We start from the raw sequence: 116,524 nt of genomic DNA, 5'->3' as shown, positions 1-116,524 counted from the left end.
ATATACATACAGCTGATTCACTTTGTTACACAGCAGAAACTAACACAACATTGTAAAGCAATTATACTCCAATAAAAATATTTTTAAAAAATTAACTCTTTTTGATAAAATTGTAGAAAACCTGGAAAATACAGATAGGCTTAAATGGGAAAAATACTTGCAAACATCTATAATCCCATTAACCAAGTATAAATACATTTTCCAAAACGTTATATATATATATGGTTTGTTTTACAAAATTTAAATATGTTATGTATATCAATATTTGTATTCTGTTTTGTTCACTTCAAGTTATATAATAAGCATTTCCTCATCCATTTAAAGAAATAATTTTTAGTGGCTGCACTGGATTCCACTCTGTGATTGTATCATTATTTAGTCAATTTCCTACTTAAGCATTCTGATTGTTTCCAAGCTTTTGATGTTATAAACATGCTAAAACAAGTGATCTCTATATAAATATGTGAATGGTTCGCTGACAACTTCATTCTATTACATCACTGAGTCACGAGCTAAAAGAATATTTAAGGCAGGCTGAGACTCTCTAAATGAAGACTCCAAATTCACATGGGAGTGAACAGAGTCACAGAGCATTGTCCAGTCCCCTCAGAATCCCTTGACCTTGGGCAGGAAGTGAAGTTTGGGGGGCATTCTAGGAACCCCTAGATAAGTAAAACTTTTAATTATTTCAACTGATTTCTGAAGACCTGAACCTGCTAGAGCGTGTTAATCAATGTTGATGAAGTAGCTTCAGCTCTCAGGGACAGCAGATGGATAAACACACCTCGCCTCACACCATTGCTGGCTTCAAGTTCTCCTTTAAAGTGAGCAATGGGCATCAGGCAAAACGGTAATCGTCTTTGAACCCCCCCTCTCTCAGCCCACAAAGTGAGACACCAATTCACCTTTGTTCTGATTCCTAATTAAATTCTGAGATTATACTAATTCTGAAGAACAGCTATTCAATGGCAATGAGAAACCTGTAAAGCATTAATACTATATAGATCCAGGGATGGGTGCAAAGAGCAAACTGCTCAAGTACTTGCCACATCAGCAAAACAAGGAGAGTAGGATTTTACGCAGACACATCAAAGCAGAGAACCAGAGAAAAACCAGTGATTTTTCTCCCTGGAATTTTGTATGACAATCATCTTCTGAGTGATTACCACCATATATTGATTCTCAAAATACATATGCTGCAATGTAAATCAGACTATTTACCTTTTTCAGATAAGGCAATGCATGCAAACAGATTATTTCATTTGTCCCACATCATCTATCTGACCTAGATTCATTTCCTTCAACTTTTATATGAATACCTCCTATGAGCCTTGTTGGGAGATTTGCAAAGCTGATTAACACAGGATCTCTGACTTGAGGAAGGCAAAGTCTAGTCATGAAAGCAAAAATTCTGATAATGCGTTCAAATGTACTTAGGGAAAAATAGAAGCAGCAATATATTGAGAAGGAAGTAAGTTAAACAAAGCCTTGGCGTCAACATTTGTGGATAGGCAAAAACTACAAATGTGGGCTTCCCTGGTGGCGCAGTGGTTAAGAATCCGCCTGCCAATGCAGGGGACATGGGTTCGAGCCCCGGCCCGGGCAGATCCCACATGCTACAGAGCAGCTAAGCCCGTGCGCCACAACTACTGAAGCCCGCGGCGTGCTCCGCAATAAGAGAAGCCACTGCAATGAGAAGCCCGCGCACCGCAACGAAAACCCAAGGCAGCCAAAAATAAAAATAAATAAAATAAATTTATTAAAAACAAACAAACTACAAATGCACCAGGAATATGATACCTGAAAAAAATAATGTGGATCTAACACAAATTCAGTCTCACTATTGTACCCTGGAAATCAGATGCATTTACACCCAAATCAAAGTCTGTAAAGATAACTGCTTTTTGGATCCTTTTTCAATGTAATAATTACTCTTCATAAAAGCTCGCAGTAAACATTCATTTCCATGTAATTAAAATCAGTGCCTTTGTTCATGTAACAGGATAATGCCATCGCATAACATGCTGGTCCGAGAAGGACAGATTGAAATGGGTAGATCCGTATGTACAAATGCCTTAGGGAAACAGTCAACTCTAGCTAATTCAATGATAGACCAGAGTTTATGTATTATCTAGACACTTTTTTTTCCTCTTCCCTGTTCTCTCACTCAGGCTGCTTGACCTTTCCCATTTGCTATTTACTACTTTCAAGTGGGCTTGTAGAGCAGCAGAAAGGTGAGGTCAAACATCAGTGTTGCAACTCCATAGAAGTTCTAATGAAAGGATTTGATAGAAGATAATACGGAAGTATACACAATAGTGTTAAATAAAGTTTAGAAATTATCAGAGAATTTTAATTATCTTTGACACTTCCAGGCCTTTTTACCTGCAGAATGGAAAATAAGCTATTGCTGTCACAAAATATGAATAAGCTTGAGTTTTCCAAATTTTTTAAGTGTCTAATCACTATTCAAATGTAAGTTGCTTGTCATATTTTTAGAGGGATGCACAAGTCCAGGGCCCATGCTAAGCTTTAAAAAAATTGAGTGACTCCTTGTCACTCTGTTCAGACTGAGTCCTCCTGGCCCGCTGCTCTGTGGCTGGTCCTGTCCTCAATAAGATGCTCATGAATTCTGTGGCCAACAGAGCCAGTTGTTGGGAACTTCTTGCCAGCTGTTCTTTCCTTAGTGGAACAACAAAGATTTCCCGTGAATAATTGTCCCTGTGTATACTATAAAATATACCATATGTACAGCTCTGTGTAAGAATTCAGCATGGCTCCGAGCATGGTGAGATGCTCAAAATGCCTTTTCCAAACCTAAAAGATACTCAAAAATACCTTCTCTTAAATTATTTCATGTCCTCACACTCACAAGAAGCATTCACATTTTTATGGCATGCTCAAGTAAACTGGAGGGGATTTGAGGACATCTGTACGGGGCTTGATAGAAAAAGTAATTATGTTTTCTTTATATTAAAGAATTATGAAAATAAAATATTAAAGAACATATTAAATACTGCATTTGTATAAAATTTTCCAAATAAAATATTTTCAAATTAAAAAAATAAAATTGAGTGAATGTCACTGTCATGGAACATTTTCATGCAATAATGGTCTCCTGGCTGCTGTTAGTAACTGCTGAAGCAAATCCACTGATGAGAAATAAATGGGGAAGCAAAGTAGTGTGTACTTCCAGGGCTAGAAATACTGACCCTTTCAAAGCACTCAATCATTCTGATTTTGTTTCTATGTATCAGGAAGTGAGTGATAAAGAATGAATCCTGTTAGGTCAATAGATGCTGGCAGGATCCACAGATGCTTTTGCATCATACTCTTACTTGATGGCTGCTATCAAGAAGGCTGGCTTATAAAGCAGAACCACGGTGAGAGCAGCACTCCTGCCAGTGAGAAGGCAGTCTGCTCTGGCTGGATCATCTATTTTATATTATAGATCAATTTTTATTCATCTTCATTTCTGATGCTATCTCTGGTTGAAGAAACAAGGCTCAGCAATTTGGGATCACCTAGCCATCTGAATCAGCTGTCACAATACAGGTATGAGTTTCATATACATAAGCTGACAGTTTACTTCTTCAAGGGAATGGTTCTTATTGTGCTTAATCAAAGAGTGAGTTACTGTGTCTCACGCATTCATTGCTAGAACTTAATGTACTATGACTCAAAGGTTCATCTCTACCCCATGGAGCCATTCACTTCATGTTAGTTGGAGGTCCACCCAAGAAAACTAAATTCCTGCCTCAGCATTGTCTTGCAAAGTAACTCTGGAGTGTATGCCTACAGTTTCCACTTCATTCACTTTGTAATCTTAGAGAGGAAAGGAACATATTTCCTTTCCTCCCACATTGTCGAACTCAGACTTCATAACAGACCTACAGCATTGTCATATAATTCCAGTATCTTAAGCACACAAACAAAAAAGCACTCCAAAAATCTTGGGGGTTGGGGAGAGAAAGACTTCAAAAGAAGTCCCTAAAGCAAATTTTTATGTTTTGCTCACTCACCAGCTGTTTCCATTTTCTTTTTCCCTTGCTGCCTTCTACTACACAGACACTACTTCTTCAGCCTCGCTTGAAGCTGAATGTGGCCATGTGACACAATGCTGGCCAATGAGATCCAAATGGAAGTGTGAACCATTAACATGCTTAATTATCTTCAATGAAAGAAAGAAAGGAAGAAAGAGAGAGAGAATGGAAGAAAATAGAAAAAAAAGAAAATATTCTTCCCTTCATCCTGTGTCTCTTTATATATATCTTCCTCTTCTCTCCGTCAATATTCTGGAAAGAGTAGACATCCTCCCTGAGTAGACTTACCCAGCATTCATCTCCTCCTGCCTAAGCTTCCAGTTTGGGATCCACTCCTTTCCTGAGAGTCCTGTGCTTGTGGGAAGTTGACCCTATTCCCAGACGTGGACTCATCCTCCTTGCTAAAGTAATTGGTTCAGATAAAATGGTTTAGGCAATTTGAAATTTTCCTGGCCATAGGGATTAGGTCATGAATTGGCCAAAATAACTTGGTTTTCTTTCTCTTCTAGGAAAGCCTCCAAAAGGTCACCCACACTTTCTCTTTCTGGATCTTGTGTTTTTCCGAGGAGAGGCCTGAAACTGCTGTAGTCATTTTGTCACCAGAAAGAAAACCAGACTTGAAATAATCTGACACTATGGAAAGCAGAAATACAAGATGATAATAAACTTTATTTTAAACAAATTTCCATGTACTTTACTAACTTTGCTGCACCCCACAGCTTGTAGGATCTTAGTTCCCTGACCAGGGATTGAACCCATGCCCCCTGCAGTAGAAGCACAGAGTCCTAACCACTGGACCACCAGGGAATTCCTGCTAATAAACTTTTTTAATGACACTATTAAGCCTAACACCTGCTCTCCTCTGAATTTTCCAGGTACATGAGGCAATGAACTTCTTCATTATTTGAATTCAATTTTCTGTTACTGGACACCAAAAAAATTTTAAAGGAAAAACTCCACATCATAAGGGATTTTTATAGTACAAACTAAATATGTTCTTTATCTACCACCTTCTCTCCTTCTTCAGTTGTCATTGCCTATGTTTAAGCCTTATCACCTTTCTCCTTAATTTTACCATACAATAATTAGCAAGTTTCTTTGACTTTAATTTCTCTTCCATTCAATCTATTGATTACATAGCCATCGGATACTCATTTTAATACAGAAATCTGATCATCACAGTCCCTTCCCCAGGACTCTTCGCATGCATTCCCATTGTGCACAAGATGAAATCTAAATCCTTGATCCTGGTATGCAAAGTCCTTCAAGATCTCACTCCTACTTGCCTATCCAGTCTCATCACTAACCATTCTCTCTGCCCCCATCTCTCCCAACACACAATACAGGGATACATTACTTTCTTGAAGTTCTGAATTACATGTAGTTCTTAAACATATGTACCTCTCTTCTGTTTTGGTGATTGCTCATCTGCAATTCTCTCTGTTGGAATTGTAGAACTCTTTCCCACTGCTTGTCCAATGGGTAAATTAATGTTCATCCTAGCCCAAAGCTATAAAGCTTACTCCGATTTCTCCATAGTATCCATATATGACTATTTTCATACAAGACCAAGTTCTTTGAAGACAGGGACTATGCTTAATTCATTTTTATAACCCTGTTTCTTAGCAGTATCTGACATGATAGGTCCTCTATGTTTGAATAAATGCAAATCATAAACGAATGAATCAAATGCAAAGACTGAAATCTTACTTGGATTATTGGTTCTTCTACATGATAGCTAATTAAAATAATAACCATTAATACATTGACTAAGCCATTCAGATGCCTTCTCCAGAGCCTTAGTCCCTGAGAGATATTTTCATAACTATAGCAGATATTGTTTTTGTCTTCCTGGAATGCTTTCCTACTACCCGTCCTTCTTCTAGAACTACTTCCTGATCTTGACCAGTGAGGCAAATATGTGATCCTGGACCAGCTTTTGTTTTCTTTTTTTTTTTTCCTTGTGGGCCAGTTTTTCTCTTCCAAGAATTTGACTCTTGAGCAGACACCTCTAGGACTTACCTGAGTCAGCTGATGGAAACATACTTGATAACCATACCTGTAAATTTCTATGGCTGAGAAATCTGAAGCTATCTTGGTTCTTGTCCTTCCCAAAACTTTCTAAAGTTTGGTTCTGTACTTCTATTCTGTGGCCTACCTCCAGCGTCCTTCCAATAAATATCCTTTTGTTGTTAAAAAAGAATTGGTTCTGTTTCTTGTAGTCACAGAATTTTAACTGATGGTCCTTTTTTGATGCATGATAATTTAGGGCTTTCATACTATAAAGTAACATAAAAGGAATATGCATTATTGTTGATCAATAAGTCAGGCTATTTCCCACTATGCCAGGAAATACCTAACTCAGTGCCTGACATACAACACATCAATAAATTCTTGCTGAATGTATACTTCCAGGTGTGGGGAATTAGAGACTGATAATGTCATCATTAGAGGTGGGGCAGAGGTCTTTTGGCTGTTACATTATTCTATTTCTCCCATTCTTTCATTTAAAAATTATTTAGTAAGCATATACAAGATTTTCAAGAAGCTTCCAGTCTAGTTAGTTAAATCATGGAATTAAGAGCAAACATAATCCCAAGCTCTTAGAGGTAAGTTATTACAGTACAATAACAACTAATATTAGGTAAGCAGATGGTGCAGTGAGAGTTCATAGGAGTGGCACCTAATTCAGACTTGTGCATTTAGGAAAGATTTCCTTGAAGAAGTGAAATCTAGGCTGAGACCTGAACAGGAGTTTACCTGGCAAAGTGGTTGGGAAGGATTATTCCAAACAGGAGTCATGTGTACAAAGGCTAGAGGAGAAAGGCATGATATCTTTGGAAAACAACCACAAATAGATCAGTATGTAAGGAATTTAAAGTGGGGTTAAGTGAGATGAGGCTGGAGAGGTAAATATAGATTATCATGGATCTTGAGGCCTGAAGCAACAAGGAATCAACCAAGGATCTTAAACAATGGAATGATACCATCAGATATAGACATTCCATGTTGGCTGAATGGGAAGAATGGATAGGAAGGGGAGAAGCTGCAGAAAGGAAAACCACTTAAAGATGTACTGCCCTATTATTATAGCCACATATGGCTATTGAGCTCTTCAATATAGCTAGCACAAATTGAGATGGATGAAAGTGTAAAATACACACTGGACTTCAAACAGTGCAACAAATAATAATGTAAAATATGTTTATATATATATGTATAGCAGTAATTTTGAAGTGATTATATGTTGAAATGATAATAATATGGATACACTGAGCTAAATAAAATGTATTATAAAGATTAATTTCTCCTGTTTGGTCTTACATTTTTTAATGTAGCTATTAGAAAATTTAAAATTATGTACGTGACTTGGGTTTGTGGTTTGCATTGTATTTCTATTGAACAATGCTGAGTTAAAGGGTTACTTTAGCAATCTGTATAAGATGATGAAGGCTTAAACTAAGTTAGATGCAATTTTAGTGAAGTGGACTTACTTAAGAGATATAAAGAATTAGGATAGTTAGGTCATGCTGATGGCTGGATAAGAAAGGACAATGAGTGGCAAGAGTTAAGGATGGCTCCCATGCATCTAGCTTGGATACAAGCTAGATGGACACTAGTGATCTTCAATGAGATAGGAGAGGAGCAGATTTAAGAGGAAGATACTGAGTTCAGTTTTGGACAGTTAAATTTGAAAGCCTCAATACCCAGTTGGAAAAGTTGGTTATGCAGATAGATATACGGATGTAGAGCTCAAAAAACAGAGCTGGTGAATTTACATATTTGAGGATCCTTGATTACATGTGGCATTTAAAGTGTTTGGTACCACTGAGAGTGCCCAGAGAAAGAAGAGGACTAAGGTGCAACCTGTAACAAGTATAGACTTCATAGGCTATTACGCAAATACCAACATATACTCTAAGGCAGTGTTCCCCAAACTGTGTTTTGCAGAACATTAGTACCATAAGATACTCCTAAGAAAAAGAACATCCTGTGGCAAAATGTTGGGAAAAATACTGCCCACTAGAGATTATAATACACACTAACGTATTAACATACTAAAGGCTCTAAGAAGACTGATAGTGAAGAAAACTATTTAACTTAGCATTTTCATCATATTTGACTACAGAAACCTTCCTTCTCTCCCAATAATACTTGTTAATATCTTAAGAAACACACTCAAGGAACACACTTTGAGAAGTGTTTTTCTATGGAAATCTAATCCTTTAGTAGGATAAAAGGTCAAATAGAATTATATCAAATGTATGGCTTTTAGGGCATATTTATAAAGAAGTTACTCTATCACTTCTGCCAAATAGATATATTTTTTCCAGGTTCCTCTATGCAAGCCTAAGCATGTGTGTGTGTGTGTGTGTGTGTGTGTGTGTGTGTGTGAATGACATAGTCTTCATTATTCCTCTAACCCCATTTCCCCCCTGGGTCCTTTATTTTTTATTGAGGGGATTTTTATAGCACTATGATTTTTAGGAATACTTGGGCTGAGTTATAGAAGAACTGACTGTATGCTTTAAATGGGTACTTTTTAAAATATAAATTATACCTCAGTAAAGCTGATTTTAAAAGAAATTAATAATTCTGGGTAAAAGTTATTTAAGATTGTAAATTATAGTTTCTTAGAGTAACAAGTAATTGTATTGAACAGAAAGATTTTGAAAACTTACTCCCTTAAAAGAGATTTAAAAAAATCTATCCACCCTTTTCTAATGGGTATTTAAATCTATTTTTCTACTTCCACTAAACTTGTCATATAAACCAAATTTTTCCCCACAAAGTTTGGATTATTTTTTTGTCTTAAATTGTTTAGTAAAATGCTTCTACCTTTATTATTATTATTTAAAGTTTAAAAAAGTTACTGATGATTGGCAATATCTGACCTTAAAATTCTAGCTGTCAACCATGTCAGGCTAAGAGAGCATATTTACCAGCAATTGTTCTTTAATTCAAAATACAATGTTCCCTTTATGTTCATTTAAAAAGGAAGAGTTGGTTCCAACTCTTACTCTTCTCCCAATATTGCCTGCAAAGTAGAAAGCAATTTTGCATAGATTAAAAGCCTAAGTTAACCATTTAAAAAAGCATGTGGACTTGTCAAGTCATCTCAATGGATTCATTGAGAATTCAAAGGAATAAGAAACAGAGCCTTTATTACATGTCTTTAGCTTGGCTAATCATTTAGCTTTACCTAATCATTTAACAAACATTTGTTCCCATGGGAAAATGATACTAATGATAACCCTCAACATTCTAAAAGAATAAAATGCAACACAGTCTATGTCCCATTTCTGACTTTCATGTATATATTTTTTACCACTGTATATCCAGTACCTAGGACCATGCCTGGCATGTAGTATACACTCTAAAAAAACTGTTGAATAGCCAAATAAATAAATAAAATAAAATATCAGGAGACCTGCCTTGAATCCAGTCTTAACTCCATTCTGACTTAAGAAATAACTTGAGCAAGTGACTTGCTATTACACTCTTTGTGCCTTTTTTCCCTTCTGTAGTTTAGTGGGAAAAAAGAAGAGGAGAGAAAGGGAGAGGAGGAGAGAAAGGGGGAGGGGGAGAGGGAGGGGTAAGGGGAGGAGGAGGAGGAGAAAAACAAAGATATTACCTAATAAAAATGTAGCACACTTTAACAACTTTAAACCAACTAGAACTAAAAGACATTTACAAGGACTTCCCTGGTGGTCCAGCAGTTAAGACTCTGCACTCCCAATGCAGGGGGCCCAGGTTCGATCCCTGGTCAGGGAACCAGATCCCGCATGCTGCATCTAATAAGAGCCTGCTTGCCGCAAACAAAGATCCCACATGCTGCAATGAAGATCTCGCACATGGCAATGAAGATCCCACGTGCCACAACTAAAGACCTGGCACAGCCAAATAAATAGATAAATTAAAAAAAAAAAAAAGACATTTACAGAACATTCCATTCAACAACTGGAGAATACACATTCTTCTCAAGTGCACGTAGAACATTCTCTAGGATAGACCATATGCTGGGCCATAAAACAAACCTCAATAAATTTAAAAGGATTGAAATCATATCAAATATGTTCTCCAACTACCACAAGTGAGTAAAATTATAAATTAATAACAAACAAAAATTAACAAAGCTATAGAAATTAAATAACACACTACTAAATAACCAATGGGTCAAAGAAGAAATCACAATGGAAACTGAAATTGAAATGGAAATTGAAAAATACTTTGAGATGAATGAAAATGAAAACACAGCATACTAAAACTTATGGAATGCAGCTAAAGCAAAATTTTATCGTTTTAAATGGCTACACTAAAAAATAAAAAGGGTATCAAATCAATAACCTAAACTTACACCTTAAGACACTAGAAAAAGAAGAGTAAATTAAATCTAAAGCAAGCAGAAGGAAGGAAATGATAGATTAGAGTAGTAATAAATCAAATAGAGAATAGAAAAACAATAGATACAACTAATAAAACCAAACATTGATTCTTTGAAAAAGTTGACAAAATTGACAAACTTTAAACTAGACTCTCCAAGCAAAGAAAAGACTCAAATTATTAAAATCAGGAATGAAGGGGGAGACATCACTTCTGACCACACAGAAAAGGATAGTAAGGAAATACTATGAACAAATGTATGGCAACAAATTAGGTAATGTAGATGAAATAGACAAATTCCTAGAAGGACACAAACTACCAAAACTAACTTAAGAAGAAAAAGAAAATCCAAACAGACCTAGAAAAAGTGAAGATATTAAATTAGAAATAAAAAATTACCCAGAAGAAAAGCTGAGACCCAGATAGCTTCACTAGTTAATTCAAATATTTTTTTAAATAACAACTCTTCACAAACTATTGTAAAAATAGAAGAGTGAGCGTTTTCCAACTCATCCTATGAGGACAGTATTACCCCAATACCAAAACCACACAAAGATTTCACAAGAAAGAAAACTATACAGCAATATTTCTTATGAATATAGAAGCAAAATTGCTCAACACAATACTAGCAAACTTAATCCAGCAATATACAAAAAGGATCATACAACATAACCAAGTGGGGTTTATCTCAAAAATGCAAGGTTGATTTAACATCCAAAAATCAATTAATACATCATGTCAATAGAACAAAGGACAATTCCCACAGAATCTTCCAAATAGATGCAAAACAAACATTTTTTAAAATTCAACATTTCATGATAAAAATATTCAACAAACTAAGAATAGAAGGAAACTCCCTCAACATGATAAAGGGTATCTACAAATTCCCTCAGGTAATCAAACTTAATGATGAAAAATTGAGTGCTTTCCTTTTAATATCAGAAACAAGGCAAGGATGTCCTTTCTTGACATTTCTATTCAACATTGCACTGGAGTTTCTAGCCAGACAGATTAGGGGGAAAAAATGAAATAAAAGGCATCCAGATTGGAAAAAAAGAAGCAAAACTATGTCTATTCACAGATGACATAATCTTGAATACAGAAAATCCTGAGGAATACACACACACGCACACACACCACACACACACACAATTAAGAGTAATAATCGAGTTCAACAAGGTTGCTGGATACAAGAACAATACACAAAAGTCAATTGAGGGTCTATACAATACCAATGAACAATCCAAAAATGAAATTGAGAAAATAATTCCATTTATAACAACATCAAAAAGAAGAAAATACTTATGAATAAATTTAACAAAAGTGAAAGACTTGTATGCTAAAACTACAACATATCACTGAAGAAAATAAAGAAGACCTAAACAAATGGAAAGGCATCCTGTGTTCGTGTATAGAAAAACTTAATATTATCAAGATAGCAATACTCCTCAAATTGATCTACAAATTCAACACAATCTCTAGCAAAACTCCAGCTGAGGAGAAAAAGGACATCTTTAGCCATCAGGGAAATGCAAATCAAACCACAATGAGATACCAAGTCACACCCACTAGGATGGCTACAATCCAGAAGACAGATAATAACAAGTGTTGATAAGGATGTGGAGAAATTGGAACCCTCACACACTGCTGATGGGAATATAATATGATGCAGCCACTTTGGAAAACAACCTGGTATGTCCTCCAAAGACTAAACAGAGAGTTAACATTTGACCCAGAATTCCACTGCTAGGTATATATACTAGGCAAAATGAAAACTTCTGCACAAAACTTGTACCCAAATAACACAGCACCATTGTTCACAATAGCCAAGCAATGGAAATAATCCAATGTCCACCAACTGATGAATGGATAAACAAAGTGTGATGTAGCCATACAACAGAATATTATTCAACAATAAAAATAAATGAAGCACTGATACATGCTACAGCATAGATGAACCTTGAAAACATTATGCTAAGTGAAAGAAGCCAGTCACAAAAGACTACAAATGACATGATTCCATTTATATGGAATGTCCACAATAGGCAAATTTATAGAGATATGAAGTAGTTTAGTTGATGCCTGGTACTAGGGAAGGGTATGTGGGGAAAATGAAGAGTGACTGGATAGATTCCTTTTTGGGTTTATGAAACTGTTCTCAAATTCATTATGGTGATGGTTGTACAACTCTGAATATACTAAACAAAACAAAACAAACAAACAACCCTGAGTGTATGCTTTAAATGGGTGAATTACATGGCATGTGAAAATTCCAATTAAAAATAAAATGCACAAACAACAGAGAAAAACCAGTGAAATTCAAGCTGATATTTTATAAAGATCAGTAAAATAATAAACTAGCTTAGAAGAATCAAGAAAAAAATAAAGACATGAATTACCAATATAAAAATGAAAGAGGGATATCACCATAGATTCCATATATATTAAAAGAGTCAAAGAGAAATGTTTTAAACATATTTATTGCAATAAATTTGACAACTTATAAGAAACAGACCAAGTCCTTGATAGCCAAAATTTACAAAACCAAAACTGGCAAAATAAATAAATAAATAAATACCTGAAGAGCCCTATATCATCTGAATAAATGAAATAACTTAAAATCTTCCAACAAAAAATACCCTAATTCCATATGCATTCACTGGTGAATTTTATCCAACATTTGAGGAAGATATAATAGTTGTCTTAGAGAAAGTTTCAGAAAATAGAGGGACTACTTCTCAACTTATTATGAGTCTACCATTACTCTGACACCAAAAGTAAAGCTATCACAAGAAAAGAAAATTAAAAACCAATCTCTCTCCTGAGCCTAGTTGGAAAAGTTCCTAATAAAATATTATCAAATCTTAGCAACATATAAAAAGGATAATGCATCATGACCAAGTGGGATTTACCCCAGTAACAGAAAGTTGGTCTAACCTTTTAAAAATAATCAACGAAATTCACCATGTTAACAAACTAAAAAAGGAAATCCACGTGGTTCTCTAAATAGATTCAGAAACACCTACTCAGGAACAACAACGACAACCAAAAACTCTCATCAAATTAGGCATAGAAAGGAATTTCCTCAAATTTTTCTTGCTGAGAGCCGTTAAAGGAGATTTAAATAAGTTGAGAGATATACCAGTCATGGATTAGAAGACTCAGTATTGTTAAGGTACCAGTTCTCTCTAAATTAGAATATAGTAGATTCAATGAAGTCTCAATCAAAATCTCAGAAGCCCTTGTGGTAGAAATTGACAAGTTGATTCTAAAAAAATTTTTCTTTTCTTGGCCGCGCTGCACAGCTTACAGGATCTTAGTTCCCCAACTAGGGACTGAACATGGGCCACCACAGTGAAAGAGCCAAATCCTAACCACTGGACCGCCAGGGAATTCCCTGATTCTAAAATGTAGGTAGAAATACAAATTATATAAAACAGCCAGAACAAATATTTAAAAAAAAGAACAAAGTTGGAGTGCTTATATTTTCTGACTTCAAGACTTACCATAAATTACAGTTATTAGGACAATGTGGTAGTAGTATGATGACAGACAAACAGATCAGTGGAACAAAATAGAGTTCAAAAATAAACCTACACATATATGGTTAATAAATTTTTGACCAAGGTGCAACGTCTAGGGAAATAGTCTTTTCAACAAATGGTGCTGGGGCAACTGGATATCAGTATGGAACAAATATACTTCCTTCATGACATCATGCAAAAAATTTATTTGAAATGAATTATAAAGTAAAGGTTAAAACTTATTACCCTTATAAAAGACATGTAATAGAGGAGAACACAGAAGAAAAATTTTGCAACTTTTGTGAGGGAAAAGATATATTATGACACAGAAAGCTCTAACCATACAATAAATATTAATAAAAGTCTTTATGAAAATTATAAAATTCTGCTCTTTGAAAGACACAACTAAGAAAATGAAGTCAGTCCTCAAATGGAAGAAGATATTTGCAATACATATATTTGACAAAGGGCTTGAAACCAGATAATATAAAGTAACCTTACAATTCAGTAAGAAGACAAACAATCCAACTTTTCAAAAGAGCAGAAGATATGAATAGACACTTTGTACTAATTACCAAAGGAGATAGAAGAATAGTTAATTAGCACATAAAAAGATGCTTAACATCATTAGTCACTAGGGAAATGCAAGTTAAAATCACAATGAGATATCACTACACACCCACTAGAATTGCTAAAATTAAACATTAAAAATCCAACTTTTCCCAAGGATATGAAGCAATTTCAACTTTCAGACATTGCTGTTGGGGGTATAAAATAGTACAACCACTTTGGAGACCTATTTGGTTGTTTCTTATGAAAGCTGTCACCATATGACCTAGCAGTTCCATTATTAATCCAAGGGAGAAGAAAGCAAATGTCCACCAAAAAGAGTTTGTACATTAATGTTCAGAGAAGTTTTATTCATAATAACCACAAACCGGAAACAACACAAATACCCATCAACAGGTGAATGAATGGATAAATACATTTGGCATATCTATACAATGGAATATATTTCAGCAATAGAGAATGATCTATTTGATACATGCAGCAATGTGGATGAATTTTAAAATATTAAAACATATACATAACAGTGTATGATCCATCCATATGAAATTCTACAGCAAGCAAAACTATAGTGACAGAACACAAATCTATTGTTGCTTGGAGCTGAAGGCAAGAATCAGTACAAAGTGTACAAGTAAACTTTTGGGGGTGATGGAAATTTTCTGTATCTTGATTTTCATCATGGTAACATGGGTGCAAACTTTTGTCATACTAGGTGAACTACAGTCAGTTCTACTACAATGTTTGTTTTCCAAAATGCAAACTTGTTTTAATACGATAACAAAAATTTTTAGTATTACCTTGACTTTTGATTTTACATGTGATTTCATCCACTAAAAATACTAGATGAACACAGAAGGCTGCACGCAATTGAAATAAGCCAAGTATAAATATATACCATGCCAACCTTTGTGCCATTTTCCTACATTTTACTTCAAACTGTTATAAACCCCACCATACACTGTTATTACATTTGCTTTTAAAAGGTAATTTTTTTAAAAGAAAGGATAGAAATCAGAAAAGCATTTTTCGTATTTTCCCACATATTTTCCATTTCTGGCATTCTTCATTCATTTGTATGGAACTGGGTTTGTACTGGTATCAGTTTTCTTCCTCTGGAAGGACTTCCTTTAACATTTCTTGTAATTCAGGTCTGCTGGAAATAAATTTTCTGTATTTTATTTGTCAAAAAAGTCTTTATGCTTCTCTCATTTTTGAAGGATATTTTCACTTGACATAGAATTCTACATTAACTTTTTTTTAAGCATGTTAAAGTTATCATTCCATTCCCTATTTGGCTTGCATTATTTCTGACAAGAAATCAGTAATTCTTATCTTGGTACCCCTGTATTTAATGTTTCTTTTTCTCTCTGGCTGCTTTTGAGTTTTATGTTACCACTGGTTCTCAACAAATTGAATATGATATGCCTTAGAATGGTTTTCCTTTCAATTATCCTGCTTGAAGTTCGTTTACTTAGATTTAGAAATCATAGTTTTCATCCTGTTTGTTAAAAATTAAACCATTATTACTTCAAATATATATTTTCCGGCTCCTCTCCCCTGCCCTTTTCAGATACTCCAATTACACATACGTTAGATCACTTTGAATATTCCTCAGATCACTGAGGATCTGGCCTTTTATTACTATTATTATTTTCATTCTGTACCTCAATTTGTATAGTTCCTATTGCAGTATCTTGAAGTCATGCTTCTTTTCTTCTGCAGTGGCTATAGGTGTTAATCCATTGGTGAATTTTCCGTTCACATACTGCATTTCTAAATTGCATTGCAGCTCTAAAGTTCCCTTTGCCTTCTTTAATGTCTTCCATTTCTCTCCTCATTATGCTCGTTTTTCATTATATACTGATACATATGTACTATAGTTGTTTTAAAGCCCTTGTCAGCCACTTCATTCATCTCCATAATTTCTCAGTTTCTATTGACTGATTTTCTTTGTTACATATTCCTTCCTTTTTGCATGTCATAATTTTTATTGGGTACCAGACACCATAAAAGCTATGTTCTTAAAATTTTGGATTTTGTTTTCTGCATTTAAAGAGTGTTGAATTTGGCAAGCAGTTAACTTCCTTGCCAGTCAATTTGATCCTTTTGAGGTTGTTTTTAAAGTGTTATTGGTAGTCCATAGTAGCCTCTACTCTAGAGCTCTTTTAGCCCTGTTTGAAGGCACAATTCTGGGGTATCTACTGAATGCCCAGGATTTTCAATAATGTCTTGCCACTCTGGTGGTCAAAACTCAAATGTCTCTCAGCCACATGTAAGTTCTGGGAATTGTTCAACTTAAAGCCCCCAATAATTGCGTTTAGTCTAGCCTTGTGGCATTTCAATCTATGCAGGCCCATCTTAGCACAGAGCAGAAGTTTCAGTGAACCCCCCTGCAGAGTCCTGGAGCTTCCCTGCATAGCGCTTACATCTCTGGTGCCATGCCTCACAAACTGAAGCTGCCACAGCCTTCCCCAAATCTGATCTCAGTGACTTCTATAAAGAGACTGCCATGCTTTCCTTGGTTTCCCTCTTCCTGTGCAGGGTCTGGAAAGTGACATCACGCAGAATGCTGAGGCTTCTGTACAACTTATTTGTTTCCATCCATTCAGAGAACACACACCCGTACTGCATGTTTTCCAAGGTCAGCAAACAGTAGCTTCAAATATTTTTGCCCAGTTTTCTAGCTGTTCACAGGTAGAGGGCAAGTCTGGTATACGTTATTCCATTATGGGCAGAAGAGGAAAGCTAGAATTTTTTTTTTTAACCGAGTTTGAGCTATTTACATGTTGGGGCTCACATATTATCCTAGTGTTTACGATAACAGCAGTTGATTGTACCTTCATTTTATAAAATAATTTCATTTACATTACCTGAGTAGTTTTCACAACACTTTGAGTTAATAAAGGTGACCTTTCTTATGACTGTGTTATAGTCAAAAAGATTGAGGCTCACAAGGCAAGTGAATGCTCAAAGTAACACACTTAGTAAGGGTTGGAGCTGGGAATATGACATTAGCATAAACTACTACTGCTAAAACTTACCTCCTGGTTTCATCTATATCACCAAACTCTTTTATTTTTCATCCATCCTTCCTTCCTTCTTTATCCCCTTCAGGTTTTAATTATCTTTCATCTTAGGTTTTAATCATCAGCTTTATCATTTTAGCATAGTCAAAAATTTTAAAGAAGCAACTTATTCTCTAACATTTCACTTTGAAAACTGCTACTTTGTAATTCACTACCATAAATTATTTTTAATTTTAATTTCAAGTGACAAGCTATAATCAATATATATCATACCATAACCAATATACTCCAAAACCATAGAGGCCTCTAAAGGTCTCCCTAACCCCCAAACTGTCAGTATTCATATGTAACCCTGTATCTGCATCATCTTTCCTCCTCTTTCAAGTCATTTTCCCTAACTTACTTTGACCTATGAAGCTGCAGCAAACTTCTCAGAATTTTTCCTAGTCCAAAAGAAAAAAAAAAATCAATTAAATATTAATATAGAAAGGAAAACAAAAAATTTTAAACAAGAATAAAATAAAAGTAAGCCAGCTCCTCAGTTAGCATGACTAAGTAATAGATTTAAATGACAGCTTTCTAAGAATGAGTCACATTTCTCTCAGTATAATATAGGGCCAACCAACAATGGCAATACTTAAGAAAATTTTAAGACTCAGCTGATTACCTTGTACCTTGAGGTACAGGATGAAAAGAGTGTTTTAATCTTCCATCACACTTCTATTCAACAGTGTGACTACGTGGAGCACTGTACTGAGAAAAAAAAATCTGAGACCACATAGAAATCAGTGGGAAAACATTCTGTGAGTCACGTCATCTATCATAATCTGCCTGGTTGGAAACAAGGGATGACAGAATGTGAGCCAGGTATTTGCAGTCTCCAGTCTAGGTTAAGAGTAGTAATATTTGAAATTGCATAATATACCAGGAACAATAATTTTAAAACCTTAAACACCTAATTTTACCAAACATGGGATTTAGATATAAAGAAGGGGTAATGTTCAAAACCAGGTTCTAGAGTCTGATGGAGGGCACTTTATTACATAGGATAATCCAAATCAAATTAATCCTTTCCCCAGAAGATAGTAACTTGTTGGAGTCAGAGAATAACGGATTTCTTCTATCTCTTTTAATTTTTTAAAGAAAAAGTTATTTTATAAATCCCATAGAACTCTAGATCATCTGATAATTTTTTTTTTTTTTTTAACAAAATAGAGGCTTTAACCAAACAGCAGTAAAGGTACAAGGGGCTGAAAGGCCTGAGGGGGCACAAGGCAGGAGGAGCCAGGAAGGTGGTGACCCTGGGGAAGGAGGGAGGCACTGGGCCTCTCCTGGGAAAACTATCTGACTGTTGTGGCTCTTGTCCCAGCCTCTGCCCAGATCACCAGCCCAGATGCAAGGGACAAGCCCTTGTATTGTGCTTCTCAGGTGACCCCTTTTTCCAAAGGGCATGTGGGCCCCGATACAGGGAGAGGGTAATGAAGAAGGGCAGGAGTGCTGACATGCCAGCAACCCCTCACCCCTAGGGCGGGTCTGCCCAGCCCAGGCCTTACCCGACCTCAGAGCCAACTTCAATCACTGGGGAGTGACACCCTACATTCTGTGTTCCCCACTAATGGGATTTTTATATTCTTCAAAAATTACTGGACCACGTCACGTTCAGCAAAATGGTTAAAATGAAAAAGATAAACCAATTATCGGCAAGGATACAGATCAGTGGGAACTCTCACACACCGTTGGAAGTTATATTGGTACAACTACTTTGGAAGACTGTGAAGCATTATCTACTATAAATGAACATATACCTAACTTATGATCCAGCAATTCCGCTCTTAGGTATATATCTAAAGGAAATGCATACAGATGTTCACCAAAAGAAGTGAACAAGAATGTTAATAAATAGCATTATTTGTAAAATCCCTAAAACCTCCCCCTAAGAAACTGTATAAGAATGTTCAGAATAGCATTATTTGTAATACCTCAAATTGTAAAGAATCCACATGTCCATCAACAGTAGAATGGATAAATTGTGATATATTCACACAATGGAAAATTAAAACAGCAATGAGAATTAATAAAATATAAATACATACAACATGGATGAGTTTCATAAACATACTGAGTGAACCTGGGCCTCCCCCCCCAAATGCATATGGTAATTATTATTCCATTTACATAAAGTTCAAAAAGAGGAATAACAAATACATGTTCTTAGAAGTCATGATAGTGGTTACCTTGAAGAGGAGTATTTTTCAAGGAGGGAACAAAGGGGTTTCTGGGATACTGGTATTATCTACTTCTTGACCTATATGCTAGGTACATGCTCACTTTAGGAAAATTCATCAAGTTGTTCATAGTTATGAATTTGTGTTGTAAGTCAATAAAAAGTTTCCTTAAAATTACTGGGCAATACCAACAATATACAGCTACATAGAAAAGCTAGAACTTAAATCATTATAGTTTGTCTCTAGGGTCTGTGCTCTTAACCACTATACTATTTTAGCAATCTACCTTAAAGAAGTACTTGCTAATACTATCTATTTTTAAATATGAAAAACCTACATATGTCAACAGGCAATTAACTATTAATGTAGGAACATAATTTGTACAAGTATAGAAGATCCACATGGAGCCACAAGGGAGGCTGATTGGGAGAATCATAGAAGTTTTGCTGTATCTGATTTAAACTTTTTACCATGGGAATCTGTTCATGTGTTCCTATTTATGTTTAATAAAATGAAATTGATATTTCTCCCCTCCAAAAAATAAATGGGCCACATTTTTTTTGCATTCAAAGAATATTTGCTATGTATGTAAAAATACTTTGAGTAACAAAGTAAATGTTTTTAGTTCAAAGAAATACATTGATTTCATAGAAATCATAGGAAGAGACATTTAATAAATATTCAAGGAATGAATGACCCTTAGAGATTTGTTGACCCTCCTATCATTGCTATTAATTCTTCCTAGTCATTCGTCAGAGATAGTGACGTGGTATAGTGGGCATCTATTGGTCTTGCCTGCCCAGCACCCAGTGAGCCCCTTCTTTTGGTAAAGGCATTTCAATATTCCCCCTGGGCAATTTCTTCTACCCTACTGCAAGCAGTTTTGGTGAGATTATCAATTCTGCCTTCTCCTGACCAAGGAGTGGGCGTGTAAACTAAACTAGGCCAAACAGACTCTTTCTCCTTAAAATTTAAATCTTGAGTAGAGTGACACAAGGTCAGAAAACACATTCACCTTGACAGTAGCTCTCTGAAGAAACTGTCCATTGGTTCCTGCTACTTAGATCCTTTAAGCTGCACTGCTTCCTATCCTTTCCAAGTACCAGTTGTTTAACTTTTCCTTAGATTCTGTGAATCACTACATATCCTTACATTACATTTCTTCTCTGGTTAATTTCTGTTGACTGTAACTGAGGAAACACTGAAACAGCTGGATGTAAATATATTCAATAAAAAGGTTACTACAACTTTGCAAGAAAGTCCATAGTATTTAACTTTTGCTTAACTTTTTGCCAGAATTTGCTTCCCTATAAAGTCTACATTAGTCCTACCTCTACTTCTGGAGCTTCATAGTATAAATATACTCCATCTTCTAAATGGCACACATTTAAAACTATCATTTATCCCCAAACACTTTCTCAGCAAAATAATTTATTTTCAAATTAAAACATATATGACTACTACACACTCACTACAATGGCTATAACAAAAAAGACAGACAATTCCAAATGTTGGCAAGGATGTGGAGAGACTGGAACCCTTATGCACTACTGGAGGGAATGTAAAATTGTATAACCACTTTGGAAAGCAGTTTATAGTTTATATATTTACATAATTTACACAATATTTTAAAATAGACTTTACAAATAATCATCTAGGCAATGTCATCCTAGGCAACAATGCCCATGAAGTCATGGTCATTTATGTGCAAGTTATATTTTCCTATAATATAGTAAAAACATACTAAACTCTTAAAGATGTGGCTCACTTACCATCAAATTTCATTTCTTGGTCTTCCTTGGTACACTTATTGCCCTTTGGGAAACACTGGGTTATTCAACTTAAAATTTACAAAAATTAATTTTCATTAAAGTAATTACCAACTTAGGAACCAATACTATAAAGTTTTATGCAACATATGACAAGATATAGAAAGTGTTAAACCTTTCATTTAGCAAATACTTGAAAATTCCTTTTGGTTGGCTTTTTTCAAATAAAAGTGACTAAAGAGCTGGAGATGTGGGAAACCGCCAAAGCCAAGACATCGCCCTTCCTACCCTATACCCAACATGATCACAACCATGTTATTTCAGGGAGAAAAAGGAGACCTCCCCATGGGAAGAAGAAAAAAAGGAAGTATACAAAATGTTAAGCAGTTATTTAAGGAATTATGGGTCATTGTTTTCTTTAAATTTTTTATTGTGTTCTTCCTTTCTCTACTTGCCAAATTTATTTAATGTCCTTCTATTTTTTTAAATAAAGCAATACAGTAAAACTTTTTGTTCCTCTGAATACCTTCAGAATGAAAACTATTATTTCAACCTAGCCCTTATAATAGTTACATTTCTAATTTCATATTTTGATTCAAAAACAAAAATTTAAGTGAAGATACCAATTTCTTATTTTTTAAAGTATTGATATTTATATACAACCTTTTGTGGCTAGTTCTGTTACTATGTACTCTTAAGTTCTCAAAGCACTAGAAATAGGTGTTTTGCCCATTATTACATGAAAAATACAATCCAAAGAACCTAAATGCCCTCAATGGCCAGAGTAGAACACAAAAACATTGGGTTCTGAAAAATGGACCTAAAATTTTTTTGTAATTATAGCTTGATTATTCTTAAAACTCTTTATAGGGATTTACTTTTAATTACTCTAGCAAGGATGAGGACTAGCTAGGGAGTGGTAGGTAGATGGAAGGGATAGATGTACCTAGAACAAGAGTATAATGTTGATAATTGTTGAAGCTGGGTGGTAAGTAAATGGGTGTTCTTTTTTTCTGTATATTTGAAAAAATTCTATAATAAAAGTTAAAACAGAAACGAATTCTTTAAATTCTAAAAATGCATTATTACAGAGTGACAACTAAAGCAACCTCTGTAACATGCCCAAAGCAGAAAAAAATAAATAAATAAACAAAATTCCAGGGGTCTATAACGTATTTTTCCTATTTTATTTGTATAGTCAAATGAGAAAACAAATATTTACCAATAAGTACACAACTATTTAAAAGTTGTATGAAAGGTTACTACTGCCACCTACTGGACACTGCGATTACTACTTGCTATTAAAAAAACAGTCACTATTGAGTAGGTCTTCCCATCCCATCATAAGCCTCTGGTCTTTAACAAGATAATGATAAGTAACACCATTAAACTTATGTTTACGTGTGTTTATATTAGTAATGTTAATTAATAATGTTATATCGCATCATTTCTAACAGCATGAAATGCCAACTACAAAAGCTGTGTCATAAAATTTTTGTTAGAAAGTACATTGATGATCACCTTATGATGTCCTGGTTTTACAGAAGATCCCAGATTTTGAATTGTTTTCCCATAGGAATTTAAATTGTTTACACATAGGGATAGACCAGGAAGCTAGAAACTAGTCCCGGCTCTTAAATTCAGTGCATTATCTTTTTTTTCATCTCAGTCTTTTAAAATCTTGACTTTTATTAAAAATTTTTCACCTCTTATAACTTGGTTAATTGCATACACCAGTGATTCTCAACCTTGCTGCACAAGAATTACCTGTCAAATTTGAAAATAAACTAATGCTGATACCAAAGCCAGAGATTTTTTTTATCCAGGGTTAAAAGATCCATTAGTAAGTATCAGTGGTTCTCAAAATATAGTCTTTGAACCAGCAACATCATCATCACCTGTGAAGGAAACTGAGCAGGACCCTGTGGACTTAAAAGCCTTTCCTTGTCCTCCACTTCCTTGCTTGTAGGAAAAAGGTTTAGCCTCCTAGATGTTCCCTGAGTTCCAGAGGGCAGATTCAAACAGAAGAGTGAAGGAATGCAGAAACAAAGGAAAGGCAGTCAAGAAACAGTGCAGCGATGGGGCAGGGTCCCGGTTCCTCCTCAAGGGTTATACATAACAACCTGATAGTTCTCCAGGAACTATCCCACCCAGGTAGAGGATGGTAACTGCAGTCAGAGCACAAGCTCTGGATCCCAGACAGGTTGGAACCCAAAGGCTAATGACTGAGTTTCGTGGAACATCATCCCGTTACCTCACCACCAACCAATCAGGGGAAGGTCACACACCTTTCAGTCCTCCCCCCACATTTTGCCTATAAAAACTCTTCCCTAAAAACCTTCGGAGAGTTCAGGCTTTTTGAGCACCAGCAGCCCATTCTCATTGTTCGGCCCTTGAAATAAACCTTTCTCTGCTCCAAACTCCAACATTTTGGTTTGTTTGGCCTCACTGTGCACCAGGCGCACGAACTGGGTTTGGCAACAGGAACTTTTTGGAAATGTAAATTCTCAAGGTCCACCCCAGATGCTGACTGGTGCCAAGTAATTTGTGCCTGCAAGCCCTCCAGGTAATTTGGATGCAGGCTAATGTTTGAGAATTGCTAGTATTGATATTTACCATAATTATTTAAAACTTTTTACTCTTTTTAAATATAAGATTTTAATTTACTGTTTTCTCAGAAAGAAGAAAATACATTAATAACACAAAAGAGAGAGGTTTATGTGAAGAGTAATCTAGTGTAATTCTACTATTTTTCCAGAAGCATACCATTATGAACACTCAACATTAGTTCTAGTTAGCCAATAGGAAAAATGCTCTAATAGAAGGTTAGGGAATAATTTATTCACAGGCCAGTTAATAAGACCCTGGAATGCTCTTGCCCAGAGCAAGTTTTCCAACCATATTTCCTTGTTCTGGTTAGTTCTGCTCAGAAAGGCACCTTCGTAAGACATAATTAAGACCTTTAGCCATATCATACCTTTTAACTCAGAAATGTCAGTTCTAGAAATATAGAGGAAACTAAATTATGCTCAAAGATTTTCTCCAAAGCATTGTAAATAATAAGGTTAAGGGGGACCTGAAAGCAAGTTAAATGCCCCAAAACTAAGAAATGACTCCAAAAATTAGAACATCAATAGGATGAAATATTGCTCAATCATTAAAATGTTTTTCATATGAGATTTTAAATAATATGGGGAAATGCTTACTTTATATAACATCATGTGTGCACATGTTCCCTCTGTTTGTCTGTCTCTCTTTCTCTGTCAATTGAAAAAGATAATGGGAAGCACCAAAATATTAATACTGGTTATCTGAGTAGTAGGACTCTGAGTGATTTATTTTTTTATATTGCTTAGTGTTTCTAAAGTTCTCTATAATAAGAGTATACTTACTCTATTAATCAGAAGAAAACCCACAAATACAGTAATAGAGTTTCTACTCTGTGAACTAGGGTCTTTAAATATCAGTATGCTTTCAGAAGACCATAAATGTGGGAAACAAGTAGATACCTTTTTCTCTCCATCCTGCACTGCTCTTTTCTCATCCCACTCCTCCAACCCTTTTATTTCAACTTACTTCACATCACTGTGCCATAACCCCATAACCAGACATACCGGGAAACTGAAGTGTAATTATTCAATATTTTAAAAGTTTAAAATTGGTTAGTTAGTTTAATTTATCTTAGAAAAGGAGGTAAAATAGCCTAATGGTTAAGAGAACAGGCTTCAAAATCAGACAAATGTAAGTTTGAATCTTAGTTTGCCACTTATAGGACCTCACACAAGTTTCAATTTCCTTAACTGTAAAATGAGAGTACCGCCCTTCTTACGAAACTCCTGCGAGGATGAAATGAGAGAATGCACATAAAGCATAAGATAGTAGTAGGCACTCAATAAAAGGTAACTGCTGGGCTTCCCTGGTGGCGCAGTGGTTGAGAATCCGCCTGCCGATGCAGGAGACACGGGTTCGTGCCCCGGTCCGGGAAGATCTCACGTGCCGCGGAGCGGCTGGGCCGGTGAGCCATGGCTGCTGAGCCTGCGCGTCCGGAGCCTGTGCTCCGCCACGGGAGAGGCCACAACAGTGAGCGGCCCACGTACCACGAAAAAAAAAAAAAAAAAAAAAAAGGTAACTGCTGTTACTGTTTTGTAGTTAATACTACAGTTGTTTTTAGTAAACAGCCCTTAAATTTTAATTTTCCTGTGAGAAAAAAGGCTTAGTGGAGTACAATGGTTGTTCACAGTCTTTTGGACTTCTCAGACCACTAAAATTTCAAAAACAATTGGGGAGACCTATGTGGAGCCGTCAAAATATTCTTTACAAAGTGAGTGTTATTAAAACCCACCAACAAATTTATCAGGACTATTATTTCATGTAAGAAAAAGCCCTTGAACATCCCCTAAAATAAGTGGAAGACAGTCTCAGAGTAAAAGAAATCGTTCCCAAGAAAGGACAGTTAGCAACTGCATGACAAAATTATCCTTATTTTTTTTGTTTTGTCACATACCAGTAAACACTTAAGGACCAACACCAGCATGCAAACTGGTAGCCTGATTCTTCATCCATAAATTAAGTTGTTTTATCTACCTCATGGGATATTCATTCAACAAACACTAACAACTTGCTATAAAGCAGAGGAATTCAGGATCAAATAAAGTATATAAAAACACCAAACACAGTGCCTTGTATATTACAAAGCACCATTAAAATATACAATATTTTTTTAAATAAATAAATAAAATATATAATACTGTTATTACAAAAAAATACAAATACTATAAATTGATTCCTAAGAGAAAAAAAAGTTTTCCATCCACTTGTTTTAAGGGCTTAATCATTTTCTATATTCATGCTATCACAAAAGACATTAAGGAATTATTAGAATGAAGATTTTCCATATTTTTCTTTAGAAAATAGTCATATTTGTGATGTAGCTCATGATTCTGCCATTCTCTGTCTTATGGGAACTGAGGATGTTACTTTTCCCACAGATGGTATGACTCTCAAGGGAAAGTTATTAAGCTAGAAATTGCTGCTATAATTACCAGATTGTAGAATCTGAATACTAAGGAAGAAAATTTAACATGATCTAAAAGTTAGGTTCAGACACAGAGCAAATTTTATTTTCTTAGTTTTGAAAGTATTATAAGATTTTCCAGGGTTAAAATTTACTTTCAAGTATGATGATCAAGAAATAACAAGACACCAAACTTAGAAACTGAACAGTTTTTAATTTTCTCTGTTGTTTCTTGATCCACTGAAAATAAGTTCTCAATGCAACACATTTAGGCAGCTTTTTTGTCACTTTCTTTGGGTTCTACTTCTTTAGGCAATAATGACTCGATCTTTAGTAACAAACCTTCACTTGTTGAACTTCGAAGGAAAGCACGTACCACAAAGGGTCCTGAAAACAAAGACAAGAATCAATTTTCACTTTATTCCATAGATACTTAATGAGCAAATACAAACATACAACAAGAAACTTTATAGGACTAGTGTTATATTTTCACTTGAAAAGTACTGATATTACTGAACTATTATTTTGAATTATAACAAAGGGAAGATCGCTTCATTTCTAGAGTAGAAGACAAACTAGCTGTACCATAATATATTAGAGATTTATAGATGAAACTACACATATTCACTAATAATTCATTTCTCTCTTTCAGAAGGTGATCACCTAGAATTTATTTCATTGCAAAGTCAACAGTAAAGGGAACAGGTGATGATATTTACATTTGATGGCAAGATTCTAAATATTTATTTAAAACAGTCAGCACAGATGCTAACTCTGTGTTACCAAACATTTAGTAAAATTCCTTAAAAATTAAAAAGCCTTTCATAAGAACAATGTTAAGGGACCCTCAGTTAAAATGGCAAAGAGAAGATAACTACATTGCTTTTAGAGATTTACTGTTCATCATTCTACTCCTGATAGAGGTTCAGAGGCTCCTGTACTCAAAACAAAGTTCTCCATGAAAGAGAAGAATCTATACACATACAATCGCTAAGTAGTATGGTCATATCAAGCACAACAGAATTAACAAATGAGGTATTTATTCACCAGTGTGTTTAACTCCCAAAGAAGGTTAAACATAATGTGAGATTGTGTTTTAATTATACACTTGGTTTATAAAATGAAACATGACAGATTCCTATAATGGTAAGCCTGTAAGTGCATAGTCAATTGAGGGTTACAGACTCCTGCTTGCTTTCAACCAGCGGAAAGAGAATACGTTTGCCTGAGAAAGGACTGTGAATGGCAGGTAATGCAGTGGGTACTACACGTGTTCCTAGCCTATGACACAGCTTCCACATCAAGTTTCACTGTTCTCCAGGAATCACCCCATTTATAAATAGTGCTTCTTGTGACATGATTAAAAACCTTGTTTCTTTTCTAAAATAAATAAGATTAAGAAAGCCAACTGCTAGTACCAGTGACAAAGTGAATGGTCTGGCTTCAAAATATCATCTATCTCATAAATGACTTTAGTTTCTGCTTAAACACTATTGTAAGTTTAAGGCAATCCGTTACAGTTTTCTTTCAAACTTTATTACATTTAATGGTAGAAATAATGTGGGAATTTATAAAGGTTTCACGATGTACTCCTTATTAATGTTAAAGAGGTCTCCTCTCCAAACAACTACAACTTCTTAAGGTCATTAGGAATCCTTTGGAGAATTAAGTTGTATTTCTTTAATCCCTGGAAATATTGTTATTGCAGTTGCATATTAACTGGATTGTTTTCTTAATATTTTACATTTTTAAAGTATCACAGAGCTACAAGGAAGTCTACCCCAGAGAACCACTTACCCAAATTCAGCGGTCTTTGCCTACAAACTTCACTGATAACTGCTTGCAGATTGGCAGCTATCTGGTCACTTGACATATCCAGCTGAAAGAAAAGGATATATAATGTTAATGATGTGAAAGTGAGATGATAATACAATTTTTGGTAACTGTATCAGTAGTTGTTCCAGACAGTTTTCAAATATTCAACTAGTGCAAATTATGTATTAGGAGACCCTACTGTGAAAGAAAAAAACTTCCGTAACTCTTTTTTCAGAATACTACATTAACATGTCTTTACATGTCAAGACTTAATTACCTTTTAGAACACATTATAGCAAAGTGTTTTAAAGTTACTCCACTTGCGATTCCTTGAATTCCAAGTAATTTCCGCAAAGCATATCCTGGGGCAGAATACACCATTCCCCCCACCCCTTCCCTATCACCAAAGAATTAGTGATATTTTTTCTTCAAGTTATTTGTTTATTTTTTAAAAGAAACTAAGAAAATATTTAGAAGTTAATGCTTTCAAAAGTCCAAAATGAAACTACTTGACAACGCACATTCACATAACATACCCCACACAGAGACATTTTCAAGATGCTATGCTAACACTCTAACTCTGCAGTAACAATTATCCTGCTATTTAGTAAAAGCTACAGTAGTAAATATATAGTGAATGAGCCCTATTCATAAAACACCTATACCCAGCACACATCTTTGGAAAGTCCTTTAGTTTATCATTCAAATTCAGTGCATGTTATTCTCCTTAAATATGCCAGTTAAAATCAGTTCTATTGCATTCCTATGTTTAGAGGATTTTGCACTTTGCCAAATGAATCCAGTTTTTAAAATTCATATAAAACTTATAATAGTGTAATTGGCAAAAATTAGACAGTAAGAGTTCAAACAAGAATTCTATTTTCCAATGACTCTTGAGACCTTTGTGAGAAATGTGGTACATAAGCATAAAGAGAATTCCTCCTGAAACAAAATATTCTCATCATCATCAGACAACATTTATTCGACATTCACTTAGGCATGATGCAGTACCAAACCCTAAATGAGAAGGTTTGGGCATTACTGGAGGAATTTTCACTTTATGCCAATCCACAAGTGGGAGTTTGGAGAGGGAAAAAAATCAAGCAATGCTTAGTTATCCTTATTAAATCCATAGAACTTATAGACTTTAAGTTGTATTGAAGTAAGTAGTTCCCTGACAGACAGGGCACCTTACATTTGCTATGGTTAAAAAAAAGAAAAGAAAACTAAACACCAAGAGTATCAACATGTGTCCTTTCATTCCTCTCTTAATTCTCCACCTTCCCTCAAAATGTCCTCCTTTCTATTATCAACTGAAGTAACCAACACAGCTCTAAGGAGTTCCTTTACCCTTTGTAAAGACCTATACCTACCTTAGATTTGGGAAAGCAATAGATACAAGAAAAAGCAAGAGGTCCAATATATCTTCCTTGATTGTTACAAGCTATACTGTTGGACTGTATATACTAAACTTCTCAGATTTTTGTAACTGTACTTTCTGCAGACTTATACTGCCATTCCTACAATAAGCTAACAACATAGGCTTTAGAAATGCAAAACAAAAAAACCAAACAACAACAAGAACAAAAAAGAAATGCAAAACAGATGCCTTCAATGGTTTCATTAAGTTTTAAAATATACAAATTGTTTTAAAACATAGTTTACACTTTTGTCCAAATTTTAGCACCTCTAATTATCAGTACTATATCCTCTACTGAATCTTAAAATATATTTTTAGCCATAATACCTCACTTTACTTTTTCTTTTAGATATTTTGTAAAATTATGAAAAAGATATATTTTATGGGTATAACTTTGATTACACAATTGACTACCGATGACAAGATAGCTATGTAAAAAACAATGTATGCATGCATGCATGCATTTTATCAAAACTTGCATAGGAAATTTATTTGGGCCGACAATGATCTAGAGATAACTCAGGAAAGCAACATTTACAAGCTTCTCCATCTATATCTCAGTTGCTCTGTTCTTCCAGTAGTGCTTTTCCTCACCGTAACATTCTGTGGCCTGACAAAGGTAAGGAGGACCATTTTGAGGATATATTATCTGTTAGATTCTCAATAGCACAGCATTAGACTTGGCAAAGCAGGAAAAAAGTGGGGGCGGGGGGAGTGGAACGGGTTGACCTTGAAGGCGATACTGAACTATGTTAAGCACTGTATTTGTGTGTGTACATATGTGTATTTGAATATATAATAGTCACAACAGTACCTATTTTTAGCTAAAGTGGTTGTCCACTACAGGGCAAAATAGTTATTCCTTGTTCTGTAACATAAATGTTTTTAAGAAAAGACTGATTTACTGAATCCTCCCTTCTGCTTAACATCCTTATTATATCAGAAATAATTCCCTAAGCAGACTAGATGGAAGACTTCCCAAAGATGTCAGGGTGGTGGCTCAATCGACACAGCTGAACTATACCTCTTTGATATAACTCTCAGATTTTCCTCTTTCTATGCAATTCCTAACCTTTGTTTTCAATCACTCTCTACCATTATGAGAAAACTAAAACACTGTGGTTCTTAACCATTGTTTGTCCCTTTGAGATGCAGACATATGCAGGACAAACTATAGTCATGAGAGTGTCTGAGACAGTGATTCTTAAACTTTTTTCAGGTTATCAAAACTTGCTCCAGAAAAATGCACACAAGCACACAAAAATTTTAGCCTATGCTTTTAGGGTCTTCAAGGATTCTTTGATTAAAAGAAAGGGGAAGATGGGGCTTCCCTGGTGGCACAGTGGTTAAGAATCCGCCTGCCAATGCAGGGGACACAGGTTCGAGCCCTGGTCTGGGAAGATCTCACATGCTGCAGAACAACGGGGCCTGCGTGCCACAACTACTGAGCCCGCGTGCCATAACTACTGAAGCCCGCGCACCTAGAGCCCGTGCTCCTCAACAAGAGAAGCCACCGCAATGAGAAGCCCGCGCACCGCAACGAAGAGTAGCCCCCGCTCGCCACAACTACAAAAAGGCCGTGCGCAGCAAAGAGGACCCAACGCAGCCAAAAATAAATAAATAAATATTAAAAAAAAAAAAAAAAGAAAGAAAAAGAAAGGGGAAGAGAGAAGAAAGGCTCCTGAGAAAAGGGGCTCAAGTTAAAAGGGCTACACTTTGAGAACCACCAGTGTCGCTGTTTAATTCGGCTCAAATACTTTAAAGGACTAAGGACAACAGTATGGAAAAAGGATTCAACTTAATTTTCTACATTTTACAGAGGACAGAAATAAAAAAGAAAAAGCAAAGTGTGTGTGCACAGTTTTTAAACAATCACATGTTCTACCTAAAGTGGCCAGCTTCTGTCACCGTTAATGTTGTAACAGCCTCTAGGTGACTGATCATCTCTAGCTGGGAACTGCACAGAGGACTGCTGCTTTGGATAAGCACTTGTTAGAACACCTGACCTCCAAAACCCCTTCCAAGTGCAATGTTCTAGGGTTACAAAAAGGGTAGCCTGGCAATGGTTTCTGCAGGTGGGCCAATACTCAATTCCCTTGACTCCTGAAAGTCTAAACCAAGGAAAGGAAGACAAGACAGTCTGTGTATCTCCTACACAACATTAAGTAATAGTAGTAGTAGTAGTAGTAGTAGTAGTAGTAGTAGTAGTAGTAGCAGCAGCAGTGGCGGCGGCAGCGGCAGCAGTAATAATGATACTAGAGCAGCTCTATTTATTGGGTGCTTAGTCTAAGCCAAACTCTGTTCTAAGCATTACATAGATATTCTCATTCATTTCTCCCAAGTATCCTAAAGATGGGAACCATTATCATTCCTCTTTTACAGTTAGAAACTGAGACTTAGAAAACTTTGTAACTTATTCAAAAGCACCCACATGATAAGGAGTGGACCAGCAGCTATGTGCATGAACTCTAAAGGCAGAGAAATGTGACTTTGAACCCCATTTCCACCATTTACTAGCTTGTGACCCTGGACACAGCTAGTAAGTGTTGGTAATCCTTATGAAAATTAAAGCGTCAGTTGTCTGGGAAACACAAATGAGTTGGTTATAAACTAAGGGGAGAAAAAGAGGAAACTAAGTGAAATACTGAAAGGGAAAGAATATACATTTAAGTGGGAAAAATATGAATTTTTCTTTCCACCTAATGAATCCTTTCCTACCTTCCCAGTTTTTAGATGTTAACAGCATATAATTCAGCAACATTTACTTGGCCTTCACTCTTTGTTGAGCAACATGCTGGGGACTAGGAACAGAAAGATGAGTAAGATACAAACCTTAACGTCAAGGAGCTCACCATCTGGTCACTAAAATACATGACAGGTGCTACTCTAATCAAATGAACAAAGTGCCACAAGGGTAGAGAGGAAGAAGTGACTGACTTTGACAGAAAAGGCTTCACAAAGGTTATATTTAAATTGAGTCTTGGGCTTCCCTGGTGGCGCAGTGGTTGCGCGTCCGCCTGCCGATGCAGGGGAACCGGGTTCGCGCCCCGGTCTGGGAGGATCCCGCGTGCCGCGGAACGGCTGGGCCCGTGAGCCATGGCCGCTGGGCCTGCGCGTCCGGAGCCTGTGCTCCGCAACGGGAGAGGCCACAGCAGGGGGAGGCCCGCATACCACAAAAAAAATAAATAAATAAATAAATAAACTGAGTCTTAAAGGATGAAGAATTCTGAAGGACAAAGAGGATCTTCTAGGCAGATGGAGCAGCAAGAGGTAATGTGAGAACAGGTGGATCAGGTGACCAGAAGGCAGCTCACTATATCTAGGCCCAGGGTTGCAAACTCAAATGGCTACAGTGGCCACAGCGGGTAACATGCATGATTGAAGAGGACTGGGTTTGAGTGCATATGCATACAGGACCCACGGGACACAGGCTGTGCATAGGTGGAGAGCACTGCTCCATAGGGAAGAGGCAGCAGCCATTCAGTGCTAACAGAATGTTACACTGAGGGCTCTGAGGCCGGTTTATCAGAACTCTTGACTGGTGAAGAACAACTAGAAATCTGGATTTCTATGTGACATTATCTAGTTTTTAAATGCTGAATCAATAAAACAAAACAAGTCTGGGGGCCAAATTCAGCCTGTAAGCTGCCAATTTGTAACTAGACTTCAAGCTGCATCGCTGAAAATAACAGGAAATCCTGAATTTGAACTTGACATAGTGATTTGACACTAAATTATAAAAAGATTTGAATGTAAAGCTAAAGATTTTAGAATATATTCTGTCAACAGTGAGAAGCTACTTAATGTTTTTAAGCAGACAAATGATATTTCTGGTTTACGTTTTAGAAAGAATTTTATAGGCAGGGTGTAAAACAGGAGTTGGCAAACTTTCTCTGTAAACGGTCAGACAGTAAATATTTGCGGCTTTGCAGGCCTAACGGTTTCTGTGGCAAATCCTCAATTCTGCTGTTGTGGTGCAAAAGTCATCATAGACAATACATAAACAAATGACCACAGCTGTGCTTCAAGAAAACTTTACTTACAAAAACAGGTGGAGAGCTTGAAGTGGCCCACAGGCCACAGTTTGCACACCTCTGGTGTGGAAGATAGACCAAAGGATGTCTGAGAAAGTGAATGGGCAAAAGAAACCATTACTTTTTGCTAAAGCAGAAAAGATTTTTGTTTTGTTGTGTTTAACAGAAAGCTTTGTTGGGTGCTGACAGACTTTTGGTATCCTACAATGCATCTACTATGCAGATGAGGCAAAAAAATGTTTTGTCAAGCTAAGAATTGCATTGCCATTTAAAATAAAAGTAGGAAAAATGCTTAGCAACTGTTTCACAGCAACTTCTCTGCCGTAAATTTTATATATGCACTTGAAACACGATGTTGCATGGGGCCTTTCTGGAAGTTTCTTCAGGACTGATGACCAGGGCCTAAATCTGACAGCAAAAAAGGCATGTAGCGCATGCCCTATATTTTAAAGAAAGATGCCAACAATTAAGGCCAAAAAGTTCTCACCATAATCAACAACCATGCTAAGTAGAAGCAGGCCAAGAGTCAAGGCTCCAAGAGGCTCTTGTGTAGAGACTGAGGGCACTGCCAGAAGAAGATACTAGCTTGTTGAACATATGCCTGAAGGACATCAAATCAGTAAGAGCTGGCCACTGGCCAGAGAAGTGGCAACAACCAAAGTAGGAACCACAAATACAGGTAGATAAGACGGGGCAGTTGCCTCTTCTCCCTTATTCCCTTTGTTAAGCCTCTACCACAGAAGAGTTAGGCCCGGAACAGGGAATGGGGTGAGGTACTTAGAACTGAATCAAGTCACTGCAGCACTCTACAGTCTAGAGTGGGAGAAGGTGTGAGTGAAATTTTACTAAGCCCTCCCTGCTTCAGATCACGAGCTATAAAAGCCTGGTTGCAAATTGAACGAGGAAAATCTCTGGATATGAGATCACAGTTTTGAACTGAAACTCACTGCACTTTTAATTACTGAGAGCCACTAGAATTATGCCTGTCACCTAACATGCCTGTGCATAACAGAGAAGAAAAATTGTACATGGCACACTTGGAATCAGGGGATGGAGAAGACTATTTCATGTTTGTACTCCACTTAATTCAGACTTTTCAATAGAACCTGTACAGACTGTATTCTGTGCACATGAGAATTTATGTGAATTTATGTTCATAGGAATCATGGTTATAATAATGAGTGATACTGGAAACAATCTAAATGCCCAAGAAAAGGAGTAAAATTGAATAAATTAAGATATATCCACAATACAGCTATGAAAATAATACTTTATAAGAATTTTAATGATTTCGGAGAATATTCAATATACAGTATTTAAGGAAAAGAGAACAGAAAACTCAATATATAGTATGACAGCAATTACATAAAAAATAAATGCATAGTGCCTTGGAAATCTCCTCCCCTTTCCTAGAGCCCTGATGATATGCCTGCCTCCTACCCCTTAAAATTCATTTACTCCCCTCCCCTCAGGGAGAAGGTGTTTTTAGGGCTCGAGGCTTCCCTTTTCCATTCCTTCATCAAGGTTTCTGAATAAGGTTTCTGCTCTGCTACACACACACACAAATACCTGAATAGAGAAAGAGCAGTAATGGAAAGCACAAAAATGTTACAAATTGCAATTTTAAAATAATGTTTATATTCTTATTTATGCTATTCAGTATTTTTCAAATATTATTATTATGTGCATGTTATCACCTGTTGATAAAAAAAAAACTAGTTTTAGTTTAGCATTTTAAACTATAAAACCAGTCCTTTAAGATGCTATAAATGACAAGGCATACTTTATTTCTTCACGTTTCCCTGAAACAAAATAAAAACCACTCTCACTTTTGGTGCTGAGGGATAGACCCAGACCTCCACATCCCCCCACCACCATGGGTCCTAATAGCTAATTATGTTGTTACAGGCTTATACAGATATTTAATTATATTTTTTGAATTGAAAGGCAGTAAAAGTCACCTTTTTGGGGGTGTACAGTTCTATAAATTTTAACTCCTGCATATATTTGAGTAACTACTACCACAGTACTGGACACAGAACCCAAAAATTCCTTCCTCATCCCTCATGTGGCCTCTCTTAGCCACTCCTAATCCCTGGCAACTTTTCATCTCTTTAAAAATGTCATACAGATGGAATAATTATATGTAACCTTTGTTTTCTTTCCTCCATAATTTAAAAAATTATGGTAAAATATACATAAAATTTACCATTTTAACCATTCTGAAGTATACAGTTCAGTGGCATTAAGGACATTCACATTGTTGTACAACTCTGACCACCATCTATCTCTAGAACTCTATCTCCTGCATCTAAAAGTCTGTACCCATTAAACACTAACTCCTCATTCCCTTCAACCCTCAGCCCCTGACAACTACCATTCTACTTTCTGTCTCTATGAATTTAACTGCTCTAGGTACCTCATATCACATTTGGAATCATATAATATTTGTCCTTTTGGACAAATATTTGGCGGAATCATATATTTGTCCTTTTGTGACTGGCTTATTTCATTTAGCATGATGTCTCTAAGTTTCATTCATGTTGTAGCAAGTGTCAGAATTTCCTTCCTTTTTAAGGCTGAATAATATTCTACTGTATGTACATACGCATTTTGTTTATCCGTCCAGCCTTAGATGGACACTTGGGTTGCTTCCACCTTCTGGCTATTGTGAACAATGCTGCTATGAACATGGGTGTACATATACCTCTGAGTCCCTGCTTTCAATTCTTTGGGGTATATATCTGTAAGTGGAATTGATGGATCTTATGGTAATTCTGTTTAATTTTTTGAGGAACCACCACACCATCTTCCACAGCAGCTGCACCACTTCACATCCCCACCAGCAATGCTCCCCATTCTCGCCAACACTAATTTCTGTTTTTTTGGTAACAGCCATTTCAATAGGTGTAGTGCAGTATCTCATTTGGTTTTAATTTGCATTTTCTTGATGGCTAATGATGCTGAGTATCTTTTCATGTGTTTATTGGCTATTTGTATATCTTATTTGGAGAAATGTGTGTTCAGATACTTTGCTCACTTTAGTTATCTTTTTATTATTGAGTTATAAGATTACTTTATATATTTTAGATACAAGTCTCTTATCAGGTATATATATAGTTTGCAGATATTTTCTGCCATTCAGTGGCTTGCCATGTCATTCTGTTGATAGTGTCCTTTGATGCACAAAAGTCTTGTTTTGATAAAATACAATTTATCTCTTTTGTTACCTGTGCTTTTGGTGTCAGTATGTAACCTTTTGAGACTACTTTCACTCAGGTTACAGTATGTAACATTTTGAGACTGACCTAAATTGTTGTATCAATAGTTCATACCTTTTTTTTATCACTGAGTCATACTCCATTATACGGATGTACCACATGTTTTTTTTTTAATCCATTCACACACAGAAGGATAACTGAGGTTTTTCCATCTTTTGATGATTATCACTACAGTTCCTATAAATATTTGTGCTCAGATATTTGTGTGAACGTTAAGTTTTGATTTCACCATCAATGTTTCAACTCTATGGGAATGGAATTGGTGGACCTTACAGTAAACGTATGTTTAGCTTTACAAGACACTATCAAACTGTATTCTAGAGTGGCTGTACTATTTTGTATTCCAACCATCAATGTATGAGAGTTTCTCCATAATCTTGCCATTTTTAAAAAAAGTAATTTTCTGCACAATACTTCCTCTTTTCCTTTTGAGACGCTGATGATATGAAAGTTAGATCTTTGTTATCTTCCCATAAGGCCTTGATGGTCTTTTTTTTTTTTTTCCCAATTTTTCATCTGTTTTTTAGATTGAATAATTTTTATGATCTACCTTCAAGTTCTCTGACTCTTTCCTCTGTCACCTCCATTAATTTCAGCTCCAGAAGTTAATACATAATTTTTATGAGATCCCTTTCCTAAGTACTCCACCCCTTGATATCCCCAGTACTTTCTGGTTCCCTGGGGCTCTCCTTTTCAGCACTCTGCCCAGAAAGCTGAGGTTTTATTTACATTTTGCCTCTTACTTCCTCCAACTGTTTCGGCAGTGGGGGCCAACTGGCAGGAAGACAGAGAAGATAAGAAAAGGGTGCATGCTCCTACCTCTTGAGACCATAGATCCTCCAATCAGAAAGTAAGGCAACCCCATTCCTCAATTTTAGATACCTGTGTCTTCCTCTGCACCCACTGTCACTGTTAGGAGCCATGATCTCTATTTCTCAAGCCTGAGGTAGAGGGCTTCTCTTAGAGCTCTCCTGGGGCTCTCTGCCTGCATTGATGTCTACTTCCCAGTTTCAGGCTATGTTGAGACCAGGCCATGTGACAACACAAAAGGAAAAATGGCAAACTCACCCCCAGTTTGGTGGTACTTCAAATTCTGGTCTTCCCTAATTCACCTGCTACTACTGACTTTTCAGAGTCTTCAAATAGCTGCTCCATGCATTCTGTCCAGGTTTTATAATAGGTGCACTCACTGAGAGAGATAGGGTGTCATGTGATTATTACACCATCTCACTTGGAACCAGAACTTCCCAGGCTTATGTTTTATATATTAATATTTTAGGGTTGGCAAACTTTTTCTGTAAAGGACCAAAGAGTAAATATTTTAGGCTTGGAGGGTCACATATGATTTCTGCTGCATATTCTTTTTTTATACAACCTCTTAAAAGACCATTCTAAGCTCACAGGTGGAACAAAAACAGACCATAGAGCCATTGTTTTCCAACTCCTGTATTAGAATACATTATTTATCTCCAAGTATACAAAAATTCATGCAAAGACAAGTTGTAGTATGATTTATGCTTTACATCACTTTAACAAATCAATATCTTTACCAAAATCTATGGGTGCTGTAAGGAAAGCAGCCTTCATCATTGCTCATGATAAAGTTGTCTGAAAACTCCGTAATTTTGTATTACATTTAATATATTTAATAATTCATAATAGGATCTTATAGATGTTTTATTGTTTACTGTAAATACTATATTACTAAATGTTATTATTTGTTTAGAAGTAACACTAATGAAAATCGCAGGGGGCTTCCCTGGTGGCGCAGTGGTTGAGAGTCCGCCTGCCAATGCAGGGGACACGGGTTCGTGCCCCGGTCCGGGAAGATCCCACATGCCGCAGAGCGGCTGGGCACGTGAGCCATGGCCGCTGAGCCTGCGCGTCCGGAGTGCTCCGCAACGGGAGAAGCCACAACAATGAGAGGCCCGCGTACCGCAAAAAAAAAAAAGAAAATCGCAGGGAATTATCTTTCAGATCCATTCAATTTCTTCTACCAGGATTTGGATAAAGACAGAATTCAGTAAAAGCTATCATACTTATCACTGGATTTTGAAATAAAGCTAACAAAAGAAAGCTGTGTGTGTAGTATACTGAAAATTACTTATTAACAAATGGGTTGGCAAACAAAGGAAAGCGAGTCAGTTTACTTCCCTACTGCATATTATGTCACATATTTTTCATCATGTGTTATTCTATTGATCAATGATCACTACATTGTTGAGTTACTGCAATGAATTAAAAAGCAAAGTTAGCTGTTTCTCTCAAATGGTATGGTTTTTCTTTCTTTTTTTTTTTTTTTTTTTTTGTGGTATGCGGGCCTCTCTCTGTTGTGGCCTCTCCCGTTGCGGAGCACAGGCTCCGGACGCGCAGGCCCAGCGGCCATGGCTCACGGGCCCATACGCTCCACGGCATGCGGGATCCTCCCAGACCGGGGCGCGAACCCGGTTCCCCTGCAACGGCAGGCGGACGCGCAACCACTGCGCCACCAGGGAAGCCCTATGGTTTTTCTTATGCTATTATTTATATCTGATTGAATGGGAGAGTCACACTTCTAATCCCCAAAGTTCTGGGAAATTATCATCTGATTTCATGACAGTATAGATAAGAAAACTAAAAATGATAATAAACTATTTTTAATTCTAATATGCCTACTGGTAAGAACACTGATAAAAATACATACAATGGATATACCCTAAAATACTACAAGGACTATATATCCCAGTTAAATAAATATACAATAAAGCATCAAGCAAAATGCTGGCACATATTGGGTCCAGGATAAACATTATTTTCTCCTCTTTCTTAGCCCCATACTTTTAGAAATCTAAGAACTACTGCCAGTCTACTTCCTTTATTTTTAATGAGAACTAAAAAGTACAGAACTTGACTTTTATATTCTACAGTTTATTTTCCACCTTTAAATTTCCTTATCTATGACACAGTACACTGCAATATACCAAAAATAATGCAATGAAAGAAAAGTTAATCATCAACTGGAAGAAATGGAGGAAAAGGAGAAGGGGAAGTGGCAATGAGCCATGAGCCAATGAGCTGCCGCCTTGTATCCAACTATTGTTTGTATCTAATTGATTTAAGCAATACTCCTTGCTTGCCACTTTCTCAACTTGTGGATCTAGATGCTTCAAAATAAGGCTTCATTTTCCATGTGCTATACCACTCACATCTTGTTTAACTGAACTCCGACACATTCACTTTTCCTGTTCTAACATGTTCGCTAAAACTGAAGGCTCTGATTTCAACACAAGATTTTACTATGTTTATATTCCCTTTCCCTGAACTTGTTTATTTTTGTTACCATATACATCATCTTTTATCAGCTGGCAAGTTGACAATATTCTTGCCACAAAACAATTCACTATTACACAAGCAAAACACAGTGATACACACCTATGAATGGACCATGTCTACAACTTTAAAAAGAGGGGGGAAAAAGCACATCAAAGACACTGCCTTTATATTAAGTATGTCAAAGATCCAAGTATATTTGAAACCCAGACAAGAAACACTAGTTAAATCAGGTCTTGGCATGATTTATTATAAACAGAAATCTGAGATGTCCTATCCTGTTTTTTTTTTTTCTTTTAAGAAAATGGTTTGATTTGCCAATAGCATTATTATTTACAAGTCCTCAAAATCTGGATATTTACATGACTGTAAAAGGCTTCCAGCTGTTTTTCCTTTAATGCTATGATAACCATTCATGTCAAAGCTAGGCTATTATATTACATTTAAAAGATGTTCTTCAAAATTTCAATTATATTTAATGAAGTTTTTAGAAGTCTTCCTCAATCCAAATTATTTAAGAGTTTATGTTCTAATTCCATATTAATAAATTAAAAGAAATAGCAATAGTTTCTAAATTAAAACAGAACAAGTGGCATACATATTTTGAAAGTACAGTTTCTTTAGAATACTTTACTCTTTTATTTACTTAAGTTGATTTCACAGGATACTAGTAGGAATCTGTCTTGTGATATAAGAAAATAAATAGGAGAAGTAGGACTCCACTCACAGGAGGAATCAATGTTTCATAATAAACTTACTGATGCCGCTAATTTGGAATTAGTAATAATTCAAAGACTGTCAAATATGTTTTAAAAGTTTTATGATGTAATGAATGTGAATGTAATGAATATGATGTAATGAATGTGATATAATGAATGTGAATTAAGATTACAGATGTACATGTATACTTGAATTACTTTGAAGTGAAAAATTAAACAGAAAAAGTTGATTGGACATGATCCTATAGAGATTTTGTAAGCATTTAAGAATAAAAATATGTAGATGTTTTAATTGTGTAAATACAAAAGCTGGTATGCAGAAGTCATTCTTCTTTGTACTTATTCATTTTTAATGTTCTATAAAGTGAAATGTGAAGTAATATTTCCCTAGATAAATGGTTTTATGTGGATTTCAATCATATTCTAACTCAAATATCTGCATAAATATCAGTTTCAATTAAAAAAAAAAAAGAAGGGGCTTCCCTGGTGGCGCAGTGGTTGAGAATCCGCTTGCCGATGCAGGGGACACGGGTTTGTGCCCCGGTCCGGGAAGATCCCACATGCCGCAGAGCGGCTGGGCCCGTGAGCCACGGCCGCTGAGCCTGCGCGTCCCGAGCCTGTGCTCCGCAACGGGAAAGGCCACAACAGTGAGAGGGCTGCATACCAAAAAAATAAAAATTAAAATTAAAAAAAATTTAAAAAAATAAAAAAAAAAGAAAAAGTTGATTGGAAATATAGCAGGTCCTCACTAAACATTGTTTTGAAAGTGTGGAAAATCCCACTAAGTTCCTGTGCTGACACCAAAGCACTTATAAAGGGGCCAAAACTACAAAAAATGATCTGAAACTGAGTAGATTTTATAGTACACTGCACCCTTTAAAAGGTCCATTGTGCATTATAACACAAATCTACATTTTTATCCTCAAACTTTATCTAACTTTATTAATCCCAGATTTCTAGGTTAGACTTGATTTGAAAATCAAAGTCTAAAACCCATGAAAACTACAGTAACTATTTCTACATATGTGAGATTCTATTGAACTGGATTCAGACATAAAAGTTAGTTGCTACTTGAAAACATATATACAGAAACATGGGTCAAATTTTATAGGCTCTTTTAGGAGTGTATATAATAGGCCATGAAAGTCATAATTTATTATGGTATGAAATACTATGATAGGTTAAATACATCAAATAGGCACATTCCAAATTTTCCTTTAAACTACAGTTCATGTCCTTTCTTCTTGATAAATGCTCCCTACTGCAAGTCCTAATGTACCGTATTTTACAGCTGTAGAATTTTTTTCCTAGTGAAAAGTTCTATCTCTTGATCTCCACCACTCTCAGCAAATGAAACCTAACAACCACACTATCACCTTTGATTTTAAAATATGTGAAGCAGTCAACAAAAGTGAAAGAAGGAAGAGAGAGAGAGAACATTTTAGTTTTTGACAAATATAATATTATGTGTGTCTCTGTAAAATGGGAAAGTCAACATTAATAGAAACTTGGAAATAACTTTTACCTTATAATAAAGGACAAGTTAAGAAAACCAATCAACAATGGGACTGGCTTACAATTACACTTACAAGTGATCTGGAAAAGTAGGCTGGAGGCCAAGATTCTTAAATCAAATAAGCAATCTATCAGTCAGAAAAAACAAAGCAAGTTTCTGAGAGCCTCATAGCTGACATAAAATGGATTTGTGGTATGTTATAAAATAGTAACAGACACCCTTTGAAAATTACTTCAAAGTCTTTATTCTGGCAGGTTTCTGCTATAATATCTGGACACTGTTTAGTTTTTCTGTGTAATGTCAAAATATACACCTGACTAAGCATTCCTATAATGAATAAAGGACAAGATTCTTAATTCTGACTCTCATTTTGTGAAATCCCATGAATGAAAATTTTTGCTTTCAATATTACTTCTAAGGACTGTTTGAAAAGTTTAGTATAAATTAAATTTTTATAAAATAAAATACTGATTCACCATATATAATATATATTTTTATAAGGGTGTTTAGGCTGTAACATTTCTGGAAGGACAAGATAAAACTATTAATAGTAGTGCCATAAGAAAACAATTGCAGAGTGATGGGATTTGAGAATCTTAGTTTCATTTCTATTTCGTGGAAAGAGTCATAATTTAAATTTTTAAAAAACTTAAGGTCCAGTTGAAGAAATGTGCTTTTTCTCCCTTGTAAACCTTTATTTTCAGTTTTATGCTTTAAGACATTTCCCTTATCCATTTTTGCAAACCGCTTGAATTTAACCAAGTGAATAGATTAATTTGAAAATTTTTAAATGTCAACAGGTTTATCTGGGCAGCAGAATTATAACTATGATATTGTTTTCTAAATATTAAACTCAGATTAATCATTTGTAAATTATCTAATTACTACCTGAAATTAAACTGCTATTTAGAATATACATACTGAGATATATTATGTCTCAATTTCATTTTTTGAGAATCTTAGTTTCATTTCTATTTCGTGGAAAGAGTCATAATTTAAATTTTTAAAAAACTTAAGGTCCAGTTGAAGAAATGTGCTTTTTCTCCCTTGTAAACCTTTATTTTTAGTTTTATGCTTTAAGACATTTCCCTTGAACCTGATCATTTAGCAACTCACTTTTATCCCAACCAACTTATTCTTCATGCCAAGAGAGAAAATAAATGGTGATTGCATAACAGCAATATAAGAGACTGAAAAATAAAATATTCCAATAATAGTCTGTTCTGTCAGCATGATGTTCAATATATCATCTGAATGACATTTCCACTGATATGAGTATTTTATCTGATAGTGCGTGTAGACATAAACAATTTCATGAATATGTAAACTATAGGTACAAATGGTAGGAAAGATTAAGAAGGAAACTAATTTACCTGCAAGTAATGCGGACAAATGTTAGATACTGGCTGGCTATAAGAGTATTAGTAAAGTTCTGATATACAAAAGGCATTAGTGGTTGAGTTCTCATACCCAAGATGCTAATCCTCAAGTCAGATAATTAAGAAAGTTCATTCAACTGATTGTATTTATCACTTTGATACAGAAGAAAAACCAACTTAAACTACTCAAGATCAATTTCACATTACAGCAGTATTAGAACTGGATCCTGAAGCAATGTGGCAGTACAGAATTATAACAAGGGAATTCTAGGTGATTTAACTAAAGTAATATAGTCTCAGGGCTTCCCTGGTGGCGCAGTGGTTGCGCGTCCGCCTGCCAATGCAGGGGAACCGGGTTCGTGCCCCGGTATGGGAGGATCCCACATGCCGCGGAGCGGCTGGGCCCGTGAGCCATGGCCGCTGAGCCTGCGCGTCTGGAGCCTGTGCTCCGCAACGGGAGAGGCCACAACAGAGGAAGGCCCGCATACCATAAAGTAAGATAGTCTCTCCCATACAGGCAAATAAAAACACAAAACTAATACATTTCACTCTCCCTCAAAACATCTTTCTAGATTAGGAGTCAGCAAAACTTTTCTCTAAAGATCCAGACAGTAAATATTTTAAGCTTTGTAGGCCACATATAATCTCTGCAAATTCTTTGTTTTGCTTATTTTTAAAAACCATTTAAAATTGTAAAGACGATTCTTAGGTCACAGGTTATAAAAAAAAAACAGGCCACAACTGGATTTGGCCCATAGCCATACATCGTTTGTTGACCCTGCTCTGGATAGCCCCCTTTTATCCAAAATGAGGCGGACCCTGAATGGGCATGTAATGCTGTCAGTGCCCCTTCATCTGCACACTCATTCTAAATCCAATCCTTGTATCATACAGGTGGCAACAACAGAAACAAAGCAACAACAAAAATAAACCTTTAGTATTTCCAACTATATAATAAGAATAACATCACTCGTGGAAATCGCCAACTTTTAAGGAAGATATATTACTTTGCTTTGAAATCTTTTAAAAAAAACTGTTACCTCTGATAATTATAAAAATACATATTTTTATGGAATAGTTATATTGTATTAGATACAATTGTAGACAGATTTTTATTCCTTTTTCAACAACTTTACTGAGGTATACTTGGTAACTTTATAGAGGCATATTTTGCGTATTATGTTATTCACCATTTTCTAATTTATAATTCAACGATTTTTTAGTACGTTTATCAAGCAACACCATAAATCAGTTTTAAAACTGATGATCCCTGAGGAACATTTACTGTTAATGCCTGTTTCTTCCCACCCCTCGCCCCAGGCAACCACTAATCTACTTTTTGTCTTTACAGTTTCACCCTTTTTTTGGACATTTCACATAAATGTGGTTTCTGCATCTGCTTTCTTTCACTAAGCATAATGTTTTTGAGGTTCATCCACATCATAGCATGTATCCATAGTTTGTTCCTTCTTATTGCTAAACAGTATTCCAAGGGATATGTTGCACATTTTTAAAGTGTCAATTTATTAAGTTTTGACATATGTATACACTCAAACCATCACCAGTCAGGATAACAAACATGTCAATCATCCCCCAAATTCCTTGTGCTCCTTTGTAATCCCTCCTCCCCACCCCATCCCAGCCACCTTGTCCTCAAGGCAGCTACCAGTCTAGTTTCTGTCACTATACATTACTTTGCATTTGCCAGAATTTTACATAAGTGGAATCACCCAGTATGTACTCTTTTTTGTCTGGCTTCTTTCATTCAGCATGGTTTTTAAAAAATTCATTCATGTTAAAGCATGCATCAATTGTTTCTTTTTATTACTGTATTAAAGAATATTCAATTGTATAGACATAACAAAGTTTGTTTATACATTCACCTGTCAATGGACACGTGAAATGTTTCTGGGTTTTGGCTATTACAAATAAACCTGATATAAGCATTTCTTTACAAATCTTTGCATAACCATATGTTTCCATTTCTTCTGAGTAAATATCTAAATGTGAAGTAGTGGGATCATATAGTAGGTGGGTATTAAACTTCTTAATCTACCAAAGTGTTTGCCAAAGAGGTTGCATCATTTTACATTCCCACAGCAGCATATGAACATTCTAGTTGCTCCACATCCTCACCAACATTGGTATGATCAGTCTTTTTAATTTTAGTCATTCCGATAGATGTGTAATGATATCTCATTGTGATTTTAATTTGTATTTCCTTAACAACTACAATAATGTTGAGCATCTTTCAATGTGCTTGTCGTTTGTCTGCCATGTGTTTGTCACCCCTTAGTGAGGTGTGTTCAAATCTTTTGATTTTTAAAACTGGATTGTTTTATTGTTGAGTTTTAAGAGTTCTTTATATATCGTGGATTTATCAGACAGATGAGTTACAAATATTTTATCCCAATCTGCAATTTACCTTTTCAGTCTCTTAACAGTATCTTTTAAAGAGAAAAAGCTTTTAATTTTTAAAAGTACAATTTGTCAATTTGTTCTTTTGTGGATCATGCTGTTGGTGTCATATCTAAGAAATTATTCCCTGACCCAACATTTTCTTCCAGAAGTTTTATAATTTTAAGCTTTACATTTAGGTCTTTGACACATTTTGAGGTAATTATATATGGTATGAAGTGTGGATCAAAGTTCATTTTATCAGATACAGATATCTAATTGTTCTAGTGCCGTTTGTTGAAAAGACTTGTTTCGCCATTAAAAATGCTTTTGCATCTTGTTTTAAATCAGTTGTCCATATGTGTTTTGTCCTTTTTTTTTTTTTTTTGGACTCTCTATTCTACTCCATTGATTGTTTTGTCTCTTTTGACATCAACATCACATTGTCTTAATTCCTGTAGCTTTATAAATCTTGAAATCAGATAGACCTCCAACTTTGTCCTTTGTTAAGGATGTTTTGGCTAGTCTAGATCCTTTGTATTTTCACATGAATTTTAGAATCATGTCAATTCTACAAAAAACCTTAATGGGATTTTGACTGAGAATGTACTGAATCTATACATTACTTTGGGGATAATTGACACCTTAACAATATTAAGTTTACTAATCCCTGAACATGATTCATTCCATCATTTATTTAGATCTTCTTTATTGAATTTCTCTCCACTATGTTTTGAAGTTTCCAGTGTAGGGATCTTTCACATCTTTTGTCAGATTTATCCCTAAATATTTCATATTTTTTAATACCACTATAAATGGCATTCCTTAGTTTTAAATTTTAATTTGTCAATGGCCATTGCTGTTATATAGAAGCAAACTGATTTCTATATATTGATCTCGTATCCTTCAACTTACTTAACTCACTTCCTTGTTCTAGTATCTAGATCAGGTCATCCTTTGAAAAATGAGTTTTACTTCTTCCTTTCTAATCTGCTGCCTCTATTTTTTGCCTGACTGACTACACCAGTTAGAATCCCTAGATTAATGTTGAACAGAAGTGGTGAGAGTGGATATCCTTATCTTGTTCTTGATCTTAGGAGGAAAGCATTCAGACTTTCATCACTATGATATCAGCTCTTGCTTTTTCTTAGATGCCCTTTATCTGGTTGAGGACATTAACTTCTATTCCTAGTTTTCTGAGATATTTTAGTCAGGAACAAGTGTTGGATTCTATCAAATGTTTTCTCTGTATCTACTGAGATGATCACATGACTTTTGATTTTTAGTTTGTTAATGTGGTAAATTATAATGATTGATTGTTGAATGTTAAACTAACCTTCAATTCCTAGGATAAGCCCTACTCGGTCATGATATGCTATTCTTTTTATACATTGCTGGATTCTATATGCTAAAGTTTAGTTTATAATTTTAATATCTACATTCATGAATGATGCTGGACTGTCATTTCCTTTGTCTGGTTTTGGTATCAAGGTAATGCTAATTGCTTTAGGTGGGAGAGTAAATCAGGTCCCTGTTACTCCATCTTAGCCAGAAGTAGAATTCTGTTTAATAGTTATTAGATCATTATCTCATCTACTCCTTCCTAATCTAGAAAGTATATATCATTATCAACATCATTTTACATATAGGGAAAATGGGGAATGGGGGAAAACTGAGGCTCAGAGAGCAAGGTAACACAGTTCTAATCAGGAACTAGGATTTGAATCCACACATATGAATCTAAAACCCATTCTCTTAACCTCCTACTATACTATACTATTTAAATAATACTCAGAAAAGATTCTCTTGAGGCACACAGATTAATTTCTTTTTCATTAAGAAAAAGCATTATATCTCTAAAAGATCCAGGTAGTCTGGTCTGGAGTCCATGTCTTAATCACTATGGTATTTGTTAAAAAGAATGAATGAGATGCCATGGTTTCTTATACACTGAGTTAGGATCTATATAAACTATTAACTACTCAATATACTGAAAACATTACTTAAGAAAAAAGATACATCTAGGAAGAAAGAGTCTTATAAAGATACTTTACAGACCTAAACAGTCCAACTAAAACAGTAACAATAGGTGTTATCATTCTAAAATTTTAATCTTTGATACCACATTGTGAAATAGATATTACTATACAAATTTTATAGATGAGGAAATTTGAGACACAACAACATTAAGAAACTTGTTTGGGAGGAGGGGCAATATAGGAGTAAGGGGTTAAGAGGTACAAACTATTATGTATAAAATAAGCTACCAGGATATATTGTACAACATGGGGAACATAAACAATATTTTATAATAACTATAAATGGATTATAACTTCTAAAAATTGTGAGTCACTATATTGTACACCTGTAACTTATATAATATTGTACATCAACCATAATTCAATTAAAGAAACATTTTCTTAAAAAAAGAAAAGAAACTTGTCTAAAATCTGCCATCCCTTAAGTAGCAGAACAGGTATTCTAGCCCAAGTCTCTACAGCTCTAGAACAGTCTCTTAAAATTTGTATTTGGTTTTCTGTTGTGTTTCACATTGCAATGTTGCCATCCCTGAGAAACAAGACACACTGCCAAGGGCCTTTTGGGAACAAGGAAATTCCAACATCAGATTCAAGCAGAGCTCAACGCCAACTGAATTAGAGCTAAGCTTTGATGATAATGAAAGCGATGGGGTGTTTCCCAATCCCTGACTGGATTAAACTTGCTTTGCCCCCTTTCTAAAGCAAGTTTTCCTTCCATAAAACTAGATAAGTTCCTTTTATATATTTCTGATGATTTACAATAGGTACAGCTCAATGAGTTTGGACTGTTAGTGGTGGGCTATAATGCAGAATTGCTTGCAGGAGTAGGATGGGAGGAGGAATAATAGCTCTTCAAATAACTCCAGTCATGAGGCAAGACAGGCTAAAGAGCCTGGACTCTTGAGGAGACTCCCAAGGATTAAATATCAAGTATGCCTCATACTAGCTGTGAAACACTGGAAAAATTACTTAACCTCTTTGGGCTTCCATCCCTTCACCTATAAATTAGGGATGATAATTTACCTCTTATAGGGTTCAGGATTAAAAGACAGAATATACGAAAAATGTCTGGAATAGTGCCTAGCACTTGGTAGGCACTGTTTAAATTTGGCTAACAATATTATTATTATTCCTATAGTTTCTGCATAGGAAAAAATTACATACATTAAATAGGCACGTTAGAAATTCTGTAGGATTAAGAAATATTAGCAAAAAACTATATCTTTTGAAACACAGTCCTATAAAAATCTGATTTAGCTATATTAGTGTCCCAAAAATGGCTTTGGAAATTAATTTCCAGCACCTTCTATAAGTGGGCAAACAGCTTTTAAAACACAAGCAGGGATAATAAGAAACAATTCATTAAAATAAAGCAAATTACTCAATTCCATTAAAGTAGCATTAAATACTTACTATGGACTCAGCATTATGCAATACTCTATAAGGTAAGATCTAGACCCAACTCCCAAAATGCTTAAAATATTAGCAAAAATAACATAGAATAGACTAATAAGGCAAAGTACAAGTAAATGTCAGAGAGTGGCACATAACCCTAGAAAAGAAGGAATTCTAAAGCACCACTAAAATTTATGAATTCAACCCATAAAAAAAATTATCTATGTATATATTTAGTGCCACTCCTAATGCTACTGACAAGGACAAGTTCAAAGGGCTGGTATGTTATAAATTATTAATGAATCACTTAAGCAAAAAATAAAAGGGGTTACTGAATAATTTTCACTATAACTTACTGTTCCTATTTTGGTCTCCAGAAAGTTCTCCCTTTCTTCATCTACCTTAATTTCATGTCCAGTTTTAAATAATTCAAGCATTTTGGGGATGTCTCGGCCAATGGAATCTGGTTAGAAAAGGAGAAAATCCAAAGTTATCACTACATTTAAACTAGTAGCAAAAATTACTGAATAAGAGAAACATTCAACTAAGATATAAAAAATGATTTGTGGCAGAGAGACTTTAGGGTGGCCCATTTCCTGGTGTTCATGCCTTTGTGTGATCCCTTCCCCTTGCATATGGATGAGAGTTGCAACGTGCTTCTAAGCAAGAGACAGTATGATTATGCATACCTGATTACATTACATAAAACTGTAATGCCTATCCTGGAGGAGTCTCTCTTCCTACTGGCTTTGAAGAAGCAAGCTACAATGTTGTGAGGTGGCATATGGAGAGAGCCATGGGTCAAGAAACTGAGATCCTCAGTCCAGAAACCTGCAAGGAACTGGATTCTGCCAAAAAGCCACATGAATTTGGAAGGGAACTTTCCCCAGTCAAGTCTCAGATAAAATCACAGCCCCAGCTGACACCTTGATTGTAGCTTTATGAGACCCTGAAGCAGAGAACCTAGCTTAGCTGTATACATATTCCTGACACACAGAAGCTGAGATAGTAAATGTGTGTTGTTTTAAGCCACTAAATTTGTGATAATATTGTTGTACAGTAATAAATAACTAATAAGTAAGTATATACAATGATGATGCTTACACTTTAGAAACACTGACGACAAATTAAAATAAAACCTATAAACTAACCCATGATAAAAGCTGACAGTGGAGTCTTGAAATCTTTGAAGAACTTTTTACTTACCTTTGTGTGAAATTTGTCTGACCTGCCTTACCATAAAGAAGGGAAGGAACTAGAAAAGTAGCAAGATCTAGCAGTAGAAATAATATCTCAGTGAGTGGTACAATCTGGAGGCAGCTCATTGCTGCACAAATGGTTACAGAAGCTGGCAGGAAGGAAGAGTTAAGAATTGAGACTTTATTGGATTCGAATGTCACTTTGTCCTCCATTGGGGGGAAAAAAAGATGCAACTGAATAAAGAAAGGAGAAAAAAGGAATCAAGGTAAAAACTAAGAATTTTCAAAGGATCATGGAGGAGACTCCAAACATAAACTATACCTTCCTAATCTTTAATCATTAACATTTTAACTCAAATTCAACACATAAAAATATATATATTTTTTAGTTTTACTTTAAACTTTTTTAAATTTGTTTTTTATTGAAGTATAGTTGAATTACAATGTTGTGTTAATTACTGCTCTACAGCAAAGTGACTCAGTTATACCTATATATATTCTTCTTCATATTTTTTTTCCATTATGGTTTATCACAGGATATTGAATATAGTTCCCTGTGCTGTACAGTAGGACCTTGTTGTTTATCCATTCTATATATACGTTTGCATCTGCTAATCCCAAACTTCCAATCCAACCCTCTCCCATCCCCCTCCCCCTTGGCAACCACCAGTCTACTCTCTATGTCCCTGATTCTGTTTCTGTTTCACAGATAGGTTCATTTGTGTCATATTTTAGATTCCACATATAAGTGATATCATATGGTATTTGTCTTTCTCTTTCTGACTTACTTCACTTAGTATGATCATCTCTAGTTGCATACATACTTCTAATATTCTACAATACCATAGCTTAACCTGAAAAAATTTCAATTTTGTACCTAGAAAGTGTGATTTATTTGAAGGGTAAGAAATACAATAAGGAACATACCACTAGAGACACACCACTCTCAGTGTGTCTCCAGCAGCTCTTCCCATGATAAGTCAATATGAAAATCTCATTATATACAGCCACTATGGAAAACAGTATGGAGGTTCCTCAAAAAACTAAAAATAGAATTACCATATGATCCAGCAATCCCACTCCTGGGCATATATCCAGACAAAACTATAATTCAAAAAAATACAAGGGGACTTCCCTGGTGGCACAGTGGTTAAGAATCCACCTCCCAGTGCAGGGGACACAGGTTCAAGCCCTGTCCAGGAAGATCCCACATGCCGCAGAGCAACTAAGCCTGTGTGCCACAACTACTGAAGCCCGCACGCTCTAGAGCCCGTGCTCTGCATCAAGAGAAGCCACCACAGTAAGAAGCCTGCGCACCACAACGAAGACTAGCCCCTCCTCGCCGCAACTAGAGAAAGCCTGCGCACAGCAACGAAGACCCAACGCAGCCAAAAAAAAACACACAATAATGAGAAATCCGGTGATAATGGGAAGTGGAGATTAATACTTTATATAGGATGGTTACAGAAGGCCTCTCTGTTTAAGGTGATATTTGAATAAGAATGTGAGCCAGGCAAATTAGCAAAGAGCATTACAGACAGATGCGACAATGAGTCCAAAGACCTGAGAAGGAAGAACAACACTTAGTGCGTATAAAGAAGGGCAAAGAGGCCACTATGGCTAGAGTAAGGGAAATGAAGGAGAGCAAAAGAACCAGCTGTAATATATCAATAATTCATCTAAAATAATTATAATCATACCTAATCATCATTGGAGTCATTCACACATAAATAGTTTTTAAACTAACACATGAGAGAGGGAAATTTAGAAAAATTTCAAATTGGTTACCCTGCAAAAATTCTGTTTTAGCATTTTTCTTTATATAATCAAATTGTTTCAATAATGCAAACAATACTCTGAAGTACAGCATGTCAATCTATGAGTTAAAAATAATTTACATTATATTTCAATAATTTTATATCCATTACTCTCAAATATGATACAATACCAACTTCCATACAGAAAGCAGTGTCCTACTCAGTAGATGTGAATACTCTTTGCACAAGTCTGCTGGAATATCCTTTTAACAAGACTCCAACTGGAGCACTGATGTTCAATCCTAAGAACTATGTGTTAAGAGGAACACACAGTAGTGGGTCCAGTTTTCTAATCATATCCCTTACCTGCCAACAACTTAGTATGCTTTAAAAGAATTCAACTATTTCCACATATGCCATAGTACCTACTATGGCTTAATAAGAGTAATAGAAAACTGATTCCATTAAGTCAAGATATTTTTCATACTAGTATTTTTTGTTTAGTAAATGCTAAAAAATAAGATTAGGAATAAAGAAAATCAAAAAATATCAATAAGATATATCTATATTAGATATGAAAGAATTTCAGAGGGCATTTGTATTGTGGAGAAAAAAAAGCTAAGTTGACAAGCAAAATGAAGGCCAATTTCTTCCAAGAAATTTTAAAAAGCAAGTTTTAAATGTCTTTTTTTAAATGAGATAAAAAAGAAATACTCAGAAAACAAGCCAAATGTGCACTGGAAAAATAGAGAACTTGCCTATAGTTATGTAAGCAATTAAAATAAAATAAATAAAACTGCAGCATTAAATATGCTGCAAAATGTGCACATTCAATCCAGCCAAGTTGGTTACACCCACTCCCACTAGAAAAACAAAATGTAAGATAAAATGGGAAACTAATGAGCTCAGCTGCAGGGGCTTGTTTGTTTGTTTTTTAATTCCATCCATTTGCTCAAAACGTAATTTCTATTTTACCCTTACATCTTTTGTTGGATGTAAGGGGAATCAAATGTTCCTAAACAAGATTCTGAATAAGCTCTAAAAATGCATACATAATACAAGCTTCATTTGTTCTAATGCACATCTGGTGTATTCTGTTTTCACATTTTTGACAGGTTAATCATTTGTCTTCATGTTTAAAGAACACAAATGTTTTGCCAGTGCTGTTAAGCAGATCGTGTGGGGCTGAAAAGAAAAAGTTAGGGAAGGAGAAAGGTCTGCCTGGTTTTCCAAGATGATTTGTTAAGCAAATTGGGGGGGCTGGGCGGGGAGAACATACCTAGGTAACTTGACCATGGTATACACAAGCCATGATTCATTATGAAAGCAGAAACAAAGCCCACTAATAAAAATAAACATTTTCAACAGAAACTTTTCTTATTTGAAATAAAGAAATAAGTTATCTGAAAACCTTTCAGTCCCAAATTTTGCAATGAAAATGGTAATAAAAAACCTCAACGCTAAAGAAAATTGAGGCCAAAAGAGTTATTCAAAGAATGGATAAAGCAGCAAAGGTAACAAAATTAATTTCTGTGAAAAACCAGTTAACCGTGCAAAGCGAGGAGCGAGCTGAATACAGATATATTCAGTATTCAGTTTCAGTTTTAATTGACTATATTTAATATTGTTTGGCTTTGTTGAGCTTGAATTTAATTAGAAAAAATATGAGAATTATTTTCAAATTCAACTACAACTCTGGTTTAATTTTTTAAATAATGTTCAATTTCCGGTCCTACTTAGGAAAGAATGTAAGTGTGCTTCCATGAAAACAAACACTACTGTATTGGAAATCCCTAATAAAAAGTGTCAAACCTCAGTCCAATATCTCAAAAGGATGTGTTATTCAATGCAGGCTATCAAGAATAAACAAAACACTAGTACAACAAAACTGAAGAGTACATTTGAATTTGCTTACAGCATAGAACACAATCTATAATTCAGATGAGCATTAGTGGCTATCATGTATGAAGAATTTTCGCAGGATTTTTTTTTAGCTCAACTAGAGTTAAAATTTGAAGACTAATCTACTAAAATGATTTTAAAATACTTGCTCTTTTACCTTATAAAATTTTATTTGAAATAACATCTATCTATAGCAGATATCCAGCACCATCTAAAAGAAATAATGTCTGCAAATGAACTTACTTTTCCTCCCAAATCTACTCCCTGTTTCCATTAATGACATCAACTTATTAGGAGAGATCCCAAGGTTTAAATCTCAGCATCATTTGACTCTTCCCTTTCTCTCTCTCAACATGTCCATTCCTAACTACTTAGTGCAAAGTCCTATTATCTTTCACATCTGTCCTCTTCACTCCAGTCTCATTGTGAAGACTTTAGTTTAAACATTACCTTTATTAGTCTCTGGCGATTGCACTGAACTGGTCTCCCTGCCTCTACTTTTGATTCATGCCAATACATCTTACAAACTCTTGCTAAATTAAAGCTCTGAAGAATCCCCCACCTTAAAAACTTCTAAGAGATTCCTGCTGAATACAGAATAAAAGTCCAAATTTATTAGGATCTTATTCAAGATTCTGCTCAACATGGCATCAATCTACCTGTCCAACATATTCTCTTTCATTTCAAAGTAGGGGTACCATTCACCACAGCCAAAGAGAACTAATTGATATTTCTGGGATGTAGCCTATAATTTCTAACTTACTTCAGTGTCTATGATTAACAGATTCTTTCCACTTAAAATAATATCCCCCTTAATCTGCTCACCAAATTATTCAAGGTACAGTTTAAATGTTACCCCCTTCAGGGTGCCTTCTCTGATTTCCCCACCTATGTATAAATTCCTCCTCTACTGAACACCTACAGCACCTTGTGAATTTATCATCTAATACTTCATACTTTATAACAAGGCTATTTATGTAGCACCCTTACTTCTCTTACTAGGTTTCATATGGGGGAAATATCCACAAGGGAAAAGTTGCTCAAGGGAAATAACTGCAGAACCATACACCGTAAGCATTCATACATATATGTCGAATGCTAACAGAAATGAGCATACATGTTATATTAATAAAGAGGTATAAAATAGTATGATGATAACATACGTAGTGGGTAATATGTTCCACTAATTTAAAACTAGAATATGGCCTAAATTTAAAGATCTGGTATTATAAAGTAACTAGGTCTTCAAATTACATTAAATCACCAATATTAATGCCAAAGGAAAAAAATATTAAATCCATATGTTCCTATATAACACAAAACTCAAACACCAGAACATATTATTTATTCTACACATATATTAGCAATTTTGTTTTCTAACTAAATATATATATTAGAAAGTTGTTGATAGCATATTGAATAGTAAAAGAATTCTCCCTTACTTCGAGTAAGCTTAGGAAATCTTTTTTTCAGTTTCTTCCTTAATGGACTAAGCTCCGGCATTATTTCTGGAACAGCTACATAAAAGTCTGGTTGAATTTCATCATCCAAAATCTAAAAATCAGGGGGGAAAAGATAACCTTAGATTGTATAAAAAGCTTTATCCTTCTAAAAATAAAGTCTAATGTAGCAATAATTTCCCTTATAATTTAGAAAATAGCTATTAAGCACAATTCTTTAACTACAAGGATCATTTGAACACATTTATCAATTATGAAAACCATCAGAAGCAAAACATTTTCTAATTTTTTCTTTTAAAAATAGCCACATCCATTAAAAACAAACAAACAAACAAACAAACATTTAATGGGCTTAATTCTTCCATGGCGTTATGTTAGGCAAAGTGTTACAAGCTAGAACATATCACTGATGTGTACATGGCTCATACAGTCCCACAAAGTTGAATTCATATGTCCATCAAAGCTGAAGAAATATGTTGAAAATTTTGTAATAGATCACATGTAAAATTAATAACCACTAGCTGCCAAATCACTAGCAACTACACTGCTTTCCTAAATTTGGAGTATCAGGAGAACTGAATCTATAATTATTTTCACAAAGAATTGAAACCAAAATTCTCTTTGCCTCCAAAAAATAAAAGAGGAGTGGAATGGTCAAAGACAAGTTTACTTATAGTTTATTATCCATACTCTATTTCCATTCTAAGAGCAAAGAAAATAATTTCAATTTTTAAAAGACATTTTAAATTAATTAGGCAGGCACCCCAAATAATTGTTTTACTCCTACAGTATACTCCATTTAAAAATTCAGTTGATTATAAAATGAAGCAACTTTTTAGAACAATACTGCCTGCACAACAAATATTTTACCAATGATTTTTTTGCATAAAGTCTTATCACAGTATGTCATTCAAAGCCTTGGTTTGGGGTTACACACTGAACTGTAAAAACCCGGACTCCGGCAAAATTAAGTGTGATTCTGGAATTTTATCTTCCTGTTACTATTTCTTCTTTTTACAAATTCTTTACTCCCTAAACAACATACTGTGCTCCCGTAAACAATAACAACTTACTTTAAAAGAGAACTTATAACATGCCAAGCATTCTGCTAAGCATCATACATGGTTTAGTTCATCAAGTCTTTACAATAAATCTACGAAGAAAGTACTATTGACCACACATTCCAGATAAGGAAATGGAGGGCTTAAGGAGGACGAGTCAATCTGTGCACTTTTCAGAGGCAGACCCAGAACTGAAACACAGGCAGTGTGGTTCCAGAACCAGGGCTCTCATCACTAGAAACATGAAAGCAGAGGCAATTTTGAAATGTCAAAGAACTGTATGTGACATTTCTACTCCAACATCTTCTAATACTGATTCTAAAACATGTTCCTTTGAAATAAATTTAAAATTATGTTTGAAAGTTATGCTATAGTTAACCTTAAGATCATATCATTAAATAATATAAAACTATATGGATGAAAATCATGCATGCTTTAGAGACAAGTAAAAATGAAACTATTTAAAAATCCCTCAGAACCAAGCATACTTGTGATATTTCACAAGTATTGTAATTAAAGCAAAATGAATTTAGTAAATAAAGTCTTACCTAAGAAATGACTAAAAGTTCAGTAAATTCATCCTATATTTACCTATTATAAGCACTAAGTAAAATAGTATTGATATTTAAACTAATTAAAAAATACAAGAATGTGTAAAAAAAAAAAAACTGCAGCCACGATACTATTTACAAAACTGTACTGAATTTACTTCATAACCTAAATACCTTTTGAAAATAAAATGGATGAGTTTTAAAAGATACCAGGGGGTAATCTGCAAAAATGTATTGGTTTTGATGCCTTATATAGGTGGCATTTTTCCCTCTAATAAAGGATCATCAGTGGGGCAGCTAAAGAGAAATTCTGTGCCTGTAATATTTTACTTACCAAATAATTTCAAAATGCACCTGGTTTCCTTATTTGGGTTACTTTTTTCAGAATATTTTATTTAATGAACTTAATGATACAGAATACTTTCTGCTCCCATACCATTTCTTTCTTGAGAAGTAACTTCTTACTTAACATTTAAGAAGTGGAGATATCTATTCAAACTCCACTGTTGCTATGACAGTTCTATAAGATACTCTTATGCTTGCGGAAGAAAACAGATGGAAGGCAGTACACAAGTTTAATAAGAATAGTTAGTTCTCTGACTCCGGGATCCAAGCTACACTCTCAAATTCCAAAGAATTTGTGCTATTGTTTATTTTTTAATATTAAAAGAATTTTAATAATCTTACTAAATTAAAATTTATGATACATCAGAGAGAATTGGGTACCACCCTCTGACTTTGACCTAGAAGCTGTATGAAAGTACAATCTCTTCATATCTTCCATTAGTTCTGCTCCCAAAAATAATTCTAGAGATTCCCCTTAAAAATCCAGAATCCACACCAAATTTAGAGAATTACTGGGGTAGAAAAAATCACACTACAAGCACTGTTGTGCTTGGTCCAGTTAATGGTCCAGTTAAAACTTCCCCCAAATCAAAATCTGAATACAGGACAAAAGATAAATTTTCAAATCACTTTCTCCCGTTCTAAAAACAAAACAAAAAGTATTCCACAGTCTAAAGGATTAAATTTAGAAGAGAAGATTTTAGAGAATGTTAGGGAAATCTTTTGTATTTCAGAAATAACTCCCAAACTTCAACAGATGTGCCTCTTCTCCCCACATCTTTTTTTTTTTTTTTTTTTGGCCATGTGGGATCTTAGTTCCTTCGTCAGTGAAAGTGAGGAGTCCTAACCACTGTACCACCAGAAAATTCCCCTACCCACCTATTAAAAAAAAAAAAAAATGTTGTCTTTGTTTCAAATGGGCTCCACAAATTCTTTGTCATTTTCTCAAGGCAGGTTATATAATCATTTTTTTGCCTCCATGCTAAGCCTACATTACTTCAATTGATGAAGTTGGGGAGGTAAAAGTTAAGAGTAACTAAAAGTACCATATTATAGAGGTCAGATACTATCCTTTGTGATCTACTAAAGCAAATCACACTTTTCACTCCAAGAAAGCAAAACCAATATCTGACCTTCAAAACGTGAATAGAGATATCCATGTGTGCTACCTTTTGCACTTCATCTCAAATCTCACATTCAAAACCAGAAAAAGTCATACTGCCCTTTCCAGTCTACCCACAGAACTCTCACAAACATATAGGAAGCAAAGAAAAAAAAATCACAATATAAATCAAGCATAATTAATATCAGAAAGTCTGGATAGTTTTTTCTTAGCTTGATTTTGAGACTCAAAAGAGTAGGAAAATTTTCCCCTGTTCTGTAAAGCTCTACTAACCATTTATCAAAAGATATGAACAGAGTGGTTATGTTCCACATGTAATAAATCAATAGATGGCAAAGATAACAGAACAATTTCTATAACTAATGAACATGAAAACAATACTGTACCTTCTGAATCAGATTAGTTCCTCCTGCAAATGCAGCTCCATTTTCTTCTGCTATTTTTATCTCTGATGCATTCTACCAAAACACAATAGTATGTACATCAATCTTTAAGCAAATTCAGTCTGCTTTCAAGTATTTGTCAGAAATAATACCACAGTTCAAAATAAAAACTGTGTTTTTTTTTTTACTTTTAATTGAATGTGCATCAATTTTCAACTAGATGCATCAGAGATATTACATCCAGAACAAGTTTAGTTTAGAGGTGATTAAAGTGTTTCTTGACTTAACATATGAGGAAACACATCAAAATGGCATATTAGGAACCCACCAAGTGGTCCTTAGTCTCCAATGCTATCAATACATCATCTTCCAAAAGTAAAAGATCAAAATATATTTATTTTGCTAATTTAAATGGAGACATTTTATCAAACCAATATACAAGAGTAAAATTTTTTTAATTTAAGAAACAAGAACCAAAATTTAGCCTATTGTCTGAAAATTCAAAAGAAAAATGCACAGTATTAGGTTTTTTTTTTCTATATGTTCCATTCATGCCATTTGGTTTTACTGTGAAAACATATCACTCCCTTATTTACTCAAGTTTTGTGGCATTCCAAGAGCTATATTTTCTACTTTCCTAGGAAAAGAGTAAAGAATTTCTTCATTGAAAGTGAGACAGAGAGAGAGGAATCAAAACACCTTACAAAACAAATTCATGAACATGTTATAAACAAATGTTTATAATACAAAAAGAATGACAAAGAGCTGTATTATTACACTTGTTATCACCTTGACTTTCTTGAATTTCCAGACTAGACCATTTTAAAAGTGTGGTTTCTATGTCTTCACAGCACTAAATGGTCCCACTGCTTTAACGTCAATGTTATTCTTGTTTGAAGAGTTTCAGTAGGAAGCAGCAGCTAGTAGGATAAATTCTATACTTCTCTTCAGTTTCTTGTGAGAAACATAATATGGTAGATGAATAATGATGAAGTTAATATTGTGGCTTAGCCCTTTCTCAAGCTAATGACATAACCTCAAATAAGTCATCTAATTGCTTTGAGCTTCATGTGGGGAAAATAAGTCTAGAGGAATGCTAAGGTTTCCTCTAACTCTACTCATTCAGTTATTCTAATCATTGACAAATGTGATATGTAAAAAAAATTAAATGATATAAAAAGTTGACAAAGGTTACTCACCCCTGTAAATACAGCAACTTTACTGGTCTCTGAAACAAATGGGTATGGCAAACTAAGAACACTGGCAAACGGATCCACTTTTTTCTAAATACACAACAATGGAAAAACAATTATGAAAAATTCATTCAGCTTTTCTATAACTGAAATATTCACTGGTTACACTTTAAGGCATAAGAGATTATATTTCTTTTGTAAGAAATCCTAATAAAAATCTAAATCTCTCTCCCCAGCTCCATACTCCCATGGCACTTGGCTTCTATCTCTACATCATTCATCACAGTCTCTCACGTATAAAGAGATGTGTTTGGGGGGCTTCCCTGGTGGCGCAGTGGTTGAGAGTCTGCCTGCCAATGCCGGGGACACGGGTTCGAGCCCTGGTCTGGGAAGATCCCACATGTCGCAGAGCAACTAGGCCCGTGAGCCACAACTACTGAGCCTGCGCATCTGGAGCCTGTGCTCCGCCACAAGAGAGGCCGCAACAGTGAGAGGCCCGCGCACCGCGATGAAGAGTGGCCCCAGCTCGCCACAACTAGAGAAAGCCTTCACACAGAAACGAAGACCCAACACAGCCAAAAATAAATAAATAAATTTATTAAAAAAAAAAAAAAAAAAAGAGATGTGTTTGCACTATCCATATCTTCCCCAGCACCTAGTACAATGCTTTCCACATGATGGATGCCAATAAATGTTTGCTACCCTGAATTAAATTCAAAAGAACATGTAATTTTTTTAATACCATCAAGCAGGACATGTATATAGCTATGCATATTGAACAATATCCAGCTGATCTGCTCAGTAGGTCACCCCTAATTTCCACCATTGGCTCTAAACAATCAGGTAAATCAGATGATATTAACTTTAAATCCAAGATAGATTGCCAAACCTGAAAGGCTCTTCTGAGTGGGTCTATTTTGAAATTACCTGGACCACCCACCACTTTCAGATATATTTGGGAAGCCAGTTGGAAAATCCCAAATAAATAATGGAATGCATGTGAGGTGCCCTAATACAGGTGGAGTTTCTACAGGGCCGCAGAACTAATATGTTCAGTCATTGGGTCAAGGACCTGTCTAGGCCTATGGCTCAGATCTCTTAGGGAGACGTCGCAGGGAAACAAGTTCTAGGCCCATAGTTTTGGTGCAGCCTTAAGGTCTGGAAGAAAGAGAAAAGGAGTTGCTCCCTAATTAAAACTGATTGAAAGATTATATGTTTAGAAAAGCTTTGCATAGAGATAACCTCCTGAGAATTTCTTTTCAGACAAGAAGGCACAAACTCGTAAGCACACTTTATATCAGACATACAACTCAGTTTTACTGACTGGCATTCCTTTGCCATTAACATGTCACAACTGACTTCAGTAAATTTTTCAATGGCAAGCAATCACAACAATAGCATCCCCTGGGGGAATGCTGGCTTGTCTTACAAGCACTCTATCAATAACAAAAAATGTCTCAGGAAAACAACTGTACCCTTCCAATGTTATTAGTTTACAAGTGGCTTCCATTTACGAAATGAAACCTGTGGTCCTACAAGACTTCGTTATAAACTACATTAATGGTTGACTGAGAAAGTGATTATCTTGGACACTACAACATTTTAAAATAAAAGAACAGTAACACTTTGGTATAAAATAAAATTACAACAGGGCTGGTATGAACTATAATAAATAAGAACTAAGAAATGAGACAGACCTTGGTTCAAATCCTAACTCCACCCCCTACTCTGTGACCTTGAGCAAGTTACTTCACTTTCTGTGTCTCAGCTTCCTCTTCTGAGATTATTATAGAATTAAATGAGCAAATGCATGCAAAGCATTTAGCACTGTGGCTGGTAAATATAAAATTTCCAGTAAATGTTGATCGTTATTATTAAACTCTTACCAAATCCTTCACTATCATCTCATTTAATCCTCACTATAACCAAATGAACTAATAAGCATTTTATCCCCCTTTATAAAGAGAGGAAAAAACTGAGATTTAGAGAGGTTAAACCAGAAGCTCAAAGAGCAGGTAATTGGTGATGCCAGGATTCTGGGCTCTACTGTAACCCGACTCCAGAGCCTATGCTCTTAAGCACTATGTTGTACTGCCTCCTTCTACGTGCTCAATTAATTGTTGTCGTTGAGGTTGTTAAATTGTATTCAAAAATACATACCTTCTCGTCTGACCCAAAAAAGACATTCTCAGAATAAAAATTAAAATATCATCTCCAAAAAAATTAGACTTCTTAAGTGAGAAGCTTATAAAATTTAGAGCTGTAATGGACCTCAAATCTAATCTAGTGTTTTTCCCACTTTTAGAATTTTATAAACAAGTCTTCCATGGAACTGCAATATATAAACAGACAAAGTAGAAAGGTTCTGGCTGAGATGAGAGTAAGGGGCTTGGCACCCCACCCAAACTTAGTCTCAACTTTAGGATTCTAAGGCACACATCTGAAGGCTACTAAGCTAATCCAAAGTCCTCATTTACAGAGAAGGAACAACATACCCAGGCAGCCTAAGTCATTTTTCAAAGTTACAGCAATACCTCAATTAATTTTAACACTACTTTTATTGAAATTTATACCAGTGACTTTCAGATGAAGAGGAGATATATATTCATCAACTCTGCAGAGTACATTCAACATTTTATTTTATATTTGGAAAATTAAAACAAACAAACATATTTTTCAACCTAAAGTTCAGAAAGAGCACAAGATTTTCTAAAAATTATTACAGGAGACAAAAATTGTTTAAATGAAGAAACAGAAATTCTTTCAACCACTGTTCACAAATAAATTTTAATTGAGTCTACATACCTTCTTCCCCAGTGCCATATCCAGTGTCAAATCAAGATAGACACCTTGCTTTGGATTAGTAAAGTCCAGAACTTGAAATTTCTTAAGTAAGTGAATAGCTTTCTCCACCTCATATATCTGCCTTGGATATAAGCGTTTTAGGTAGACATCATCTTCAGGTTCACCTTCCATAAAGGGATATGACTTTATTTTTTCTATCTCATCTTTTTTCTCATCCGATGCTTTTTCTTTGGCACCTTTTTTTTTCTTTGCAGGCCTTAAAAAAAAAAAATTCAAGATCAGTTACCTCAATATGTAGTCCAAGAGACTTAAAAAAAAGGCAGTGTACATTAGACCAAAAAAAGACAAAAGATAAAGTTTATTTTAATTCAAAAGCATAGATTATTTTATAGTTTTTCTAGTGCAACAAATATTAAGTGAACTTTTGAACTGTTTGCAATTGATGCAAAGTTGGATAAGGCATTGAGGTTGCTCTCCAGAAACTTAGAGGAGACAGACATGCAAAGAGATAATTTCAATATGATGTGGTAAATACTTTGAGAATGTTATCAGGGCCATAGGGAAAAGACATTAACCCAGCCTAGGAGGAAGGGAAGAGTTCTGAAAGAGATGACCCCAAAGCCAATTCTTGAAGGATGAGGAAGAATTAGCCCAGACATATACCCAAGAGAAATGAAAATATATGACCACACAAACACTTGTACACAAATATTCATAGCAGCATTACTGAAAAGAGTCAAAAAAGTAAAACAACCCAGATGTCCATCAACTGATGAATGGATACACAAAATGTGGTATATTCATACAGCAGAATATTAATAGGCAATGAAAGGAAATGAAGCACTGATACATGCTATAATTTGTATAAACCTTAAACACATGATGCTAAGTGAAAGAAGCCAGTCACAAAAGCACCACATGTTGTATGGTTCCATTTATAGGAAATATCAAGAATGGGCACATCTATAGAAACTGAAAGTAGATTTGGTGGTTGTCTAGGGCCAGGGGAGAGGGTTAAGGAAATGGGGAGCGACTGCTAATGGGCATGAGGTTTTGAGGGAAGATAATGAAAATGTTCTAAAACTGACTGTGATGATGGTTGCACAACGCTGTGAATATACTAAAAACCACTGAATTGTACACTTTAAATGGGTGAATTGTTTGGTACATAAATTATATAGCAATAAAGCTATAGAGTTATCCAAGCAAAGAAACAACGTAATAAAAGTACTGAGGCATGATAAACAGAATGGTACATAAGGGGAGCTATTATAAGTTCTAGCTGACTAGAGCAGGGGTTGGTAAACTTTTTCTGTAAGAGATCAGAGAGCAAATATTTTATGGTCTCTTGTCTCAATGACTCAACTCTGCCATTGTAATGTGAAAGCAGCCACAGCCAATCCAAAAATGAATGAGTGTACCTCTGTTCCAATAAAACTTTATTTATGAACACTGGTTTAAATTTTATAATTTTCATGTGTTTTTTCCTTTTTTTTCCCTAATCACTTAAAAATGTGAAAAACATTCTCAGCTCATGAACTGTACCAAAAATAGATGGCAGGCCAGATTTTTTTGCCCACTGCCCATATTTTGCCGACTCCTGAACTAAAGGTAAAGCAAAAGGCAGGAAACAGCACATGAGGCTGGCAAATCTAGATCACAGAGGGCCTCCTCTAGAAGCAATGAGAAGCCACTGAACAGGAGTGGGATCTGTATTTCAGGTAGAGTATTCTGGCTGCAATATAAGGGATGGATTTGAAGGAAGCTGGATTGGAGACAATTAAGAGACAACTCGCTCCCTCTCTTCTTAAGGACGTATGACAGCCTGAACCACAGCAGTGATGGTAATAGGCTGGACAGATTCTAGAGATATTTTACAAGGTAAATATTGAAGATAGGGAAAGGGGAAAGAGAAGATTAGAATACTTCGTAGGGTTCTGGCTTGGGTGACTAGACATAGAGTGGTATCATTAACTAAAACCAGAAATAAAGAAAGCAAAACAGGTTTCTTATGAGGGAGGTAGTCACAGAGATGAGTTCAGTTTGGGTAAATAGAGTTTGAGTGTGGGGTTAGTTGCATCACTGGCCCCAATTCCTTACCCCCTCTCTCTATTCAAGTCCCTCTGCTAAGTGACTCTGCAGTTCCTCCCAATTAAAAGGGTGGAGATATTTCTCAGTGCCTTGATTTGGTCATGTGACTAGTAGACAAATAGAATAAAGCAAAAGTGACAGTTTCTAAGCGCTAAGCTTAAGGCATAAGAGGCTTCATCTGTTTCCACTTGTAAGTTCGTATTTCTGCCATTTTCATAAGAATAGGCCCGGGGTAGCCCAAGGTGGGAGGATGCAAGTGTGAAACACAGCTGCCCCACAGAGCCCCTAGATTAGACAATTCTCAGCTGACCTGCAGCAGACTCACGGATGCACAGCAAGCCCAGCCAAGGTCATCAGAGACACCCATCCAAATCTAGCTTAGATCAGCTCACCCAGAGATGTGTGGGCAATGATAATTAATTATAAGGTAGTTTGTTACATAGCAAATGATAACAAGATGCTTACAAACGAAGAAAATACGTTCAACAGAAAATTACAGGTAAGAGTTTGAAGTTAAGAAGTCAGAGCTAGAGGTGATATATTTTCTCAGCATTAATTCAAATCACACCTTTAATCTTTTAACCATAAAAGTTTTAAATTAGTGAAATAATATTTTAGAAAGATGTCTGGGTTCTAAGGTAGACAGGATAATGGCTTCCCAAAGATGTCCATATCTACCTGGCAAAAAGGACTCTGCAGATGGGATTGAGGTTAAAGAACCTGAGATGGGGAGACTACCCTGGACTACCCAGGTGGGCCCAAATCACACAGTCCTTGAAAGCAGAGAAACTTTCCCCTTTCTCATCTGCATCTGATAGAGATGGGAAGAGACAGGAGAAATTTGAGCATGAAAGGGACTCAATATGCCATTCCGAGCTTTGAAGACGGAGGAAGGGGGAGCCATGAGCCAAGGAATATGGGTAGCCTCTCGAAGCTGGGAATGGCAAGGAAACAGATTCTCCCCTAGAGCCTCTAGAAAGGAATGAAGCTCTGATGACTCCTTGATTTTAGTCCAGTAAGATCCATGTCAGAATTCTGACCTACGGAACTGCAAGATAATAAACTTGAGTTGTTTTAAGCCACGAGGTTTGTGGTAATTTGTTACAGCAGCAACAGAAAACTAATATGGGATCCTATAAAATTTATGCAAAAGAAATGGATGACAGTAAAATGATATTTTAAAAAAGAACCTCAAAAACCAATCCAACATATAATTCCATTCTCACTTATAGCACTCGATGAATCCTTATTACCATAGCTAATAAGAGTATCCTCCCAACTAATAAGCAATTTGACCAAATAGCAGATAATGACAGTGCTCATTTTTAATGGGACACAGGTGTCCTACCACTGGACTGCTGACAAGTCTAAGGAGGTGCCTGAGTGGATGATGCGACATGCCCCAATGGTATTTGGGAGTACACCACAAAATCCTGAAACCTTCCAAACTGGAGAAATCACATTTTATATTTAGTAAAAGAGCAGTGAGGCCAATAGAAGAAGGAGCCTAGAGAGCCTTTTTTAGTAACAAACTCTCTAAGATAAACAAAGGAATAAATATTAACTATAACCTACAGATTTACTTTATGTAAATGCTGATTTCACCACTATATTTTTGACCATGACTGAACCTGTCCATTTAATTTGCAATTAGTAATATGAAGTTCCCAGAGGCTAAAATATGATTTTTAAAGTAATAAATATTTGCAAAACCCAATATAAGTCTGATACATAACGAGACTGAGTTGGGATATACAGCAGTTTACTTATTTATACTTTAGACCTTGTTTCACAAAATATTTGAGATGCTTCAGTGAAAATATTAAGTTACAAACAGAACACTATTTTAGTAAAAAAAAAAAATAAAGTACATCATTATAACACAGAGAAAATAGAACTCTAAGGAAAACAGTCTCCTAAAATTAAAAAAAAAACCTGCAATTGAATAAAATCTGTCAATAATAACTGATTTTATAAACCCACCACCTGTTGTTTTCCATGACACTCCAAAAATTGTCTGCCTTTATTCATAAGAATCACATCCAGAAGAACTCTGTTGTTCATGCAATTATGTAAGGCCCTATCAGGAGAACTTAAATACTATGATTCTCAGAGAATAAAATAATCATATTAGAAAGGTTTTGGGGAAGGTGAGGGAGAAACATCTGGCAATCTGAATTAGAGAGAACAGGATTTAGCTGTAGTTACCTGGGTAACTAAACCACATAGATTAAATGAGTAATAAGAGACTGTTTTCAGGTAATAACTTTCTCCCTCCTTCACCTGTCTCCTACCTCCAAGAGAATGAAAGGAAAAAGTAATTCCACAGTCATACCCAAATAAAACAAGATAAGAAAAAAAATCAGTGCTATAATAAAGCTCACTTCAAGATCCTTGAAGATCTGTGACCCCAGAGATCCAAGTCCTTTTAAGGCTGAAGAAGCCTTTACTTTGAGGAATTGGGGTGGAGGTAGGAGGGTACACAACCTCAGTCAAACTAAACTGAACTAAACAGAACTAAAGAGAAAATGCCTACGGCATATAACTATTAATGGAATGTCAATGTTTGGAATTCTTACTCACTTCTCAGTGTAATCACATAAATCAAACACCCACCTCTGATGCTGGTTTATTCATTAAACTTAAATGCAGGGGCTTCCTGGTGGTGCGGTGAATAGGACTCCGCGCTCCCAATGCAGGGGGCCCAGGTTTAATCCCTGATCAGGGAACTAGATCCCACATGCATGCCGCAACTAAGAGTTCGCGTGCCACAACTAAGGAGCCCACCTGCCACAACTAAGACCCCAAGCAACCAAATAAATAAATAAATAAATAATTTTTAAAAAATAAATAAACTAAATGCAGAAGTTCTTGTTATACCTAAAATGTAAAAACTGACAGAATAAAATCTAGTCAATAATAATACAAATAAAAGCTGGAAAGAGCATTAACAATGACAGAGTCAGATAAAATCACAACTTTTCTTGAACGCATCACAGAGCTGAGATCGTAGGGCAACCAAGTAGGTCTGAAATCTCCCCACAACCCCACTCCATATGCATAAAGCCAGGACGGTCTCACCTGTAGCAGAGAATAAGAGGAAGGCAAGCAGGCAGGAAAAAAATCAGCTAAACTTTTAGCACTAACGTATAACCCCCCTGAGAGATCCAGACACAAGGGGAGTTCACACTCATTGCATGGGCCTTTTCCACAGACCTCCACCAGATGCTCCGGGAAAAGACGAAAGCAGGCCAGGGAACTCCTTCAAGGGTGCAGTATGGAGAAGATCAGCTACTACAGCCGGAAAGGCAAGTAACCCTGAAGCCCTCTAGGGCACAGGTAAACACCCACTGTATGTAGGGAAACAAAAGAAGAAAAAAACCCTAGAAAGAAGAAAAAACACTAAAACTTCTATCCTCAGGGGTAGGGCAGGAAATAGTCCTGAGTGCAGTATCATCTACCAATAAAGCTATGGAAGGGCCCAGGCACTACGGCACAAGACCTGCAATAGATACATACCATGGCGGGGGGGGAGAGAAATACTGAGAAAACCTCATCCCCAAGGACCAGCAACACTGGGCCTACTTAAGACAATGGCTGAATTTGGAAAACACAGAACCCCTTCTGCACCCATCACCAGCCTGACAAGCACTGAGTAATAAGCAACAGCAGTCTTCTACTTGGGGAGGAGCAAGAGTATGGAGAGTGACCCCCTTCTGAGGCACAGCTGCACAGGCAAGGTTGAAAACTGAGCATGGACAGCAACACTGAGAAAAAAAACCTTCCAGCAACCCAGCCCCCACCCTAAGCACAAGGTAACAGTACAGAAATCTGAAGCTGGTGGTGGTAACCATAGCAGTAACAAAACCAAACCCCAGCTCAACTTTTGACTGGATTGACTTAACACTGTGACAGAAGAGGCATGCCCATTTCCAGGCATAAATAGTATGTACTTTAGTCTCAACTGTTCGAACAAAATATCTAGCAGTCAATAAAATATTCTGAGATACACACAGAGCAAGAAAAAGAACCTATTGTCAAGAGAGAAGCAAAACCAGAGTCAGAGATGCCACTGGCAAACCATGAGTGTATGCACATACACGGAGAAGAGAGGAGATCCAGAGTGACAAGAGAGAAGAGAGAAGCAAGCACAAGCCCCTCTACCCTGTCTCAGATCCTGATAAAAAATCAGCCATGAAAAAACTATTTTTTTAGTATATTATAAAGTCAATATATTAAAAAATTAAAACCACAATTAAAATTACGAATACTGTGATTCTCATCAAAGCTACTGAATAACTCACTGTTAGACATGGAAAAAATTATCTGCTAATAAATTTTCAGTTTTTTTTTAAATATGCATATTTCTTTTTAAAAAAATTTATTTATTTTATTTTTGGCTGTGTTGGGTCCCTGCCGCCGCGCGGGCTCTCTCCAGCTGCAGAGAGCAGGGGCTACCCCCCGCTGCAGTGCGCGGGCCTCCCATTGCGGCAGCCTCTCCCGCCACGGAGCACGGGCTCTAGGCACGCGGGCTTCAGTAGTTGTGGCACGTGGGCTCTAGAGCACAGGCTCAGTAGTTGTGGCACAAGGGCTCAGCTGTTCCGCAGCATGTGGGGTCCCCCCGGACCAGGGCTCGAACCCGTGTCCCCTGCACTGGCAGGCAGACCCTCAACCACTGCGCCACCAAGGAAGCCCCATGCATATTTCTTATGCTACAGCTTTTAGGTGAGTGAAAACTCCTTTTAAAGTTGTACTGGAATAGAATATGGGGAAGACATAAAATGAAAAATTTCTATAGGATAAAAGAAAACAACACTTAAAGATAAAATATACTCAAAATAATTTATGTCCCTGATAAACAAATACTTCCACAAAGCAGAAAGAAAAAGACAAACAGCCCAACAGAAAAATGGGCAAAAGATATAAATTAGACATACAATGAAGAAACACCAATAAAGATTGATGATATCCAGAGTTGTTAAAAATGTGGGCACTCTCACTCACTGCTGGGTAGGGATGTAAATTGGATGTAAACAACCAATACTCCTCCGAATTCTCAAAAAGAATCCAGGTACTATTTAGACTCAAAGGAAGCCTCCATTCTCACATCATTTCTGCCTCCTCTCTCTTCATCCTATATTCAAGCTATATCATTCACTTTCATCCTTCTGCACCAGTGAAATACCTTTCTGCCAATTCCCCTGCAAAATCCTACCTATCTTTCAAGACCCAGCTCAGGGTTTCCCTGGTGGTGCAGTGGTTAAGAATCTGCCTGCCAATGCAGGGGACATGGGTTCGAGCCCTGGTCTGGGAAGATCCCACATGCCACGGAGCAACTAAGCCCGTGCACCGCAACTACTGAGCCTGCGCTCTAGAGCCCGAGAGTCCCAACTACTGAGCCTGCGTGCCACAACTACTGAAGCTTGTGTGCCTAGAGCCTGTGCTCCGCAAGGAGAAGCCATCGCAATGAGAAGCCTGCGCACCACAACAAAGAGTAGCCCCACTCGCCGCAACTAGAGAAAGACCGTGCTCAGCGATGAAGACCCAACACAGCAAAAAATAAATAAAATAAAATAAATAAATTTATTTAAAAAAAAAAAGACCCAGTTCAAATACTTCTTGCCATATTCTCCTCCAGGGAGAATTAATTGACCTTTCATCTGTGATCCCACAGTACATGGTCCATTCCTCTACTACAGCAGTTAAGACATATTAAAGTTATAGTGCAGATATGTGCTAATTTATAATGTATAAAGAGCTCCTACTAATCAACAACAAAAATATAGGAATAGGCCATGAACAGAAAATTCACAGTAAAGAAAATATAGATGGCTCTTAAACAGATAAAAAGATATACAACCTCAATAATAACAGTAATAAAATATAAATTAGAACCATGATGATACCATTTATTACCTATCAAATTGGCAAAGTTCAAAAATTTTGACTACATTGTATATGGGAAAATAGGCATTCTAACAATACTTGCTGGTAAGGACATAAATTGGCAAGATCTCTATGAAGGCAATTTGGTATTACCTATCAAAATTATAAATGCACACATCTTTTGATTCAATTCTATTTCTGAATTCATACTACAAATATATTCATAATATTTGACAAGATCTATGTACATGATTATTCAATGCAGGATCATTTGTAATAGCAAAAGGCAAATGTCTTTTGGAAAGACATTTCCAAAATGTGTTTCAATAAGGGAATGGTTAAGTAAGTTATGGTATATTCACACAATGAAATATTATACCCATGTTCACTGTAGCAATATATACAATAACCAAGACATGGAAGCAATCTAAGAGTCCACTAATGGAGGAATAGATAAAGAAAATGTCATATACACACACACAAAGGAATATTATTCAGCCATAAAAAGAATGAAATCTTGCCATTTACAACAACATGGATGGACCTTGCTCTTATGCTAAGTGAACTAAGTCAGCCAAAGAGAGACAAATATCATATGATCTCACTTATATGTGTAATCTAAAAAAAAAAAAAAAAAAATGCACTTACAGATACAGAAAACAGATTGGTGATTGCCAGAGGCAGGGGGAGTAGGGTATAGGTGAAATAGGTAAAGATGGTCAAAAGGTACAAACTTCTGGTTATAAAATAAATAAGCCATAGGGATGTAATGTACAGTATGGTGACTATAATTAATAATACTGTAATGTATATTTGATAGTTGCTACGAGAGGAGATCTTAATAGTTTTCACCACACAAAAAAAATTTGTAACTCTGAATGGTGATGGATGTTAACTAGACTTACTGTAGTAAGCACTTCCCAATATATACAAATATTAAATCATTATGTTGCATACCTGAAACTAATATATGTCGATCATATCTCAATTTTTTTTTTTTTTTTTTTTTGCGCTGTATGCGGGCCTCTCACTGCTGTGGCCTCTCCCCCTGCGGAGCACAGGCTCCGGACGCGCAGGCCCAGCGGCCATGGCCCACGGGCCCAGCCGCTCCGCGGCATGCGGGATCCCCCCGGACCGGGGCACGAACCCGCGTCCCCTGCACCGGCAGGCGGACTCCCAACCACCGCGCCACCAGGGAAGCCCCATATCTCAATTTTTAAAAAATGACTAAACAGCTCCATCTGAAACAATCTCCAAGATACACTATTAAGTTAGAAGCAAGGAAGTGAGATGCAGACAGTGTGTATAGTTAGACAGGAAACTATTTTCCTCTACTCACAACAATTCTGACACTAAATGTGTGGATTTTTTTTTCCCTACACCCTCCAATTATCCAACATCAGCTGGATAGCCTGTAATTCAACACAATTCTGACACTATTTGGATTAAACATCAGATCCCACAAGTTAAGGGTTCTGTCCCACAAGACTGCCCCTACTTCAGATGCCAATTGCAAGTCCGGGCCTCCGGTACTTTTGGTCAACAGCTATATATCGGGGGGGCCCTAGGACCCCCCTCCTCAGGCTTCATAATTTGCTAGAATGGCTTGCAGAACTCAGACAAACACTTACTTAACATTTACTGGTTTATTACATAAGAAACGATATGATCAAAGATACAGATGAACAGCCAGATGAATAGGTACAGGGGACAAGGTCCAGAAGGGTCTGGAGCGCAGGAGCTTCTGTCCCTGTAGGGTTTGGGTGTACCGCCCTTTCAGCACGTGGATGTGTTCACTAACCCAGCAGTTCTCCAAACCCCATAGTTCAGGGATTTTTATGGAGGCTTCATCATGTAGGCATGAGCAATTATGAACACAATCTCTAGCCCCTCTCTACTCCCTGGAGGATGGAAGGTAGGGCTAAAAGTTCCAAGCCTGTAATCACAGCTTTGTCTTTCTAGTGACCAGTCCCCATCCAGGAGTCCACCAAGAGTTGCCTCGCTAGAAAAAAGACACTCCTATCACCCAGAAAATTAAGGGTTTTATGAGCTCTGTATCAGGAACTGGGTCAATGACCAAATATTTTTGAAAAATGCTCCTAGCATCCCTATCACTCAGGACATCACAAGGATTTTATGAGCTCTGTGTCAGGAGCTGGTGGCAGAGCCCAATATAAATAGTTCTTATTATGTCACAGAATCCTAGCTCCAACACTTACTAGCTCTGTGACCTTGGGCAAGTTACACAGTCTATTGGTTCCTTGCTTTCTGCCTCTAAAAAAGAGCATAACAATGGCTTCCACATAAGGTTGCTGTAGGTATTAAATTAGTCATTGGATGTTAGTATTTAATACATGTGAAGTATTATTATAATAAGTCATGCCTCTCCTTCAGGACTATCAGGTCAAAGAAGCAGAGGTGATAAACTTTTACAACTATATATCCCTGTATGTCTTTACAGAACCAAGCATATTGGTTTTGTTTTTTTAAAAAATTTATTTATTTATTCTTGGCTGCACTGGGTCTTCATTGTGGTGCGTGGGCTTATCAATGCAGTGGCCTCTCTTGTTGCGGAGCACGGGCTCTAAGCGCGCAGGCTTCAGTAGTTGTGGCTCACGGGCTCTACAGCACAGGCTCAGTAGTTGTGGAGCACGGGCTTAGTTGCTCCGTAGCGTGTGGGATCTTCCCGGACCAGGGATCGAACCCATGTGCCCTGCATTGGCAGGAGGATTCTTAACCACTGGCGCCACCAGGGAAGCCCCCCAAGCATATTGTTTTTTAATCAAAGATTCAAATGATAGCAAATGAAATAACTAAAAAAACAAAAACAAAACAAAAACCTTACCTTGTAGCAGCAGCAAAATGTCTGTTGGGCACTGGAACATATACAGAACAAGGATAAAGAGACGTCTGAGAAGCCATCTTGGAAAGACTATACCTTTGCTGATGTATCAAGACTTGAAAGAAAAAAACATGTAAAATATTAATATTAACCACTACATACATAGTTTTTACATTCTCAGTGTTTTCTAAAACAAAAATATTCAATATTTGTGAGTTAACCACAATCTTTAAAAAGTGTAAAAATGGAAAGTGTACTTCTTGAAACTAAAGCCAAGTAAACATATCTAATTGAAGAATTCTGTCCTAATTTATTTTTAACTTAGTCTAGTTCAGGCTCAACAAAGTATGTTAGCTCTATTATTATAGATTACAAATACGTATCCTGAATTTTTAATTTAAGTTTTATTCTTCTTTTTTTTTCTTCTATAGATAATACATTCAAGTTGCCCAAGGTACTTCTGAAGGATAAGAAAGTGGAGGGTACTGTCTTACCAGAGGTTAAGACTTGTTATAAAGCTATGGTTATTAAGACACTTTGGTATTGGCACAAGTATAGAAAAACAGACTAATGAAACAATAAACAGCCCAGCAACAAGCCCATGTACATATGGATACTGAAATATGACAGAGATGTTATGGCAAATCACTGTGCAAAGAATTCAATAAGTGGTGCTAAGACAAGTGATTATCAATGGGGAAAAGAGTGTATTTAGATCCCTATTTCACACCACACACACACACACACACACACACACACACACACACACACACAGACAATCAAATCTAGATGGACTAAGGACTTACATGTGAATGGCAAAACTTAAAGGTTTTCAGAATATAGGAAAATATCTTTATGACCTTTGAGAAGGGAACAATTTCACAAACAAAATCCAAAAGCACTAACCAAAAAGTGACTACATTAGTGTTAAGAACACTTATTTATCAAAAGATACTTTAAAGAAAGTGAAAAGACAAGCCAAAAACTGGGAGATTATAATAGTAACATACATACTGGACTAAGCATTAATATCCAGAATATATAAGATCAACCCAATTGAAAAATAAACAAAAGAGATGAATAGACTTCTAACTGAAAAGGAAATACAAATGATGCATAAACATATAAAAAATGTACAGTCTCATTAGTAATCGGGTAAATGTTAATTTCAACCACAGTAACATATCATTTTACTGTGCTACTTAAAGAGTGGTCTGTGAGCCTGTTACAGCCTATCTGTTACCAAATTAAAATTACCCCAGCATGTAAATCAAACACATCACTAAGTAAGTATATTATTTAGTGTAGCTGACAAAATATTTTTCCACAAGACTTTCTCAATGAAGGAAGAGTGCTTTGATCTTATTTTGGACAGGTAACAGTTTGTAGATGAGATAATTGAAGTAGCACTGTTCTACATGTAGCAAATTGGCAAAACTTTTTTTAAAAGTCCTGTATAGCTGAAAATATCACATAAGGATAAATTTTACAAATAGCAGTTAAGAGTATGAATTGGAATACCATTTTGGAAAACAATACGGCATTACCCAAAGAGGATGGGCACGCACACCTCAATGATGCAGCAATTCTACTCCTGGGCATGTACCCTAGAGGAACTCCTGCACACGTGTACTAAGAGACATGCACAAGAATGATCATCACATCGTTGAAATGGCAAAGCTGAAGAAAAGAACCCAAGTGTGTATCTACAGTAGGATGGATAAATAATTTGTGGTATATTCCTATAATGGAAAGCTACAGGACTGTAAAAATGAATAAACTATATGCCATATATATAGATGGATCTTATAAACATAATTTGAGCAAAAATATTACTGGCAAAAGAATTCATTTGGTATTATTTAAATTCAAAAACATGCATAAGTAATCAATATTATATTTACGAGTGTGTGTGTGTGTGTGTGTGTGTGTGTGTGTGTGTGTGTTAAAACTATACAGAAGGGGACTCCCCTGGTGGTGCAGTGGTTAAGAATCCTCCTGCCAACGCAGGGACATGGGTTCGAGCCCTGGCCTGGGAAGATCCCACATGCTGTGGAGCAACTAAGCCCGTGCACCACAACTACTGAGCCCACGCACCACAAATACTGAAGCCCATGCACCTAGAGCCCATGCTCCGCAACAAGAAAAGCCACCACAATGAGAAGCCCGCGCACCGCAACAGAGTAGCCCCCGCTCACCACAACTAGAGAAAGCCTGCGCGCAGCAACGAAGACCCAATGCAGCCAAAAAAAAAAAAAAAAAAAAAAACTATACAGAAAAACAATGGAGTGATAAAATAGAAATTCAGGAAAAGTGCCTTACCTCTGGGAAAGAAGCAGATCAAATAAGACAAAGGCACTTGGGCCTTTGAAAGTATTGATAATGTTCTTTTTTTTTTTTAAGCTTACTAGTAAGTATCCAGAATTTTAAGTTATTATTCTTTATATGTTATAAATATCTTTTGTATGTAGAAATACTAGGAAAATGTTTTTATTTAAGGATTACAAAAGAATATACAAAAGCAAAGTCTTCCTCAACCCCTAAAACCCAGCTTCCCTCCCACGTTAGTAATTTCTTATGCATCTCTCTAGAAATATTATTTCCCTACTCTTTTATTAAATGGTAGCACACTCTACTCACTGTTCTACACATTTATTTTTCATGTAAAGGTATTAGAGCCCATTTTCACACATATATTAGATATAGATGTACACACATTATTTATAAGAGATGTGTATATATAATCTCATGTATGCTTTTCATAAAGGTACATTTATACATATATATTACAGCAATAATTTCATATCAGTTCATAAAGACTTCATCTCTTCAGAGCTGCAAAAGTACTACACTGTGTGGCTGTATCATAATCAGTGACCAGCCATTAGTTCATTTATAATATTTTGCTATTATAAACAGTGCTGCAGTGAATGACCTAGTACAAACATCATTTTGCACACATACAAGTATATTCATAGGATAAATTCAAGAAGGGAATTTGCTGGGTCAAAGGATATGAACGTTTGTAATTTTGATAAATACTGCTCTCTACAATAACAGTGCCATATACATTTCAACCAGCAATGAAAAGGTTGCCTGTTTCCATACACTCATGCCAACATAGTATGTTACCAAACATGTTGATATTCGTCAACCTAGTAGATGAAAGGTGGTATGCAGAGTTGTTTTAATTTGTATTTCCTTATGAATTAGGCTGAATATGTTTTCATGTTTGGTCATCTATATTTTCTTTTCTGTTTAATTGGGCTTAAACTCAATTTTGTTTTCTTTTTTTTTTTTTGGCTGTGCCATGTGGTTTGCAGGACGTCAGTTCTCCGAACAGGGACTGAACCTGGGCCATGGCAGTGAAAGCCCAGAATCCTAACCACTAGGCCACCAGGGAACTCTCTAAACTCAACTTTTTAAATTAGTGCTCTACAACTAGGTTTTCATGTAAAATAACTGTTAAAATCTAATATCTTAAAATCCACTCATTGTATAAACCAATAGCATGTAAACTGTAAGACTTGTCTACACATCAAATGAATTCATTTCATGAGTTAAGTTTCCAAGTGCAAGGCACTGCGCATGCAGAAGGCAGAAGAGCTACCGAGTCCTCACTGTGGTCTACAAGGCCCTATGTGAGCCGGCCACTGCCTGTCACTCCATACCACTCTCTTACTTGCTCATTATGAACCTTCTTTCAGATCCTTGAATCCCTAGAGTCCCTCAAGTTAATTCCTCACTCAGGGCCTTTATAGTTGATGTTACATTTGACAGGGATGCACCAGCTCCATATCTTCCCCTGGCCTACTCCTTATCATCAGCTCAAACGTCATCAAAGCCACATGCCTAAAAAAAAAAAAAAAAAAAAAAAAGCCACATGCCTAACGACTCAATTTCATCTCTAATTCTAATCTTCCAAAACAAAGTTGAAGTACAAGAAAACCACCCAAACTGTGAATTCTGTGAACATATGGGTCCGACATTTGGGACAGTATAGGAAACCTGTTTATTACTGTGGCACAAAAGCCACAAGAGGCTTTAATGGCTAGGAAAAAGAAGAGAAATAGACTAATGAGATCCAGTTCCTGACCTCCAGAGTCTCAAATTTAGTGGGCTATGTTGGTATGCAACAGTCTAAGAGGAGATTCTCCACATTTTTAAAGAAGCCAGCTATCTTGAAAAATCACATATGGTAAATGAAGGAAGAGCAATTATCCACTCAAGATTTGGAAAACACTTCCAAAAAATAATTCTAATTGTACTAAACAAGAACCCCACAACCTTGGCAGGATCCTCAAAATAATAATTCTCTTGAATACATCAATTGCAATCTGCTATAAAATACTCAACCACTACTTTTTGAATCCCCAGTCATGACAACCAGAAATTAAAATTTTCAACAGAAATCAAACTGCTACAGACTACGAAAAAATAAACTACAAAAATACCACTACTTAAATAGCACTGCTAGGCCATGATCTCTGTATTTTCAATTCTTCTGTAGTCAATTTATCTATCTGTAGTATTTTATTATATTCCTTTAATATATTTCTTCTCCTCTCACTCTTAGCAAATAACCTCACTCGCTACTTCAGAGAAAACAGAAGCCCTCAGAATTTCCTCCACTACTTAGGAACATAACTGAATCTGCACTCATTCTCAAAAGTTATCCTCACCCCTACACCATGGCAATGAGATGGAAATAACTCCATCTCCTTTGCTAGCTGATTCTCTTAAACATGATACTGAAAGGTTAGAGTTCCCCAGGGCTTCTCAACCTAACTCTATAATCCTCACTTTCCCCAGGAGATCTTATCCACCTAGTCTTTGCCCTCCCACCATAAGCACTGTAGTCCAGGCCACCATCACCTACTACATGGAATACTGCAACAGACTCCAAACTATTCTACTACTCTTGGCCCTTTCCATTTCTTTTCCACCTAGTAGTAAGAGGGATGATTTAAAAACGAAATCTCGTCATATCCTTACAACACTTGGCTGGCTTCACCTTGCTCTCTGAATAAAGTAAATTCTTAAAAAGGTCCTCCATGAGCTGTTTCTAACCTATTTAGCGAGCTTCATCTAACACCATTCTCTCTCATGCTTGCCACACTTCAAATACACTGGCCTCCTTTCAGTTTCTTGAACACACCGTGGCTTTTGCAGCCTTCAGATTTTCAAATATAATCTTCCCTCCATCTGTGACATTCTCCCCTACTACTTCCCACTCCCCCTTCCAATAGCTAATTCGTAACTATCCACTGATCTTTCAGGGACTCTGCTTACGCTACTCCTTCAGAAAAGACTTCCCTGAAGACTCAGAATAGATTAAGGTCTCTCATATACACTCTTATAACAACCTGTACTTTTCCTTCACAGCACTCAGGACAACTGTAATTAAAAAAATAATTATACAATGAATGTCCGCTCTTCAATAGATGATAAGTACCATGGCCAAGGAGTGTATATAACTTGTTCACTATTCTGTTCCTAACACAAAACACAGTGTTTGGCAAATGAAGACATGATAAACATCTATTGAATGAAAGAAGGAAATGTCAACCAATGAGAGCAAAAACTGGATTCAAATTACTTTAATATTCATTACAACACATGGGAGAGGGGTGGCATTTTGTTGAAGATCCATGTATTCATTCACTCATTTATTAGACAACAATTATGCCAACGAAACATGTGCTAGCACTGCTTTAAGTATTTAGTGAACAAAACAAATAAAATCCCTGTCCTCACAGAGCTTACATCCTACTGGGGACAGACAATACTAACAAACATAAAATGGTACTGGTAAGGGGAAACCCACTGGGTAAAAGGAATTGAGAATCAAGGGGAAAGTGGGTTGCAGTTTTAAATAGGAAGGTTAAGGTAGGCCCTTTTAAAAAGGTGACATTTGAGCAAAGGCTTGAAAGAACTGAGAAAGTCGGTCATGCAAATATCTAGAGAAAGTGTTCCAGGCCCACTCCACTTGGGAGAAAAAGTCCTCCCAACAAAGGAATGTTCTTGGTGTGTTTAAGGAACAAAGAAGCCAATGTGCTACAGCACAGTGAGGGAGAAGGAGGGCAACTGGAGAAGAACTCAGAGTGGTAAGCTGGGTGAATGGAGGTAGGCACAAAATGAAATGGAAAACCCTAGGCCAGTGCTGTCCAATGGAATTATAATGTAAGCCACATGCATAACTTTAAATTTTCTAATAGCCACAATAAAAAAAAGTGAAACAGAAATCAGGGAAATTAATTAATAATAAAAATTAACATATTTTACTACAGCTAATACCCCAAAATATTATCATTCCAACATGTTATCAATATAAAAAAATTATTGAGATATTTTACTTTTTCTGGTACTAAGTCCTCAAAATCTAATGTGTATTTAATACACTCAGGTTGGATTAGCCACATTTGAAGTGCTCAATTGTGGATAACAAAATGGACAGTACAGCTGTAGGCCATTCTAAGGACTTTAGATTTAGAAAAATGGGGAGGTTTTGCAGAGTTTTGAGCATAGGAGTAACATGATTTGATTTAAGTTCTTAAAGGACCAATCTGACTACCTGTTGAGAGTACACTGTAGAGAAATCTAGATGAGGGATGGTAGTGGCTTGGAAGGTAGCTGCAGTGAAGTAGTGAGAAGAAGTCAGATTCTGGATTTATTTTGAGGGTAAAGCAGAAAGGATGTGTCAACCATTTAATGTGAAGTGTGAGAAAAATAGGGGGAGTCAAGGATATTCTGAGGTTCTGGTCTGAGCAATTGAAAGGATGCAGTAACCATCAAATGAGATGGGGAAGACTCCAGGTGATGACAATGAGTTTGATTTTAGACAAGTGTTAGGTGCTGATTAGATATACAAGTGGAGATCTAGAATAGAGAGATGAGTTTAAGAATCTAAAGTTCAGGAGAGAGGTCCTGATTGTAGATAATTTTGAGAACCATTAAGATACAGACAATAGTCAAAGCCACAAAACTTGGATGAGATCACTAAAAGAGTGAATTTAGATACAAAAGACATGAGGATGAAGGATGCAGTCCTTGTTCCTGAGACATTCCAAGGTAAGAGATTGGGAAGAAGAGGAGGAACCAGCAAAGTAATGTGAGAAGTGACAAGTGAGATAAAAAGAAAATTAAGAGAGTGAGACACCCTGAGAGCCATGAGAAGAAAATGTGGCAAGGAGAGAATGATAACCTTTGATTCTCCTTTTGGTTCCTTTAGTTTGTCTAACAATGTTATTTCTGTCATACATGAAGAAAGTGCCATTAATCTCTTTTCAGTAAAGATATACTTTTTGGTTTGCTCACTTAGTAGTTATCAGGGTCTGTTGTGATCTCTTGTCACCCCTATCTTTTAAGCAACAACTATCCCAAATAGGGAATGCTGGTCTTTACGCTGAGCTTTCATAGAAGACTATGATGCTGTTAAAAAAAAAATCAATTAATCACTGGTCTAGGAGTTAAGCTTCAGTCTTCCTCTGCCACTAAGCAGTTGTATGAACTTGGCGACATACTTAACAGAATCAGTTTCTTCCTCTGTAAAATGGGGGTGTTCCTGGCTGCTGCCTCCACCCAAAAATCCACCATAATTAAATAACAATACGTATCACTGTACTTCAAAAACACAAAACAAAAAAATTTTAAGTATTGTACCCAAAAAGGGTTGTCATCCTAGCCAACAAATTAGACCTTATTAACTGCTGCGAAGAGTTGCTAGCAAGAAGTACCACGGAATTAGCCTCCAAATGATAAATGTTAATCCAAACTGGACAACATCTGGAAGTTTAAGAATTGAAATTGCCTGCAGCGATGTGCTCCGAAAGCACCAAGTATTCTAAGTTTACGGATGTAAGCCACTAAAATATACCACCAGATCTCTTCACGTATCAAACTCCTTTCCCCCCGCAGCCCACATCCCCAGCATCGGAGATAGAACCAAGTTTCTGCCTCGGTCCCTACGGGTGGCTGGAAGTGTGTCAATGTATACCCCTTCCCACTCCCGTCCTAGGGTGGACAGCTCCAGAAAGGAGTGAAACCTCTGATAAGGTCGTTTTTAAGTAGCAACGACCCTCTAGAGAACTTAAGAGTCCAGAAAGAGTAGAGGCTTATCGACCCCCCAGTGCACAGCCGCACTGGAGAGTCCGGCTTGCACTGTGCAGCCACAGAAGACCCGGCGCCAGAGCTATTTTCCCCGCAAGCCCAGACGACCCCTCGCTTTACCTCTACCGAGGCATCTTACAGCTGCCGCCATGTTGACCATTCCGGATTGTGTTGACGAAATTGGTCCCACGCTTCAACTTGGAAAGAATTTACAAAGGGTTCCTATCCGGAAACGGCGGAGGGGGAAGGGATTCGAAGGAGCAAGAGGAAAGGAGCTGGGACCAAAGTAAGCCTTCGAGCCGGCGCGGGAGGGCGCACCGCGCGGGTGCCCCGTGGCTGTGTTCCCGTTAGTCCTGCGTGCTGTGTAGGGCCCAGTGTTTCCTGGTTCCGGTTCGACAGTTCAACTATCTTCAGGGAAACCTGTCCTTCCTGGAAAGTACGGTCCTGTTGGCGATGCTCCAACTATTTTATTCCTTTTTATTTTTTTCTTTTTAATTCTGCAAGTGTACTCAGAACGATCATTTTATTAATAAATTGTGAGAGTACCCATGAGAGCATGAAAAACAGAAAATCTGAATAATCTCACCGGCTTCCACCGCCACGTTTCCAGCCTCGTAAAGACTTTTAAAAATTAACCAGGCTGTGCACTACCACCCAAGGGGCGTGTCCCACTCACTAACAAGCTCTTCTGAACGCATCGCAAGATCAGCGTGGTTTTCAGTTAATCTGAACATTAAGCAGTTCCACATTTTCCCGCTGCTGACAAACTGTGCCATTAGGATCAACTGAATAATAAAACTTGACAAATTTATATAACACTTCTAGATTTAAAATGGCAAATAACCTATGCACAGGTTATTCTGACCGGAGGGGGGGGGGAATCAGTATCCTTTCCATTACGTCACAACTGTCAGTGTAGTTTATCTAAAACAAATCTGATCACGAATTATATCACTTCCCAGTTTAATATAAAACTCTCCCGTGACTACCTCGAGCTAGCTTCTGGCCTCCGCCTACCTCGCCGGCCTCAACCCTCTAGCCGCAGCCCACCCCCATTCAACCCCATTCACACACACGGTTTCTCACCTCCAGGCCTTTGTTCACTCTGTACCCTCTGGAACGTCCTGTACCGTATCACCTCGGTAACTTTTTTAAAAAATTTTTTAATTTAAGACTTCAACTCAGGGTTTATTCACTGATGAAGCCTACGTCTTCCCTTCCCAGGCTGATGTATGGCCACCTCTTCCCGGTTTTGTACAAGGCTTACACTTGTTTTTGTTTATCTCTTTGTTTTATACAATTTTATTGAGTTATAATTCACATACCATACAATTCACCGGTCTAAATTGTACAATTCAATGGGTTTTAGTATATTTATAGAGTTGTATGACCATCACCACAATGTTATCTGTTTTTCTCAACTAATCATCTGAGCTCTTGGGGACAGAAATCATGTCTTATTCATTTCTGTAAACTCAGCACATACTACCTGCCTGGCACATAGGAGGCTCTCAACAAATATTTGTTGAATAAGTGAATGTTATATGCACACATGAATTATTGACTCGATTAGAATGGCAAGCTTGCAAATTTGCTTCTATGAAGCTGCCCATAGGACTGGATCAAAGTAGGATTTTTCACAAATGCTTTATTTTGTATTTGTATACTCATCTACACAAAGTATAAGATTTCTAATTTATTTGCCTGCCTTGCCAACACCTAAGCAGTTACTTCAAAAGTTCCACACCCATTTATGGCTGTTATACAAAAAAAATTAGAAAAAACTGAATCTACCTTTATAACTTTCTTTCCTGTCTCCCTCCTTACCCTTCCTCCCTTCCTTTCACAAATACGTGAGTGCCTGCCATGTGTCAAGCAGTGTGCTTGGCTATGCACAGATATGGTGAATAAAAGAGCCGTTGCTCTCATGATACTTAAAAATGAATTTCATGTAAGGGTAAATGCCAGAATTAGAGCAAGTTCACTTAATTTATCTCAGACAAAAACCAAACATCCGGATTAGAGATTCTGGTCCTTAGACTCTACATCCCTTCCTTTTCGTAGTTGGGATCTGTTGGCCCCCATGTGTGTGCTTCTTTATGTCTCCTGTTATAATAAGAGAATTTAAACATCTGATATTAGGATTTAGAGTAACATTTAATGTGCTTGTAGTAGTAGCTTTATTGAAGCAATGTCCTGTAGAGGTGCAGCTTACCTGACTGTCCACTTTGGGCACCAGAACTTGATAGCATTAGTCAGGTGGGGTCCAGAGTCCAGTTATCTATATATAATAATATATAAAGAGGTTATTTAACTTGAGACTTGTAAAACCCACAAAAATGCACACTCTGAGATGGGAACTCTAAGCCTCTAAATATTTAACACACAATGAGGTTCTCATTAAAGAGAAGCAATAGAGCGTTTTAGTTAAACAGTGGTGCTCTGGAGCAAAACTTCCCAGGTTTGAATCCCAGTATCATCACTTACTAGTTGTGTGACTTGGGGCAAGTTACTATACCTTTCTGGGCCTCAGTTTCCTCACCTGTGAGATAATTTACTGAGGTACTTACTACCATACCTGGCACAGAGTAAACATTCATTAAATGTTAAATATTGTCATTACTAAGGAACCAGGGAGAGCTCTTAACCAGAGAGGTAAAATGAATACGCTGTTCTAATAACCTTTCTTCCAATATCTGCTTAATTCTTAATATGATACATGCTATTCTTGTTCCTATATGTGCTAGGATGTCACCTTCTTTATATGAGAACTCATTAGTATTTTCAGAAAGTCTTTAGGCTGTGCTTATGTACTTCCGCAAAGTTCACTTTAAAGCAACTTTTCCCAATTGATTTCTAGGAAGGTTTTTACTCTCTAGGAGTCTTGGCATCATGCCAGCTGCCTGCCTGGCTAATTTCCTTGGGAAAAGTTTCTCAATATTTGCCCAACCTTGTAGTTCTCTTGATCTGTGTTCTCTTCCTTCCTCAACTATCTTCCAATTGAACTGGAAACTCCTTTGCAAGAAGAGTCTCTTCCCATTTGTAGTTCAAGTTGAAAATGAGTACTCTGATAGGACAAAAAAAGGAACTCTATGACATTTCCTACTTCATTAGTGTGCAACAGAATCACCCAGAAGGCTTGTTAAAACTCAGATTGCTGTGCTCTACCCCCCAGGGTTTCTGATCCAGTAGGCCTGGGGCAGGGCTCATTAATTTGCATTTATAATATGTTCCTGGGTGATGCTTATATACTAGTCTAGAGACCACACTTTAAAATCCACTTCCTATGTAATATCATGAAACATTTACATCCATACCTATCATTAACTTGGGGAGGAGTTGTTTTATTTAACAATTTTATACTCGATATAACATAAGCAATAAAAGCATGAATTTCCCCATGTGATATGTCTCTAGGACCAGACTCTACCCACTCTTATCTTCTCCTTTATACAGAAACTGCTATTCCACATCTGGATTTCAGCTCCAAAACTGTCCAGCTGTCAGCTGGGAGAATTTTCAGTGTCTGCCTGTCTACCTATCTGGATTTTAAGTATTACCAACTCCTAGGTTCCCTTCCCTCCTTGTGCTTACTTTATACTCAGATTATTTTTTTAATAAAGAAATCACTATCTAGAATAATAATTTCTTAGAAGATTGAAAGTTTGGTGAAGAATTGAAACTCATTTTGTCTTGTCCTTTCCATATATGGGAGTTTCTCTGTCCAACAACCCCTAGGAGATTGTTTTAATTCCAGATTGAATTAGGAGGTTTAGAATTGTCCAGTGGAATGCTGGTAAATGTTTGACAACCAGCCTTCCAGTACAGAAGACACAAATTTATAGTATTTGCCAATCTCCATGGTATATTCCCAAAATAGATGATTTCAAGCTGTCATACATCAAAGCAACCAACTCACAAAATTCTGACAATCTAGCACTTGGTTCTCGCACGACTACAGCACTACTGGAAGTTTCTTAGTAAAAGGCTTTGGTTACTTTTAGAAGGCCTACACTAAACCAATTCATCCTAGAGCCACACTTCTCAAACTTTAAATACAAATCATCTGAGAATCTTATTAATATGTAGATTCTAATTTAGTAGGTCTGAGGTAGAGCCTGAGATTCTGATTTCTTGTTAGAAATCTGTTGGCTCCTAAGTGATATTGAGGCTGCTAGTCCATGGACCACACTTTGAGTAGCAAGGTCCTAGAACACATCCTGGAGCAAAATTCATATTTCCATCGTTAGTCCCAAACCAGAACCTTCTGAACAGGTCTCTTCCTAATACAGAGTATAAACTTAAGTGGATTCCCAAATTTCTAGGTATAAACTCCATGACCTCCATCACTCAGTGGAGATACTAGAAATATCACTAACTTCCTGCCCCGTCTACATCTGCTGCTGTTGGAAAATTTCCTCTCCCACATAAATAAAATTCCACAAGCCCCAGCTATTTGGATCAGTGGAAACCATCTGACTCAAGGAAAATCTGTTCATACTGTAGCCAGTGATCTGGCTTGAAAAGAGAAGCTGGGCCAGTCGTCCTTCTCACAGAACTGGAATTGGGAAAATGAAGGGCTGAAACACTTAGGTGGGAGAACTCAAGCTGTAAGGTCATGGCATAGATTCAAGGCTAGAGAAGCCTTGAAAGGCAAGCTGGGGTTATTAGCAAGCAGAAATGATGCCTGAGTAGAGTCACATGAAGCCAGTCAGTTTCAAGAATAGAATGGAGTGAGGATACCTTGAAAAGCAAAAATATCATGGAGAAGAAAGAGAGCTACCCGCCTCTGAGAGGAAGATAGCAAATGCTGCCTCAGTTCCTATTTCTGTCAAGCCTTCAGTATCACTGTTCCTCTCCCTGTCTTCTTGTGAGATCTATAGCTACCATATATATCCCTACAACAACTCCTGTTTTCTTGAGCTCTCACCAGTGAATGTCTTTATTTTCTAAACCAACAGACAAAGACCTAATTAAAATCATGGGACTCTAGTTATTCTAGTGAAGATGCATGAATTGGCAGCTCTCTGCCAGAATTAGTAGCAAAGCCTTAATCATGGAATCTCAGAGTTTGAAAAGTTAGATGTATAAACCCTCTCTATGATACTCAAATTTCTGGTTACAGCTGAAGGAACAGAGGCACTGAGTTCAGTAACTTGCCCAATTAGTGCATAGTTGAGTTGGGATTTGAATCCAGGATGCCTGACTCCAGAGTCTATGTTTGTAACCACCAGTATACATGTATCACACACATATTTCTTGCTGGACATTGTGCTAAGCATGTAGTAGCTTGCTTAATTAAAGATAAAGAAACTGAGGCTCCAAAACGTTAGTGAGTTGCCCAAGGCCACACAAGTAGTGTTCGAGCCTAACAACCCAGTCAGTGCATTTGACCATCAACCCCTCCTCCTGCTTCACTGCCACCCTGAAACTCTGGTGTTTATACGTACATACACCTATGACTCAATATTTTTCATGCCAATGTTTTACATTAGAAAATGGCCAGGTAATATCAGAGTGTGTGGAAGAAAGTAAATAACATGTAAGCACCTATACATTATTTTTTTTTCTTCAAAGCCAAGGGTGGAAATCACAAGCACCAACAAAACACTAATTGGAGTTAGTTTTTTTTTTTTTATCTCTAATGCACACAGAGGTAAAACTTGTTTGAAATATTTATCTAAAACATGGCAACACATTTTTTTAAATGTTATAAATCTGAGAAAAGTAACAATAGCAACAAAGCAATTCTCAGGAAGTGGTTTTATTTTTATAGAAGAGTGGGCAAACTCATGAGAGGAAGCAGTAAGGATTAAAAGGATGTGACTCTCATCCTCCCTTCTGTGCTGTGTGGCTTTATTGTTTTGTTGACTTAGAAGTGAACTTGACATTTTGTTGTTGCACTCCTTTCAGGTCCTTTCTTTTAAATTAGGTCAGACAGAGGCTGAGTTCCTTTCCAAGGTCTAACCTTAGGGACTAATAAGGGGTTAATAATCTTATTATTAAGATTAAGTAATTATTTCTTAGTTATTTTTATCTGAAAAATATTGAATCAAATACTCCAGTATTCACCCATGTACAGCAGCATCTCATCTTGGTCTAAATTATTTTATTCGGTCTAACAGTTTTTCTGTTGTTGCTACTGGGTTAGCCTTTTTCTTCCTCCCATGGTTATCAGGTGGAAGAGGTAGAACAGTGGTGGTGCTGCAGGGAATAGGGGATGGGATGGGAAGAAAAGAGGCTCAGAGTGGAGCGGGCTTTAATAATCAAGAAGCCAGAGGTCCAGTTCAGGTTTTCGTGGCATGGCCAACCCCAGCAAGCTGTGTCCCCACCCAGTGCCTCAGTTTTTCCATCTGAAAATAGGAATGACAACATTTTTGTGGCACTTGATTCTCCACTGCAGTTCCTCAGCTACAGTGACACCTTGTGAATGTATGCTAAATAACTAAGGGTTGATTTTTAATGGGTAAATAATAGATGCTTTTCTGGCTCCTCTGGGACAGATGACAGAGCTCTAACCCAAGCAAAAAACAAAAACAAAAACAACAGGTCAAAGGGATATGTGGGGACCCAAGGGGAGGGAGTAATTAGCATTTCTGACCCATCAGGGAAAATAGATTGTATTTAGAAAAATAAATAGATTTCTCCAAAAATCAAAGGAAAATAATAATGGCTGGGCATAGAGATAAGAATGGAAATATTTTAATAAATAAAATTTCTTTTCAACTGTAATAATTTAGGTTCTAAAATATGTACTGGTAATTGCTTATCTTTCATTAGTTTGAACCATTATAACTGGCAGAAAACATGTGATTCTTCAAGAAGATACAAGAATGCATCGCTCTCCTGAACCCTCTCCAGGGGAGGGCTACAGAAGATTAGGGAGAGTAAGACACCCTGGTGCTCAAGGCTCCACTATAGGAAAAGGCCCAACCCCTTGCATGGCTGACAGTGAGGGTGGGGATTTTTGCAGGGTTACCACAATTCACCATTTACACAGAACACAGAACGGATTCAGGAAGTAGTAGCTATGTTACGGGAGGGTTCCACTTAACCCAAGTGGTATGCACCCTAAGATCCAAACACGTGTTGGACGGACAAAGGACCTGCAGTGTGTTTTGCATGTCTTTGAGGAGCAGTTCATCCTAAGAGAGGTGAGAGCATTTGAAGGGCACAGGACCAGTGTGAAGGGAAGGCAATTCTGGGTGTGTTCTTCAGGGCCCTGCTTCTACATGCTGCCTTCCAAGGATGAGCATTAGAACCTGGGCAGGGAGGCAAAAGAAAAATATATAAAAGACATTGCACTGAGACCTCTGGGGGACCTGTGAGCACAGAACTTCTTGTCTATGGGAACCAGGTAACAGGGAGGACATCAGAGAAACTCTTCAAGGCCATGTGCATTGACACACTCAGGAAAGCTTTGATGGCTTTGGCACCTTTCTTACAGACAGTAACCAAAAGCAGCAGAAGAGGACAAAAAGCGCTGATACCAGGCAGTAGCAAATGTGTTTGGGAACACCCAGTGAGACACTCCCTTGTTACAATCCTTACATCCATCCAGAACTTGGGAGAGCTTGCGAGCATTTGAGGGTGAAATATAGAACCAATAATTATTGGTCGTGTCCTAAAGGCAGAGAAATAATCAAATTCTAGTTCACCCTCAGTCTGGAAAACACCAGCTGCATGCAGAAAACGCTCTGAGAGTAAGACAAGCAAGTATGATTATATTTTTTTACAATAATGTTGCCCAATTATTTACTAGGTTTCATTTAATGTTTAATTCTCCTAAATTTTCTTTGGCCAAAGATTAGCAGGGTATTTTCCCTCGTACCTTTCTATAAAGTATATAATTCCAGTTTACATAATAAAATATGACACACTGGACCATATATCTTAACTTACTATTAACTGAATTAATATGAAATTCTGGTCTAATTTCCTAAATCTTATCAAGTTACCTATGACTATTTATCATATCTCTTATTCCACGAGAATTAAGTATCCTTCACAGTCTACAGTAAGAAAGCATCATCACAATTCATGGCAAAATCTGAATAAATTATGCTCACTGGCTAATCCTCCTTTGTCATTTATGTTGACTCTTTCAAATAATTTAGTAGATTAGAAGGAAGCTTTATTTTTACAACACTGTTCTGCCCTTATCATGTTGCCAAAATTCCACCTGCTACAAAAATGCTTCATTATCTTATACTCATTTTTTCCTGACATTGTTTCTCCTTGCTATAATCTGCTAATTATTGATAATTTCTTATTTTAAAAGAATACTGTACTGGTTATACTTTATTTGCTACCAACTATATCCTTTCTTTATCCTGTCCACCCTGCTAAGTGTATCCTTGGTGACTGACTCTTTTAAACTGTAGCACCCCTGGGACTTCCCTGGTGACGCAGAGGTTAAGAATCCTCCTGCCAATTCAGGGGACACGGGTCTGAGCCGGGGTCGGGAAGATCCCACATGCCGCGGAGCAACTAAGCCCGTGCACCACAACTACTGAGACTGCGCTCTAGAGCCCGCAAGCCACAAGTACTGAGCCCGCGTGCCACAACTACTGAAGCCCGTGAGCGTAGAGCCTGTGCTCTGCAACAAGAGAAGCCACCGCAGTGAGAAGCCCGTGCACTGAAGGAAGAGTAGCCGCCACTCGCAGCAAATAGAGAAAGTCCTGTGTGCAGCAGCAAAGACCCAATGCAGCCAAAAATAAATAAATAAGTAAATAAATAAAAGTGTACCACCCCTGAGTAATACAGATACCTAGTCAATAAACAGGTGTTCCTCAGTATCTATGGGGAATTTGTTCCAGGACCCCCCGTGGACACCAAAATCAGATGATGCTCAAGTCTCTTATATAAAATGGCACAGTATTTGTATATAACCTATACACATCCTCTGGTATATTTTAAATCATCTCTAGATTATTTGTAATACTTAATACAATGTAAATACTATGTAAATAGTTGTAAATACAATGTAAATGATATGTAAATCATTGCCAGCATGGCAATTTCAAGTTTTGCTTTTTGGAATTTTCTGAAAATTTTTTTCAAAGATTTTTGATCTGCGGTTTGTTGAACACTGCGTGCAGAAACCTCGGATACAGAGGGCCAACTGTATTGCTAGATCAGACTTTAACTTTCTCTGTGTGAAATACACAGAGAATTATATTTGTTGGTGAAAATTTTTAACACTATGCTAATAATAACAATTTCCATAGTTCAAAGAAAATGCAGGCAAGAAGTCAAACCATTCACAGCAGGTCCTCTTATGGTTACTTTAGTTCTTAACTCTGTCTTAAGGTCTGTGTCTTACTGTAAGAACACCACTTTCATCTTACTTCCAAGGTACAATGCTGTACCAGTCTTTGCGAACAGCAAAGACTTAAAAGAGATGGCCTTACCCCATGATCTACAACCCTTCCAATATATAATAATACATATCTAATATTTGGAGTCGTTCAGTCAAGAATAATGTCCTGGAGACTCCAACAAGTGTCCATTAGCACTCTCCAAGGACCACAGAACAGTTCCCTACGACACTGGTATTATAATCTGATTCTCTTTAACTTTTCTCTCTAGTACAAATGGCAAAAATGCCTTTGTTGTTTCAGTTGCCTAGCAGATAACTGTTAGATCACACACACACACACACACACACACACACACACACACACACACACCTCCTAAGGCGAAGTACGAATTCTCAGAGATAATATACATTGTTAAACCAGTATTGGCCCAGAAATGTTTTTTAATTGAACTGACAACTAATTAAGCTAAAAAAATCTAGATTTCTGTCTTCTTTTGAAAATAGCCAACAGACCAAGCCATACTGGGCCCATATTTCTACATGGTCATGACCCACTGGATCTGAGAATGCATTGGACTTTTTAGTTGGGGAATCAGCTACCCATGCACCACAATCATCACCACTCTGTATTGCCTCTCTGGACATGTCATTCATTTGAAGCGTCAGCCTAGACTCTGCGGACACTTGAGTTTGCAACCTCAAATCCCACTTCTTTTCAAATTATGTCCTCTGGAGTCTGTCAGAATGAGAAATAGGGCTACTGCTGAAGAATAAACCTCATAAACCTCTTAATGGTTGTTCTATTAGCAAAAAAACCAGGGTGAAGCTTTGAAATTACCACTCATAAAAATCTGAGTAAATACTTAGATAAGGTCCATTTGTCTTTCATATTTTAAGCAATTCGCCTAAGGGCCCTGCTATCTTAACCATGTATATTTAGTAATTATTTATATAATTTGCTACTTTTTTGTAAGTAGGTAGATGTTTCCTATCCTGACAGTGTCTTTCTCTATTTTACATACTTTTGAACACATTGGACTCTCTTAGTCAAACTGGTTTAGGTAAACTAGCTGTCAATAAATTAGTCTGAGCTTGTCCAGCTATGGTTTTTTAATGAATGAATTCTTAAAAGTTTTTTTCATTTGATTCTTGTAGTATGTTTTGTCCAGTTTGAGTTAGTTGTATATGCTGTGAAATGTAACATAGTGCTAGCAGAGACGTTTTTTATCCCCAGCCCAGAATTCTTGTTTGAAGCCTGTCCACTCCATTCCAACCCATTTTTTAAACTTGACCTCCCGCATTATAATATAATGCAACTGAATTTATTAAATCAGTATTGTACTAAGGGTGAATGCTCTAAATGGAATCTCCATTGCTGACAAAAACTTTACACTTATTTTGAAAGTGCAAAACTTTTAAGACTAGTGTGTCATTGGGGCATCTAACAGTGTCCACTTAAACCTTGACATTGTCTAGTCACTGCTGGCTTTAAAATAATGATCAAGAAAAGATGGTCTTGCTGCATTTGTAGTATACATCCTTTTAACCAACTTTCATGTGATCAACTAACCAAGTTAATTGGACATTAAAAACAACAAAATAGTGGAGTATAACCTTTAAAAATTGTGAATCACTAGATTGTACACCTGTAACTTATATAATATTGTATATCAACTATACTTCAATTAAAAGAAAAAGAAAACAAAAACCAAGTAAAACTGAACTTATAGAAAAAATAGTCTTTTCAATAAATAGTGCTAGTATAATTGAACAACTATAGGTAGAAAAAATGAACCTCGGTACATACCTTACACTTTACACAAGTTAACTCTAAATGGAACATAGCCCTAAATGTACAAAACAAAACTATAAAATTTCTAGAAGAAAACATAGGAGAAAATCTAGGTGACCTTGGGTTTGGAAATGAGATGTTAGATAAAACACCACAGGCACAATCCAAGAAAGAAAAGATTGATAAATTGGACTTTATTAAAATTAAAAATTTGTTTTGTGAAAGATATATTAATAGAATGAGAAGTAAGCCACAGACTGGGAGAAAATATTTGCAAGCCATGTATCTGATACAATACATACCCAAAATATGTGAAGAACTCTATTATTATTAATAATGTTAAAATGAATATTTTCATCCATAGATTTTGCTAAGTATTTTTATTATTAAAAAAAATTAGAAGGCTTCCCTGGTGGCGCAGTGGTTGAGAGTCCGCCTGCCGACGCAGGGGACACGGGTTCGTGCCCCGGTCCGGAAGGATCCCACATGCCGCGGAGCGGCTGGGCCCGTGAGCCATGGACGCTGGGCTTGCACGTCCGGAGCCTGTGCTCCGCAACGGGAGAGGCCACAACAGTGAGAGGCCCACGGACAGCCAAAAAAAAAAAAAAAAAAAAAAAAAATTAGAGTTCTAGAAAAACAATTACTATACCAGAGAATAGGAACTATTTAAAGCATACATCTTAACTTTTTAAAAGTGGTAATATTTTATTTTTTGTGACAAAATTATTCTATTAAATCCAAATGAGGCAGAGGGTGTAAAATAAGAAGGGGCATTGAAAAGGAAATGAAGACATAAACAGATAGTTGAATAAAAGCAGAAATAGGATTTGGAAACCAAGGAAATAATAACTAACCCTTATATAATACTTCATGGCTGGCCCTGTTCTAGGTGCTTTACATATAAAAGCATTTTATTCTATGACAGCCTATGAGTTGAGTACTAGTATATTATGCCCATTTTGTAGGTAAGGAGATTGAGGCATAGAGTGGTATTTAAAAACATACCCAAAGTCACAAAACTAGTAAGTAAAGGGGGTGGCAACTGAACACAAGGTTTGGCTCCAGGCTATACTCTCAGCTATTATACTGTACTGTCATTGAAATCAACAAGCATGTGTCAAATGTCTAATATGCATAATGCATTGTATGAGACATAACCAGAAAACTAAGAGCGTTTTGCTCACAAGAAATACGTAATGTTATACAAGGGAGAAACCTACTGCTAACTCACTATGGGAACAAATAAGAGAAAAAGACTAAGCCCAGGTGGGGAGAATCCCAGGTTTGGAATGAAAGTAGAACTTTCATTAGTAGCTTGAAGAATGTGTAGGTGTGGAAACTGATAAGGTGGTAAAAAATACTCAAAGGAGGCTGAATTTTAGGTAAATTGGTCATTAAAAGCTGTCATCATTAAGTAATAGCTTTGGGAAAATTAGCTTCAGATTAATGTATTTCAGTTAACCAATTTTAGGCAACTGTTTTTGTTTTTATTTGTTTGTTTAGATGGATTGGTTTCATATGAAAGCCTCGTTGAGCACTTACCGTGAAAACAAGTGAGAGTCTGAGGGTGAGATGGATATTAGTGGATCTCTGCCCTAGGGCTGTGGGTCAGCATCTCCAGAAGTGCTGGTTAAAATACACAATAGGCCCCACCCCTTTTCAAATTCAATAGGTCTAGCATGTGACAGGAGAATTTCCGTTGTTCACAAGTTCCTAGGTGATGAGATACTGCTGCTGCCTGTAGGGGACCACACTAGAAAGCCACTGCCCTAGAGGAATCTCAAACTAACTGGAAAGAAGGTTGGTATTTGGGAGGATTTCACCGCTGAGTTTGCAATGGAAGGTCAACAGGGAAGGGGATTCTGGGTGGGGTTTGGCATTGCCAGGAGCAGAGACTGTCAGAGAGAATTCTGGGAAAGGAAGTGGCTTAGGAAGTTTGGAAACCAGGAAAGACTTGTGGGAGACCCACCAGAAAGAGCAGCTCTGGCCTGCTAAACTGAGGTGGTTTATCACTGTAATCCTTTGGGATTGAGGATTTTAATAAAGACAGGGGAGAAACTGTAATAATTTCATCACAAACTCCTTTGACACTCATGAAAGTGATATCTGCCACATTCCATTAAAAATGAGACTAGAACTTAATAATGTAGCAGTACTAAAAAGCAATTATTTCTAAATGATCTTTTCCCAAACAAAAGTCTACAAGTGGGCTGCATCTTTGGTACAGGGGGATTTCTATTAGACATTCTGTATTAGAAACTCAAGATAAATTTTTAATGCTGTAACAATATTTTTTAAAAAGCACTTCAATTTTTTCTTCGTTTCTGGTTATAACTAATTGCCTAGGAGGGGAATACAGTTGATTTTTCTCGGCAGATTTTGACATTTAAAAAAATGCGTAAGCCCAAAGGGTAGGAATTTTCATTACTAAGGTTTACTTTTAGTAAATCAAATCACTGTTTTGTATAATGTTATCCAGCACGATTTGTTCCATATTAAGAATCAAAAGAATATTGTAAGTGGGTATTAATAATATCTCAAATATATTTAAATTTTAGTAAGGAATTAAAGCCAGCACAGTAATAATATACATTTATCAGTGATTATACTGAGACATAACACTGACAAATATTTCAGAGGCAGATAAAGCTAAGAAAAAGAGTTTGGAATAGAAAAAAAACAAAAACAAATCATTTAAAGAACATTTGTGTTTCCAAATAGAACTATGAAACAGTAGGGATTTTGTATCTATTAGTCGAAAGCTGTAACTCAACATTGGTGTCAGCCAACCACCTGTGTTAGTGCTTAGACTGGGATAGGTACCAGGCATAACTGGCACCCACCAAGAGTGGACTGTGCTCTAAGAGTTGCATGCCACAAAGGAAAACTATTTCCACAACAGTTTGTAAATGCAACTGTGAATGCCTAATTCACATAAACAATAGATGGAAAGGAAAATGCTGTTCAGAACACGAAAGATCTAGAGAGGTAAATATCCAAAGCCAAAGAAATTTAATAAAAATTCGTATGAACATCAAAGGAAGTAGGGGAAAAAACTCATTTGTGCATACAAACAAGTTTCCCTCTATAGCTACTAGCTTAGTCCCAAAAAACTACAGGAAAAGACTCAATAAAAATGTAATAAGGGAAAAAAAAGAAAGGAAAATAGATTTAAGTAAAAACTGACCTACTGCCAAAACCTTAATTTTCCCTTTCTTTTTTCAAAGTGTATCCATCAATACCATTTTTTTTTTTTTTTTTTGTGGTATGCGGGCCTCTCTCTGTTGTGGCCTCTCCCGTTGCGGAGCCCAGGCTCCGGACGCGCAGGCTCAGCGGCCATGGCTCGTGGGCCCAGCCGCTCCGCGGCATGTGGGATCCTCCCAGACCGGGGCCTAAGCTGTATCTACAGTAAGTAGATATTTCTTATTTGGCTTACTCTTTCATCTTTTCCTGTCAAGCATTTACTACAGCCAATGACCCACTTATTTACTGCCATGGGAAAAGAAGCATTGCAGTACTACCTCTTTGTTCTCGGGAGACAACAGGGCTCAGGGGGCCAAACAGTAATCTGGGGAGACAGAGTCAATGAACTTTAACCTGTCTTTGCCATTTCTTACCTTCGGGATCTTAAGCAAAGCATTTATTCATCCATCCATTCATTCATTTAATAACTTTTTAAAATCTCAGATAATAGCACCAGAAGAGTAGTCGTGAGGAAAACCTAATTAAATAATATCAAAGAGTTGTCAACATAAAATGCTTATTTAATAATTCCTTTAGAAATTGAGGGGCTTCCCTGGTGGCGCAGTGGTTGAGAGTCCGCCTGCCGATGCAGGGGACACGGGTTTGTGCCCCGGTCCAGGAAGATCCCACATGCCATAGAGCGGCTGGGCCCGTGAGCCATGGCCGCTGGGCTTGTGCGTCCGGAGCCTGTGCTCCGCAATGGGAGAGGCCACGACAGTGAGAGGCCCGCGTACCGCAAAAAAAAAAAAAAAAAAAGAAATTGGAATATTAGATGCAAACCATTATATATAGAATGGATAAACAACAAGGTCCTACTGTATAGCACAGGTAAATATATCCAATATCCTGTGATAAACCATAATGGAGGGACTTCCCTGGTGGCGCAGTGGTTAAGAATCCACCTGCCAATGCAGAGGACAGAGGTTTGAGCCCTGGTCCTGGAAGATTCCACATGCCGTGGAGTAACTAAGCCCGTGCGCCACAACTACTAAGCCTGTGCTCTAGAGCCCGCGAGCCACAACTACTGAAGCCCGGGCGCCTAGAGCCTGTGCTCCGCAATAAGAGAAGCCACCAAAATGAGAAGCCTGCGCACCGCAATGAAGAGTAGCCCCAGCTCGCCACAACTAGAGAAAGCCCGTGCGCAACAACGAAGACCCAACGCAGCCAAAAATAAATAAATTTATTTTAAAAAAAGAAAGTAAAGAATTTTTTTTTCAGCCTAAGAATCATACCCATTGCCTGAAATGTCTGGATGTCTGAATTACTTTTATAACAAAAGTAATATAATAATTCTAAAGTGTGTAAAGTAAAAATGGAAGGCTCTCTCCAGTAATCCCACTCTCTAGGAATAACCACTGTTAGCATGTTTATTCATCCAGCACTTTTTTTCCTATGCACTAAATTGTAGTAGGTGACCCAAGAAAGCAGAAATTTCCAAAGTACTGGGAAATTTGAGAGTTAAACCTCCTCTATAATTGGTGAAAGCCCAAGAGAATCTTGTTACCCAAAGACTGCCAACACTGTGTGCCTCTCCCAGTTGATCAGTGGTCTGTTGAGTTTCCTTCCCACTCTCGTGTTTAAGTAGCAGGGTACAGGAACATATCTCTCCAACCCCTCCATAGTCCTATTGATGTCCATAAAAGTAAGAGTTGAAAACTTCAAAACAATCACAGTATCAAAATTTTGTCTTCACTCTTCACAGGGCTTTAGCTTGTCCTGTTAATGATTGCTAGACTTGAACTTCATGATACCACATATTGGATATTTCCAGCAAGGAGGCCTTTAGTATATCCCCTTTCCCAACTTATACTCTCATTTGGATCTGACAGAACCTCATAATTCTGGCCAAACATGCATGTGAAAAACAGGCTAATGTTTATTCCTTCAATGAGTTTTTTGAACACCTGCTTTAGGTCAGTGAATATTTAAGAAGGAATACCCTGAGAGGCCAAACTTCTCATTTTATAGGTAAAAAATTGAGGTCCAAGAGGTGACAAGATTCTTCCAAAATTACACATCTGGCTGGTTAAGCAGTCAGCTCAGGACCTGGGTCTGTACCCAGGTTAGGGTACTATAGCAGGGAAAGAAGCTTCCAGGAGACATTAACTCCCAAAGAAAGCAAAATGAAATTTGAAAAAACACATAAAATTTTAAGATAAATATACAAAATACAACATGATTAGCTGCTTAACAATCCTCTATGACTTCCAAGAAATTACTACTGAGAGCAGAAAAACAAAGCAATGTACAAGAGACATCAAAGGCAAGATTAACAAATTAGTCTTTCTGAGTAAAACATTCTATATGCCCCATGTGAACTGCTCATAAGATGTTTTCAATCAAAAGACTTTCCAGCTGCCAGAACAAAACCCAGTACTAAATTCTAGGAGTACATGCAGAGCCTGTTGCATTTTTTAAGCGTCATGGATCAGGCTCTTTTCTCAATTATATGAAAAATTGATGCCGACATATTTCTGTTCTAATGCTTTCTTTGCTTTATGCCACATCTTAGTCTGCAAATGTATAATCATAGAAATAAAAGTATAATAGAAATAAGAGCTGATAGAGATTTTAATCCACATCTTGAATGACCTTACTGAATTTACTTACCTGATTTTGATATTATTGTACTCCCTGAGTGACAAACATCCAATTCACAAACACTCAGGATGTAAACATAGGCTGTTAGACAACCATCTTTTTTTTTTTTTAACATGGTGCCTTTGTTGACACTCCTTTTCTTTTCTTTTCTTTTTAGTTTATTTATTTATTTATTGGCTGCGTTGGGTCTTCATTGACGCACACGGGCTTTCTCTAGTTGCGGCCAGTGGGCTTCTCATTGCAGTGGCTTCCCTTTCTTGCACAGCACAGACTCTAGGTGTGCAGGTTTCAGTACTTTTGGCTCGCAGGCTCGGCAGTTGTGACGCACGGGCTTATCTGCTCCGCGGCATGTGGGATCTTCCCAGACTAGGGCTCGAACCCGTGTCCCCTACATTGGCAGGTGGATTCTTAACCACTGCACCACCAGTGAAGTCCCAGACAGCTATCTTAAAAATAAATTTTTGGAAAGAAATTTTTTTGTTAGTTGGGAGCTGGTCTTACGTGAGAAGTATGGAAAAGAAAGAGATTTTAAAAATGTGTTTATCATTGGCTGATTTGCAGTTTGCCTTTCAGAATGGCAAGCAGCTAAGTGCATGAGACTTATGTACTTATGAGACTTATAAGACTTAGTCTTATGTGACTTAGACATATACAAGACTACTGAAGACTTTTGAAGGCAATACATTTTAAGATCTTTCATATTTACTTCACTTTTAGTTTGTCATTCCCATCTAATCCTTCTATTAGAAAACTCTCTCATATAAGGGGTTAATGTCCAAAATATCTAAAGAACTCATACAACTCAATAGAAAAACAAACAACCTCTGATTAAAAAAATGGACAGGGGATCTGAATAGACATTTTTCCAAAGAAGTCATATAGATGAACAACAGGTATATGAAAAGGTGCTCAACATCACTAATCATCAGGGAAATGCAAATCAAAACCACTCTCATACTTGTTAGAATGGCTACTATCAAAAAGACAAGAAATGACAAGTGTTGGCAAGGATGTGGAGAAAAAGGAACCCTTGTGCACCATTGATGGGAAGGTAAATTGGTGCAGCCACCGCGGGAAACAGTATGGAAGTTCCTCCAAAAAATTGAAAATAGGACTACCATATGATCCAGCAATTCCACCTCTGGGTATTTATTTGAAGGAAATAAAAATACAAACTCAAAAAGATATCTGCACCCATGTTCAATGCAGCATTATTTAGAGTAGTCAGGACATGGAAAGAATTTAAGTGTCCATAGATGGATGAATGGTTAAGGAAGATGTGAGAATACTATTACCCATAAAGAAAAGGAAATCCAGCCATTTAGGACAACATTATGTTAAGTGAAATAAGTTAGACAGAGAAAGACAAACACCATACGATCTCACTTATATGTGGAATCTAAAAAGAAAAAATAAAAACCCCCAAATTCAGAGACACAAAGAATGATTGGTTGCCAGAGGTGGGGAGTAAGGGGTGAGGCAAAATGGGTGAAGGTGGTCAAAATGTACAAACTTCCAGTTATAAAATAAATAAGTCCTGGGTTTGTAATGTATAATATGGTGACTATAGTTAATAATACTGTATTGTATATTTGAAAGTGCTAAAAGAGGAGATCTTAAAAGTTCTCATCACAAGAAAAAAGAAAAATTTGTAACTGTGTGATGATGGATGCTAACTAGACTTATTGTGGTGATTATCTAGCTATATATATATGTGTGTGTGTATATAAAATCATTATGTTGTTCACCTGAAACTAATATGTTTTATGTCAATTATATCTCAATTAAAAACTCTCTGATGATTTCTATTCATTTACCTTGATTTCAAGTAATTGTAGCTGCCCCATGTTGTTTCACTGATATAAATCATATTCCACAAAACTTCATTTGAATGAAAAGTCAGATCATTGTTCTATTCATTTAATACTATAATAGCCCCCTAACTCTCCAAAATTTTGATAATTGGTGCTAATTCGTTGACATAGACAATTGGGTAAGTGTTCTCACTCTCATGCAGTCTTCAAAATACAGCTCATTAGAGAGCTCTCTTTGGATTCAGTGCAATTATTTAGACCTATAGATTCTGTCTCCTGGGTTCCTCCAGCTCCTTTGCTTCAGGAAGCACTCTCTGCATTAGTAGTTGCTAAAGTCTGGATTCTAAATGATGAAATGTTTTGTCCTACTAGATAACCACACAATCTATATTAATTTGCTACACAAGTGTTTAGTGAAAAATATTTCTACAATAGAGGTTGTGATTCAGAAGTTTTGACATAATTAAAATCTCATTTAAATGTAAATATAAATAGCCTTATGAAATAATGTATAACATGAAGATGTATAAGAATCATGTTCTAAAGGTTAGAATGCTTGTATTTGAGATCTAGATCTGCCGCACATCAGATCTTGTGAATTTAAAGATGTCATTTGGCATCTCTGAGTTTTCTAATCTACTAAAAATGATAGTTGTGACATAACTCTGATTTTTTCAAAACAATGTGGTTTTAAAGATCAAATGAGCTGCTAGTACATCAAAAAGTTTTGTAAATTGTAAACTGCTCTACAAAATCAGAACTATAGTAATAAAATATTTGTTTAAAAATGCAAAGTAGTATTTCATTTTTCTTCTTTCACTAAAATTAGAAAAAACTGGAGAGGTTTAGAATGGCATTATATTTTTTTGCCTTAATTCATTTTGTTGGATCTTTGCTACACAAATCAGATAATGATTTTTATTGTCTCATCCGATTTGAATGAGGCAATATTGTTTATAATAGACAGCATGCATACGTTCACCATGAAGAATTTTAACCAGCTTCTGTAATATATTATGTGTTAAGGGAGGATGGGGGGAGAGAAACACACTAGGTACAGATTTTTCACTTTACTAATAAAACATTTCCTAAATATCTTCTGGAGAAAATATACAGAAGGCTATTCTACCAGAAGTTAAGAATTACCAACTTGCAGTACAGAAAAACTTAAAAAAAAAAAAAAAAGAAACCAAACTTGAAAGATAATCAAAGAAAGCCTCCAGGGAAGTCTTTTCTCCAGTCAAGAAGGATGTGCTCAAAGCTTGCTTAAGGGAGGAGGGAGCTATTAGAACAATAAGAATTGTTGATAGGAAAGAACATAAGAATGGTGCCAAGGGAGTGAAAAAGGCAAGGAAGATGAAGCACAAAAGCACGAGTGTTCTTAAGGGAAAGAGAAGTTGAAAAATGCTTACAAAAAGAGAGAAAGGTAATGAGTTAGGGAACTTGAGACCTCCCTGAGGTTACACGTTAAAGAAAGAGTTATTTATGTCTGTGTCTATCTCCACCACTAGATTCTTAGCTCCTTAAAGCAAGATGACATACCTTATTCATACTTGTGTCTCCCAGAGCAACTAACTCAGTTCCTTGCTCATAGAAGGTACTCAAAGGGTACTGAGATGAACCTGAGTAAAAGTTGCCTGCACTGCCATTTAGATGCTGGCTATGAAACACAGTGATAGGCACATAGAAAGACAAAGCTCAGTAAGTATATGCTGGCTCATCATTTATTATACAAATTCTTAGCACCATGTACTAGGAAGGCTCTGAGGATAGAGCAATGAGTCATATGTACTTGGATTCTGTTTTTCTTTACAAAAATATAACCCCGATCTTCCAAGTTCAGCATTAGAAGAATTTCCAGATGATCAGGAGACAGTTGGACCACATGGCCCTGCCTGTTTCCCCTGCCTTTCCATGACCATTGGAGTCTTTAAACTGATTGCCTTTGAGACAGCCATGCTGAGGGTGGAGGATGGGGTGAAGAGCCTCCTTTTGGCAGTCTGGTCCAAGTATGGACAAATGACCCCTTCTTCATTTTCTGTAATCCAGCTAAAATAGTTTATTAAAGATTGGAGGATAACAAAAGGTAAATAAAGTTAAATAATAGCATGAATTTGGAAAAATCTGGGTTGAAGTTATACCTTGCCTCCAAAGCTCATGTGTTAACCTAGAGGGGAAAAAAGACAACAAACAGGTCTTATCTGTGTCCGTCCTTCTTGGCTCCCATGAGGGGGATCAGGGAGCCATCTTTAATAGTAATTATGAAGAGTACATTTCCAAACATTCTGCATCCTTGATCTTTGGAGATCAAATTTCATTTCATATCTGTTTTGGGCACACCCACTCAATCAAACTTTCCTGTCTGAGGACTAGCTTCTTGCCTTGACAATTATCAAAGAGAAAAACCTGGTCCTTCAGACTGTACCACAACATAATAAGCTGAATATTCTCTCAAGAGATACATACAGTACAGTATAATGAGAAAGTCAGTCCATACAGTGAGGGTACTATATGCTCTAGAGTCTTCTTTCATTCCTAATTAGGGAAATGTGCTCTATATCTTTTAAAATAATAACAATATAAAGCTAAAAGTTTGTTAATTGTGTCCATATATCCCACCAAATTCCATATGCATGTCACACACAAAGAAAAAATACCCTGTATGTACACAAGTCCAAAATTACAATCCTGAGCACTTTGGCTCAAAGTACTCTGTGAAGGGAAGGGGACTGTAGGGAAAAGATAGAGGGGGAAAGGAAGCTACTCTTTTCAATTTCCCCCTAGTGCTAGTATAGTTCCAGCAGCACACAAATACCTTATGTGTCTTACTAACAGTTCTAGGAATTCAGCTCGTTTTCTAGGTGTGGAAAACAAAATACCAAGGATCTAAGTGAGGAAGTCTATTCATGCTTGGCTTATAATTATTGTGCTAAACTAGACTGAACTGAGTGTCATGTCATCACTCAATAGATATTTACTGTGAATTTATTAGGTACAAGCATTACAATATAACATAGTAGAAACATAGTTGCACACGTTCGTTCTCTGTTCTCAAATTACTTCCACTCTAGTAATGGAGGAAAAAAACACTCCACTAATGAGGAGGTCATTCATAACCACTGAAATAGTATTTCATAGGACAATAGGCAGGGAGTGAAAGCAATCATCTAGTCATTTAAAAAATGAATGGCTGGTGAGGAAAAATAAGAATGAACATGTAATAGAATACTCCCTGGATGTGTTAGTTCAGGTTAAAAATTCTCAAGTTCCTTTAAAAATTGAATTTGCTCAGTTACATTTGAGTCATTTATTCAGAGACAGCCTGAAGGTAGGGACATTAATTAGAACCAATTGTAGCAGATCCAAATCTAACACAGATCTCCACTTTAAAAGGCGGGGAAGGAGGGACTGCTGAACAGCCTCTTGTTTCCAGAAAAGAATTGTTCCAGAAAGATCAGAAAGGAAAGGCAATTATGAAGAGAAGCTGAATCAGAAGGTAAGAAAAGAATTGAACAGAAAGAGAATGGCTGCTCTAAGAAGTAATACAAACTACATCTGACAGTATATTGTTGTGGCTAAGTATATGCACTTATACATCAAAAAGACGTGGATTTGGATCCTGGCTCCCTTGAAGAAAGTTACTTGATATCTTTGAGCCTCAGGTTTCTCATCTGTAAAATGGGGAAAATAATACCTCTTACCTTAATATGGCAATTGTAAAGGTTAAATAACCAAATGCAAATAAAATGTCTGGGACATCGTGTGCTCTCAGTTGGTAGAATAATAATTATGATTATTTGGTAATTTAAGCAGACTGTGTCCTTGAATTTAGTGAAGAGTTGGTAATCCACTCAATGGAATGCTAAGCAATCTTTAAAATACATTCTACAATAGCAATCCTTAATCAGTATGTACCCCCTCGTGGGTGAGGGCATTTTGAGAATTTGTAGGGAAGGATTTTGGACATCATAATCACATGAGTAGCAGTGGGAAGTGATACTTTGGATTAGTGGATAGGGGCTGGGGGTGCTAGATGTTCTGGAATCCTCGGGAAAGTTCTGCACATAAAAGGATGCATGCCCTTGCATCCTACGTGATTTTCATATGTTCCTCTAGACATTCACGTAGGTAAAAAATCCGTGTATATGATCTGAACCGAGACCTCAACTCCATTTTACCTAAAGCATAAATGGTTTTTTAAATTTTTTCCCGTTGCGGAGCACAGGCTCCGGACGCGCAGGCTCAGCGGCCATGGCTCACGGTCCCAGCCGCTCCGCGGCACGTGGGATCTTCCCGGACCGGGGCACGAACCCGTGTCCCCTGCATCGGCAGGCGTACTCTCAACCACTGCGCCACCAGGGAAGCCCCATGGTTTTTAATATAACTTTTCTAGGACTGCAGTTATTATGTAAACAACAGAAAGAACGTATTTTGTTTTGCTTGGAATTTTACCAAGAGCAGTTCACCATCTTGGTGAAATCATGTGACTCCTGCCAGTGTCACTCCTATGACAAATCACCACGTCTGTCTATCGGTCTGCTTTTGTAGTCACGACATTTGCATTCAAACTACAGGAGAAAGATAAATACCATATGATTTCACTCTTATGTGGAATATAGAAAGCAAACAAACAAATAAACAAAACCAAAAATGAATCAAGTCAAACCAAACAACAACAAACATGTAGATACAGAGAACAGAGGAATGGATACCAGAGGGGAAGCAGGGGGAAGGGAAGGCGAAATGGGTAAAAGGGATCAACTGTATGGTGACAGACGGAAACTAAATTTTTGGTGGTGAGTACACTGTAGTGTATACACAAGCAGACATATAACTTTGTATACATGAAACTTATAGAGTATTATAAACACAAGCAGAAATATAACTTTGTATACATGAAACTTATACAGTATTATAAACTAGTGTTACCGAAATAAAAAATAAATTAAAAAAAAGAAAGCTACTTATAGGTACAAACATCTAACTTTTTCACTCTGCCTTCCAGTGAAGTCATGCCTGAGCATCTCATATATTATTTCATTATAAATTGCTTTGCTTTTAATTATCCTATACATCACAGCTAAGGCATTGTCTTTCTTATAAATTGTTTATGTATATACAATATATTATCTATGCATTTCATCTAAGGATAATAAAGAAGGTATTACAAAATATTTGTTATGAAAGGGGAGTGTTGGGTTTGATGGGGTTGAGAACTGTGCTCTAGAATTATATTTAAATGTCATGAAAATATATTAACAATATAGGATCAAGTGAAAAAAGTAGATTCAAAGCATTACCTATGGATTGACCCCATTTTTATAAACAAAAAACAAACAAAATTTACAAAAACTCACACTCCCTTTCCCATAATATCTTATGGGATCACAGCAACCCAACTGAAGAGGTCTCTTCTTATGTGCTCTATAGTTAAATAGAGTTTTGACCAAATAAATTTTTAATTTCAATTAGGGAATTATAGAATTGTATTGTTTTGAGTTCCTGGGAATCAGATGGGAACGAAATATGGATTCTGATCTTGGCTTTATTTTTTAAGCCAAGTCATTTAACTCTTATTTAAAGTTCTATTTTTTAATCTGAAAAACTTTAAGATACATGATCAATAACACAAGATTTCCAGCTTTCTGGTTCAATGATTCTAAAGCAAATGTTTGCTGATGATAGGTTTAGGTAGTGTTTCCCCAGCTATGCTCTACTTGGAGACATTTATGGATGTTAAGTAAATAGAGTTCTGTGGTCAATATATCAGAGAAAACACTGGGGTAAATGCAGTAAAACATGTTTCTGTAGGTATGACTTTTCAATTTTTTTGTTAAGCTTAAGAGTATTGTGAGTTTTCAAGAGAAGTACAGTGTGTAGCATTTCCCATATATATTTGACCACAGAATCTCCTTGGTCCCTATACCCTGAGAATCTCAAGGAAATAGTGTTCTGCATAGCAGGTGTTGGGACACACTGATTTAGGATGATATATATTTTAATATATTTTACAGAAGTTTTTATTTTCAAAAGACTGACTCCCCATGGTTAATTTTCAGAAATTATAACAAGCAATAGGGAAAACAGTTTTGTGTACTGATTGTCTTAAATATGTCAAAATTAGAACTTCTAAGTTCAGGTTAATAGAAAGAAGGAACCGAAAAGGTTAACAAAAGAACAAAAATTGTAATGTGAGATGAGCATGAGTCATTTTAGAGCTAAAAGGTGACATAGAGGCTCTCTACACATCAAAAGGTTGATCTATTTCAAAAAAAAAAAAAAAATCTGTCCAAGAAAAAACCAAAACAGACCAGATTTGGTGTGTCCATTCAGTCAAAATAGTTAAGTCTGAAAGTTGTTTATAGAAAAACTGCACAGTGTAGATATAGAAGGAATGTAATATTATATATGGAAAGTAGATAGGAAGAAATCAGATTATTTGAAATATTAGAAATATTGTGCTTTCTTGGTTATTTTGGGGGATTAGGCCACCAGTATAGACAACCTAAATTCAAAAGTGGAGTATAATTCTAGAAAGAACACAAATAACAAGATTATCCCTGCTGCAGAAAAGAGCATTATTCCTTTAACTGATGATTATTTTAAAGGTCAGCTGGTGGAAGTTCACTGACTTTGTGTAGGTATATCCGCAGTTGGTATTTGTTAAAAAAACCCCAGTGTTTGACATTTCAAGAGTTATTTTAGATTACATGTTTTAAATTTCAAAGTGCAAATTATTTAATGAGTGGAATATCTGTTGAAAATTTTTAACATCTAGTTTATTGGCCCTGCCATACAGTGCGCTTCTGGGCCACAGTTTACTGCACAAGAGGGTTTTTGAAAACCAATCTTAATAACATACCAAGTAAAACTTAATCGTGAAGGTAAGTCTACCATCAAAATAAAAACAAAACAAAACACTCAGATAATGGGTTCTAAAACCAACTTAAGGCTTAACTAACGTAGAAAGTCCGTAAGGGCAAAAACAATACAGAAGTCTATGTTTTACCAAATAGTTATTAGGTCTCTACAGGCAAAATGTCATTGAGCTAGATTTCTGGGGGAGAAAACTGTAATCACTCTAGTCCAGGGTCCAGATTCATTGTCATCTCTTGTGAGTCAACCAGATAGTACTGTCTTCTGATGGGAGGTAACAAGACACACCGAATGTACCTGTGTTGTAGTCGAGCCAAAATGTTTAATTTCAATCCAATAAACTTTTGGATGTAACATTCGGTTTACAGAAAACACAGGGGATAGTGGAGCAAACTCAATGAGAACACAAGGAAGCATTAGACAAACCAGAAAGGGTGACATTCTCCAGAACAATTGTCCTGGTTCCTTCAACAAGTCAGGGTCATAAAAAATTGACAGTGTTAAATAAGGAGAGAACTTGGCCATATTAACAAGATGCGAAGGGCTGCTGGGCTCGAAAGTTCAGCTCTGCACTTTCTCACATCAGATGGAGTAGACTGTATTTCTAGCTCCAAGAAGTTAGCTGGACATCTGGGCGGAGCTTCCTCAGTGCCTCTCATCGTGAGGACGTGGACTGCCATCCTCTCTGTTCCACCTGTCCCTGCCTGTCCATCATTCTCCTTCTTGCTGATTCAGCTTCTCACGTGCCGCAGGGTAAGTCAGCCAACTAGCCATCTTCATTTCTGTGGGAAAGAATCCCTGACTTGGGCCTCAGCCCAAATAGTGTAGCTAGTTCAACAGTCTCTGTAGCACAGTATGGGACATATATTTAGAGGCTATATGATAAATGTCCTTCGTTGACAGGGAAAAATCCCCCCAAAATGTCCTTGGTTTCTGAAAGAAATACAAAAATGCTTCACGGAATTCCCCGGCTTCCCAGTGGTTAAGACTCCCTGCTTTTATGGCGGAGGGCACCTTGTTCGATCCCTGATTGGGGAACTAAGATCCCACAAGCCTCGGAGTGCAGCCAGAAAAGAAAGCTTCAAATAGAATGTTTAGAGAACACGAAATATCAATTCCTCACAATCCTTCAGGGAAATTATGGTACCATGCATGCTTTCAGAGTAATGTGGCAGACAGTGAAATCTTGATAAATGTACACTGTCTTCCCACTTCTTGGTTTCTTTAGGCACTTCTACTTCTCTATTGAATGTGCTGATATTTTAATTAAAAAGTACGCAATAAAAATACAAACGAAAATAAATCCAAAGGTTTGAACATCTTTATTCTTTTGGAAATTTGGAATTTCATGGAAATTTCTCATCTGAAAAATCATCCCTATAGCAACTGACTATAACTTTATCAACAGAGTCACATATCACTGTGAAGCCTGGGTTGATGTCATATAATCTTTCTCGGATTTCAATCCCTAACTCATGCTTGCCACACAGAACTGCAGGTTGCCTTGAAAAACAAGAACAAGGAAAACAGAAAAGCATGTCCTTCCTCAGTGCTTTTAGCCAGAGAACACAGTGACATTTGTTATTTTGGGTGAAGCAGTTATGTGGGTCAACCCAGGCATTAGCATGTAATCTTCTTCCATCCACCAAAAGGGTTGGTCAGGTAAAAACATTAATTTAATTTATCAGGCAATTGTAAATCCTGTGCTATTAAAGGAAGGAAGGAAGGAGGAAGAAAAAAGCAAGGCAGGTGGGTAGGCTGGTTCTGGGGAACTGCTTAGGGTATGCTGTCAGCAAGCAAGTCATTTTAGCTGATAATAAAGAAATTCATCACAGGAAGAGAGCCAAAAGAGACATACTTTTAAAAACCATGTATTTGTCTTATTATAATAACATAATTACAAGACTTAATATATAGCATTTTTTATTTTTATTTCTCATAATATTTTCACTTGGCTATCTTCATCTTCAAGTTGTTTAGGGTATGTAATATCCTGTTTTTGTTCCCCTGTTTTTGATAGACAAAGAAGCTGTGAAATGAAAATCCTGGCAAATTGCCAAAGGTAGTAAAACTATTTAATGACAGAATTGGAAGCAGAACACATCATGCCTGCCTCCCAACCCAGTGCAAACATATACGTGTATTTCTACAAGTTTTCAGGCTATGGTTACCTAGAGATTATTTGTGAAGAGATTTATGAATTAAACACACGCTTTAAGTATTTTCAACTTATGGTTATGTTTTTTAATTATGTCAGTGTGTTTTGTTTTTATGATTTTTTTTTTACTTTAGATAAAATTTTATGAAAGAAAGCACAGTAGTTGCTCCTTGAAAATACCTTTGGAAAATTCAGTGTTAACACAAGTCAGCACAAACCTGTATACTATATTTATTAATTTAGTCAAGAAATATTTTCTACTCTTGTCAAGATTAACATTTACTATTTTACTTGTTTTCATGCCAACCCTGCAAGTACATATTATACTTATGTTTCAGATGAAGTTGAGCAATTTGCCTGGGATCATATAGTAAATGGCAGAGCCAGAATCTGTACCCAGAATGGTATTACTCCAAAAGCCATAGGACTTCTACTACACCAAGTTAACATGCCAGAATCTCCTCTCTCAAAGTGCTGTGGGTGTTCAGATGGGGAAGAAGGTATACCTGGTTGGGCGAGGGTAGAGGTGGAGAGGGATCCAGAAGGCTTTGTGAATGAAGAAGCATTGGAGCTAGTGCTTGAAAGATGTGATTCTTTTGATCGTGTGCAAATGAAAGGTTGAGAAGTGTAAGCCAAGAACAATGTGAACAAAGGTATAGAGTGGGAAAGTCAGAGCATATGCAGAGAACAAGTTTGGATGGAACCTAAAGTGAGCGAAGTGTAAATGTGCTAAATTTGGAAAGGTGTTTGAGGTTATAAAGATCCTTGAAAAAAAGTCAGTAGACAGTCTTTACTACCAGTGGCTTACAAATATGGGTACGAGTATAAAACACAAGAGTCCTAAAATTTCAGTGGTATCTGGGTTAGGAGAATGACCCTCTTAAGAGGAGTTTTTGTTTGTTTGTTTGGTTTGCAAAGAGTAATGGAATCCTTCTACTTGACAACTGAGAATTTAAATATAGATGATGTTTACTGACCTTTGAGAGAGAGAGAGAGAGAGAGAGAGAGAGAGAGATTAATTATTGGTTTCTAAAAACAGAGCATGAAAGTTTTGGTGAAAGTATCTTGCTTTAATTTAGATAAACGTAATTAGAAGTTTGCTAGAGTTAAAACTAGTTATGAAACTTAATACAATGCTTTAACTCTATTTCTTTGCACTAATCAACAATCCAGTCAATGTTGAGGTGATGGATTGTATATATGCTGTACCTATACTGAGGCTGCCCAGTAGTTTATATCTGGTGTCAGTGTGTTTAACTAAAACACTATTTCCCAGCTTCCCTTTCAGCTATTTGTGTCCTGTCATTAAGTTTTGGCCAATGAAGTCGAACCAAATATTTTTTGGGCGGGCCTTCCAGGACAGTGCTTAGGAGTGGGGATAATTTTTGCCCTGCCAGGAAAATGGATAGGATAGTTGGGATCCCAACAGCCATAATATCCCTGATAGAAAGAAGCACCCATCCTTGCAGATGAATTAGAAAAAGTTTCTCCTCTGCATAGATGCACCACTCACTTCTTGGTTGGGTGCCTTTGCAGTAAACAAACTGCACAACCATATCAGGTGGCCCTGGCAGCCATATTGGACGATTAGGCAGGAAAGAAAGGCATGTTCTAAAGATAGCAAAGCCAAAGAGAGAAGGAGATGGGTTCCTGCTGACAACGGATGTGCCATATCGGCCCTGAATTGATTATTTTCAGACTTCTTTTATGTGAGAGAAAAATAAAATTTATTTTGTTTGTGACTATTATTTCTGATTTCTTTTACTAGCAGCTAATTGCTAGTAAATTAAGACACATGGTATGATTTGAGAAGTGCTACTATTAATTAACGAATTAAACAAATGCTCCTTGAGCATTATGTGTCAGACACTCTGTGATGCTGTGATGTACTAGGGATAAAGACAGAGCTTGCAGTCTAGGACGTGAACGACAGATGTGTACTTACATAGATAATTGCAGTACACTGTGATAGTGTTGTTCAGTTTGCATATTGCATAAAACATCTGGCCAAGAGTCGAGTGGGGGCTGTGCTCTGACAGACTGCATTCACCCAGAGGGGGGAGGTGTTCTAGTTCACCTCCACAAATGGGATGCTTTGTTTAAAAGATTATAATTCAACCAATAATAATGCCTTATTGTCGTTTAGTTCAGTGATTTCCAATTTTATTTTAACAGTAGTTAGCCTTCTTTGAAAGAACTTTCATGCAGAAACACCATGTATTCGTTCAGATGTTTTGGTTGTAGAGATCTAACTCAAATTAGTTTAGATATAGAAGAGAATTTACTACTTAATTTAATCACACTTATTGTAATAGAGGTGAGCATAGTGTGCTAAGGAAGTACACACTAGGGCTTTTAGAGAAGGCTTTACAAAGGCAGGGATGCTTGAGCTAAATCATGAAGGGTGATTTCAAGAGGAGGACAAAACAGGAAAGAGCACACCACACTGAGGAAATATCATGTGCAAAGATACCTAAGAAAGGGCTTCCCTGGTGGCGCAGTGGTTGGGAGTCCGCCTGCCAATGCAGCGGACATGGGTTTGAACCCTGGTCTGGGAAGATCCCACATGCCCGGAGCAGCTAGGCCTGTGCACCACAACTACTGAGCCTGTGCTCTAGAGCCCTGCGAGCCACAACTACTGAGCCCACGTGCCACAATTACTGAGCCCGTGCACCTAGAGCCCATGCTCTGCAACAAGAGAAGCCACTGCAATGAGGAGCCCGTGCACTGCAACGAAGACTAGCCCCTGCTCACCGCAACTAGAGAAAGCCTGTGCATGGCAACAAAGACCCAACACAGCCAAAAATAAATAAATTAAATTAATTAATTAAAAAAAAGATACCTAAGAGAGCATGTCCTGTTTCAGAAATGGCAATAGTTCACTAAACGCCAGGGGTGAGAGAGATGATCAAGTGGCTGCAGGTGGTGATGGTAAGTGAGAAGCAGATCATGAAGGGACCAATATGCTTGTGAAATTAGGTTTTAGTTTATAAATTACGGGAAGTCACTGAAAGATTTTAAAGAGCAGAGTCACATGAATAGCATATGTTCTTGGAGGATGCTGGGATTAAACTTAGAAGGGGTACATTAATAGACAAAATGCAAAAGCTCAGGTAAGAGATGACAGGCTAACTTAAGACATTAGCAGTGCATTGGGATGGAGGGACTAGAGTAATGAAAATATTTAGTAGGTCCCTTGGTAGATCATGGGGAGGATGGGAAGAAAAGTTAAGGATGCTTTCTAGGTTTCTGCATTGGGTGACTATGTACATGATTACAGGGCCATTAGCATGGTGGTACCATTTTTAATGAGAGAGGGTCACACAAGGCCAGGAATAGATTTTGGAGGAAAGACAATGAGCTCAGTTTTAGACATACTAATGTTGACATATGAAGATCGTCCAAATGGAAATACCTAGGAGGAAATTGACAATATAGATATGAATGTGTGGCAAGAACCCTAAGTTGGAGATGTAGATCTGGGAGTTATAAGCATAAAGATGGTAGTTAAAACCTGGAGATATGACTATCTAAGACTCCAAGAGTGTGCTTGGCTCCAATAAGAAAAATATATGGAAGTCTCAAAGAGGAAAACGGGTCTATTATGGCCTCACCTCATGCCACCAACTATCTTCCCACTAAGCAATGTCTGAAATTGCCATTGTTGTGATTTATACTTTTAAGTTACAGTTGTATCTCTGAGTAACTGCCTCTTAAAAATACCACTGGGGAGAATTAGACTAAGATGACAGGGTAGTATAATGAAGAGAACAACTGAACTAGATATCTAGAAATATCACCCAATGACTTGCCATTGACTGCCTGGGTGATATTCAGCAAGTCACTTTGCTTTAGGTTCCTCATGTGGAAAATGAGGAAGTAAGACCAGGTGACCTTCAACGTTTGGAAGACTACAATTCAAACAATAATACTGTCCTGTTGTAGTTTAGTTCAGTAATTTTCAGACTTATTTAGCAGCAGTTAGCGTTCTTTGAAAGACCTTTCATGCAGAAACACAACGTATTAGTCAGGATGTTTGGTTGCAGAGGTCTAACTCAAGTTACTTATCTGAAGAGAATTTACTAGTTAATTTAACTACACTATGTGCAGTTGGACCCCAAGGATGACTGGAACCTGACACTGGTGCACCACCAGGACTCACTCTCTACACGTCTCATCTCTGTGTGATGGATTCATTCTACACAAGGCAGAATGTAGCTGCTGGCCACTCTCAAGGCTTCCTTTTTCTTTCCTCCTTCTTGCCTCAGACTACCACTATGGTGAACTAGCCCTTCTTCCCTTAGTTCTATCTGAAAACATTCTGGGGGAGAAGTCTGCTTGCTTTGGCTTGAGTCATATGTCCACCCTGTAGTCAAGAAGTTGGGGGACTCTCTTGAGCTGCAACTGCCACTAGAATCACCTGTTTATAGTACAGAAAGGAATAGTTTCCCCAAAGGAAAGGAGCATGGTTTATGGAAAAAGGAAAATTCTAATGCAGTCAGTTAGATGGCCAATATGTAAAACAGAGGCTTTCTAGTTGAGATCCACCTATCTGGTCCTCTCTGTGTACCCTAGGTGGCTTCTGAAGCATAACTCTGAAGGCCCCATGAAGATCACTGGAGTACAACATTAAAATAATTGATTTTATTGATTGGCTAGTATGCCAGGTGCCTCCAAATCCTCGAAATATTGTAGTGCTAGATATTTATTTGTGGTGGTGGTACTTACCTTCTAGAACATTTCTGGAATGTAGGGAAGTATTGGAAAGAATGGTGCTGATGTAGATGGAGTTGGAGTGGAGATTCTGAACGTTCTCAAGGGACTTGAGACTGGGAGTGCAGAAAGAAGAGGCAGGAGGACACCAAAATGAACTTTGCCTACTTTGTCATTTTATCTAGGACAAGCATATCATATGGCACACTATTAAAAATGGTGGAAAATGTTTATCTTTGGCCAAGAGAGTGGAACTGTCCTTGGTGTCATCCACAGTCATTCTAGAGAAAGGAACAAATGGGAGGTTGATGGAAACAGAGAGTTGATGGACCGGAAGAGGGGTGGAGGCAATGAGTAAAGGCACCTTTCTAGGATGAATATACCCATGGTATATTGGTACCTCAAAAAATATTAGAAATGGGGATAGAGGGGGAGAGAGGAAGAGGAATAAGATGAGTAAAGATGGGAAGTTGGAGAGGAATGTAGTTCAGTCAAAGGTAGAATATGTCATTGGAATATAGTTTGGAGGCCCTGTCAGGAGGTCTGGGAAGTAAAAATTCAAGATCATATTGATTAATACCTATTTAAAAGTTGTACTAATGAATATCAGGTAAATTACACTTAATTATTTTATTAATTATACATTACTAAATAATTTAAATGTAACACTTTTTTTGAAAAACTTTGTAGCTATTAGTATAAAAGTGTGCGGGCTTCCCTGGTGGCGCAGTGGTTGCACGTCCGCCTGCCGATGCAGGGGAACCGGGTTCGCGCCCCGGTCCGGGAGGATCCCACATGCCGCGGAGCGGCTGGGCCCGTGAGCCATGGCCGCTGAGCCTGCGCGTCCGGAGCCTGGGTTCGTGCCCCGGTCCGGGAGGATCCCACATGCCGCGGAGCGGCTGGGCCCGTGAGCCATGGCCGCTGAGCCTGCGCGTCCGGAGCCTGTGCTCCGCAATGGGAGAGGCCACAACAGTGGGAGGCCCGTGTACCACAAAAAAAAAAAAAAAAAAAAAAGTGTGTACTAAAATCAGTAAAATCAAATTTGTTTCTCTATAAAATAGTAATAAAGTTCTTAAAATACAAAATTTAAATCTTTGCCTTTTGAGCAAGCTGCTCAACAGAATTTCAGAAAACAGACAAAGGAACATTGTTACAAGGGATCTTATAAGTCTAGCTACCTGTGCTACCAACAGAAAAAACATGGAGAGATCAGATTTACTCAGATAAAATATTAATTGCTGGAGGCTTCCTTGGTGGCTCAGTGGTTGAGAGTCCACCTGCCGATGCAGGGGACATGGGTTCGTGCCCTGGTCCGGGAAGATTCCACATGCCACGGAGGGGCTGGGCCCGTGAGCCACAACTACTGAGCCTGCGCGTCCGGAGCCTGTGCTCCGCAACGGGAGAGGCCACAACAGTGAGAGGCCCGCGTACCGAAAAAA

At 36.8% G+C, this 116,524-nt stretch overlaps 1 protein-coding gene, 1 long non-coding RNA gene and 1 other non-coding gene across 4 annotated transcripts; all 3 read right to left on the bottom strand.

Moving 5' to 3' along the window:
- Positions 1–4,777: 4,777 nt before the first annotated feature.
- Positions 4,778–4,850, bottom strand: TRNAR-UCU (transfer RNA arginine (anticodon UCU)). The gene has a single exon. It is a non-coding gene; the product is annotated as a tRNA-Arg (tRNA).
- A 10,003-nt stretch (positions 4,851–14,853) lies between these two features.
- On the bottom strand, positions 14,854–24,803 carry LOC129392249 (uncharacterized). The gene is made up of 4 exons (XR_008617834.1): positions 24,748–24,803; positions 21,545–21,587; positions 17,951–17,990; positions 14,854–15,674 (listed from the first exon to the last, which is right to left on the bottom strand). It is a non-coding gene; the product is annotated as an uncharacterized lncRNA (long non-coding RNA).
- A 1,881-nt stretch (positions 24,804–26,684) lies between these two features.
- MRPL1 (mitochondrial ribosomal protein L1) lies at positions 26,685–82,810 on the bottom strand. 2 transcript variants are annotated; one of them, XM_007115189.4, is made up of 9 exons: positions 82,687–82,809; positions 74,461–74,572; positions 63,639–63,894; positions 60,840–60,923; positions 59,644–59,715; positions 56,160–56,271; positions 50,216–50,322; positions 28,353–28,434; positions 26,685–26,942 (listed from the first exon to the last, which is right to left on the bottom strand). In XM_007115189.4, the coding sequence occupies exons 1-9, from the start codon at positions 82,724–82,726 to the stop codon at positions 26,824–26,826; spliced, it is 984 nt and encodes a 327-aa protein (XP_007115251.1). In that variant the 5' UTR covers positions 82,727–82,809; the 3' UTR covers positions 26,685–26,823. The 2 variants fall into 2 exon arrangements, with proteins under 2 accessions (XP_007115251.1, XP_054942021.1); XM_055086046.1 differs by lacking the exons at positions 26,685–26,942; positions 28,353–28,434 and adding an exon at positions 41,434–41,789 and having other exon boundaries at positions 82,687–82,810.
- Positions 82,811–116,524: the final 33,714 nt, after the last annotated feature.

Source organism: Physeter macrocephalus, chromosome 7 (assembly GCF_002837175.3).
Source record: "Physeter macrocephalus isolate SW-GA chromosome 7, ASM283717v5, whole genome shotgun sequence".
NCBI classification, from domain to species: Eukaryota; Metazoa; Chordata; class Mammalia; order Artiodactyla; family Physeteridae; genus Physeter; species Physeter macrocephalus.
This window is presented reverse-complemented; position numbering and strand designations above follow the sequence as displayed.

Coding starts and splice junctions, on each gene's coding strand:
- MRPL1 (XM_055086046.1), bottom strand. CDS start 82,726: ATGGTCAACATGGCGGCAGCTGTAAGATGCCTCGGTAGAG. Junction 74,573..82,686: donor TGTAAGATGCCTCGGTAGAG/GTAAAGCGAGGG, acceptor TTTTCTTTCAAG/TCTTGATACATCAGCAAAGG. Junction 60,924..63,638: donor ATATGGCACTGGGGAAGAAG/GTATGTAGACTC, acceptor TTGTGTATTTAG/AAAAAAGTGGATCCGTTTGC.